The 121,896-nt window shown below is 48.1% G+C and overlaps 1 protein-coding gene across 1 annotated transcript; it reads left to right on the top strand.

Annotated features, from left to right (window-relative positions):
* The first annotated feature begins 558 nt into the window (after window positions 1-558).
* Window positions 559-107,756, top strand: arsb (arylsulfatase B). Its single transcript, XM_038805558.1, has 8 exons — window positions 559-910; window positions 28,158-28,344; window positions 29,712-29,902; window positions 33,913-34,120; window positions 64,239-64,482; window positions 82,355-82,425; window positions 104,395-104,523; window positions 107,164-107,756. The coding sequence occupies exons 1-8, from the start codon at window positions 662-664 to the stop codon at window positions 107,427-107,429; spliced, it is 1,545 nt and encodes a 514-aa protein (XP_038661486.1). The 5' UTR covers window positions 559-661; the 3' UTR covers window positions 107,430-107,756.
* Window positions 107,757-121,896: the final 14,140 nt, after the last annotated feature.

The raw sequence follows: 121,896 nt of genomic DNA, 5'->3' as shown, positions 1-121,896 counted from the left end.
ATGTCGACCACTGAGGTGTGTGTCTCAGCGCTGGTGGAGGGGGGAGTGACAGCTGTGGGGAGTGGGGGGAGCTGGCAAGCGCGATCCCGGCGAATTGGCTGCCGATTCTTCATTTGCAGCGTGAAGCCTGTGAGGCCTTGTGGAACAATTAACGTCCTATAGCGTTACAGGCCGTGCGCTGGCAAGCTCGCTCCCAAACTTATAAATCTTTCTGGCGAATCGCGTCCCCTAATCACAAATTCTAATTGCTGACGTTTTACAATAATGTTTAGCTAAATATCTTGTAAATTATTCGATTGTTTATATCTTTACACATATTGTGTGTGATATAGTTGCAAAATTAAGTGCATTTTGATCCACAATGGACCTAAACTAGAGTAAAGGTTACGTTGCATCAAACAGGGGACGAGTTATAGGATATCTACAGGGTTATAAAATAAAATGAATATTTTTGACGTGGCCAAATATGGGCATTAGGCACCCTGTGAAAAATGCAACATTACGGACCATTCCTGCACGGTGGCTACAGGAGGGGTTTGAAAATGATCACGGGAACAATCATGTGACAGCGTGGCTGAGCTGCTGGGTTCCGGGTGCTGGGCTGTCTGCTTCTCTTTCTCTCTATGCAGGAAGGACACGGTTGAAGTTTGCTGCTTGCAGGATGAAGCTGCGTTCCTCGCTCCGCTGGCTTTGCTTCTCCATCCTCTTCCCCATCACCGGAGCCTCCCAGCCGCACTTGGTCTTCATCCTGGCTGACGATTACGGCTGGAACGACATCGGCTATCACGGCTCCCAGATCCGGACTCCGGTCTTGGACAAGCTGTCAGCCCAGGGGGTCCGGCTGGAGAATTACTACGTGCAGCCCCTGTGCACGCCTTCGCGCAGCCAGCTACTGACCGGCAGGTACCAGGTAAGGAAGGCAGCCTTCATGCTGCAATAACAACCTCACCAACAGGCAGTGAGGCAGAGCCTTTACTCTGCAGGACTTTACTCTGCCGAACAGTGTTATTATGGAGACGCGGGCGTTGGACTGGGGTGGACCACAGTAAGAGGTCTTTCACCAGGCTAAAGTCCAACAGGTTTGTTTTGAATCACTAGCTTTCGGAGCGCAGCTCCTTCTTCAGGTGAGTCAAGGTGTGGAGTCTGCACGCTCTCCCCGTGTCTGCGTGGGCTTCCGCCGGGTGCTCCGGTTTCCTCCCACAGTCCAAAGATGTGCAGGTTAGATGGATTGGCCATGATAAATTGCCCTTAGTGTGGGGTTACAGGGTGGTCTTTTTGAAGTGTCAGTGCAGATTCGATGGGCTGAATGACCTCTTTCTGCACTGTAGGGATTCTATGATTTTTTTTGTTGACCCTAAAAAAAAAGTGCAGTGAGGTTTGTGAGGAAGGTTTGGGGATGATGCACAAGTTTCACATAGGCTTTGGGGGGGGGGGGGGGGGGTCAAGACTTTTGATCCTGGGCACTGGTGAGTGGCTCAGGGAGAGGGCTGTGATTACACTGATGCTCTTGCGAGAAGGTAACTTGCCCCAAACGCACCGAGTTCTTTTTATTTATTCTTTCACAGGATGTAGGGGTTTGGCTGGCTAAACCAACGCTTATTTCCCAACCCTGGAGTTAGAAGAAGGAAGTTGGGATTTAGTGCAAGAGGTTGGAGGGATTTGAAAATGAGTGTGAGGACAACAGAGGTGATGGAAAGCAATTGAAGATTGCCGAAGGATGGGGCGATGGTTGTGGAGGATTTAATTGTGTTTAAGTCTTCAAGGTGCAGAAGTTTGTGGGGGACTGGTGTTGGGGTGAATTCCATAGCAGGAGCTAAATGGCTGAAGGCAGATTGTGTGGGGGTGAGTAAGAAGCCAGAATTAGTGATACAAGTTCTTGGAGGGTTGTGGGGCTGGAGAAATGTAGGGGAATGGATCAGGTCATAAAGGGATTGTGATGATCGATTGAGAGTTTTAATTTTGAGGTGTTTGACTGGATAGAAGTCAGTGGATGATTGGTGGCTGTAGTGTTGGTTAGAATATGGGCAACAATGCTCCATCTTTGTGAAAGGCCTATTTATTTCAGTGCGCAATACATTTTGAACATTTGTTTTTGCACAGCTGCGCACACACTGTAAAGGGGACAGTTTGTGAGTAACTTTTACGGTACCTACTGGGTTGTTCTGTGGCTGCAGGCACACAGCTCACATAGAACAGGCAGCAGAGTTTTAGAGAAGCTGATGTTTGCAGAGGGTGGTGATAGAGGCCAGTGGGAGAGCATTGGAACTGTTTTGGACCAATAAAGGATAGGCCAGGGTACTTTCTACTGAAGCACCCACTGAAGCTAAATTCAGTGAATGTCCAAAGAGAGCTGGGGGTTCAGGTGCATGGGGAGGTGGTGGCGTAGTGGTATTGTCACTGGACTAGTAAATCAGAGACCCGGAGTAATGCTCTGGGGATCCAGGTTCAAATCCCGCCACTGCAGATGGTGAAATTTGAATTCAATTAAACTCTGGAATTAAAAGTTGAATGATGACCATGAAACCATTGTTGTAGAAACCCATCTGGTTCACTAATGTCCTTTTAGGGAAGGAAATCTGCCGTCCTTACCTGGTCTGGCCTACATGCGACTCCAGCAAGTGGTTGACGCTTAATGGCCCCTCAAGGGCAATTAGGCACAGCCAACAATGCCCACGTCCCAAGATCTCATTGAATGGAGGAGCAGGCTCAAGGGGCTGAATGGCCTACTCCTGTTCCAATGTTGGGTCTGGAGGTCACTAGGATGGTTCAGGGTTAATGCAGGCAGCCTAGGGTTGGGATGGGTCATTTACTGGTGGTGTTTGTTATAATGGGAATGACATGAAATTGGAAGATCAACTCAGCATTAAATAGGATGCCAGGTTTGTGAATGATCTGGTTGATCTGTAGAAGGGGAGGGTGTTGGAAATTGATCATACAAACGTTTATGGTGAGGCCAAATGTTCAGAGGAAATTGCAGCACTTCCAGGACTGGGCATTGCACAAATAGAAGGGAGGATGGGGCTGTCGATGATGGATTTGACAGGTCAGGGAGAGGAAATTGTTTATGGTATCAGTTGGGAACCAGGAAGGATATTGGGTAGTTTAGTGGGAAAATGGTTGAGGAAACAGAAGGTGGCTCTCATGTGGAAGAGCTGGGAGTGGACATGGTGCGAGATGGCAGAGAAAAGTGTTGCACAAGAACGAAGAAATCCTTGGGAATATGTAAAGTAGTGGGAAGGGTGGTTGGTGGGGTGCAACAGAGGCAGCTGAACAGATTGCCTCAGCTTAAGTCACAAACAAGTCCAAGAATTGCTTGCATATATTATTGGAGCGGACAGGCAAACGAGGTTTAAATAGATAGTTGGTTGTGGAGTGACAAAGCAGTTGTTTTGCTGCCCAGGATGATCCTAGTCTAGGCTTTGGAAGCAAGGTCCAATAGTGCTCGATGTGGTTCAGGCAGATCTGCCAATGGCTGACTAAACCAGTTGTGTGTCAGATGCACAACTGTATCTGCATCCCTTGGGGTTGAGGGAGTGAAGATGAGCACCATGGGGATTGTACAAACCTATTTCTTTGGTTGTTCCATGTGATATGCACTTTGCTGAGTAGGCCTGAATTTATTACTCATCCCTAATTGACCTTGAGAAGGTGATAGTGAGCTACCTTCTTGAACTGCTGCAGTCCATGTGATGTAGGTACACCCACAGTGCTGTTAGGGAGGGAGTTCCAGGATTTTTACCCAGCGACAGTGAAGGGACAGTGATATTGTTCCAAGGTAGTATGCTGTGTCTTTGAGAGAAACTTACAGTTGGTGTCTTCATACACATGCTGCTCTTGTCCTTCTGGGTGGTAGAGGTCGTGGGTTTGGAAGCACCCTTGGTGAATTGGTACAGTGCATCTTATAGATGGCAGAAACTGATACCATTGCATTGGTGGTGGAGGGAGTAAATGTTTAAGGGGTGCCGACCAAGTGGGATTTTCTGTCCCAGATGGTTTGAGCTCGGACCAATTTCTACCCCAGCGATTAAATTTGTAAGTTCCTTCATTGGCTGTAAAGCACCTTGGAACATACCGATGTCGTGGCAATCTCTATATAAATGCAAGTTCTTAGTTTCTGTGTTACATAGTACGAATTAGTAGCAGGGGTAGACCACCAATCCCTCGGGCCTGCTCTGCCACTCAATAAGATCATGACTGATCTGCTTGTAACCTCAATCTCACATTCCTGCCAACACCCGATAACCTTTCACCCCCTTGTTGATCAAGAATCAAGCTCTGCCTTAAAAATATTCAAAGATTTTCCTTGCTGCCTTGTGACCTGCATCATAATTTCTGGATACTAAAGTACTGAAGGACCAAAATAGTGAGAGGCTCAAAAATGGTAACTGTAGGCAGCACAGTGGTGCAGTGGGTAGCACTGCTGCCTCATGGCGCCAAGGTCCCAGATTCAATCCCGGCTCTGGTCAATGTCCGTGTGCAGTTTGCACATTCTCCCTGTGTTTGCATGGGTTTCACCCCCACAACTTAAAGATATGCCGGGTAACTGGACTGGCCATGCTAAATTGCCCCTTAATTGTAAAAAATGAATTGGATACTCTAAATTTTATAATATGCCGTTAAAGGGGCGGGGCTTTGTAAATCCATAAAGTAACTGTCTATTTCGCTGTTTAATGGTTGTCCTTTTTCAGGCATATTTTAGAAATAAATTTTAAAAATAAATGGCAACTGTTGGATCCCAGCAGAGTGCCCACAAGGAAACGGAGGTTTGGAGGTAAAACAAGGTTTAATGATAAACACAATTACTCTTCTCCACTCACCTAAGGGTTCTCCTGCCCCGACCAACATTTAGGCCGGGGTTTTTATACCCAACTGGCTTCCCTTGTCAAGGAGAAGCCCCGCCCCTTTAACAGGGAAATGCATACTCTGCAGAGGTTTTGGGGAACCTGATAGTCCATACCCTGTGACCTCTGAGGGTTGTAACACTCCTCCGCCATGGTGGAACGCCATGAAGATACTTTTGTTTGTTTTCCCTGGGCAGGTGTTCGGGCATTGTCTGTGCAGGGTCCGGAGGTGTATACTGCATAGGGATTAACGTGTCCGAGCGGAGTGCCAGAGCGGTGCTGGTGGACCTACACCCACGTCGGAAACCTGGTCTTCAACCATCGCCAGCAGCTGAGTTTCCATCTCTGAGTCTGAGGGGTCCAAACCCACCATCTCAATGTTCTGGGGCTCCTGGACCTGTAGGACTGGTGCCAGTAGCAACAATGGAGGAGATGGGATCTGTGGGCCGGAGCAACCGAGAGGTGGTCGGCCAGTTCTGGGACAAGACTGCCTGTTAGACTCCAGGCCCTGCACCCATATTATATAGGAGACAGGCCCCCGTCTGAGTCAACACCACAGCTCCTTTAATAGTGAACAAACCTCTGGGAACTTGGCCAAAATGTCTTCTGGTCCATATGGGCACCCACTGCCAGTTGAGGCGGAGGTGCTTCAGCCAATCACGCCCCGGCAAGCTCGGGCCACCTCTGTACACCGTCACCATGGACAAACTGGCTGATGGCTGCCCCTATTCGATAGGGACCACCATCATACCGGCGATGGCCAACGGTTCCCTTGTGTATGTGGCCAGCCGGGCGTCGGTATCTCGGGTGACCACAAGGAAACAAATGTTTGGAGGTAAAACAAGGTTTAATGAAATGCAAAACGATATTTCTCCACTCCCCAAAGGTTTTCCCCTCCCTGATCTACATATAGGCCGGGGTTTTTATACCCAACAGTTCCCAGTGGCCTCGGCGGAGTGTGAACTTCCCCGTTAAAGAGGAACCTGACGGTCCATATCCTGTGACCTCCCTGAGCGTAGTAACTGTAACCAAGGCGGGAATTTTACATTGCTCGGACAGGCGCGTGCCTGACCCAGATGCGCTTGAAATTGTGCAACAAGGCATCGGATACATGACCCAACGTTTCCGCCCACTCGCTCAATATTTCTGTCGGCGATCCCCTGCCGACAAGCAAACAGGCAATTAAGGGGCCATTGAGTGCAATTTTACCTGGCCCGTCAGCTTTTAAGTATGTGGGGGGGCAGGCCGATTGGTCAGATGGCCGTTAGGTTTTAGCTGCAACCTCGATCCAGGGCAGGGTGAAATATCGGCGCTGAAACAAAATTAACAAATGTGCCTGGGCCTGAGGTCTTTTATTATAGAGAAATACAGCACAGAACAGGCCCTTCGGCCCACGATGTTGCGCCGAACATTTGTCCTAGGTTAATCATAGAATTTTGGACAATTTTCCATGGCCAATCCACCCAACCTGCACATCTTTGGACTGTGGGAGGAAACCGGAGTACCCGGAGGAAACCCACGCACACACTGGGAGGATGTGCAGACTCCACACAGACAGTGACCCAAGTCGAAATCGAACTTGGGACCCTGGAGCTGTGAAGCAATTGTGCTATCCACAATGCTACCGTGCTGCCCTTAAGAAGTTAACCTACACTCCATTATTCTACCCTAATCCAAGTACCTATCCAATAGCCGCTTGAAGGTCCCTAACTTTTCTGACTCAACTACTACCACAGGCAGTGCATTCCATGCCCCCACTACTCTCTGGGTAAAGAACCTACCTCTGACATCCCCTCTATATCGTCCACCATTTATCTTAAATTTATGTCCCCTTGTAATGGTGTGTTCCACCCGGGGAAAAAGTCTCTGACTGTCTACTCTATCTATTCCCCTGATCATCTTATAAACCTCTATCAAGTCGCCCCTCATCCTTCTCCGTTCTAATGAGAAAAGGCCTAGCACCCTCAACCTTTCCTCGTATGACCTACTCTCCATTCCAGGCAATATCCTGGTAAATCTCCTTTGCACCTTTTCCAAAGCTTCCACATCCTTCCTAAAATGAGGTGACCAGAACTGCACACAGTACTCCAAATGTGGCCTGACCAAGGTTTTGTACAGCTGCATCATCACCTCACGGCTCTTAAATTCAATCCCTCTGCTAATGAACGCTAGCACACCATAGGCCTTCTTCACAGCTCTATCCACTTGAGTGGCAACTTTCAAAGAACTATGAACATAGACCCCAAGATCTCTCTGCTCCTCCACATTGCCAAGAACCCTACCATTAACCCTGTATTCCGCATTCAGATTTGTCCTTCCAAAATGGACAACCTCACACTTGTCAGGGTTAAACTCCATCTGCCACTTCTCAGCCCAGCTCTGCATTCTATCTATGTCTCTTTGAAGCCGACAACAGCCCTCCTCACTATCCACAACTCCACCAATTTTTGTATCATCTGCAAATTTACTGACCCACCCTTCAACTCCCTCATCCAAGTCGTTAATGAAAATCACAAACAGCAGAGGACCCAGAACTGATCCCTGCGGTACGCCACTGATAACTGGGCTCCAGGCTGAATATTTGCCATCCACCACCACTCTCTGTCTTCTATCGGTTAGCCAGTTTGTTATCCAACTGGCCAAATTTCCCACTATCCCATGCCTCCTTACTTTCTGCATAAGCCTACCATGGGGAACCTTATCAAATGCCTTACTAAAATCCATGTACACTACATCCACTGCTTTACCTTCATCCACATGCTTGGTCACCTCCTCAAAGAATTCAATAAGACTTGTAAGGCAAGACCTACCCCTCACAAATCCGTGCTGACTATCCTTAATCAAGCAATGCCTTTCCAGATGCTCAGAAATCCTATCCCTCAGTACCCTTTCCATTACTTTGCCTACCACCGAAGTAAGACTAACTGGCCTGTAATTCCCAGGGTTATCCCTATTCCCTTTTTTGAACAGGGGCACGACATTCGCCACTCTCCAATCCCCTGGTACCACCCCTGTTGACAGCGAGGACAAAAAGATCATTGCCAATGGCTCTGCAATTTCATTTCTTGCTTCCCATAGAATCCTTGGATATATCCCGTCAGGCCCGGGGGACTTGTCTATCCTCAAGTTTTTCAAAACGCGCAACACATCTTCCTTCCTGACAAGTACCTCCTCAAGCTTATCAGTCTGCTTCACGCTGTCCTCTCCAACAATATGGCCCCTCTCGTTTGTAAATACTGAAGAAAAATACTTGTTCAAGACCTCTCCTACCTCTTCAGACTCAATACACAATCTCCCACTACTGTCCTTAATCGGACCTACCCTCGCTCTAGTCATTCTCATATTTCTCACATATGTGTAAAAGGCCTTGGGGTTTTCCTTGATCCTACCCGCCAAAGATTTTTCATGCCCTCTCTTAGCTCTCCTAATCCCTTTCTTCAGTTCCCTCCTGGCTATCTTGTATCCCTCCAGCGCCCTGTCTGAACCTTGTTTCTTCAGCCTTACATAAATCTCCTTCTTCCTCTTAACAAGACATTCAACCTCTCTTGTCAACCATGGTTCCCTCACTCGACCATCTCTTTCCTGCCTGACAGGGACATACATATCAAAGACACGCAGTACCTGTTCCTTGAACAAGTTCCACATTTCACTTGTGTCCTTCCCTGACAGCCTATGTTCCCAACTTCTGCACTTCAATTCTTGTCTGACAGCATTGTATTTACCCTTCCCCCAATTATAAACCTTGCCCTGTTGCATGCACCTATCCCTCTCCATTACTAAAGTGAAAGTCACAGAATTGTGGTCACTACCTCCAAAATGCTCCACCACTAACAAATCTATCACCTGCCCTGGTTCATTACCAAGTATCTGTGTATGATTCTGCAGCCGAGACACCCGTGGCATAGTTTTAACATCGATATTTATTTTTCACAGGTCAGCAGCTCCCTGAGACAGCTCCGTGCAGGCTGTGCCCCTGAGGGAGCACATTGGGAACGTCAGCCTGCACTCTCCCTGTTCTTGGCACCCTTCCTCTTTCCGCCCTCCCTGGCAGCACTCAGTCTTTCACAGGGCACGTTTCACGCTGGATATCCGTTGATTGGCCAACCAGTGTGAAATTGAGCTCGGGGGACCAATCGTGGCCGGGATTGGGTTTTGCCTCTGGGCCCGTGCCTGATAGGCGAAAACCTCGGGGCCCAAGACTTTTGAATGATTATTGCGGAAGCCAGTGTGTTATCATGATAAACTAATTTCCATACTGGCAGATGCTGTGTAATATCGATAAAATTGTGTCTAGGAATAAGTCTTAGTAATGACCGATGGCATCATTTTTGATTGGATTGGATTGGATTTGTTTATTGTCACGTGTACCGAGGTACAGTGAAAAGTATTTTTCTGCAAGCAGCTCAACAGATCATTCAGTACATGGGAAGAAAAGGGAATTGAACAGAATTCAAGAAAATACATGAGAATACATAATAGGGCAACACAATATATACAATTTTCCACATAAGCATTGGCATCGGATGAAGCAGACATGGGTGTAGTGTTAATGAGGACAGTCCATAAGAGGGTCATTTAGGAGTCTGGTGACAGTGGGGAAGAAGCTGTTTTTGAGTCTGTTCGTCCGTGTTCTCAGACTTCTGAATCTCCTGCCTTTCACAGGGATAGGATAGTGCACAGAAAGGAATCGTTTCAGTTTTTCATAGACAATAGAAGCAGGAGGTGGCCATTCGGCCTTCAGCCCTTCGGGAATGCTCAACCATCCATTATAATCATGGCTGATCATCAAATTCAATACCCTGATTCCACTCTTCCCCCCCCCCCACCCTGCCCCGCCCCATATCGCTTGATCCCTTTAGCCCAAGAGCTGTATCTAATTTCCCCTTGTACACAATGTTTTCACCTCAACTACTTGCTATGGTAGTGAATTCCACAGATTCACCACTCCCTGGGTGAAGAAATTCCTCCTCACCCTAGTCCTAAAAGGTTTGCCCTTTATCCTCAAACTATGGCCCCCCTCGTTCTGGATGCCTCCACCATTGGAACATTTTTTCTGAATCTACCCTGTCTAATCCTGTCAGAATATTATAAATTTATAGGAGTTCCTCTCTCACTCTTCTAAACTCCAATGAATGTAAAGAAAGAAAAGAACAAAGAAAAGTACAGCACAGGAACAGGCCCTTCGACCCTCCAAGTACGTGCCGACCATGCTGCCCGTCTAAACTAAAATCTTCTACACTTCCTGGGTCCGTATCCCTCTATTCCCATCCTATTCATGTATTTGTCAAGATGTCCCTTAAATGTCACTATCATCCCTGCATCTACCACCTCCTCCGGCAGCGAGTTCCAGACACCCACTACCCTCTGTGTAAAAAAAAAACTTGCCTCGTACATCTCCTCTAAACCTTGCCCCTTGCACCTTAAACCTATGCCCCCTAGTAATTGACCCCCTCTACCCTGGGGAAAAGCCTCTGACTATCCACTCTATCTCTGCCCCTCATAATGTTGTAGACCTCTATCAGGTCGCCCCTCAACCTTTGTCATTCCAGTGAGAACAAACCGAGTTTATCCAATCTCTCCTCATAGCTAAGGCCTTCCATACCAGGCAACATCCTGCTAAATCTCTCTGCACCCTCTCCAAAGCCTCCACATCCTTCTGGTAGTGTGGCGATCAGAATTGAACACTATACTCCAAGTGTGGCCTAACTAAGGTTCTATACAGCTGCAACACGACTTGTCAATTCTTATACCCAATGCCCCGGCCAATGAAGGCACGCATGTCGCATGCCTTCTTGACTACCTTCTCCACCTGTGTTTCCCCTTTCAGTGACCTGTGGACCTGTACACCTAGATCTCTCTGACTATCAATACTCTTGAGGGTTCTACCATTCACTGTATATTCCCTACCTGCATTAGACCTTCCAAAATGTATTACCTCACATTTGTCCAGATTAAACTCCATCCGCCATCTCTCCGCCCAAGTCTCCAAACGATCTAAATCCTGCTGTATCCTCTGACTGTCCTCATCGCTATCCGCAGTTCCACCTACCTTTAAGTTGTCTGCAAACTTACTAATCAGACCAGTTTCATTTTCCTCCAAATCATTGATATATACTATGAACAGCAAAGGTCCCAGCACTGATCCCTGTGGAACACCACTAGTCACAGCCCTCCAATCAGAAAAGCACCCTTCCATTGCTACTCTCTGCCTTCTATGACCTAGCCAGTTCTGTATCCACCTTGCCAGCTCACCCTTGATCCCGTGTGACTTCACCTTGTGTACCAGTCTACCATGAGGGACTTTGTCAAAGGCCTTACCGAAGTTCATATAGACAACATCCACTGCCCTGCCTGAATCAATCATCTTTGTGACCTCTTCGAAAAACTCTTATCAAGTTAGTGAGACACGACCTCCCCTTCACAAAATCATGCTGCCTCTCACTAATATATCCATTTGCTTCCAAATGGGAGTAGATCCTGTCTCAAAGAATTCTCTCCAGTAATTCCCCTACCACTGACGTAAGGCTCACCGGCCTGTAGTTCCCTGGATTATCCTTGCTACCCTTCTTAAACAAAGGAACAACATTGGCTATTCTCCAGTCCTCTGGGACATCACCTGAAGACAGTGAGGATCCAAAGATATCTGTCAAGGCCTCAGCAATTTCCTCTCTAGCCTCCTTCAGTATTCTGGGGTAGATCCCATCCGGCCCTGGGGATTTATCTACCTTAATATTTTTCAAGACGCCCAACACCTCGTAATAATAATCCTAATATAAATGTAATCCTAACCGATTTAGTCTCTCCTCATATGACAGTCCTGCCATCACAGGAATCAGCCTGGTAAACCTTTGCTGCACTCCCTCCATAGCAAGAACATCCTTCCTCGGATAAGGACACCAAAACTACACACAGTTCTCCAAGTGTAGCCTCTCCAACGCCCTATACAATTGCAGTAAAACATCCCTATTCCTATACTCAAATCCTCTGGCTATGAAGGCCAACATACCATTTGCCTTCTTTACTGCCTACTGTACCTGCATGCTTGCTTTGGGCGACTGATGCACGAGGATACCAAAGTCTCGCTGAGTATCCACCTCTCTCAATTTACACCTAGTCAAATAATAATCTGCCTTCCTATTTTTGCTACCAAAGTAGATAATCTCACAGTTGTCCACGTTGTACTGCATCTGCCCGCTCAGCCTGCCCAAATCCCACTGAAGCATCTCTGCATCCCCCTCACATATCACCCTCCCACCCAACGTTGTAGATAATACATTTAGTTCCATCATCCAAATCATTAATATATGTGTACCCCACTAGTGACTGCCTGCCAATCAGAATAAAGACCTATTTATTCCATCACTTTGCCCCCTGTCTGCTAACCAGCTTTCTATCAATCTCAAAACACTGCCCACAATCCCATGCGCTTTAATTTTGCATAGTAATCTGCTATGTGAGGCCTTGTTGAAAGCCTTCTGAAAGTCTAAATAAACCACATCCATTGGTTCTCCCGGTCAATTATAGTAGTTACATCTTCAAAGAATTCCAGTAGATTTCCCTTTCCTAAATCCCTGCTGACTTTGCCTGATTATACCGCTGCTTTCCAAATGCTGTGCTATGAAATCCTTGATAATGGACTCTAGGAACTTCCCTACCACCGACGTTGGCTCCGTGATCTGTAGTTCCCTGTTTTCTCGTTACCTCCTGTTTTGTAGCAGGGTTATATTAGTTACCCTATATGATGTCTCTGAATGTCCAGACTGAGGGTGAATTACTTTGTTGAAGGTTAGGTGCCGTTACAACGGCCATTTTCACAAGATCCCGTAAACAGCTGTGAGATTAGTCTATTTTTTTAATAAGTATATTTATTGAGATTTTACATTTTCGAGAATATCACAACAAAGTAATGAAATGAAACATCGGCGATAGCAAGGCGAAAAAAACCGGCTTAACATTACAGGATTACATAATGGAACAGGAGGACGACATCACAACTGGCTTAATACAATCATTATACAAAACTCGATACTTGTATAGCTCCCTCTAGAGATCGAGAAACAGGATCAGATCATGAAAATATGACAAAAGGGTCCACACCCTCACGCGTCGCACAAGCCAGCAATCATCACACAACCTCCTGCACCATGATCAGGCAGCACCAACATATACAATGCCCCTCAACTCCATTAGCACCAACAACCCATTACAGTCTCCTCTTTCCGTTGTCGACCCATCTAACTAGGAACTAGGAATGGTTTGGCATACCCACCCTTACACAAACAAAAGAAAATACATGGAAACCCTTCGAAGGGGAGTAGCATATATGCCGCACACTGCAGCTAAACCCCAATACAGGCCCAGGGTAGAACCAAACTCATTCCATACAATTGTAAAGATATGTTTGCTAGGTGTTTACTATAGACCCCTAGATAGTCAGTGGGAAATTGAGGAGCAAATATGTGCGTAATTTGCAGAGGCGTGTAAAAATAATAAGAGAGTAATTACGTTAGGTGATTTCAATTTTCCCAAAATTAATTGAGGTAGCCATCATGTTAAGGGCTTAGATGGAGTAGAGTTCTTAAAATGTATACAGGAGAAATTTTAGCTCAATATATAGATCCAACAAGGGATGGTGCAGTGCTGGACCTAATTCTGGAGAATGAAGCCGGACAGGTGGTTGATGTGTTGGTAGGGGAGCATTTTGGTGATAGTGACCACAACATGGTTCAATTTAAATTTGTTATGGACAAAGAAATAAACAATTTGCAATTTGGTTTGGGGGAAGAGTAGATTTTAACAAAATAAGGCAGGATCTGGCCAAGGTAGACTGGAAAGAGTTACTTGTGGGGAAACGTACAGAAGAGGAGTGGGAGGCGTTAATGATGAAATGGGGAGGGTACAGGCCCAATAAGTTCCCTCTAGGGTAATAGGAAGTTGTAACAAGCCTAGCGAACCATGGATGACCAGAGACATTCTGGATACGATAAGCAGGAAAGTGAGGCTTTAACAAGTCTAAGGGAAGCAAATCTTCAGAGGCATAGTGGAGTATAGAAAGTGCAGGATGGAGCTTACGAAATCAATTCAGAGAGCAAAGAGGGGATATGAGAAAGCTCTGGCTTGTGAAAGTAAGTAAAATCCCAAGATATTCTAGAAGTATATCAAATGGAAGAGGATAATGATTTTCACAGTGACTTCATTGCAGTTTTAATGTAAGACTACTTGTAACACTAATAAAGATTATTATATTAATATCTTATTATTCTTATTATAACCAGGGAAAGGGTAGGGCCCATGAAGGACCAAAGGGGAAATCTGTGAGTGGAACCAGAGGTCGTTGGTAGGGTGTTGAATGAATATTTCACATCTGCCACACCCAAGAGAATGAGGATGTAGTTATGGAACTCTGGGAGAGGGATTGTGAGGTTCTTGAGCAAATTGTCATAGAGAGTGACATGGTATTGGAGGTATTAGTGGACTTAAAAATGGACAAATCTCCAGGTCCGGATGAATTGTGTCCCAGGCTGCCGTGGGAGGCAAGGGAAGAGATTGCCAGGGCTCTGACCCAAATCTATTATTCCTCTCTGGCCACGGAAGAGGTGCCAGAGGACTGGAGAACAACTAATGCGATCCACTATTTAAGAAAGGTTGTAGTGACAAGCCAGGGAACTACAGACCCGTGAATCTCACGTCAGTGGTTGGGAAACTACTGGAGAAGATTCTGAAGGAGAGAATCTATCTCCACTTGGAGTGGCACGGTTTGATCAGGGATTGGCGACATGTTTGCACAGCGGTTAGCACAGTTGCTTCATAGATCCTGGTCAGTGGTTCGATTCCCGGCTTGGGTCACTGTCTGTGCGGAGTCTGCACGTTCTCACCATGTCTGCGTGGGTTTCCTACGGTTTCCTCCCACAGTCCAAAGATGTGCATTGGGTGGACTGGCCATGCTAAATTGTCCTTCGTGTCCAAAAATGTTAGGTGGGGTTACTGGGTTACGGGGATAGGGTGGAGGTGTGGGTTTATGTGGCATGCTCTTTCCAAGGGCAGGTGGAGACTCGATAGGCTGAATGGCCTCTTTCTGCACTGTAAATTCTATGATTTGTAGTCAGCATGGCTTTGTCAGAGGGAGGTAATACCTAACAAATTTAATTGAATTTTTTGACGTATGACCAAGTGTATAGATGCGGGTCGTGCAGTTCAAGTAGTTTTCATGGATTTAAGCAAAAACTTTAACAAGGACCCACATGGGAGACTTATTAAGAAGGCAAATGCAATTGCGCTACAGGGTGATTTGATAACGTGGATTCACAATTGGCTTAGCGGTAGGAGACAGAGGGTGATGATAGATGGCTGCTTTAGTAACTGGAAGCCAGTGACCAGTGGTCTACCACAGGGATCGGTCTGGGGCCCCTACTGTTTGTCATTTATATAAATGACACAGATGACTATGCCGGGGGGGGGGGGGGGGGGGGGGGGGGGTTTAAGATCAGTAACTTTGCGAATGATACAAAGATTGGCCGGGTGGTTAACAGTGAGATTGAGTGTCTTGACTTGTAGGAAGATATAGACAGGATGGTCAAATGGGTGGATAAGTGGCAGATGGAATTTAACCCTAAAATGTATGAGGTGGTACACTTTCGGAAGGAGTAATTTAACAAGGAAGTATACTATGAAATGTCTGATGCTGGGACGTTCCGAAGAACAAAGGGACCTTGGTGTATTTGTCCATAGATCTCTGAAGGCAGAAGGGCAGGTTATTAGAGTGGTGCAAAAAGCATATGGGACACGCTTTTATCAATCGGGGCATTGATTACAAAAGTGGGGTGGTCATGATGGAGTGAATAGAACTTTGGTGAGGCCACAGCTGGAGTACTGTGTGCAATTCTGGTCGCCACATTATAGGAAGGATGTGATTTCACTGTACAGAGAGGATTCACCTGGATGTTGCCTAGGATGAAACATTTAAGTTATGAAGAGAGATTGGATAGGCTTGGGTTGTTTTCTCTGGAGCAGAGAAGATTGATGGGTGACCTGATTGAGGTGTACAAGTTTATGAGAGACGTGGACAGGGTGGATAGGGAGCAGTTGAAGGGTCAGTTACGAGGGGACACAAGTTCAAAGTGAGGGGTGCGAGGTTTGGGGGGAATTGAGGAAAAACCTTTTTACCCAGAGGGTGGTGACAGTCTGGAACGCACTGCCTGGGAGGGTGGTAGGGGCAGGTTGTCTCACATCCTTTAAAAAGTACCTGGATGAGCACTTGGCATACCATAACATTCAAGGCAAATGCTGGCAAGTGAAATTAGGTGGACAGGTCAGGGCCTTTGACACGGCTGTGCAGACTCAATGGGCCGAAGGGCCTCTTCTACCCTTCAGTATTCTGTGATTATGATAAAGCCATCAGAGCCTCCAAAGGGAGAGAAGAATAGATAAAACTATCAGCACTAACCCACCAGATGTCAAACCTTCAGGGTCTCCCAAGGAAGAGCAGGAATAGGGATAAACTAGCACCAACAGAACTAATCCGTCTGACAACAAAGGATCCGGATCTGACCCAGGCCACATGCCTCCTGCCCAGCACCCACCAATGAAGAGGAGAACAGGCCATAGAATCAACAAGGAGTCCCACTCCGGTGGGCGTGGGGGGGGGGGGGGGGGGGGGGGATTAGGATATCCACCAAGGCATAGAGCCTGGTCTAACCCCAAACCCCTGTGCACCAGAGAAGCAAAACACAGCCTCCAAGGATCCGAGGATGCCCCCGCCATCAGCCACAGAGGGACAGCCCAAGCCCGGAGGGGCAATGAGATAATAGCCAGAAAGCCGGGCCTGGCCTAGCCCAAGACCATGCGCCAAAAAAGAAACTATACCTCCAGCACACCTCAAAATACTGCACCGCTGCCGAGTCTGTCCCACCCAGGACAACGAACCATCGCCACATGTACCAATAGAAAGAGGATAATTACTCCAGCCCTAGCCAAGTGTGAACCCCAGCACAAGTAGAAGAAGAACCGTCAAGACATCCAACCATTGGGCCGACTCCTCTCCTCCTTCTTCTTCCCCCCCCCCCCCCCCCCCCCCCCCCCCCCCCCCCCCCCCCCCCCTCCAGACCAGATTAGGATAAGATCTAACACCATGCTTACCCGGACGAAGAGAAAAATAAAACCAGGAAGGGACGCCCAGCCTAACTCAAAGTGACCACCGTTGTTGAAAGGATGCCCAGAGCAAGCTCCCTCTTCCACAAACCAACCACAATTATTAGTTTCTCCTCAGCATGTGCCAAAACTAATAATCTCGTTCTGATCATAGAATTTTCATTGCAGAAGGGGCCATTCGGCCCATCACGTCTGCGCTGACACTTGGAGAGAGCACCCCACACCTCCACCCTATTCCCATAACACCACCCAAACTTTTTGGACACTAAGGGACAATTTAGCATGGCCAATCCACCTAATCTGCACATCTTTGGACTGTGGAGGAAACCAGAGCACCCGAAGGAAACCCACGCAGACACAGGGAGAACGTGCAGATTCTGCACAGACAGTGACCCAAGCCGGGAATCGAACCTGGGACCCTGGAGCTGTGAAGCAACTGTGCTAACCACTGTGCTACTGTGATAGATCAAGGGAGGAATAACCCAAGTAAATGAAGGAACCCAGTCGTCCTCAGGATACAAAATCTGCCCAGACGATCGAAGGACACAGATTCTTAAATTTAAATAACGTAAAAATGAATCCAAAAGAAAAACCTGAAACGGATTAACTCTAACTGGGAGGAGGGTATCCTCAATCTCCGTGAACTAACCCCACCAGCCCTTCGCCCTGCTCCGGCTCCACCCGGCTTCTTCGTAAACGAGACGGGGTGATTTTTTAAAAGAAGACGCCCTTCCCCGAACCACAAGGATTATACACAATAAACAGGAGGAGTAAAACTGTGCACAGATCTTGCTTCCTTTAATTGACTCAAAATGGTTATGCTAGAACAGGATGATAAAAGACACAGATCATCACTCTCACACTTCCCTACAGGATAAAAAGACAGCAACAGATAATTAACAACATGATCAGGGAGTAACGTTCAGGATTATAGAAGAACTGTCGGCTAGATTGCACGATAAAGACATCTTCCATGTTGCAGAGTCGGCAAAGGATAAAGCAGGAGAAATGCGCACTCGTCAGGATCTCTCCAGAATCTCGGAAGGACTCTCGCGATCAAATCACGAGACACTATTACTTACACCATGCCAACTCTCCGACACCCAGGCGGTCCACAGACTAGGTTCCGGCTGAGGGGAATGACCTCGCCACCTCAAACCCCTCATGAACCCATGATCATCCTCCTCCCAAAGACTATTGCCGGCTTTGAGATCTCCAATGTGCTATAATTGAACATATACAATCTTTGACTTTGTCATGACTGCCAGAGATAGACAGGCAGAGTCTGAATACTGTCAGATTCTGAATCTGAATCACTGTCCACTCGTGATTCAAAATCAGTGATATTGGGACGTATTTCATCGTAACTGTTGGAAATGTTGCTCGTTATGCTTTCCTTAATTTGCTCTGTTTTAATTACCTTTGCTCAAGAGTCGCCAGGTATCTTTCTGATACCACCACAAGGTTCAAAACCGAATACTGATCAAAGACTCGATACACCAGTTAGTATGTTTAAAATCAATGCACGTTTATTTACATACACAGTCAATTATTACTCATGCACAAACTCTACTCACTAAACTACAACTACTACTAAAAGCCTATACTTAGCTTCGGGTGCCCACTCAGTCAGAGTCCGGTTCTGATACTGTTGGCATCGAACTGGTATAGAATAGTAGCTAGGAGCGTCGATCTCAAATGCTGTCTTGATGTCAAGGGCAGTCACTCTCACCTCGCCTCTGGCATTCAGCTCTTTTGTCCACTCTTGAACCGAGGCTGTAATGTGATCAGGAGCTGAGTGACCCGGGCGGAATCCAAACTGAGTGTCTGTAAGCAAGTTATTGCTGAGTAAGTACCGCTTGAAATGAAAAATGAAATTAAAATTGCTTATTGTCACGAGTAGGCTCCAATGAAGTTACTGTGAAAAGCCCCTAGTCGCCACATTCCGGCGCCTGTCCAGGGAGGCTGGTACGGGAATTGAACCGTGCTGATGGCCTGCTTTAAAAGCCAGCGATTTAGCCCAGTGTGCTAAACCAGCTTGATAGCAATGTTGATTTGCTGATGATGGAGAGTAGACTGATAGGGCGGTAATTGGTTGGGTTGGATTTGTCCTGTTTCTTGTGTACGGGACTCACCTGGGCAATTTTCCACATTGCCGGGTAGATGCCAGTGTTGTAGCTGTATTGGAACGGGTTGGCTAGGGGTGCGGCAAGGTCTGGAGCACAAGTCACCAGTACTATTGACTGGATATTGTCAGGGCTCATAGCCTTTGCAGTGTCCAGTGCCTTCAGCCATTTCTTGACATCACGTGGGGTGAATCGTATTGGCTGAAGACTGACATCTGTGATGCTGGGGACCTCTGGAGGAGACCGAGATGAATCATCCACTCGGCACTTCCGGCTGAAGATTGTTGCGAATGCCTCAGCCTTGTCTTTTGTACATTTGTGCTGGGCTCTTCCATCATTGTGGATGGGGATATTTGTGGAGCCTCCTTCTACAGTGAGTTGTTTAATTGTCCACCACCATCCACGGCTGGATGTGGCAGGACTGCAGAGCTTCGATCTGATGCATTTGCTGTGGAATCGCTTAGTTCTGTCTATTACTTGCTGCTTCTGTCGTTTGGCACACAATTAGTCCTGTGTTGTAGCTTCACCATGTTGACACCTCATTCTTCGGTTTGCCTTATGTTGTTCCTGGCAGGCTCTCCTGCAATGCTCTCCTGCACTCCTCATTAAACCAGGGTTGATCTCCTGGCTTGGTGGTAATGGTAGAGTGGGGGATATGCTGGGCCATGATTTTGCAAATTGTGGTTAAATACAATTCTGCTGCTGCTGTGGCCCACAGTGCCTCTTAGGTGCCCAGTCTTGAGTTGCTAGAGCTGTTTGAAATCTATCCATTTAGCATGGTGGTAGTGCCACACAACACGATGGAAGGTATCCTTAATGTGAAGACGGGACTTTGTCTCCATGAGGATTGTGCAGTGGTCACTTCTACCGCTACTGTCACGGACAGATACATCTGCAGCAGGCAGGTTGGTGAGGATGACGTCAAGTATGTTTTTCCCGCTTGTTGGTTTCCTCACCACCTGCTGCAGTCCCAGTTCAGTAGCTATATCCTTTAGGACCCGGCCAGCTCGGTCTGTGGTGATACTACTGAGCCACTCTTGGTGTTTCATTGAAGTCCCCCACCCAGAGCATATTTTTCACCCTTGCCACCCCCAATGCTTCCTCTGAGTGGTGTTCAACATGGAGGAGTACTGATTCATCAGCTGATGGTAGTCGAAACGTGGTAATCAGCAGGAGGTTTCCTTGCTCGTGTTTAATCTGAAGCCACGGGACTTCATGGGGTCCAGAGTCCATGGTGGGGACTCCCAGCGCTCTCCCAACTGTTTACCACTGTGCCGCCACCTCTCCTAGGTCTGTTCATTGACTGTAACCTTTTGTAATGATTGTGTAACTTTACAACCATTTAAAAGGCTGTCGGGCACACAATTCTTTCTCTATTTTACATTCTGCTTTAAGTGTATTTTCCTTTGTGTATAGCCTCTGTACTATTGGCTGTTTAAAATGTTTTTCTACCTTCTGTGCTTACAGTGACCATAAAGTTTGAACTTGATTTATTAGAAGACTCTCCCGATTGTACTGCAGTAACAGGTGTCGAATCAGTGCTGCTGAAAAGCACAGCTAACTCTTGTTGACTTCTTGTCATTTGGGGGATTCTGCGCCAAATCTCTGTTCTGTCTCTTGGACCCGCTCTTTCTTCCAGATGCGATGGCATCTGCATTCACTAGTTATCTAATGCTGTAAATTAGACGTAACATTTAAAAACAAAAAAGCCGTACAAAGAGCGTTCTGTGCAAAGCGACTTGCTGAACATTCCAAGTGTGAGCTGGGAAAGCGCTTCATTGGCTTTTCTGTGGACTGAGCACAGATCCTCCAACACTGGGTCTTTTACTTTTATGAAAGTTTGTAATGCAAGGTATTACCAAATTTGTTTGGGGGGGGGGGGGGGGGGGTGACGGGAAGATAAGAAGAATGAGGTAGATCAAAAGTGGAGGTTCAGTGATGCCAATCTTGAATTTTAAGATCTTTTAATTTGCAGGAGGAAGTGAAGAATACGAGAACATGCTAACTGCTTGAAGTGATTTATTTGGGCTTGGTGCCCTGATTTCCTAGGCCCAAAATTGATTTCCCTATTTGTTACTGGAGGGCTGATCTGGAGAGAAAGCTGCACTAGATATGAATGTTCAGTTAGTTCTTGACCTTTCTGAACTTTTGTGATTGAAATAAAGCAGGGATTGATGGAGGGAAAGTAACTGGGAGTTGAGAGATAACCTGGGAGAAATACATATGGGATGAGGAGGGGGGGGGGGCTCGACCCCAGAAGAGTGTGGGGGTGGAAGGTCGCTGCTTATGAAGTAAAGTTTAACGTTCGCAGCAAGCATGGTGCTTCAAATTAGTTTTTGTGAAGAACATTTTATAACGATTCTGGTGAAGTGGAAGTCCTGCATGGGATCAGACAGAAAATGCTGGAAACACTTAGCAGGTGAAGCTGGGTGAGAGAGTCCGCAGACCTGATGTCCCACCTTCCTGAACTACATTCCCAGGCTGCAGGAGCCTGTCCCCTTTTGCCATGTCATCCCAGCTTCCCTCCTACTCTACTACTTCCAGCTCCTGAACTGTAATATGAAGGATAAAAATGGTGATCAGGAAAATCCCTGAGCTAGGTTAACATCATTACAATGGTGGAATTTATTGCAGGTGTGCTGATCAGATCTACTTTGTGCCACGCCAATAGTAACAGTTTAAAAATAAAACACTAGGTGGTGCTGCTCCTGCACAGCTCTCTATTGATGTCTGGTCTCTGATGCTCTTCCCAGTCAGCTGGGACAGAGTGTGCAGAGTAGATTCCCTTTACTTTGATCCAGCAATGATCCAACTGTAGATCACTTCTCAGTTCACTCTCAGCCACCCTGAATTAAATTGGTAGTTTGGTGCCCTTCCCTATCTCTGTAATCTCCTCCAACCCCACAACCCTCCAAGATATCTGTGCTCACCTAATTCTGGCCTCGGCTATTTAGAACTTTCCCTGGTTTCAATTGCTCCACCATTGTCTTCAGTTGCCGAGGACTCGAGCTCTGGAATTCTCTCCTTATGCCTTTCCCTCTCTACCTCGCTTTCTCCCTTCAAGACACACCTTCAAACCTCCCTCTTTGACCAAGCTGTGGCACAGTGTCATACTTTTGTTTTATAAATGCTCCTGTGAAGCACCTTGAGATGGGCACCGCACAAATGTAAGCTCTTGTTGGTAAAGAGAAGATTTTAAGTACCGAAGATTGAAAAAGTATTCTCGCCTATTGTGCTGCTCATCCGCTGTGTTCTACTGTCATATTTGTTCTTCATTCTGCCAAATAATGTAAAACTGCACAAGGCTGCAACACCAAAAAGGTAGCTGTAAATTGTTAACATTAGGAAAAGTTAGCTAAAGGTATGGTAGTACCAGGAGATAACATGCTTCTTCTGCTGTGTGTACCTCTGGTAACATGTGTTTATCAGGTGAGGGTTATCGGAGAGCACAGCGAGATCATCCTTATCTGCCCCAAGGGAACTCGTGTAATGTTTATTGTGATTCCTTTGAGATGTGCAGTAATAACCCAGAATAGGCAGGCAAAACGTGTATGCTTTGTATCGGGAGTTTACAATTTACACAAAAGGAGTCTTTAAATAAATTAAAGGGAGGGCATAGTTACTGTGAATCTATGGAGAGGACTGGAGCTGCTGTGATGAGGCTTCACTGGCTAAGGTGAACAATGAGTCTCACTGGGAATAGAACAAGGAACAATACAGCACAAGAACAGGCCCTTTGGTTCTCCAAGCCAGTACCGGTCATCGTATCAACCTTTGCCAAAACCCTCAGCCCCTCCTTGTGCCATATCCCTTTATATCCATCCTATCCATGTGTTTGTCAAGATACCTTGTGAACGCCGTTATTGTTTCTATTTCCACAACCTCCCCTGGCAACACGTTCCAGGCACTCACCACCCTCTGCGTAAAAAAAAAAGAAAACTGCCTTGCACATCTCCTCTAAACTTTGCCCCACGAACCTTAAACCTATACCCCCTGGTGACTGATTCCTCCACTCTGGGAAAGAGTGCCTGCCCATCCAATCTATCCATGCCCCTCATAATCTTGTAGACCTCCATCAGGTCACCCCTCAACCTCTGTCTTTCTAATGAAAACAGCCCAAGTCTATTCAGCCTCTCCACATAGCTAACACACTCCAGACCAGGCAACATCCTGGTAAACCTCCTCTGCACCCTCTCCAAAGCCTCCACATCCTTCTGGTAGTGTGGTGACCAGAATTGTGCGGCTTTATCAAGGTTCCATACAACTGTAGCATGGCTTGTCAGCTTTTATACTCGATGCCCCGGCCAATGAAGGCAAGTGAATAAATGCAATGTGCTCTGTGCTCGCGTGCTCTGCTTCTTTTTTTTAAAAAAGCAGAGATTTAAAGTGTTATTGAAAAATAATTGCAACGATTGCACAGGATGGAGCTTGCATCACAGAAAAACTGCTCATCTGCAAATTTTCTCAGCTCTGCAGAGATTTCGGAGTCGGCTGCTTGAGAATTTCAACCTGCCAGAAACTCCAGCGAATCACAAAAGTGCCCTTTCTAATACTGTCTAACAATGCCAACAGCGTTCGATACCTTTCCTAATCAGTTAGTGCAATGCTCAGGTAGGCTGTCTCCATAAACAGACAGTGATGTGAGATCAAAGCTTTCAGTAATGCTAGATAACTAACCCAACAGAAAAACAGCTTCCAGGACACAAGAGCCATTGTGCAAAAAGAAAATAGACTAGAGACTGAAAAATAAACAAAAGATACTGGAGGGATATAGGGAAAGGAAGACATGCAAAAACTAAACATTTTTTCTTGCGTAACAAGGCACTCAGTGGCATTTTCAATATCTTTCTCTCCTTGGGCACTGTTTTAGAAACAATCTCATACCTGAGGGATATAAGTAGAGGGGAGGGAAATACTAGTATTTATGAAGACCCTTTAACATAGAAAATGGACCAGAGTGTTTCACAGAGCAGTCATGGAGAGATTTTGAGGAGGCATTGAAACAACATGACGATATACTTGAAGCAGCTTCATGTTGCAGGGTATGGGGGGGGGGGTGAAGCAGCTTCATGTTGCAGGGTATGGGGGGGGGGGGGGGGGGACTGGAGGTATGGAAATTGGCCAGTTCTCTCCAAGAACTGGCAAAGGCACATGCACAAGAGAATGAATGGCTGCTTTCTGTGTGCTGGCATTTTGAGTTTAAAAAGGGGGAGAGATTTAGTGAAGAGTTCCAGAGAGTATGGCCAAACTAGTGGATCTTTGCCAACTCTGGTGATGCAGAAGGAAGGGAAATAGAAAGTAAGCCAGAGTCGGAAGATTGGAGAACAATGACCGAGATGTCAGGCTGAAGAAGGTTCTGGCGCACATCGCTTTGTAAATAAAGACTTCTTCCATTTGATGTATGGGGCAGGGACAGAGAGTCAGTGGAAGTAGGCAAAGAAGTGGGTGAATAACAATATAAATGGCTGTTCGGAACAATTTCTGAAGGAGATGGTTTGGGATAAAAGCAAATTACTGTGGATGCTGGAAACTGAAAACAAAAAACAGAAAATACTGGACAACCTCAGCAGGTTTGACCGTGGAGAGAGAACAGAGCTAACCTTTTGGGTCTGGATGACTCTCCAAGCTGGCTTGGGAATCTGCCAAGGAGGGGCATTGACAAAATTCCATTCTGGAGATGGAAAAGGTATAGATCATGGGTTCTCAACCGGGGTCCACATGGACCCTGGGGGTCCATGTAACATTACTGGGGGTCCACACAAAAAAAAATACCGAATCGGGGGTCCACGGTGATATTTTAGTGGTCCATAGAACAATTCTACTTTCTCTCTCTCTCGCACTGACAAAGGTCAAAGAGAGATTATAATCTATCTAATTTTCCTTGAGGGCTGAAGTGGCTCAGAACCAAAAAGGTGCATTTGCTGTGGCCCTAATTGTCCCACTAATCTCCCTTGGATTAGTTTACCACGCTAATGAAGGAAGGATTAACGGCATTAACTTCTTTAGTAGCAGAAACGATTTTGGTTGAAACTATCAACTCTCAGGAGCTATAAATATCTTACGGATTTATTCCATCACCACATAATGCAACGAAACCAATGTGCCTCATATAGGCCATAGACCATAGAACATTACAGCACAGAACAGGCCCTTCGGCCCTCTATGTTGTGAGCAATGATCACCCTACTCAAACCCACGTATCCACCCTATACCCGAGTATGGATATACTTTCAAATGATAGCATGAAACCCTGTAACCTTAAAATCCATCTGTGTCGCGACACATTGATGTAATGACGGAGGATGTAGAAAAACAATTAATAGCTAATTTGCAAGCAAAATAGTTTGCCCTTCAACATGATGAATCTACCTTAAGAGATAATGAAGTCATTCTATTAGCATATGTGAGATTTATAGATTATCAAGGACCCAGAGAGGAAATGCTCTTTGCCAGAAGTCTTAGGACAGACACAAGAGGTGAAACAGTTTTTAATGAAGTTGTTACTTATTTCAAGGAAAGCAATATTCCACTCAAAAATATAATTGCATGTGCTACTGATGGTGCACCATCCATGACTGGCAAATACAAAGGTTTTATTACACTCTTGAAAAAGGCTGTCCCCGAAGTATTTTGCATACACTGTGTGATACACCGTCAACACTTAGTTGCAAAGCAATTGGGCGGACGCCTGCATGATACCCTTAGTGTTGTGATAAAAGTGGTTAACCATATTAAATCAAATTCTCTTCGAGAAAGCACAGCTCTACGTTATAGCTTTTCCATCATCTTACCTTGTTGAATCAGGATTTAGTCGCGTTTTTCACTTATTATCAAAAGCTCGTAATAGACTCGACATTGTGAAAAAGTGTGATCTTCGACTATCATTGACCTCGATGGAGCCGAATATAAAAAAACTCGCTGAGCAGCATCAACCACAGGGATCTCATTGAATAAATCTGCATTTTTTTCTTAATTACTCTTATCTTAATTAGGCCTATCTTAAAATGGTTTATTATGAATTATTTACTAGTGTACATAATGCTCTATAGAATTTAATTGTTAAATATGTTTATTTGCAATCAATTAGTTTTCCATCAAAATAAAGCATAATCTATTTCTTTAATATTTGATTTTGATTCCTTTACTTTTTTGTTAGTGAAAAATATAAGAAGCTTTTTTTTCTGTGGAATGGCTATGGGGGTCCACACAAAAAAATTAAGAGGAAAAGGGGTCCATGGGTTAAAAAAGGTTGAGAACCACTGGTATAGATAAAGGTTTCAGTAGCACTCAGAGTGATAAGGTTTGCAGGGTTTTGAAGCTCAATTTGGAACCAGACTGGGACAGGTACGGAACTGTGGAATGGAACTGGGACGTATTTTAATGGGAAGGGGATTTTGAGTTGTGGATAAGACCATAAGACATAGGAGCAGAATTAGGCCACTCAGCCCATCGAGTCTGCTCCGCAGTGTACAGAGATTTTGGAAGGAACTGAATAAAATGATACTGGCAATTAATGTTCAAAACAATGTAACCGGCAGTGTGTTAGTGTTATGATTCCCATGGAGACCTTTTAAAGAGATATTTCATTTCACAGTGACCAACTTTTAAAAAATGAATTTAGAATACCCAATTATTTTTTTTTCCAATTAAGGGGCAATTTAGCTTGGCCAATCCACCTATGCTGCACATCTTTTTTGGGTTGTTGGGGGGGGGGGGGGGGGGGGGGAAGAGAGACCCACGCAGGCATGGGGAGAATGTGCAAACTCCACACGGACAATGACCCAAGGCTGGGATCGAACCCGGGTCCTCGGCACCTTGAGGCAGCAGTGCTAACCATTGCACTGCCCTTCCCAGTGACCAACTTAAAGGAATTGCATGACAGGATTTTAAGTTTTAAGACTTTTATGACAACAAACAAGCTAAAAGTTGTATTGAACTTTGGTAAGGCCATAGCTGGAGTACTGTGTGCCATTCTGGTCGCCACATTATAGGAAAGCACTGGAGGGGGTGCAGATGTAATTCACCAGGATGTTATGAAGAGAGGTTGGATAAGCTGTACTCGCCTGTGTGGTTCTGTTTGCCTGGTGCATATCATGGGGAATCTGTCATGATTTCAGTCGGTGCGCCCTCGTGCTGATGTGAATGGACAATGTAAAATGGTGCGGGGAGGAGGGGAGCTGCCTGATTAACATATTAAAGTTGGGATTCCCGTTATGTCATTGACGGGGGCAGGGACGATGCAGGGAAATTGCACCAACTTAAAGTTTTGGGACCAACGCTTGATTCTCTGCCGCCTCTGCAGTTCCCGCACTGCAAAATCGGGGTCGGAACATTCTTTAAACCCCCCCCCCCAAAGAAAGACTGGCCACAGTTAGCCCCAGCTGCTCTTGTCTTTGTTTTTGTTTGCACCTGACTTCGACTTCTCTTGTCCCTGTGGCAACCAAGCCACTTGGCCTGTCACCAGGCGGACCTCGTAACAGGCTACATTACTCTCTTCATTATCCTATTTTATCTTAAATTAAAGAGACCGTTTGAGACATAACAACCTTATCAAATGTCCATTCAGAATAGCCACTAATGTGTTTTAACCATTCATGCTCGCATCTAAATTAAAATGTGACACAAAAATCTTGTTCACTGTGTTTGAAGTTGTGCAGCATTCTAAAACAACATTAAATATTACAGCATTAAACAACAGCAACTTGCATTTACGCAGCTCCCTTCAAATAGTGAATCATCCGAGGGGGCAGGCACATTATTAAGCAAGATTTGACCCTAAATCACATAACAAGATATGAGGATAGGCGACCAAACGTTTGGTCACAGTGGTAGGTTTTGAGCAGTATTGTTAAAATATTGTCAACTCCTCTCGCCTCATTTTCTGTACATTGTGAAGAAGAGAAAATGGACCGCAGCAGATGCAGTCAACGTGTACAAATGATTTCAAAGCACCAATTATTGTACAGCGGTGTCAGGTGTTGCATAGCAACAGTGCTTTCACACACAGCCATCGGCAGCTTAATTATTCATGGTTTCTCTGCAGATCCACACCGGTTTACAACATGAGATCATCTGGCCTTGTCAACCATACTGCCTCCCATTAGATGAAAAACTGCTACCTCAACTGCTCAAGGAGGCTGGTTATAGTACTCACATGGTGGGGAAATGGCACTTGGGCATGTATAAGAAAGAGTGCCTCCCAACGCGGAGAGGATTTGATTCCTATTTTGGTAACTATAATCTTTCAGTTTACTACATGGTTTTAATGGTCAGGTCATTCTTCCTGTCTGAGAGAAAGTTGTTCACCTTTGTCCTGCACTTGTAAAGTTACATTGTTACTCCTACAAAGACTTTTTAGGGCCACAAGTGGGGACAGTTTCACTACAAATGGTGCACTAAGATACCACCTCCGTCACTACCTCTCCCAGGAAGTATTTTTCACACCTTTCCCTGTCGGCTGTACCTGTTTGGTGCTTTCCAAATATTATTTCCGATATTCCAAACCCCATTTTTAAACACAAGGAAGAACATTTCAGCTGTACCCACTCAAAGAAGCTGTGACATATGGTCACCCAGTTAAACCATGTGCTAGAATTCCATGATGTGTAGCATGCAGTATACGAGTTTAACCATCACTCTTGCACACTATGTCAATGTCTTTTTTTTAAAACTTCCCTTTTCTCTGTACATTTTCCTCCACTCCCATCCCATTCTCTCTGCTTTTGCTGGAGGTATTTGTCGGCTGGTGGCAGAAAACTTCTGGTGTCTCACCCCAGGGTCACTCTTAATGAGGCCATACTGCTGAACTGCACAGCTGAACTCAATCACCTGTCACGGTTACCCATACCTTCATGCTCTCTCCAGTGGTTACTGGAATGGGAACAGCATCCCTGGCTATATTCCCTCTTCCCCAAGATCTCCCGTCCCTGCCCCTCTTCCCTCCGCTGTCACAACTTAGTGACTTGAGGGCCACACTGGCTCAGATCTGCTAATTTAGTATAGCACAGGGACCGAAGTTGGAACTTAAGTTGGCTCACATGGGTACGCTTATTCATTTTTCCATTATTCGAGACAACTTTTTCCATTGTTAGTTATTCCATTGTCAGTTATTCCATTGAGCACAGCAGTTTATAATTTTTTGCTGCATTCATGTGAGCTCTTTTTAAAAAAAAAAAAATCATTCTTGGGATGTGGGTGTCGCTGGCTGGGCCAGCATTTGTTGCCCATCCCGAATTGCCCTTGAACTGAGTGGCCTGCTCGGCTATTTCAGCTGTTAAAAGCCAACCGCATCGCTATATGGGTTTGGAGTCACATGTAGGCCAGATCAGGTAAGGACGGCAGATTTCCTTCAAATTTCACCATGGATGGATTTGAACCCAGGACCACAGAGCAGTACCCTGGGTCTCTGAATTCCTTGTCTAGTGACAATACCACTACACCACTATGTGTGCAATGCATCTTTTTAAACTTTGGCCGATATACTTTTTAATTCACCCTTGGATTAACATGCAAATTACTAATGTTTTACACCAATACTATCATGTTTCCATTTCTGGGGCGTTGTGTTGCTTCAACAACTGTATCGTTTACACTTTAGGTTACTTGTTGGGCAGCGAGGATTATTACACTCACGACCGGTGTTATCACATTGCGTCACTGAACGTCACTCGCTGCGCACTGGACCTCCGTAACGGAGAGAAAGCTGCTGCTGGATATATGGACAAGTATTCAACCCATCTGTTTACGCATAAAGCCATTGAACTTCTATCCAAACATGACTCTGCACAGGTTGGTGCACACCACATAATCTTGAATAAGGTTGTTTCATTGTAGCGGCTGCTACCCTTTAATGGTGGCCATGAAGGGGAGTGTGAAGCCAGATTCTCAAGAATCAAGATAGAGTAATGGCTAAGATTGCCCATGGCTAAGATTGCCCATTCTTTGTATTTCGCTTGACAACCTGTCATTTTTAAAAATGTTTTTACATTTTATATACTGTTCATTCAGTAAGGGTATATGCGTCTGTTAAATATAAAAAGCATTATCCTCTGTATCGATCCTGCCTCCCCCACCCCCACTCCCTCCTTTTGTTGTTTCAGGCCCTCTCCTAGGTTGCTTATTATACAGTGGGCAGTTATCATCTTACATGTGTGCAGTGTTTTCCCCTTCCCTCCCCACCACCCCCCTCTTTTCGTCGATTGGCCCCACTTTATTTTCAGCATTTCTTGTGGCCTTGCTCCAGGCCCCTTGATTTTTGTATTGGCTGTTTTCCAGCCTTCCCCAGCTCTCTCTCTCGGGAATATTCTTCAAGGATAGGGGATAGGGGCAGCAGGGTAGCATGGTGGTTAGCATAAATGCTTCACAGCTCCAGGGTCCCAGGTTTGATTCCCGGCTGGGTCACTGTCTGTGTGGAGTCTGCACGTCCTCCCCCTGTGTGCGTGGGTTTCCTCCGGGTGCTCCGGTTTCCTCCCACAGTCCAAAGATGTGCGGGTTAGGTGGATTGGCCATGCTAAATTGCCCGTAGTGTCCTAATAAAAGTAAGGTTAAGGGGGGGGGTTGTTGGGTTACGGGTATAGGGTGGATACGTGGGTTTGAGTAGGGTGATCATGGCTCGGCACAACATTGAGGGCCGAAGGGCCTGTTCTGTGCTGTACTGTTCTATGTTCTATGATATTGCCTTGAAGAAAGCTGTCCAAAACCTGACAAGTCTGGGGCTTACCCAGAATATGTGGGCATGGTTGGCTGGGCCTTCCTGGCACCGTTCACACTTGTCCTCCACCCCCGGGATGAGCAGCTGAATATTTTACCTAAGTCAGTAGCTAGGAGGTCAGAGTGATTGTACGGAACAGGAGAACAACACATTCAGTTGAAGCTAGGATTGGCTGTTCTTTTTGTTTTTGATGATGTGCTTATTGAAGATAAACATGATGCAAAAATTAAACACGGGGCTGGATCATATGCTGATGGTGGGATCCCTAGTGTGAGTTTTCAGATGACCACCCTTAATTAGCATCGGGTGGGATTTCTGGAGCGTTTGGGGGCGGGGCTCTCCCACCACCTGTAAATGGCCACCAACCTGTTTTCCAACCCACAGGTGATTCATAATATTCAGGCCATGGGGCTCACGAGGCTCTGAAACCTCACTGAGATCAGGATGGGGACTGGATTTCTGAAGCACATGGATATGTGTGTCGTTCATGTGTATTGCACCAGTCCCCCTGATGCCTGAAATTCTGTGAGCAAGTTGCCACAGAGCTAGAAGGTTTTAATTTTTAATTGCCTGGGATCAAATGACCTCTGATTCTCTCAAAAATCCCCTAAAAGGCTACCAATTTTCTGAAACCTCCGATGCCGATTTTAATTTCTTTAAAACAACATTGACTCAAGTATTAAATAATGAGCCTTTTAGTCGTTCTCCTGACGTTTCTGTGGTCCACACAAGATTTGTTCTTTATTTTTATGCTTTAGGAAATGGGAAGAAATAGGACAGGCTTCAGCTGGAGTATTGCTTTCATTCTGGACCCCATACTTTAGAAAGGATGTCAAGACCTTGGAGTGGGTGCGGAGGACATTTATAAGAATGAGACCAGCGATGTGAGACTTCATTCACGGGGAGACAGTAGAGAAGTTGGGGTTGGCCTCCTTAAGATAATAAGATCAAGGATAGATTTAACGGGGGTTTAATATTTAGTATTTATAATAGGACTACAGTACTTTTTTATTCATTCCTGGATGCAGACGTCACTGGCTAGTCCAGCATTTATTGCCCATCCCTAATTGCCCTTCAGAAAATGGCGGTGAGCTGCCTTCCTGAACCTCTGCGGTCTCTGTGGCGTAGATACATCCACAATGCTGTTAGAGAGGGAGCGCCAGGATTTTCACCCAATCAAGTATCATAGTGGCCAGGTCCCTGGACTAGTAATCCAGAGTCCAGGCCTAATGATCAGGAGATAGGAGTTCATATTTCCACCATGGCGGCTGGGGGAATTTAACTAAATAAATTAACCTGTGATAGAATGTAAATGTCAGTAATCCACCTGGTTCACCGTCAGTAACCCAGTTGGTTCACTAATGAGGAGGTGGTAGCGTATTGTCACCGGACTAGTGATGCAGTGACCAGAGGTAATGCTCTGGGGACCTGAGTTCGAATCCCACCACAGCAAGTTTGAACTTGAATTAAAAATCAAACAATGACTGTGAAACCATTGTAAAAACCCATCTGGTTCGCTAAGTTTGCTGTCCTTACCTGGTTTCTCCAAATGTATCGCCTCAACGCTTCTCTGGGTTGAATTCCATTTGCTACATTTCAGCCTACCTGAAGAGTTCCTCCCTATTTATCCTCAAAAGGACCCTTCGTGATTTAGAATACTTTTTTTTAAAACAATAACTTCATGGGATGTGGGCATCACTGACATCAAACTGGAACCATTCCCCCTCCCTCGGGCAGACATGTGATTGACTCTCAAGTGCCCTCTGAAACGGCCTAGCAAGCCATTCAGTTCAAGGAAGTTGGAGATGTGTAAGAAATGCTGGCCCAGCGATGTCCACATTCCTTTAATTATTTTTTGTAAATGCCCTTTCAGGAAGGAAATCTAATCTAGCCTTTATGACTGTAGACCCAGCAAAGCGCTCTCCGAAAGGCAAATTGTGAGGCTAATAAACGATGACCGTGTCAGCGATGGAAGGGCTTTGGGGGCCGGGGTTGGTGACGATGGAAGGGCTTTGGGGGCCGGGGTTGGTGACCATGGAAGGGCTTTGGGGGCCGGGGTTGGTGGCCATGGAAGGGCTTTGGGGCCGGGGTTGGTGACCATGGAAGGGCTTTGGGGGCCGGGGTTGGTGACCATGGAAGGGCTTTGGGGGCCGGGGTTGGTGACCATGGAAGGGCTTTGGGGGCCGGGGTTGGTGACCATGGAAGGGCTTTGGGGGCCGGGGTTGGTGACCATGGAAGGGCTTTGGGGGCCGGGGTTGGTGACCATGGAAGGGCTTTGGGGGCCGGGGTTGGTGACCATGGAAGGGCTTTGGGGGCCGGGGTTGGTGACCATGGAAGGGCTTTGGGGGCCGGGGTTGGTGACCATGGAAGGGCTTTGGGGGCCGGGGTTTGTGACCATGGAAGGGCTTTGGGGGCCGGGGTTCGTGACCAGTTCTCTATCCTTGGAGCAAGAAAAGCTAAGGAGAGATTTACTGGAGGTTCTCAAAATATTGGAGGGTTTTAATATCGTAAATGAGGAGAAACGTTCCACTGGCAATAACCAGAGAGACAGGTCAATAACCAGAGAACTCCAATTATGAACGAGAAGGGAGATGAGAATTTCTTGCACAGTTTGAGTCTGGGTTGCTCAAACCGAAAGGTCTTTGGAAGCTGATTCAATTGTAACTTTCAAAAGGGGATTAGATCTCCGCTAGAAAATGAAAACAACTGTTGGCCTATGGAGAAAGAGAAGAGTAGGACAAATTAGATTGTTCTTTACAGAGAACTAGCACAGACATGCTGGGCTGAATGGCCCCTTCTTCAATGTATGAGATTATGTGGCAGAACTAGTTTTGACGTTAAAGGCTAAGTAAACAATGAAACCTCAGATAGTGAGCTACTCGTCCTGCCTCCTGTCTGGTTTAACCTTGAGAACCAGAAAACGTTCAAGAACCTATCAGGCAGTCGCTCAGTTGACAGTGTGAGCCAATTGGCAGCCTGCTACTCCAATGCAAGAGCTTCATTGGCCTCCAATCAGATGATCTGTAATTGTCACTAATTATGACCCTTCACTGTCTCAGTAATCTCTCTGAAATCTGCTCTCTTGCAGCCTCTATTTCTGTACCTGCCCTTCCAGTCCGTCCACCTACCTCTTCAAGTCCCTGAGGAGTACATGAAGCCATACAGTTTCATCCACGATGAGCAACGACGTCAGTATGCAGGAATGGTATCGGCAATGGATGAAGCTGTGGGGAACATCACTGATGCTCTGCAGAAGTACGGATTCTGGAACAATACCGTCTTAATCTTCTCCACTGGTAAGGCAAGTGACGAGGGTAATGCTGCAACGCACCACATTCTATTTTTAAGAGCACTGATGGACACTCTGCCTCCAGGCCTGTTCTTAATGATTTTGTGAGGAAGACCATCACATTTGTGTAGCATTTGTATTGGATACTATTTTAGATTCCCAAATTTAAGTTTTACCGCCTTGCTGTGAACTGGAAAATGGGTAGGTTTATTTATTTTAAAAATTCATTTATGGGATGAGGTTCTTGCTGTTAGGCCAGCATTTATTGCCCATCCCTAGTTGCCCTTCAGAAGATGGTGGTGAGTTGCCTTCATGAACTGTTATAGTCCCTGTGGTGTAGGTACATCCACTGTGCTGTTAGGGAGAGAGTTCCAGTATGTTGCCCCGGTAACAAGTGAAGGAACAGCGATGTAGTTCAAAGTCAGGACGGTGAGTGACTTGGAGGGGAACCTCCAGGTGGTGGGGTTCCCAGGTATCTGCTGCTCTTATCCTCCTGATGGTAATAGTCGTGGTTTTGGAAGGCGCTATCTAAGAAACCTTGACAAGTTACTGCAGCGCTCTTATAGATAGTACACGCGGCTGCCACTGTCCATCGGTGGTGGAGGGTTTGAATGTTTATGGAAGAAGGAGCAATCAAGCACTTGTATTGGACACTATTTTAGATTGCCAAATTAAAGTTTTACCATCTTGCTGTGAACCAGAAAATGGGTAGGTTTATTTATGTTTGCTTTGTCCTAGATCGTGTCGAGCTTCTTGAGTGTTGTTGAAGCTGCAGTTATCCATGCAGGTAGAGGGTATTCTATTGCTCTCCTGTAGATGGTGGACAGGCTTTTGGGGGGGGCAGTACATGAGTGACTCAGTGTAGGATTCCCAGCCTTTGACTTGCCCTGGTAGCTACAGTATTCATAAGGGGCTGGTTTAGCACAGTGGGCTAAACAGCTGGCTTCTAATGCAGAACAATGCCAGCAGCGTGGGTTCAATTCCCATACTGGCCTCCCCAAACAGGCGCCGGAAAGGGGCTTTTCACAGTAACTTCATTGAAGCCTACTTGTGACAATAAGCGACTTATTATTATTATTATTATTATTATCATCATCATCATCATCATCATCGCTAGTCCAGTTCCGTTTCTGGTCAATGGTAACCCCTAGTATGTTAATTGTGGGGGATTCAGTGTTGGTAATGTCATTGAATGTCAAGGGGCAATGGTTAGATCCTCTCTTGTAGGATATGGTCATTGCCTGGCACTTGTGTGGCCCGAATGTAACTTGCCACTTGTCAGCTCAAGCCTGGATATTGTCCAGGTGTAGTTGCATTGGATATGGACTGCTTCATTATCTGAGGATCGCGAATGGTGCTGAACATTGTGCAGTCATCTGTAAACATCCCCACTTCTGACCTGTGTTATCTGAGGAGTCGCAAATGGTGCTGAATATTGTGCAGTCATCTGCGAACATCCCCACTTCTGACCTTATGATAGAAGGGAGGTCATTGATGAAGCAGCTGAAGATGGTTGGGCCTAGGACACTACCCTGAGAAGCACCTGGAGTGATGTCCTGTGGATGAGATAACTGACCTCCAACCACCACAACCATCTTCCTTTGTGCCAGGTATGACAACAATCATAGATTATCATAGAATTTACAGTGCAGAAGGAGGCCATTCGGCCCATCGAGTCTGCACCGGCTCTTGGAAAGAGCACCCTACCCAAGGTCAACACCTCCACCCTATCCCCATAACCCAGTAGCCCCACCCAACACTAAGGGCAATTTTGGACACCTAAGGGCAATTTATCATGGCCAATCCACCTAACCTGCATATCTTTGGACTGTGGGAGGAAACCGGAGCACCCGGAGGAAACCCACGCACACACGGGGAGGATGTGCAGACTCCGCACAGCGGAGGGTTTTCCCTCTGATTTCCATCGACTACAGTTTAGCTAGGGCTTCTTGATGCCATACTTGGTCAAATGCAGCCTTGATGTAAAGGACAGTTACTCTCGCCTCACCTCTCGTATTCAGCTCTTTTGTTTGAACTAAGGCTGTAATGAGGTCAGGAGCTGAGTGTCCCTGGCAGCACCCAAACTGAGCATCTGTGAGCAGGTTATTGCTGAGTAAGTGTCGCTTGATAGCAATGTTGATGACTTAATTCATCACTTTGCTGATGATGGAGAGTTGACGGATAGGACAGTAATTGGTTGGGTTGGATTTGTCTTGTTTGTTGTATACAGGACACACCTGGGCAATTTTCCACATTGCTTAGTAGATGCCAGTAACTGTACTGGAACAGCTTGGCAAGGGGTGTGACCAGTTCTGGAGCACAAGACTGCAGTACTATTGTTGGAATATTGTCAGGGCCCATAGCCTTTGCAGAATCCAGTGCCTTCAGCCATTCCTTGAAAACACATGGAGTGAATCATATTGGCTGAAGACTGGCAGCTGTGATGCCAGGGACCTCCGGAGGAGACCGAGATGGATCATCCACGCGGCACTTCTGGCTGAAGATTGTTGCGAATGCTTCAGCCTTGTCATTTGCACAAATGTGCTGGGATCCTCTATCATTGAAGATGGGGATATTTGTAGAGCCTCCTCCTCCAGTGGGTTGTTTAATTGTCCACGCCATTCACGCTGTTTGCGGCAGGACTGCAGAGCTTCGATCTGACGCATTCGTTGTGGAATCGCCTATCTCTATCTGTTACTTTCTGCTTATATTATTTGGCACACAAGTAGTCCTGTGTTGTAGCTTCATCAGGTCGACACCTCATTTTTGGGTATGCCTGGTGTTGCTCCTGGCATGCTCTTCTGCACTCTTCGTTGAACCATTTAACTTAAGCTATCGTAGAGTGAAATATCGGGCAGTAAGTTTTCACATGGTTCTATAATTAAATAGAATGCCCACAGAGGAAGGAAGTTGTATGCTCCGTGGTATGGATTATTTATTGTGGTAGTCACATGGGAGGTGCAAATTCAGAAACAGTGGTGAGCGAAAGGGGCATGAGGGTCCAGGCAGACACATCATTAAAATGGACAGGTATATCTTAGGGAGGATATATGGACCTTGGAGGGAGTAAATCTTAGATTCATCGTAATTTTTTTTTTACTCTTTCTCTCATGGGATGGGGGGGGGGGGGGGGGGGGGGGGGGGGGGGGCAGCGTTTGTAATCACTCCCTCCACCATAGAATCATAGAATTTACAGTGCAGAAGGAGGCCATTCGGCCCATCGAGTCTGCACCGGCTCTTGGAAAGAGCACCCTACTCAGCCCCACACCTTCACCCTATCCCCGTAACCCCATCTAACCAAGGGCCATTTATCATGGCCAATCCACCTAACCTGCACGTCTTTGGACTGTGGGAGGAAACCGGAGCACCCGGAGGAAACCCATACAGACACGGGGAGAACGTGCAGACTCCGCACAGACAGTGACCCAAGCGGGAATCGAACTGGGACCCTGGTGCTGTGAAGCCATAGTGCTAACCACTATGGTACCGTGCTGCCAACTATGCTACAGTGCTGAAGGAGGTGGTGAGCTGTCTTTGGCAAGCTGTGTGGTGTGGCTATACCCACTGTTCTGTCAGGGAGGTATTTTCATGATTTTTGACCCAGCGACGGTGAAGGAACGGCGATATGGTTCCAAATCAGGATGGTGTGTCGCTTGGAGGTGAACGTGCAAGTGGTGGTGTCCCCAAGCATCATCTGCGCATGACTCCCTGGGTGCTAGACGTTGCGGGTTTGGTAGAATGATACCTGGACTCCAGGGGTTAAAATTTATATTGATGTTATACAAACAAGGTTGTATTTTCTGTAACTTAGAATTTTAAAGGAATGATTTGATAAGAGTTCTCAAAATATTGAAAGGAACAGCAAGGTAGATTGGGAGAAACCTTTTTTTCTGATTGGGGTGTCTAGGCCTAGGGGCATAGTCTGAAAATTAGAGACAGACCTGTCTGGAGTGAAATCAGTGCTTCTTCATTCAAGGAGGGTGATACAAGTTTGCAAATCTTTCCCACAAACGCAAATGGATTGTATTAGGTTAATTGTTCATTTTAAAATTGAAATTGCTACATTTTTGTTACCCATAGCCTTTGATACTTTTGGCTATGTGAAGTTAAAACAAACATTAACCTTGATTTCTGTGAACTGGCTGTTTGTGTAACCTACCTGTTCACTTACCTGATGAAGGAGCTATACTCCGAAAGCCAGTGATTCCAAATAAACCTATTGGACGTTAGCCTGGTGTTGTAAGACGTCTTGCTGCGCCCACCCCAGCCCAACGCCGGCATCTCCACATCATAGATACCTGGTGATCATGAAAGATGCTACAGAAATGCAAATCTTTCTTTAATTCTTTAAATAACGTTGCCAGTTTAATGCTAAAATATTGCATCTGTTCTCATGCAGATATGGATTTTTTTCACCTATTATTGCTTTAAAGCAACCTGATCTTCAGATTTGTTCTCCTGACCCAGAATGTGATGCCATTTATATACTTTCCCCCTCTGACTGTGGGTCAGTTATTCCTGACACTGGAGAACATTGACCTTGTTCGGCTGCATATTAGGTTCTTAAGATTATGTAGCGGGCACAAAAGCACTAACTGTTGTGACCCTGATAGCTAAATACATCGAGGGATAAAAGTCGGCTCCCAAAATACACCACGGGGAATTTTTGAGCTCGGCATTTTTTTTCCAATCTTCCTGCTTTAGGAATTCTGAACTTTTAATCCCATGTTTATATAGTTTGTGTTCCCATATTGGCAGAAATCCTAGACGGAGCTGGGTTTTGATTGGATATCTGTATTGTTATTGTAGGGACCAAGAGTCGTCTGCCTTTCTGTCTGTGCACTCTTCCTGTACTCTCTGCTGTTATGCTTCTGAAACTATTGTTCACATGTCCTTTCTTCAAATCTTTCCCATCTGTATCCTGGTCTGAAACTTGCTTATATTTGCTTAATCTCTATTTGTATTTTTTCACTTCGATGCCGTTCAGATGTACAACATCCAAGTGCCCATCTGCACCTCACCCCCACCCTCTGCTGCTCAGTTCAAGGTAGACAACACTCACAAAACATTTCACAGGAAGCTCCCCAGCACTGCGACTGCAAATATTTCAAACAACGTCTTCCACACCATCAGAATATAACAGAAGAAGTCGACGCAGGGATAGACCCAACAGCCCATTAATGCCATTCAATATGATATTTTCCAGCCATTCCCACTGGCGGGACCTTCTGGCAGTGCCAAGGTGCCGGATTGCACCTGGCCAGCCGTTAGCCTGGCCAGAGGCCAACCGCCTGACGGCCTCCGATCACCTGTGGGACAATCCCCCCCCCCCCCCCCCCCCCCCCCCCCCCGAGTGCCGTTCGCTTGGTTCCTGTTTGTGGGGACCAGTGCTCAACGGTGCCCGGCTGGGATCTCCTCAGTGAGACCGATTGGTACCCGGTTAGATCCAGCGCCAGCATAGCTAAGTGAGCTTTTTAGCTCTTTTAGCTATGCAAATCTGGGTCCCGCCCATCGTTGGATCTCACGAGGCATAACGATTGGCGCAAATCCCGGGAGAGGCTTCTCCCAGGAGCTATTGGCCACGTCACGTCCCAATCCCGGTCGGGATGTGGCAGGTAAATCCCGCCCAATGTCTTCTCGCGTACCTTCTGGTGCCTTTACCAATCACCTGAAATCTGTGTCGTGGAGTGGAGTTTAATCATCACCCCCCACACCCATCCCATGCGGTGAATTTAGTGCCGGGGGTATTTAATTGGGACAGGAGAATGGTGGGTGGGAATTCTGCTGCCTTCCCACCTCCTTCCCAATTACGCTCATGGTGGGAGGTCCCAAAGATGACCTTTCCACCAATTGATACCCTTAAGTGGGCAATTAACGCCCGCTTAAGGGCCTCATGCTACTCGTGGGTGCTCACCATCTGGGGAGAATTTTTCTGGTTAAAGTTCAGCTGCTTTGAAATAATAGTTTGTTTTTACCTTTTTATGTTCTATTTAATATATGTTGAGGAAAAACACAGGACCCAGCTTCCAAATACACCTTCCATACCTGGGATATTGTAAGTGGTTTTGGTTCCTTTATCTAATTAAAAATAGACTGGTATTGAGAGAAGGTTCACTAGGTTGATCCCCGGTATGGAGGGTTTATTTTTATGAGCAGAGTTTGTACATATTGAAATTTGGAAGAATATGAGGCGACATGTGAGATTCTCCGGGGCCTTGACAGGGTAGATGTTAAGAGGTTGTTTACTCTTGTGGGAGAATATAGGACCAGAGGGCATTATCTCAGAGTAAGGGGTTGTCCATTTAAGACTGAGATGAGGAGGAGTTTCTTCTCCACGAGGGTAGTGAATGTGTGGAATTCTTTAGCGCAGAGGCTGGGTCGTCAAGTATTTTCAAGGCTGAGATGGACAGATTTTTAATATGGAAGGAAATCGAGGCTTATGGAGCTAAGGCGGGAAAATGGAGTTGAGGATTATGAGATCCAATCAGTCTTGATCTCATTGAATGGCGGAGCAGACTCGATTTCTGCTCATACGTCTTATGGTCTTGTATGCTGACCATCCCAGCTGTACGCACTTCCACTTAGTTCAACTCTTCCACTGTATTGAAACTGTTCAATTGTTTGTCCGACATCCAGTACAGGATGAGAAGAAATTTCCTCTCGGCAAAATATTTGGAAGAACAAAGCCATTGTCTGCGGTCCCCAGGGCCAACTTTGTCGCCTAGCAACCAAACAGCATCACTCTCCCTGGCAACTGAGGCTGAACCGACTGTTTGTGACCTTGTTGGCATGTTTAACTCTGAGATGGTCCTCAGACTGCTCATCCACGTTGTCGCTAAGACTGCCATATTCCATCTTTGTAACTGCAGCTTTCGGAGCACAGGTCCTTCATGAAGGAGTTGCCCTCTGAAAGCAGGTGATTTGACACAAACGTCTTTGACGTTAACCTGGTGTTGTAAGGCTTCTTACTTTGAGTCATTGAGGTCTGCAGCACAAAAAGGCCCTTCAGCCCATCGCGTCTGCGCTGATCAAAAACAACAACCTAACTATTCTAATTCCACTTTTCAGGCCTTGTCTGCCTTGGTATCACATGTGCACGTCTATATACTGGGGGTCTCTGCCTCCACCACCTTTTTCAGGCAGTGAGTTCTGGATGCCCACCACCCTCTGGGTGAAAAAGTTTCCTCACATCCCCTCTAAACCTCCTGCCCCTTACGTTAAATCCTTGCCCCCTGTCATTGATCCCTCCACCAACGGGAAATGTTTCTTCCTGTCTATTCATCTATGCCCCTCATAATTTTATACATCCGGAAAACAATCAAAGCCTCGCCACTCTCATCATAACTAAAACCTGTCCAGCCCAGAGGTAAATCACCTCTGCACCCCTTCCAGTGCTATCACATCCCTCCTATAATGTGGATTCCAGAACTGCAGACAATACTCTAACTGTAGCCTATTCAACATTTGTACAGTTCCAGCATAACCTCCCTGCTCTTAAACTCATTAATTCAGCTAATTAAGGCTTCAGCTAATACCTTATGCTGCCTTACCCACTGTATCCAATTGTCCTAATACCTTAAGGCCAGTGTACATTCACACCAAGGTCCCTCTGATCCTCGGGGCTTCCCAGGGTCCTGCCATTTATCATGTGTTCCCTTGTCTTGTTTGTCCTTTCTGGAGGAACGAACCCCAACCTGTTCAGTTTTTCTAATAGGTAAAACCTTTCATATCTGGTATCACCCTCTCCTGTGCTTCAAAATTCATTCCACAATATGGAGACACACCCTTTCGCAGCACGTCTTGTGTGGTCTTACCAAGATTCTCTACACAAGGTTGGCTACACAAGTTTAACATAACTTCGCTGCTGTTCAATTCTGTGCCTCCAGAAATTAATTCCACTGCTTATTTGCCTTTTTTTAATAAAAGGCCTTTTTAACCCAACACCACTACCTCTAGAAGGACAAGAGCAGCAGATACCTGGGAACCCCACCACCTGGAGGTTCCCCTCCAAGTCATTCACCACCCTGACTTGGAAATATGTTGCCTTTTGTTCACTGTCGCTGGAGCATCAACATGGAACTCCCTCCCTAACAGCACAGTGGGTATACCTACACCTCAAGGACTGCAGCGGTTCAAGAAGGCAACTCACCACCACCTTCTGAAGGGGAACTAGGGATGGGCAATAAATGCTGACCCAGCCAATGACGCCCACAACCCGTAAATGGATAAAATGAAGAACTCGGTTCTGTAGACAAATTGGAGAAACTGGGGTTGTTTCTCCTTGGCGAAGGGAAGATTTAAGAGATGGTTTGATCGAGGTATTCAAAATGAAGCGATGATTTGATGGAGATGTCCTAAATCTTGTGAGATCCGGTCAGGGGGAGGTTGTTCCTGTTGGCAGAAGGATCAGGAGCCAGAGGGCATTGATTCGAGGTGATTGATAAAAGAAGCAACAGTCATGTGAGGAAAAACATTTTCACACACTGAGGATTTTGAATCGGGAATGTACTGCCTGAGAGTGTGGTGGAGGCAGATTGAATCCTGGCTTTCAAAAAGGAATTGGCTGATATTCTGAAGAAAGGAAAATTTGCAGTGTTATGAGGAAAACGCTTGGGAGTGGCACTCAGTGGGTTGCTCTTGCAGAGAATCAGCACAGATACAACAGGATAAATGGCCTCCTTCTGTGCTGTAACTATTCGATTATTCTATGTCTACCAACTAACTGGCTTATTTTGCAACATCCACTTCTCATTAGAATGCTCATCAATTTGTCTTCTGAAAGATACGGTAACGTACATGTGAGGCACAAGTGAAGGATCCAATACATCGAAGGAGCCGAATGTAACAATCCCCGGATCCTGTGATCCTGTAACTAGAGCTGTAAAAGTGGACTCCTGATTTTCGGGGGTGCTTCCAGGAGGGATTGGTTACACTGAACCCGAGCGAATATTCATAGTTAATTTGAAATTTGTAACGGACATGCACACACGACAAAGGGTTGATGAATAATCAGGAGCCTGGCTATTTTTGTTTGTTTAAGTGAGGTCAATTATAGCATCCGTACAATTAGGTAAGCATGGCCTTGGGTTCATTCAGTGATTTCCCTCTTTTCTCTGGGCCAGTGGCACTCGACATACTTCATTTACTCACTGAGACACGAGAAGTCATTCTAATTAACTGTTAAAATGAACAGCTGTCATTCCCAAAGAGTGACTCTCAGCAGCTTAAAGTGCCATTTGCTGCTGATATGCTGCTTTTCATTGATTGTCCCTGTTTGCTTCCAACCTGGTGCAGTACAGCTGCATGCTTGAGCTTATTGGTGTGCTCGTGGTGTTAAGTGTTGATGTGAAATATCAAGGCAATAAAACCCCACAGGTTTTCAGCATTCGGTGCAGATAAACCCCCATGGCCAGGTACAAACCCTCATGGCCAGGTACAAACCCTCATGGCCAGGTACAAACCCTCATGGCCAGGTACAAACCCTCATGGCCAGGTACAAACCCCCATGGCCAGGTACAAACCCCCATGGCCAGGTACAAACCCCCATGGCCAGGTACAAACCCCCATGGCCAGGTACAAACCCCCATGGCCAGGTACAAACCCTCATGGCCAGGTACAAACCCCCATGGCCAGGTACAAACCCTCATGGCCAGGTACAAACCCCCATGGCCAGGTACAAACCCCCATGGCCAGGTACAAACCCCCATGGCCAGGTACAAACCCCCATGGCCAGGTACAAACCCCCATGGCCAGGTACAAACCCCCATGGCCAGGTACAAACCCCCATGGCCAGGTACAAACCCCCATGGCCAGGTACAAACCCCCATGGCCAGGTACAAACCCCCATGGCCAGGTACAAACCCCCACGGCCAGGTACAAACCCCCACGGCCAGGTACAAACCCCCACGGCCAGGTACAAACCCCCACGGCCAGGTACAAACCCCCACGGCCAGGTACAAACCCCCACGGCCAGGTACAAACCCCCACGGCCAGGTACAAACCCCCATGGCCAGGTACAAACCCTCATTATACAGGTTGAAAATCCCTTATCCAAAATGCTTGGGCCAAGTATGTATCGGATTTTGGAATTTTTCGGATTTCAAAATATACTGCGCATGTGCAGTGTGCGTTGGGAACTACATATGTGCGGAACGTTGGGAACTGCGCATGTGTGGTGTGCATTGGGAACTGCGCATGCGTGATGTGGATTGGGAACTGTGCATGTGTGGTGTGCATGGGAAACTGCACGTGTGGTGTGCATGGGAAACTGCACGTGTGGTGTGCATTGGGAACTGCGCATGCGTGGTGTGCATCGGGGAACTGCGCATGCGTGGTGTGCATCGGGAAACTGCGCATGTGTGGTGTGCATGGGAAACTGCGCATGTGTGGTGTGCATTGGGAACTGTGCATGTGTGATGTGCATTGGGAACTGTGCATGTGTGGTGTGCATTGGGAACTGTGCATGTGTGGTGTGCATTGGGAAACTGCACATATGTGGTGTGCATTGGGAACTGTGCATGTGTGTGCGCATTGGGAACTGTGCATGTGTGCGCGCATTGGGAACTGTGCATGTGTGCGCGCATTGGGAAACTGCATGTGTGGTGTGCATGGGAAACTGCACATGGGTGGTGTGCATTGGGAACTGCGCATGTGTGGTGTGCATGGGAAACTGCGCATGTGTGGGGTGCATTGGGAACTGTGCATGTGTGATGTGCATTGGGAACTGTGCATGTGTGGTGTGCATTGGGAACTGTGCATGTGTGGTGTGCATTGGGAAACTGCACATATGTGGTGTGCATTGGGAACTGTGCATGTGTGTGCGCATTGGGAACTGTGCATGTGTGCGCGCATTGGGAACTGTGCATGTGTGCGCACATTGGGAAACTGCATGTGTGGTGTGCATGGGAAACTGCACATGGGTGGTGTGCATTGGGAACTGCGCATGTGTGGTGTGCATGGGAAACTGCGCATGTGTGGGGTGCATTGGGAACTGTGCATGTGTGGGGTGCATTGGGAATTGTGCATGTGTGGGGTGCATTGGGAACTGTGCATGTGTGGGGTGCATTGGGAATTGTGCATGTGTGGGGTGCATTGGGAACTGCGCATGCGTGGGGTGCATTGGGAATTGTGCATGTGTGATGTGCATTGAGAACTTCACATGTGTGGTGTGCATTGGGAACTGTGCATGTGTGGGGTGCATTGGGAACTGTGCATGTGTGGTATGCATTGGGAACTGTGCATGTGTGATGTGCATTGGGAACTGTGCATGTGTGTGCGCATTGGGAACTGCGCATGTGTGGTGTGCATGGGAAACTGCATGTGTGGTGTGCATGGGAAACTGCGCATGTGTGGTGTGCATTGGGAACTGCGCATGTGTGGTGTGCATGGGAAACTGCGCATGTGTGGTGTGCATTGGGAACTGCGCATGTGTGGTGTGCATTGGGAACTGCGCATGTGTGGTGTGCATGGGAAACTGCGCATGTGTGGTGTGCATTGGGAACTGCGCATGTGTGGTGTGCATGGGAAACTGCACATGGGTGGTGTGCATTGGGAACTGCGCATGTGTGGTGTGCATGGGGAAACTGCGCATGTGTGGTGTGCATGGGAAACTGCGCATGTGGTGTGCATGGGAAACTGCATGTGTGGTGTGCATGGGAAACTGCGCATGTGTGGTGTGCATTGGGAACTGCGCATGTGTGAGGCGCATTGGGAATTGTGCATGTGTGGTGTGCATTGGGAACTGCGCATGCGTGGGGTGCATTGGGAACTGTGCATGTGTGATGTGCATGGAGAACTGCACATGTGTGGTGTGCATTGGGAAACTTCACATGTGGGGTGTGCATGGGAAACTGCATGTGTGGTGTGCATGGGAAACTGCATGTGTGGTGTGCATGGGAAACTGCATGTGTGGTGTGCATGGGAAACTGTGCATGTGTGGTGTGCATGGGAAACTGCACGTGTGGTGTGCATTGGGAACTGCGCATGCGTGGTGTGCATGGGAAACTGCGCATGTGTGGTGTGCATTGGGAACTGCGCATGCGTGGTGTGCATTGGGAACTGTGCATGTGTGGTGCGCTCGAACAAAAGTGCGAGTTTCAGAATTTTTCGGATATGGGGGGCGATTCTCCGATTGCGGGATTGCGCGACGCCAGGATGATGCCATGCCATGTATAAGGAAGTGCGCGCAGTGGCACATACACACCGGGGCCCGACATGGAAGAGCCCGTTGCGCCGCTCCCCACTTCTGGGACAGTGACCTGGAGGCACTTTTGGAGGCAATGGAGGAGCGCTTGGCCATCCTCTTCCCCAGATGTGGACACCGGCAGCAGTGCAGCACCTTGAGGCGTGGATGGCGAGAGGTCGGGGCGGCAGTCAGCACTGTGGGGCATGCCCCCAGATGGGAGACCAGTGGAGGAAGAAACTGCACAGCCTCGCGAGGGTAAGTACCCTGACACCCCCCCCCCCCCCCCCTCCCTGACCACACCCGGGACACATGTGGAACCCCCAACCCCATTGTGTGGGTCGTAGTGTTCCCACCTTGTGATAATGTTGCGTTCATGTGTGCGTCCTGCCAATGTCTGCTGAACCCTGTGCTTCATCATCTTCCCACCCCCCCCACCCTGCCTCCAGTCAATGCCTCAGCTGCACCCCCTGACCATCTATAAGCAAAGGGCACTGGACCTTGCTGGGAGAGCCGCCGGCCGGGAGGTAGCGCTGTGCCAGGTCGGAGGCGAAGCTCCAAGTGAGAATCCACTGTATGCATGCAGTCCTTCAGCCCATCAGTACACCCACCCTCCCTCACACCCCACCGCCTGATACTGCACCACCCCACAGTCCACACCCTCACACCCCACCGCCTGACACTGCACCACCCCCACAGTCCACACCCTCACACCCCACCGCCTGACACTGCACCACCCCCACAGTCCACACCCTCACACCCCACCGCCTGACACTGCACCACCCCCCCCAGTCTACACCCTCACTACCTCACCGCCTGACACTGCACCACCCCCGCAGTCCACACCCTCACACCCCACCGCCTGACACTGCACCACCCCCCCAATCTACACCCTCACTACCTCACCGCCTGACACTGCACCACCCCCGCAGTCCACACCCTCACACCCCACCGCCTGACACTGCACCACCCTCACAGTCCACACCCTCACACCCCACCGCCTGACACTGCACCACCCCCCCAGTCTACACCCTCACTACCTCACCGCCTGACACTGCACCACCCCCACAGTCCACACCCTCACACCCCACCACCTGACACTGCACCACCCCCCCAATCTACACCCTCACTACCTCACCGCCTGACACTGCACCACCCCCGCAGTCCACACCCTCACACCCCACCACCTGACACTGCACCACCCCCACAGTCCACACCCTCACACCCCACCGCCTGACACTGCACCACCCCCACAGTCCACACCCTCACACCCCACCGCCTGACACTGCACCACCCCCACAGTCCACACCCTCGCACCCCACCGCCTGACACTGCACCACACCCACAGTCCACACCCTCACACCCCACCGCCTGACACTGCACCACCCCTACCGTCCACACCCTCACACCCTACCACCTGACCATCAATTCACAAGACATGTGATTGGAAGTGAACAGTGATTTTAATAATCTTACAACAGAGCCTGCCTGCGACGAGATGAACTGGCAGCAGGCTGACGACTGCAAAGCTTTATACTTCCGGTTAATGGGAGGAGCCATGGGCGGAGCCAACGGTGGAGCCCAGTACAAACTCCTCATCTCCCCCTATGGGCTGAGCCGCGCAATGGCTCATATACAGAGCCCACAAGGACACAATACATATACTGGAACACAGTGTGAATTAGTAGGTTTATAATTCACCACACACCCCACCGCCTGACACTGCATCACCCCTACAGTTCACACCCCACCGCCTGACACTGCACCACCCCCCCAATCTACACCCTCAATACCTCACCGCCTGACACTGCACCACCCCCCCAGTCTACACCCTCACTACCTCACCGCCTGACACTGCACCACCACCCCTACAGTTCACACCCCACCGCCTGACACTGCACCACCCCCCCAGTCTACACCCTCACTAACTCACCGCCTGACACTGCACCACCCCTACAGTCCACACCCTCACACCCCACCGCCTGACACTGCACCACCCCCACAGTCCACACCCTCACACCCCACCGCCTGACACTGCACCACCCCCCCAATCTACACCCTCACTACCTCACCGCCTGACACTGCACCACCCCCACAGTCCACATCTCCCACCCCACCGCCTGATACTGCACCACCCCCAGTCCGCACCCTCACAATGCCCCCTCCAGCCTCTCACATACGACCACGGCTTCATCGCGGTCGGCGCCGCACATGCCGGAGAATCCGCCGAGCAGGCAGTAGAGCCGATTCTCCCAGCCCCCCGCTATGTCTGTGGTACCCTGGTGTCTGTGACCCGCCGCCCTCCCATCCTCCTTCTCCACATCCTCCTCCTGATCAGATTCGCTGGCCTCTTCGGCCTCACCTGCTTCCTCCTCCTCCATCACATCGCCCCTCTGTTGGGCGATGTGCTGCACACAACAGGCGACGACGATCTTTCCGACCCTGTCGGGGTAGTACTGCAGAGCACCTCCTGAGCGGTCCAGGCACTGGAACCTCATTTTAATGAGGCCGAAGCACCTCTCCACTACACCCCTGGTTGCTGCATGGGCCTCATTGTACCGGATCTCTGCGTTGGTCTGTGGCCTCCGTATGGGCGTCACCAGCCACGGCCGCAACGGATAACCCCTGTCGCCCAGCAACCAGCCCCTCATCCGGGGTGGGTGACCCTCAAATTGCGGGGATGTAGGACTGCGCCAATATAAAGGCATCATGCACGCTCCCCGGGTACTGGGCGCACACGTGCGTTATTCTCATTCCCTGGACGTTCATCGAATATGTCCCTTTCCTGTTTAGGAAGATGTCCCTGTCCCACGTTGGTGCACGCAGGTTGACGTGCACCCCATCCACGATGCCCTGTACCTTCGGGATGCTGGCCACTGAGGCGAATTGTGATGCCCTGGCAGCCTGGTGCGTGTGGTCCTCCGGGAAGCTGATGTGTTGTGTCGCGACTGCTTAAAGGCCATCGGTGACTGTCTGGATGCACTGGTGCACCGAGGCCTGACTGATACCGCAAAGGCGACTGGAAGGGGCCGGTCATAAAGAAATTCAGGTTGACCGTCACCTCCACCCTCACTGGGAGGGCATGTCCTCCCCCAGTTCCACGTGGTTCCAGGTGCGCCATCAGGTGGCATATATGACCGACCGTCTCTCAGCTCAATCGGAGTCTCCTCCTGCATGCCGCCTCCGTCAGGTCCTCAGAAGAAATGCGGTCCTTGTACACACGGTGACACACGGGACGCCTCCGCCGCCTTGGCACGACCACCTGCTCGTGCTCATCCCCAGGTGACCCATTAGGATCAGTGTTGTCGCCCTCTTCCTGGCCGACGATGTGGAGGTGATCCCCACCCTCCGCCTCCTCTTGGACTTGTTGGGCATGATGGCCTGCAGCAGCAGCGGCTGGCACAGGGCCCTCCACAGCCCCTCCCTCTGCAGCACCCTCACTGAGCCACCTTGCTTATCCGCGACAGATGCCCATCAGAATGGCTTTGTTCATACAGGCATGCACCGTTCCACCTGCCCACAGTCTGTATCCCGCACAGTTCAACCCACCCATCCCCCCCTCCCCCCTCATCGCAGCGCCAGCGGACACAGCCCTTCACTATGCCCTCGATTTGGAAGGGTGTCTTCGCCACCTTCCTGCCACGGCACTCCAGCTGGGGGTCTCAGTCCCGCGGGCAACCGTGGGGTCCCCCCCCCCAACCTGGCAGGATGGTGGCATCATTTTCCCTGCCCCCTCCTCCTTCCCCCTTCTAAATCACCCATCCCCGCTCCCTTCTCCTACCCCATCCCCCCTTCCCTGTACTCCTTTACACAACCCATCCTCCTTAGCCCTGTTGTCGCCCCTCCCCTCCCCCCAAACCACGTCCCCCCCCACCCCCAAAACCATGTCCACTCTCCCCTTCCCCCCCCCCCCCCCCCACCCCAACCATGTCCAGCCTTTCTCTCCACACTGCCCCCCCCCCCCCCCCCCCCCCCCAATGGGGGATCGCAGCAAATGCTTCATGCAGCCCTCCCCCGCTTCATACAGCCGCCGCCACCCACCCGCCATCACCGGCTGTGGACGCTACTTCCTGGTTCCTGGAATGGGCCTGCCTACTCGCCTCCCCCATCCGCTTTGTCAGCCGAATTTATTTAGCAGGGGTGAATGGCGTCGCTGTGACCTGGGGTCATGCCGTCGTGACTTCGGCCCATCCAGGCCTGAGAATAGCGGGGGGCTGGGAGAATCGGCTCTACTGCCTGCCCGGCGGATTCTCCGGCACGTGCGGCGCCGACCGCGATGAAGCCGTTCTCGCCGGTTGGGAGAATGGCTGAATGCCATTGAACCGGCGTCACGTGAAAAACTGCCATGAACAGCGATTCTCCCAGACGGTGCGGCATGGGAGAATCGCCCCCCAGGATGCTCAACCTGTAGTGAACTGCACGGTCATCGTGTATCTTGAGCCTCTTGACCAGATCACTGTTCCTAGGCAACGATTTTAATTTAAGAATTGATCTCTTGCCTGTGGTAATCATTCTGGAGGAATTTGTTGATGAATAATAGCAGGCTAGAAGCTTGAATAATAATGAGGCTGGGTTTCCCGACAACTGTTAAAAAGGAGATTTGTCGTGCACCGGAATCGTGAAGGGTTGTCTAGACGGGTGCGGCAGAACCAATGAGAAGTGCTTCAAGCCTGCAAAAACTGAATCAAAATCATTTTCCTTCATGTCATTCACATACTTGCTTTGAACTTTGTCCTGGAAAATTAGTTCAGACAATGTACCTGAAATACCTTCTGGTGAGTCATCCCTTCCTGCAAATCAGCACAGGAGTTGTTTGTGCATTACGCTAAAAGTGTTCACAAAATAGATCCATCCACATGCTGCTAAACTTAAAAAATTAGCACATGTGCATGGTTCAATCTACCACAAAATATTCCATCTTTAATGTTTAGCCGTGGAGGCAAATATTTTCTCAGGCTCTGAATACGTTGCCTGGCAGTGTCACGTTTTGTTTGATAATGCACCTCTGAAGTGCTCTGGGACCACTTCATTACGTTAAAGGATGCAGAGAGCTTAGAAAACAGTGGCAGGATCAGACACTCAGCATGGATTTATTGGGCTGGATTCTCCATTATTGAGACGATGTCCTCAAGCCGGCATCAAAACCGTGGAGTTTTACTCCTGAAAATCCTGGAAAAAAAGTGACATGAAATCTTTGCCTGCAGGGGGCTAGCAGGGACCCGGAGTAAATCCCGCAGCTTTTGCTGCAGATACGGGCCCCTGCTGGGTCAGAGGCCACGCATGCGCATGTGCTCCATGGCGGACTTGGACCACGGAGCTGGACCTGAAAAAGACCCCCCCCCCCCCCCACCCGATTGGCCGCGGGCCCAACCCTCAAACCCCACACAAGCCCTCCCCGGCTGCCTATAAGGCCCTCCTGGCCTCCGATCATCTCGCCCCCGACCAGGACCCGCAGCCGCCTGGTGAGCATCCCAACTGGCAACAGCAGGTTAGCTCCACGCCGTCGGGAACTCATCCGGTCGGGTCCGAGAATGTCGGAGCGGGCCTCTGGCAATGGCCCCTGGCGGTGCGGCGTACTCCACGGTGACGCCGATTTTCGGTGCCTGGAGAATCTCCGAACCGGCGCCGGGTCTGATTACGGCATCAAACTGGATTCTCCGCCCCGGCGCCAGCCACAATTTCGCCGTTTGGTTGCGGAGAATCCAGCCCATTGTTTTTTTTAATCAATTTAGAGTACCCAATTCACTTTTTCCAATCAAGGGACATTTTAGCGTGGCTAATCCCGGCAGATCTTTGGGTTGTGGGGGCGAAACCCACGTAAACACAGGGAGAATGTGCAAACTTCACACGGACAGTAACCCAGGGCCGTGATGAGACTTGGGACCTCGGTGTCCTGAGGCATCAGTGCTAACCTCTGCCACTGTGCTGCCCTAATCAGCATGGATTTATGAAGGGGAAATCATGCTTGACAATTCTGTTGGAATTCTTCAAGGATGTAACTTGTAGAATTGATGAAGGGGAGCCAGTGGATATAGTATATTAGGACTTTCAGAAGGCTTTTGACGAAGTCACGCATAAAAGATTAGTGTGTGAAATAAAAGCGCATGGGATTAGGGGTGGTGTATTGAGATGGATAGAAAGCAGGTTGTCAGACTGGAAACAAAGAGTAGGAATTAACGGGTCTTTTTCAAATTGGCAGCCAATGACTAGTGGGGTTGTGGTGAATGTACATTGCGTAATTCACACTGTATAGTATTGTGTCCTCTGGGCTCTGTCTGTGAGCCGTTGCGCGGCTCAGCCCACAGGGGGAGATGAGGAGCTCTGCCCTTGTACAGGGCTCTGCCCTTGGCTCCGCCCATGGCCACTCCCACTACCGGAAGTATAAAGTGCTGCAGCCTTGTGAGTCTGCCCTCAGTTCTTCTGGTCGCAGGCAGGCTCAGTTGTAAGTCTATTAAAGCCACAGTTTACTTCGTATTGTGTCTCGAGTGAATTGATGGTCACATCAATTTAATAGACTTAAGAAAACCACTATGGAATCAGCCCTCAAACCTGATCGACTAGAACTCGACCCGCAGGCTGCAGAAGCGAAGGAAATCTTTCTACACTGGCTTTGGTGCTTCAAGGCCTACCTGGCTGCGTCGACTACCTCCGCTACTACAGATGAGCAAAAACTCAGTCTACTGCACGCACAGGTGAGCCATCGCATCTCTACACAACTCAACAGTACCGACTCGTACTCAAAGGCCCTCACTATGCTCGACCGACTATACGTGCGGCCTGTAAACGAAGTCTACGTGTGGCATATTTTCGCTACCCGCCGCCAGCGCCCCGCAGAGTCGCTAGAGGACTACCTGCGCTATCTAAAAGCCCTTGCTCGGGAATGTAACTTTCAGGCTGTAACGGCCTCCCAACATATGGAACTCGCTGTCCGTGATGTGTACGTTGCAGATGTCCGGTCTAATTATGTGTGCCAGTGCCTACTCAAAAAAGGGGCCCAGAACTTGGAGGACACGGTAGCGCTAGCAACCTCAATGGAAGTCGCGTTTCAAAGTTTTAACTCATTCCCCGCGGACCACGCGACCCCAGGATAGGGTATTCATTAGAGCCGAAGTCCAGCGGCTCCGACGTGAGGGAGTCATAGAGGCCAGTAATAGCCCCTGGAGAGCTCAGGTGGTGGTCGGGGGAAAGACCGGGGGAAAGTTCCGGATGGTGGTTGATTACAGCCAAACCATTAACCGGTTCATGCTCCTCGATGCGTACCCCTCCCCAGAATTGCAGACATGGTCAACCAGATCGGCCAGTACCGCATATTCACCACGGTGGATCTGAAGTCTGCATACCACCAGCTCCCAATCCGCCCGGAGGACCGCCACTACACGGCTGTCGAGACAGACGGCCACCTCTTCCATTTCTCCCGGGTCCCCTTTGGCGTCACGAATGGGGTTTTGGTGTTCCAACGAGCGATGGACCGTATGGTGGACCAGTACGGGCTGCGGGCCACATTTCCGTACCTGGATAATGTCACCATCTGCGGCCATGACCAGCAGGACCACGATGCCAACCTCCACCAATTTCTCCAGATCGCCCAGAAACTCAATCTCACGTATAACATGGAGAAATGCGTTTTCCAATGTAGCCATCCTCGGCTGTGTCGTGGAAAACAGAGTCCTGGGCCCTGACCCGGACTGTATGTCCCCCTCCTACAGCTCCAGCTCCCTCTCCCTCATTGTCCCAGGGCCCTCAAGAGGTGCCTGGGATTCTTCTCCTATTACGCCCAGTGGTCCCCCAGTATGCGGACAAAGCCCACCCACTATTTAAGGCCACACTCTTTCCTCTGTCAGCCGAGGCTCGCCAGGCCTTCACCTGCATCAAGGAGGACATCGCCAAAGCGGCCATGCGGGCGGTGGATGAATCCGTCCCCTTCCAGGTGGAGAGCGATGCCTCAGAGGTCGCTCTCGCCGCCACTCTGAATCAGGCAGGGAGACCAGTAGCTTTCTTCTCCCGAACCCTCTCCGCTTCAGAACTTCGACACTCCTCAGTCGAAAAAGAAGCTCAAGCCATCGTGGAAGCTATACGGCACTGGAGGCACTACCTCGCAGGTAGGAGGTTTACCCTCCTCACCGACCAGAGATCGGTTGCCTTCATGTTCGACAACTCGCAAAGGGGCAAAATAAAAAACGATAAAATCTTGAGGTGGAGGATCGAACTCTCCACCTATAATTATGACATCATATATCGGCCGGGGAAGCTCAACGTGCCCCCAGATGCCCTGTCCCGCGGCACATGCGCCAGCGCGCAAGACGACCGATTACAGGCTATCCACAATGACCTCTGCCACCCGGGGGTCACCCGGCTCGCCCACTACATCAAGGCCCGCAATCTGCCTTTCTCCACCGAGGTGGTAAAAGCCATCACCAGGGATTGCCCGATCTGCGCGGAGTGCAAACCGCACTAATATAGACAAGACAAGGCCCACTTGGCAAAGGCTTCCCGGCCCTTTGAACGCCTGAGCATCGATTTCAAAGGGCCACTCCCCTCGACCAATCGAAATGTGTACTTCCTCAATGTCATAGACACATTTTCCCGTTTGCTATCCCATGCCCCGATATGACCTCCCATACAGTCATCAGAGCCCTGCACAGTGTCTTCACCCTGTTCGGCTTCCCCAGCTACGTACACAGCGACAGGGGTTCGTCCTTCATGAGCGACGAGCTGTATCAGTACCTGCTCGACAAGGGCATCGCCACAAGCAGGACTACCAGCTATAATCCCAGGGGGAACGGGCAGGTGGAGAGTGAGAGCGAGACGGTCTGGAAGACCGTCCTACTGACCCTACGGTCCAGGAATCTCCCAACCTCCCACTGGCAGGAGGTCCTCCCCGACGCGCTCCATGCAATTAGGTCCCTCCTGTGCACTGCCACTAACCAGACCCCTCACGAGCGATTATTTGTTTTCCCTAGGGGCACTACCACGGGGGCTTCGCTCCCATCTTGGTTGAGGACACCGGGCCCGGTTCTCCTCCGGAAGCACGTCCGGACACATAAAACAGACCCACTGGTAGAGAGGGTACTACAGCTACACTTGAACTTACACTACGCCTTTATAGAACACCCCGACGGCCGTCAGGACACTGTTTCCCTCTGGGACCTGGCGTCCGCAGCATCTACCACCACCACCACCGCCGAGGTACCCCTCACACTACACCCCACCTGACCCCCCGCGCCTACATGTTTCCTGCGCCCCCCCTTCGCCCGTTGCACCAGTCAGGAATGCAGCTCTGAACGAACCACCCCCGGAGTCCACCCTCAGATCCACACCACCCAGCCACCCGAAGAGGCTGCAACCCCGGTGCTCCGCCGATCCCAAAGGACGACTCGGCCACCGGATCGGCTCAACTTGTAGACCCGTCACCCCCGCCGGACTTGATTTTTTTACAGGGGGTGAATGTACATTGCGTAATTCACACTGTATAGTATTGTGTCCTTGTGGGCTCTGTCTATGAGCCGTTGCGCGGCTCTGCCCACAGGGGGAGATAAGGACCTTGTACAGGGCTCCGCCCATGGCTCCGCACATGGCTCCGCCCATGGCCACTCCCACTACCGGAAGTATGAAGTGCTGCACCCTTTGAGCCTGCCCTCAGTTCTTCTGGTCACAGTTGTAAGTCTATTACAGCCACAGTTTACTTCCTATCGTGTCTCGAGTGAATTGATGGTCACATCAGGGTTACCACAGGGATCGGTGTTAGGACCTCAGCTATTCACAATATATATTGATAATTCAGATAAGGGAGCAAAATGTCATATCTCCCAACGGGTCTGCTCCGCCATTCAATCACGGCTGATACTTTCGCCCTTAAACGTTCCTCATACGACATGTTCTTCATTCCAGGGATCATTCTTGTGAACCTCCTCTGGACCCTTTCCAAGGGCAGCACATCCTTCTTAGATACGGGACCCAAAACTGCTCACAATACTCCAAATGGGGTCTGACCGGAGCCTTGTACTGCCTCAGAAGGACATCCCTGGTCTGAGGGGGGATCTCATAGAAACTTATAAAATTGCAGCAGGACTGGACATTGTAGGAAGGATGTTCCCGATGGTGAGTGTGTCCAGAACCAGAGGGCACAGTCTGAGGATACGGGGTAGACCATTTAGAACAGAGATGAGGAGAAATTGCTTGACCCAAAGAGTGGTGAGCCTGTGAAATGTGTCATCGCAGGAAGTAGAGTCCAAAACGTAGTATGGTTTATAGAAGCAGTCAGATATAGCACACAGGGGATCAAAGGATATGGGGAAAGTGGGTCAGGCTATTGAGTTGGATGATCAGCCATGATCATAATAAATGGCAGAGTGGGCTTGAAGGGCCGAATGGCCTCCTCCTGCTCCTTTTTTTTTTCCATATTTCTAAATGTTTCTTCTGACATTAGAACAATTGACCTTCAGTGATTTTGATGAAGCACTCCTGGTGCAATATGCATTGACTGTCACTAGATGTCCTGAGCATACTATGAAAATGCTCCACAAAGAAGCATTTACTGGAGTGAATTTGTGACATCTGGTGGCATAGAGGTGATGCTCGGCTGTGTTCCCCGTTGGTGAGCTGCAGCTATCTGTTCAGATCACTGTTCCCAATTTTACAAAAAGGCCTTTTTGCATGAATGTACAGTGCAGATAGATGATGTATTTTTAGACAGCACCTTTATAATTTTATGATTACTGGCCCATTGCTATGCATTGTGGCCCAACGATTATAGCTCATTTTATGCTGCATTTGACTAACTGGTAAAGTCATGGTAAAACATGGGCCTGGGAGTTTCTGCATGGTTTTTATGTAATTACGGATTGTAATTCTGCTTCCACAAAAGCTGTACTGTTCTCAATCAAGCCCTGTGCACAACACTGTCTGCCACTGTTGCCAACAGGGAGACGGCGGCTATGTACAAAGACAGTGCGTGGTGAGGGGATGGTAATATCTTTACTCTTTCTTCAACAAGAATCCAATGTCACCAGGCAGCCAGGCCTGCTGTACTCACTCATATTGCTTCAATTACAACATTATTTTTCTCTGCTATGAAAGCGTGATACAAAGCATTTCCTTTCTTTTTGACAACATGTATGCCTTTGTGAACTCTAGAATTGACTGTTCTCCTCAGCCCGATCCCATCTCTCGTTCCCACATCTCCAGTTTTACTCAGCCTCCAGTCACTTAGCCCTAAACTCTAGAGTTTCCTCACTAAACCCCTCATCCTCCTCCTCTCTCCACATACACACACACACACACACACACACACACACACACACACACACACACACACACCCCCTCCCACCTACCTCTGACCAAATGCTTGGTCACCACCGTAATAATCTCCTTTTGTAGTTTGGTGTTAAAACTCGTTTGACGTAAATATTGCCACAATCCCAGAGGTCCATAGGCTGCTCGCCCCTTTTGAGAGGGCGAGCTAACTGGTGGTGATTTAACCCGAGGGTCACCACACCTCGGGCAAAGGGCGAGGTTGAGAAGGTTATTCATGAATAACCTCAGCCTGCACGGGAATTGAACCCAAACTGTTGGCCTCGCTCCGTATCACGAACCAGCCGTCCTGCAAACTGAGCCAAGCGACCCCCTGACCTTGAAACATTTTACTCCGTTAAAGGTGACGTATAAATGCGAGTTGTTTTAGGTTTGATTCCCGACCTGGGTTTCTGTCTGTGTGGAGTCTGCACATTCTCCCCGTGTCTGCGTGTGTTTCCTCCGGGTGCTGTAGTTTCCTCCCATAGTCCAAAGATGTGCAGGTTACGTGGATTGGCCATGATAAATTGTCCTTAGTGTCGAAAACGGTTAGACTGGGTTTCGGGGATAGGGTGGAGGTGTGGGGTGCTCTTTCCAAGGGTCGGCGCAGACTCGATGGGCCGAATGGCCTCCTTCGGCACTGTAAATTCTATGTTTTAAGTGGAATATACGCATTGGATAATTTGTTATCTTTCGGTTATTTATTACAACCTGGAATATCCTTCCATCAGCTATGTAATTGTTCTTTCCTTTTATCACGCTGTGTGTTGGCAGCCTTACCATCGCTGTAATGGAATTTTAGTAAAGCTTTGTCTCGATATTTCAGCATGGGGGTGAAACCTCTTTCTGTATGAAGATGACCAGCGAAAGAATCCATGGGCGGGATTCTCTCAGCCCAGGGTAGGGCCGGAGAATCCCTGTGACCAGCGCCAATCGCGCCCCGTCGCCCTGACGCCGCCATGCGATTCTCCGCAGAGCCATGTAAACAACATCCACCGCCCTCCCCTCATCAATCATCTTTGTCACCTCCTCCTCAAAATACTCAATCAAGTTAATGAGGCACGACCTCCCCTCACAAACCATGCTGTCTGTCACTTAGTCCATTTGTTTCCAAATGGGTATAAATCATGTCCCTGAGAATTCTCTCCAATTATTTACCTACTATCGACGGGACGCTCATCGGCCTATAGTTTCCAAGATTATCCCTGCTACCTTTCTTAAACAGCGGTACCACATTAGCTATTCTGCAGTCTTATGGAATCTCACCTGTAGCCAATGAGGATACAAAGATGTCAGTCAAAAGCCCAACAATTTCCTCCTTTGCTTCCCTCAGTAATCTGGGATAAATCCCATCTGGCCCAGGAGGCCTACCTACCTTAATATCTTTTAAAAGACCCAATATCTCTTCCTTTTAGACCATAAGACATGAGAGCAGAATTAGGCCACTCAGCCCATCGAGTCTGCTCCGCCATTCTATCATGGCTAATAGTTTCTCAACCCATTCTCCTGCCTTCTCCCCATAACCCCTGATCCCCTTATTAATCAAGAACCTATCTATCTCTGTCTTAAAGATACTCAGTAATTTAGCCTGTACAGCCTTCTGCAGCAAGGGTTCCACGGATTCACCACCCTCTGGCTGAAGAAATTCCCTCTCATCTCTGTTCTAAAGAATCGTGCCTTTAGTCTGAGATGGTGTCCTCTGGTTCTAGTAATTCCTACAAGTGAAAACATCCTCTCCACGTCCACTCTATCCAGGCCTCACAGTATCCTGTAAGTTTCAATAAGATCCCCCCCTCATCCTTCTAAACTCCAACCAGTACAGACCCAGAGTCCTTAACCGTTCCTCATACAACAAGTTCTTCATTCCAGGGATCATTCTTCTGAACCTCCTCTGGACCCTTTCCAAGACCAGCACATCCTTCCTTCGATACGGGGCCCAAAACTGCTCTTATTACTCCAAACGGGGAGTGACCAGAGCCTTATACAGCCTGAGAAGCACCTCCCTGGTACTTCTGGCACCTTTTCGATGTTAACATGATCCAGACTGTCCACACCCCCTACCCAAGAATCATCTTTCACAAAGTCCCTTTTCTTTGGTGAACACTGATGCAAAGTACTCATTTTGTACCTCGCCCATTTCTTCTGGCTCAACACATGGGTTCCTCCCACTGTCCTTAAGTGGGCCAATCCTTTCCCTGGCCACCCTCTTGCTTTTTATATATGAACTGCGGGGAGTTTTAAAAGACTTTTATGCTAAATATTCTCCTTGGGTTGAGAGTGCACCTTTATCTGCCCAATATCCAGATAAGTATAATGGTACCCTAGCGCCTGAGAATCCTTAAAATAAATGGGATGTATTGAGACACCACAAAATGGTGGTGTCTTTTGTAAGCAGCAGAATGTGCATTTTTATCAAACTGAGGCTCAAAAGGTAAATACATTTGTTGAACATTGGCAAAAGCAGAGTTTTCAGTATAAAGAGTATATTTGTAGTAATTGCAATCTATACTTGTAGCAATTACATTTTTTATAATTCTACTTCTGTCAAAAATAGCAAAGATGCTGCTCCTGTGCTAACCCACAAAACAAAATGACCTTTAAATCGTGCTTTCTCCCATCCATAGCAAAATGCTACCATGGAGCCTCTGACTAATTAGTCCTCTAACTCCACTGGCTCCAGACCCTTCCTCCTGCAATTAAGCATGGATGTCGCAAACATTCTTGGGAAGAAATGCTGGAATAAAGGATGTTGAAAACCACATAATTGTCTCGCCCAGCTGCCAATGAAAACAAAATCTTTTGACATCCCATGGGGATCATTTTAATCATAGAGTTTGGATTGAATGAAATGACTAGATCCATTATTCCTTTCCCGATATTTCAATCAATCTGCGGCCACAGAACATCCATTTCTCCAGGCAGCTATGTGAGACTGTCACTTTGGAAGAATTGACAGCGAAGCCCTGCACTCAATAAATATTAACATGTTAAATAGTTTATGCTAGACAGGAATGAACTCTGGTCACATATTAATGCATGTGGCATACCAGACCATAATTACTCTCCCTGCATCTTGATAAGTCAGCTAACCATATTAAACACTTCCACTCATGTGCACTGTCAGCAAGTAAGGAACCAATAAGTAATCTATTACAGATGAAGATGCTGGAATTGTGCGATACAATCCTCAATGCTTTGAAAATAACATATTGTTAACATGCTCGCTCACACCTACTTTAACTCTCACATGGCAAACTGATGCTTGAGAGTGGCGAGCAACAGGAGGGCTCCAGACTATTGAACGGGCCGAGCACAGGAAAACTATAGATCTATACAAAAATAAAGAATGTTTTAAAAAATAAACAAGTGCTGTTCCTCAGCAGGAAGGTGTAGTGTGGCATTTAGCTACAGAGGCAGAGGGTTTCTCACTTGATAGCTCTTCTGTCCGAAGTCAGCTAAACTCGACCCTGACAACACTAGACTTGCATAGAAAATAGAAAAGAGTAGGCCAATGGGCAGCATGGGCTGCCTCACAGCTCCAGGGTCACGGGTTCAATTCCAGCCTTGGGTGACTGCTCCCCGTGTCTGCTTGTTTCCCTCTCACAATTCAAAGAAGTGCAGGTTAAGTGGATTGGCCTTGCTAAATTGCGTCTTGGTGTCCAAAAGGTTAGATGGGGTTACTGGGTCACGGGGATAGGGTGAGGCATGGGCTTAAGTAGTGTTGTTCTTTCCAAGGGCCGGTGCAGACTCTATGGGCTGAATGGCCTCCTTCTGCACTGTAAATTCTATGATCATGACCTTTGAACCTGCTCCACCATTCATTATGATCATGGCTGATCATCAAATTCAATACCTGATCCCACCTCGTCTCCCCCCCCCCCCCCCCACCCCACCCCCGCTATCCTTTGATCCCTTTAGCCCCAAGAGATGTATCTAATTCCTCCTTGAAATCACACATGTTTTGGCCTCAACTACTTTGTTGCAGCGAATTCCACAGGTTATCCACTCTCTGGGTGAAGAAATTTCTCCCCACCTCAGTCCTAAAAGGTTTATCCCTTGTATTCAAACTATTGTCATAATATACATCCATGTATATGATGGATTGCAGACAGGCAGTGATTGACACACAGGATGACCAGTAAGCACACAGAACACAGCAGCCAATCACCAGACTGGACACGACCACTATAAAGCCAGAGGGCACCAGTTTTCCCACTCTCTCGGGATCCAGCCTCTGAGACAGTCAGAGCTCGTGAGCATAGCCAGTGCAAACACCAGTCAGTAAGTCTGGTCAGGCTCGCCTCAGGTCTCCATAGTCTCAGCATAGTGTCAACCCACAGTTAAACATGTAAAATAGTTAGATGTTAAATAAAATCGTGTTGCATCTCATCAAGTGTTGGAAGCCTGTCTCTCTCTACACTGCATCAAACGCAGTCCACATACACCCAGCGGGCCCAACACATCAACTGTGACCCCTAGTTCTGGATTCCCCCACCATTGGGGACATTCTTTTTGAATCTACCCTGTCTAATCTTGTTAGAATTTTATAAGTTTCTATGAGATCCCCTCTCACTCTTCTAAACTCCAATGAATATAATCCTAACCGATTTAATCTCTCCTCAAATGACAGTCCTGCCATCCCAGGAATCAGCCTGGTAAACCTTTGCTGCACTCCCTCCATAGCAAGAACATCCTTCCTCAAATAAGGAGACCAAAACTGAACACTATATTCCATGTGTCTCTCCTCTTATTTAAAAAAAATAAATTTAGAGTACCCAATTCATATTTTTCCAGTTTAGAGGCAATGTAGCGTGGCCAATCCACCTACCCTGCACATCTTTGGGTAATGGAGCAATGCTATCCACTGACTGTTGCAAGGAATGTATCTACATGAATGTCTACATTAGTTTGAGGGCAGAAGAGGTGCCTGCTTCTTTTTCTGTCGGTCGGGAAAGCACGTAGAAGAGAATTGGGTCTTTGATGGGAAAATAGAGCTTTGCAATCCATCCTGACTAAACTTTAAATTATTTTTTTTTATTAATTTACAATACACTGGCTAGGCCAGCATTTATTGCCCATCCTGTAAATTAATTTTAAAAAGAGGTTATGTTTTAAGGAGGGTCTTAAAGAATGAGAAGGAAATGGAGAGACACCGAGGTTTAAGAAGGGCATTCCAGAGATTGGGGCCTAGATGCCTGAAGGCACAGCTGCCAGAGGTATCCATTGGTTCCTAAGTTTTTTTTTTTTATAAATTTAGATTACCCAATTATTTTTTCCAATTAAGGGGCAATTTAGCGTGGCCAATCCACCTACTCTGCACATTTTTGGGTTGTGGGGGCGAAACCCACGCAGACACAGGGAGAATGTGCAAACTCCACACAGACAGTGACCCAGAGCCGGGATCGAACCTGGGACCTCAGCGCCGTGAGGCGGTTGTGCTAACCACTTGGCCACCGTGCTGCCCTATTGGTTCCTAAATTGAGAGAGTGTAGAGTTCTAGGTGGATTAGGAGACTGAAGCAAGTTACAAAAATAAGGAGTTGAGACCCGGGAGGGATTTGAACACGCAGATAAGAATTTTGAAACTTGAGGTTTTGGTTGACAGGAAGCCATTCATCGTAGGTCAGCCGGCAGAGGGTTGATGGGTGAATGGGATGCAGGTTAGAATATGAGCAGCAGAATTTTGTATAGGCTTGTGTTTCTGTCGGGTGAAAAGTTGGAAGCTGGCCAGATGAGCATTGGCACGTTGGAGCCTGAAGGTAATAAAACCGTGGGGTGGGAGTTACTGACGCGGGGGCAGGGATAAGTGATATTACAGAGATTTGTCTTTGTGATGGAGAAGGTCTCGAATCAGATGCTCAGATCTGGGCAGATCCAGGTTAAAGCTGGAGTCTGGATTAGCCTGTCACAGCGGCTAGTGAGGAAAATGGAATTTGTGACGAGGGAAAGGAGTTTGCGGCAGAGGCAAAATGCAATGTCTTCCGACTCCCCCCATGTTGAAATAGAGGGAATTGTGACTTTTCCAAGACTGAATACTGAATCGACAGTCTGACAACACAGAGGCAATGGAAGGATGCAGGGGGGGTAGTGGTGAGCATTCAGATGTGATATTAAACTGTGACCCCCATCTGGTAGACATTAAAGATGCTCAAGAGGAGCATGAAGTTCTCGTGTTGTGGTGGACAACATTCTTCTCCCAGTCAACACCACCAAGAAACAGATTAGTTGGTCAGTCCTTTCATTTGCTTTTTGCCGTGTCTAACTGGGTGTAAATTCGATATTGCACTTGCCCGAATAACAGTGACAACACATCAAAAACAGTCACTGGATGCAGAGTGTGTTTTGAGACGTGCCAAGAGTGTGAAAGGCATTATAGGCAGACGTTCAATGGTGTTAAATTATTTGAATTATCCAATAATTTAAGTTCAACAATGTAAATAACAATGCAGGAACATTTTGAATCAACAGCATTTGAATTAAATAGCTTTGAACGCAGAATAAACATTTAAACAAGCCGTTTTCTTTCCTGTATGTTTTCTTATTTAATTCTGTGCTATTGTGATTTTGCAAAACAGGATGTTTCAGACGAAGGGAGTGGCTTAATTTGCAGCAGTTCATCTCTGGGACTTCATTTTTTTTCTCTTCTCCCTTTTCAGACAATGGAGGTCAGACCTTGGGAGGTGGCAATAACTGGCCCCTGCGAGGAAGGAAGTGGACGCTGTGGGAAGGAGGTGTCCGCGGAGTGGGTTTCGTCACTAGCCCCCTGCTGAAGCAGAAGGGCAAAGTTAATCGAGAGCTCATTCACATCTCTGACTGGCTCCCTACTTTAGTGTCTTTGGCCAAAGGATCAACTCATGGCACCAAACCACTGGATGGCTTTGATATGTGGAAAACTATCAGGTAACGTGTAACCAGGGTTACAGAACTAAAAATAATTTGTACTGTTTTGAGCGAGCTGGGTCAAAATCCTGGAACTCCCTCCTTAACAGCACTGTGGGTGTGCCATATGGTCTGCAGTGGTTCAAGAAGGCAGCCCACCACCACTTTCTCGAGGGCAATAAATGCTGGCTGCTATAGCCAGCGACGCCCACATCTGTAAATGAATTTTTAAAAATCTAGGATTCTGTAAATGAGACTGGGGTAATTCTTATTATTAATCAGTAATCTTAACAGTAAAGGACTTCCGGTGGCAGCCATGGAGTGAGTGGTTGCACACATGGCAGCTCCGGCTCGATGCTGTTGGTTTGGGCACTTTATACCCATTAGTGGGGTAGCTCTGGCAGGAAGGTGCTGCAGAAGGTGAAGAGAGAGCGGTTCTCCCTGAGATTGGTGGGTCTACTGGCTACCAAACCCGGCAAAAAAACAGTTAAAGACCTGACTAAGGAATTGGAGGGGACCTGAGGCGCATCAACAATTGCGAAAATGGCGGAAGGGGGGAAGGATCGAGGCCAGTGGGAAAGGCCCAGATGCAACAGTTGATGGCCTTCATCAAAGATGAATTTCGAAAGCAAAGGATGGGGACTGGAGGCAATTGAGGGAGCAGTAGCAACCTCTGCGAGGGTTGATGGACCGAGTAGAAAAGTGCCTTCTTTAAAAATTCATTTACGGGATGTGGGCATCGCTGGTTTGGCCAGCATTTATTGCCCGTCCCTTCCGAAGGTGGTGGTGAGTTGCCTTCTTGAACCGCTGCAGCCCTTGAGGTGTAGGTACACCCACAGTGCTGTGAGGGAGTTCCAGGATTTTGCCCCAGCGACAGTGAAGGAACGGCGATATGTTTCCAAGTCAGGGTGGTGAGTGACTTGGAGGGGAACCTCCAGGTGGTGGGGTTCCCAGGTATCTGCTATTCCTAGGTATCCTAGATGGTGGCAAGCTTTGGGGGGGTCAGGAGGTGAGTCCCTCACCATGGGATTCCTAGCCTTTGAGCTGCCATGGAAGCCACAATATTAATGTGGCTAGTCCAGTTCAGTTTCTGATTAATGGTAACCCCTCCCCCACCCAAGATGTTGATTGTGGGGGATTTAGCGATGGTAATGCCATCGAATGTCAAGGGGCGATGATTAGATCCTCTCTTGTATGAGGTGGTATTGCCTGGCATTTGTGTGGCGCGAATGTAACTTGCCACTTGTCACCTCAAGCTTGGATATTGTCCTGCATTGGAACATGGACTGCTTCATTATCTGAGAAGTCACGAATAGTGCTGAATATTGCGCAGTCATCTGCGAACATCCCCACTTCTGATCCTGTGGTGGAAGGGAGGTCATTGGCAAAGCAGCTGAAGATGTTTGGGCCAAGGACACTACCCTGAGGGTTTGTGGGGGCCAAGAACGTGCGAGACCCAATGGGTGGGAAGATATGTGATAGTGAGTGGGGTGCTGGAGGGGACACCGGTGGTGCTAGCCAGCGTAAATGCGTCGAATTGGGATGATGTGGGATTTGTGAAGGGTTTGCTGAGAGCGATCCCTGATCTGGATATTTGATTATGGGGGGGGGGAATTTTAATTGTGTGATGGAACCAAGGGTGGACAGGTCGAGCCCCATGTCAATGGGACGGAGTATGCGGGAATTGTGATGTCTAATCATGTGCCGCATTGGCTGGAGATAAGGTTAAGCAAGGGGCAAGTTCAGAGGCCGGGATGGAGGCTCGATTCGGGTTTGTTGGCAGATAAGGAGTTCTGTGAAAAGGTGAGGTCAGCAATCGGGGAGCATGTGGAATTCAATCAGAACAGGAAGGTGTCGGCGGCCACGTTCTGGGAGATGTTGATCCGAGGGGAAATTATCTTGTTCAAGGAACACAGAGACAGGAGGGCGAAGGAGGAGCCTGGATGGCTGTTGGATGAGATAGTCGTGCAGGACAGGAGATACGCTGGGGGCCCCTCCAAAGAGTTGCTTTGGAGAGGAAGAGGTCGCAGGGACAGTTCAATAGGTTGATGATGGGGAGGGCACTGGGCAGCTAAGGAAGGTGAGAGGGGTGGAATACGAATCTGGGGAGAAGACAAGCTGCATGCTGACCCACCGGCTGAGGAGGCAGGCTGTGTCCAGGGAAATGTTGAAGGTGCGAACGGAGAGGGGGGGCAGTTAGTCTCTGAGCCGGGGAAGATAAATGAGGTGTTCCGGAGGTTACTATGCAAAGCTATGCCAGATGGGGAGGAAGGTGACATGGGCAATTTCAGGATGGATTGGAGTTTCTATGGTTGGAGGAAGAGAAGGGGCAGGCATTGGAGGAGCTGTTGGGACTGAGGGCGGTGATTGACAGCATTAGGGGGATGAAGTCGGGGAAGGCTCCAGCGCCGGATGGCTTTCCGAGGGAGTTGGAGGGGATGGCGGTGTTGATGCCACAGGTATAAGCCGGGGGAGATGGATGGGATGCACACGAAGTGGAGAGAGGTGGGGGGTGGTGAAGGTGAGGGATTTGTGGAAGGGCAGACTGTGGGATTGGATGAGGTGTGGGAGAGGTTTGATCTGCTGAGGAGGAGTGAATTTAGGTACATGCAGGCAAGGGACTGTGCAAGAAAGGAGTGGAAGGCATTTCCCAGGTTGCCAGGGTACACCCTATTGGAGGAACTGCTGCTCTCTGATGGGTCGGGAGAGGGTAGGATTGGGGACGTATATGGGTGCTTGGGCGGGGGGAGGGAGGGTGGAGGTGAGGATTAGGAGGAGTTGGGGGGGGGGAAATAGACTGGGATCTGTGGAGGGGCAATGCGTAGGGTGAATTCAACCTCCTCTTGCGCGAGGACGAGCTTGTTCAAGGTAGTTCATAGGTTGCATATGACCCGGGCGAGGATGAAGTCGGGTCTTTCAAGGGATGGCCGACGAGTGCGAGAAGTGTGGGCGAGGACCAGCGAATCATGCGCACATGTTCTGGAGCTGTGAGAAGCTGGTTAGATACTGGGAAGCGGTGTTTGTAGCATCTCCTGTAGGAAGGTCACCTTAGCCTTCAAACTCAGATGTGCAAAAACTCGGGACCTCTTAAATCAGCCAATTGAACCCCGGACCTTCCAAGTTACAATTCTTACCAGAGGCTTACCTCCGGAGCATTCCCCTCTACAATCCGCGATCGTACCCCTCCGGCTCTGCCTCCTCTAAGACCACCCTAAATCAGGTACAATCAAGATGACCCGTCTCTCCATCCATGACTACGCTCCATCTCCAACCCTGCCACTCCCATCTCCCCTTCCTCCCTCTTCTCTCCCCCCCCCCCCCCCCCCCCCCAACCTTGCCACCTCTCACGGCCTCCTCCCCCACCTCACCTCCGTGCACCACATTACCTGCCAGCGTGGCAGCTCCCACTCGAAGGACATTATCTGAAATTGTGGGGGTGGAGATCAGGCCGGACCCAATGGTGGAGATGTTTGGGGTATCGGAAAACCCGGAGCTGATGCCGGGAAGGGGGCCGGGCCGATGTGGTGGCCTTCGCTTCTCTAATTACTCGGCTGAGTTGGAGGTCGGATACGCCGCTGGAGATGGCGGCCTGACTGTGGGGCTTGTATAACTTCCTCCAGTTGGCAAAGATCACATTTGAGTTGAAAGGGTCGGAGGAGAGCTTCAGGACACGGTGGGGGATGATCATCACGATGTTTGAGGAATGGTTCGTCGCAGGGGATGGGAGGGGGTAGGGGATAAAAAGGGGGAAAATTGTACAAACTGTGGAGTGTGTTGTGTATGATACTGTTTTTAATTTACATATTTGTAAAAACAAAACATTTTAAAAAACAGTGAGGGACCCTGAGAGGGGGGGGGGGTTCATTATAACTTAGGACAGCTTCATTAATTTTGAAAATGATGGGGTTAAGGGCAAAACTGGGTTTTAAATTTAAGCAAGCCAGTTCTGGAGATATTGAGGGGTGAGTTGGCTGCGGTACATAGAACATAGAACAGTACAGCACAGAACAGGCCCTTCGGCCCTCAATGTTGTGCCGAGCCATGATCACCCTACTCAAACCCACGTATCCACCCTATACCCATAACCCAACAACCCCCCCCTTAACCTTACTTTTATTAGGACACTACGGGCAATTTAGCATGGCCAATCCACCTAACCCACACATCTTTGGACTGTGGGAGGAAACCGGAGCACCCAGAGGAAACCCACGCACACAGGGGGTGGACGTGCAGACTCCACACAGACAGTGACCCAGCCGGGAATCGAACCTGGGACCCTGGAGCTGTGAAGCATTTATGCTAACCACCATGCTACCCTGCTGCCCATAGCTTGGGAAATTAAACTAAAGGGCAGCAGATAGGCCGCAGCAAATATTTGAAGTAATAATTCAATATTCTCAATGAACTTGCATCTTGAGGAATAAAAACGTCACTGGAAAATCAAACCTTGACGAAGAGAAGTGAAAGAAAAGAATTAGATTAAAAGTGGAGGCTTGCCGAAAGAGTAGCGAACCTGAAGATCCGGCAGGTTCAGAAATCAGCAACAGGGTGATTAATAAAGAGGGAGAAGATTAAATTCTGAGCGTATAGTTGCAAATGTAAAAACTGATTGCAAGAAATGTTACAGGTATTTAGGAAAGAAAGAGGTTAGCAAAGGTAAGCATGGGTCTCTTCCAGAGACAGGAGAATTATAACAAGGAATAAGGTAATGGCATAGACATTAAACAAATATTTTACATCTGTCTTCACAGTAGAAGAAATAAAGAACAAATGGAAATTGTGGGGATTAAGCCTGAAGAACTTAATAAAACGTATGGGCAGCGCATTGGTTAGCACTGTTGCTTCATAGCTCCAGGGTCCCAGGTTCGATTCCCGGCTTGGATCACTGTCTGTGTGGAGTCTGCACGTTCTCCCTGTGGCTGTGTGGGTTTCCTCCGGGTGCTCCGGTTTCTTCCCACAAGTCCTGAAAGATGTGCTGTTGGGTAATTTGGACATTCAGAATTCTCCCTCTGTGTACCCGAACAGGCGCTGGAATGTGGCGACTAGGGGCTTTTCACAATAACTTCAGTGCAGTAACACTGTAAGCTACTTGTGATAATAAAGATTATTATTATTATTATAAAATAAATAAATACTGGAGAAATTAATGGGAATAAAAATCAATCTGATGACCTCCATCCTGGAGTTTTAAAATGGGTGTCTACAGATAAAGTGGATGCATTGTTTTCAATCTTCTGAAATTCCTTGGATCCTAGAATGATCCTGTGAATTGGAAGGTATCAAATGTAACCTTGCCATTCAAAAAAGGGAGAGAGAAAATGGGCAAATACAGAATTTACAAGTAATTTCACCTGACATCAATAATAATCGGGAAAATGCAACACAACTATTATTGAAGATATGTTAGCAGTACGCTTGGAAAAACACCATGTGATTAGGAAAAGGCATCATGACCTTATGAAAGGGAAAGTGTGTTTTGTCGAGGGTTTGTTTTTAAAGGTCCGGGTAGGTAAGGGGTGAATTCTCCGCCTCCCCAGCCGCATGTTTCTCAGCGGCGTGCTGTCACTGGGAGCGGGATTCTCTCTTCCTGCCGCTGGCCAATGGGATTTCCCGTTGTAGGCACCCATGCCGCCTGCAGGGTGCGCTGCCGGCAAAACGGAGAATACTGCCAGCAGAGAATTCAATAAGATACCACGTCGCTTGATTGTTGCACAAGATTAGGAATCAAGCGTTTGGGGTAACCTGGATCAAGGATCTTTTTTTTTTTAAATTTGATGTACCCAATTCTATTTTTTTTTCAATTTAGGGGCAATTTAGCATGCCCAATCCACCGACCCTGTACATCTTTTGGGTTGTGGTGGTAAGACCCACGCAGACACAGGGACAATGTGCAAATTCCACACGGACAGTGACCCAGGGCCGAGATTGAAATCGGGTCCTCGGCACCGTGAGGCAGCAGTGCTAACCACTGCACCACCGTGCCGTACCGGATCAAGGATCTCTTAATGGACTGAACAACAAGTCAATTTCGGGGTAGTAGGTTGTAACCAGTGGAGTATCACAAGGATCAATGCTTGAACTTCAGCTATTTACAATCCGCATCAATAATCTGGCTGAGGGTAGTGAGTGTCATATATCCAAGCTTGGCAATGATGAAACCTAGGTGGACAAGTATGTTGTGGGGAGGCACAAAGAGGCTATAAAAGGGTTCAGACTGGTTAAGCTTTTGGGAAGGTAGATGGAAGATGGAGTAAAATGTGGAGAAATCTGTAATTATCCACTCTGAAAGGGAAAACTGAAAAAGATCATTTTGTTTTGAAAAGGGGAGAGACTGGTAAATGTTGCTCTGCAGAGGGATTTGAGTGTCCATGTACACTAATCACAAAAAGGTAATATGCATGTACAGCAGGCAATTAGAAAGGCAAATGTACATTAGCCATTCCTATAAGGGAGCTGAAGTATAAAAATAAGGATGATGCTCTGCTATTTTATAAGGCTTTGGCGAAATCACATCTGTACAAGGTTTGGTCACTTTAACCAAGAGAGAATATACTTATCTTGAAAGTATAATAATAACTTATTGTCACAAGTAGGCTTCAATGAAGTTACTGTGAAAAGCCCCTAGTGAACAAAGGTTCACTAGATTGGTTTTTGGGATAAGAGGGCTATTATTTGAAGTGTGATCAAGGAGGATGGGCCTATATTCTCTGGGGCCTGATATAGCAGTTTAACCCAGTCCACAAAGCCCTCCCCATACCCAAATTGTCCCAGCACCTCCCATAAATAGTCCCACTCCACCTGGTCAAAAGCCTTTTCGGCATCCATTGCCACCACTACCTCCACCTCTCTGCCCTCCGGGGGCATCATAATCACATTGAGTAGCCTTCTTAGATTGGCCTTCAAGAATTTTATATATTTATTGAAATTATCTCTCAGCCACCCCCCTTCTTGGGCCCACCCCCTGCCCATGTGCCGCGCCTTCCCTGGTCTGCCTCTTGGCAGCTCTCACCCCCCGACCTCTTCCCCGTTACCCGGTTCAGTTCCCTCCCTCGTCAGCAGATCACCTCCCTCGTTAGCAGATTCCCCCCTCCCCAGCAACAACCCCTTGAAACCTAACCCCTGCCATATACTGGCTGTATACACACCCCCCACCTCACTCCCGTTGACTAGCTCAAAGCAGCTAGCCTGGTGGCTCTCAACTCCGGCGCCACCATGTCTCCCACCTATTGTGCCCCCCCCCCACCCATCAACACCACCCCCCACAGAACAGCCCTGTTCGAGCAATCGCTCTGGGGCCGAGACAGAGAGAAAACAAACAAAGAACAAAACAACATTCCCAGAAGAAAAAAAAGCAAAGAGAACCCGAACAGCCCCCCAGCACCCAACAACTTAAACTTTAACTATCACTTTGGCTTTAACTTTAAAACTTTCAAAACAGGCAAACACAAGAACGCCCCCCGTTTTAAATAAAAGAGTATGCCGAACGACATCGCTTCACGAAGGGCAACCTGTGAACAACTGCAGACATCCCTTAGCACACTCTAACTTGAGTCCATGGGTCCTCAGTTTGGCACCAGTCCATGCCCCTTACTGAAGTCCATCGCTTCCTCCGGGTCGTCAAAATAATGTTGCTGTTCCCGGTATGTGACCCAAAGCCACGCCGGGAAAAGTAGCCCGAACTTGACCTTTTTAAACAGAATCTCTTTAATTTGTCTGTAGGCTGCCCTCCTTCTGGCCACCTCCTGGCTCAGATCCTTGTACATGCGCAGGACACTGTTGTTCCATGAGCAGCTCCTCGTGCTCTTGGCCCACTGTAGAACCCGCTCCTTGTCCACAAACCTATGGAACCTGACCACCATCGCCCGGGGAGCCCCCCCCCCCCCTCCCCCCTCGTGGCTGCCTCGCCTGCACTCTGTGTGCCCTGTCCAGCTCCAACGGATGCGGGAAGAAATCATCCCCCACCAGCTTCTGCAGCATGTCTGCCACACATGCCGTGGCATCCACTCCCTCGGCCCCCTCCGGGAGCCCAATGATTCTCAGATTCTGCAGGCGAGACCTGTTTTCCAGGTCCTCCAGCTTGTCCATCAGCCTTGCTTGCTGCTCCTTCAACTTACTAATTTCCACATCCACTACCGTTTGGAAATCCGCCTGCTCTTCCACTGTCTTCTCCAGTGCCTGGACAACAAAAAAGAAATTTGGCGGAAGTGGTGATAATTGGTTTTTCGCCATGCCACAGCAGGATCCTGATTTTGCCTACGGGAGTGGGCCGGTTGAATCACAAACTGTTTGGCACCTGGCACGGTTCATGTCTGCTGTTCACCGACCTGCTTGAGCGACAGCGTATCGAGGCTAGAGAATCGTGCCAATAAATTCAGGAAAGGGGTTGGTCATTTAGGACTGAGATGAGGAGAAATGTGTTTGCTCAGAGGGCTTGAGTCTCTTTGGAATGTTGTACCTTAGAGACCTGTGGATGCTCAGTCGATAAGTACACTTGAGGCAGAAAAGGGGCAGAACGGTTTGACACAATGGGTAATAAATATGTGAACTAAGCTACCGTGGAAGGCTGATTAATGAATGGTAGAAAGTTAGGCAAAATAAATCTTTTAATTCAATTGCTATTTTAAAAAAATGATGAGACATTGATGGGTCCTTTCCTGTAATTTATATTTTCACTGTCTGCTATTTTTGCCAAGTACATTCAAATCAAGAACAGCATTTTTGAAAGGTCATTTGCTCGCTCCATTCAGCTGGAAAATATTATGCCTGCAGAAGAGACCTGCACTAAAAGGAGGGTGATGGGTGATGTGTTGGGTAAGCTGGGTCTGCGAGGACTGCGTTTACTGCAGCAGTGAGAGAGACAGGCTTCCAACACTTGAAGAAATGCAACTCGATTTTATTGAACTCTTAACTATCATACATACTTTAACTGTGAGTTGACACGATGCTGACTTGACTGGAGACCTGAGGCTAACCTGACCAGACTAACTGACTACCACATGGTGTATGTTCTGGTTGCTGCTCACGGGCTCTGTCTGTCTCAGAGGCTGGATCCCGAGAGAGCGGGAAAACTAGTGCCCTCTGGCTTTATAGTGGTCGTGTCCTGTCTGGTGATTGGCTGCTGTGTTCTGTGTGTTCACTGGTCATCCTGTATGTCAATCACTGCCTGTCTGTGCACCATCATATACCTGTGTGTATATCATGACAACGGGGAGGAGGAACAGCCAGATCTATTCTATCCCCTTTTAAGGACAAAGGTCTGGATTTTCCTGGGAATTGGGGAGACTCCTTGGAGGAGTGAAGATGGTGTCCATGACCCCATTTCCATGGTTTCTAATTTTCAACTGGGCCATTTAAAGATGCTGGCTGATTCAGGGCACGAGCCTGCAGTCCAGACATGGCCTCCTCCATTGTTGAGGTAGGCATGTTCCAGTCCTTCCAAACTTTAATGGAGATAGGAAGGCTTTCGAAGTGTCGTGGGTAACAGTGCCACAGAGGTGGTGCAAACCTTAGGATTGGATTTTCTGGCCCATCCCACTGTGGCACTTTCATTCCCATTCATATCGGCTGAGTCAAGAATGCATAATTAGGCTTAGCTAAGAGTCTAGATATTAGAGTGCTTAAGTAGCTGTGTCCCAGGGAATATATTATTTGCTTGACAGCTCTGGATCTCTGATTTCTTCTGTTAATTTCACAGTGTTTATTTACACAGGATAAAAACGTTTCATGTGCTTGCAATTTCGGCAATTGATACTTTAAAAGGTCTGGATGACTGACACTTTGGGCTCTAGTGAACACATTTTTAAGGCTTGGGAGGTAGGGGGAGGTCTGTGGTCACGTTGTGGTCTTGTGAGATCACAAAGATTTAAAAATGGCATCCTGGTCTCTCGCTGCTCCGAGGAGTTCCGGGAGCGAGCAGTGCAGAAAACATGGCGATGTGCGACCTCAGCCACTCGTTCCCCGCTGAGGTTCCCAAACTAGCCCAAGTGACGTTTCATTACGTTGTGTTTCTCGGCATTGCAGGCATCAGGAAACACCCGGCTAAACGCGCTCGCTATGGGACTTTGTTCCCATTTAGTTAAATCCCTCCTCCAGTCTGACTGTCCTTTCCCTAATGTGTACACCAACACGTTTCTGGTGTCATCCCTGTTGATCGCGAATCAAAATGGTCATTAATAAATGTTACACCTTGGCAGACGCGAGAGAATGTTCCAAGCACAAAGGCGGGTCACTGAAGGAACAGTTTGTTTTGTTATCTATTAACTCGGTGACTCTCTTCTCAAAATGAGAGTTCAAATTGGTATGTGGTAGCATGTAAACGAGGGTTTTACGGCAATCCCTCCCTTGTGACCTCTGAACAACTAAGTTTCGTAGTGCTCTAGGAATGTGTGAATTAACCTTGTTACAGTAGGCTCCACTGTTGTGCTGTAAATGACCGATTGGGTGAACAATGCTGGGTTTGTTTCTAAGCAAGGTTAGTGTATATGCTTGCTGGGGGAAGTTTTTAGCATCTGTTGATTTGTAGTGAAATTATTTTCTTTTTAGTGATTGCCACAGTAATGTCAAATGAGACCAATTCTGGTGATGAATTTGAAATTTAGAACTTGGTTTTGCAGCAAAAATGGTTCTGCAGCTTGGCCAATGACTGTTTGTTTTTGGTGGTTTAAACCCCTCGAATTTGAAACTCTTATCTCATTTTGAAATAATTCATTGGATGTGAATGACTTCAATGAAGGAAGTGCTGTCATTTTGAGATGTCACCTTGCAGGTGAGACATTAAACTGAGGCTCCGTTCACAAAAGATCCCATCGCACAATTTGGATGAAACGCAGAGGCTTTCACCCCCACGTCCTGATCAACACACACACTCCATAACCAACATCACCAAACACATCACCTGGGCATAATCACATTGCAGTTTGTGAAATCTTGCTGTGCACAAATAGACTGTGGTAGATCTTGGATTAAACCGTGACTACACTTTAAAAGTTGTGAAACACATTTGGGGGAAATTTTGAGGTAAATGCAACGTAAATGCAAATATGGCCTTTCACTTTGGAACATGTGAAAGCCCCTGTACAAAAGAATATGTTCTGGGACTCGGCCGGGAGGCTTCACTGAAACCCGGTGGAGGCTGCAAACCCCAATAAGGTTCCGGGCCCGGGTTTGCATCGAGGGGGGGGGGGCATTTGTGGCCCACTCCCGGTGACAGGCCTGAGTTAACGGCCGCCGTCTCTAGAGAGGCTGCAAACTCGCAGTGGGATATTGTAAAACAGGAGGTCAGGGTTACAGTCAACAACAACAACTTCTATTTATATAACATCTTTAACATCATAAATCATCCCAGCCAACTTCACAGGAACATTATAAAACAAAGTGAGACACCCAGACACCAAGATACTAGGGGACTTCCGGTTGCGGCTATGGGTCGCACGGTCGGCAGCTCCTGCCGACAACGGACTTTTGGGCCATTGTATGGAACTCCAGCGGCACTTGGTCGACGAATTTCGGTTTGGGAAGGAAACAGTGAGGGTCCCCCAGCGCTGTATGGAGTGGACCAGGAGTGGGGCGATCAAAAAAGCGGCTTTGGAGAAGAGAGGAGAACGGGCGCAAAAAGGCAAGATGGCGGCCGGCACGGATCAGGCAGCGTGGGCCCAGTGGTCACGGGAGCAGCAGGAGTTTCTTAGAAGCTGCTTCACGGAGTTAAAAGCGGAAATGCTGGCCCCAATGAAAGCTTCTATTGAAAGGTTGGTGGAGACCCAGAAGATGCAGGGGACGGCGATTAAGGAGGTGCAGCAAAAGGCCTCTGACAATGAGGACGAGATTTTGGGCCTGGCGGTTAGAGTGGAGGCGCACGCAGCCCTGCACAAAAGATGGCAGGAGAAGCTGAAAGACCTTGAAAATAGGTCGAGGAGGCAGAACCTGCGGATTCTGGGTCTCCCTGAAGGCGTGGAGGGGTCGGATGCTGGGGCGTATGTGACCACGATGCTGGGTACGCTGATGGGCGCGGGGGCCTTCCTGGAGCTGGACGGGGCGCACAGAGTCCTGGCAAGGAGGCCTAGGGCGAACGAGCCGCCGAGAGCTATGGTGGTAAGATTCCACCTCTTCACCGATAAGGAGTGTGTCCTGCGATGGGCGAAGAAGGAGCGAAGTGGAAGAACTGCGAGATCCGTATCTACCAAGACTGGGGTGCAGAGCTGGCTAAGAGGCGTGCGGGACTCAACCGGGTCAAGGCGGTCCTCCACAGCAAAGGGGTGAAGTTCGGGCTGCTACAAACGGCGAGGCTGTGGGTCACGTACCAAGACCGGCACCATTATTTCAATACACCGAATGAGGCGTGGACTTTTATTAAGAACGAGAAGCTGGACTTGAATTAATGGATAGCTGTATGTTGTTGGGGGCACCCCGGTGGGGCGGTCTGGGCTGGAGGGGACGGTGTTATGTTGGTTTTCCCCCGAGTTTTCTTTTTTTTTTTTGCCCCTTTGTTCTGGGCCCTCGAGGTTCTGGGTCTGTTTGCTGTTCGTATAGAGCTGCGTGACAGGCAGTGAGGACGGGCCGGACAGCGAGAGCAGTTCGCGGGGTGGGGGGAGTTGCTCGTCATTGGGGATAGCACTTCTTTCTTGACACACGAGAATATGGGTGGGTGGGTGGGGGGGGGCTCTCTCTCTCCCTCCCTCACTTGTTTGGGAGCGGTGGGGGAGGTTGGAGACGCGTAGAGGGAGCCAACAGTGGGATTGGAGGTAGAGGCGGGAGCGGCCGGGGTCAGCATGAGTCAGCTGACTTACGGGAGAGCAATGGGGGGGGGGGGAGAGAAGTGGGGTTCAGTGGATTCTTGACTTGGGAGAGCGGGTGGTGGGTGGGGGGGGGGGGGAAGAGGGCTGGGATGCTGCTTTGCTGGCTGCAGGGGAAGCAACTTTCGGAGTCAAAGGGGGAGTCGTGACGGGGAGCCTCCGGCTGGGGGGCTGGAGTGTGCGGGAGGCGCGGACACATGGCTGGACTAAAAAAGGGGATGGTTAGGCGGGTGGGGGGGGGCTGGGGCTGCGTAAATCAACCCTCCAACCAGGCTGATCATGTGGATCGTGAGGGGCCTGAATGAGCCGTGCAAGAGGGCCCGTGTGTTTTCGCACTTAAACGGGCTAAAGGCAGACGTAGCCATGCTGCAAGAAACGCACCTGAAGATCACGGATTAAACCAGGCTGAGGAAGGGATGGGTGGGGCACGTCTTTCACTCGGGGCTAGATGCGAAGACCAGGGGGGGGTCGCAATCTTGGTGAGCAAACGGGTGGCATTTGAGGTGGGGGGTATTGCGGTGGATATTCTTCTCCCATGTGCACAAGGCGTACTCGCGGATCGATTTTTTTCGTGGTGAGCAGGGCGCTAATCCCGAGAGTGGAGGAGGTAGAGTACTCGGCCATTGCGATTTCGGACCATGCTCTGCACTGGTTGGAGTTGGGGCTGGGGGCGGAGAGAGGCAAACATCCTCTGTGGAGACTGGATGTAGGACTATTGGCGGATGAGGAGGTCTGTGGGCGGATTAGGAGGAGTATCCAAAGCTATGTGGCGACCAATGATACAGGGGAGGTTTCAGTGAGTATGGTCTGGGAGGCGCTGAAGGCAGTTATCAGGGGGGAGCTAATTTCTATCAGGGCCCACAGAGAAAAGAGGGATAGGATAGAGAGGGAGAGATTAGTGGGGGAGGTGCTCTGGGTGGACAGGAGGTATGCGGAGTCCCCCAAGGAGGGGCTGCTAAAGGAGCGGAGGAGCCTGCAGACGGAGTTTGACTTGCTGACCACGGGGAAGGCTGAGGCTCAGTTGAGGAAGGTACAGGGAGCAGTGTACGAGTATGGGGAGAAGGCAAGTAGGATGCTGGCTCACCAACTGCGGAAGAGAGAGGTGGCCATGGAAATTGGGGGAATTAGGGATGGGGGGTAACACGGTCCTGAGCTCGGAAAGGATCAATGAGGTCTTCAAGGATTTTTATGGTAAACTGTATGAGTCAGAACCCCCGGAGGGGAGGGAAGGGATGAAGCAATTCTTGGACCAACTGAGGTTTCCGAAGGTGGAGAAGGAGCTAGTAGAGGGATTAGGGGCCCCGATTGAGTTGGAGGAATTGGTTAAGGGTTTGGAGGGTATGCAGTCGGGCAAGGCCCCGGGACCGGACGGATATCCTGTAGAAGTCTATAGGAAATCTCAGAGCTTTTGAGCCTGCTGTTGTTGAGAACCTTCAATGAGGTTAAGGAAAGGGGAACCCGTCCTCCAATGATGTTGCGGGCCTTGATTTCGCTCATCCTGAAACAAGATAAGGACCCATTGCAATGTGGCTCCTACAGGCCGATATCGCTCCTTAATGTAGACTGTGTCCTGGGAGTGGTCAATGAGGACCAGACTGGGTCAAGGACAGGCAGTTGAACACAATGTGCGGAGGCTCCTGAATGTGATCATGATGCCCTCGGAAGGAGGGGATGCAGAAGTGGTGGCGGCAATGGATGTGGAGAAAGCCTTCGATCGGGTGGAGTGGGAGTATCTGTGGGAAGTGCTGGGCAGATTTGGATTTGGTGAAGAATTCATAGGGTGGGTCAAATTACTGTATCCGGCCCCTGTAGCGAGTGTGTCCACGAACCGACTGTGGTCGGAGTACTTTAGGCTGCATCGAGGAACGAGGCAGGGGTGCCCCCTGTCCCCCCTGCTGTTTGCCCTGGCAATCGAGCCGTTGGCCATGGCTATGAGGATGTCCAGAAACTGGAGGAGGCTGGTTCGGGGGGGAGGAGCATCGGGTTTCACTGTACGGGGATTACCTGCTCCTGTATATTTCAGATCCGGTGGAGGGGATGGGGAAGATCATGCAAATCCTAATAGATTTTGGGGACTTTTCGGAGTATAAGTTGAATGTCGGGAAAAGCGAGCTTTTTGTGATACATGCGAGGGGCCAGGAAAAGAGACTGGCAGAGCTACCACTTAAAATGGTGGAGAGGAGCTTTCGCTATTTGGGTATTCAGGTGGCTAAGAGTTGGGATGCCCTGCACAAGCTCAACCTAACGCGGCTTGTGGATCAGATGGAGGGGGACTTTAAGAAGTGGGACATGCTCCCGCTTTCCTTGGCGGGCAGGGTGCAGTCCGTGAAGATGACGGTCCTCCCCAGATTCTTGTTCGATAAAAGACTGTAATTAGAGCGTAGTCGGGGGTGGGGTGGGCTGGCGCTGCCGAACCTCTGCAGCTATTATTGGGCAGCGAACATATCCATGATTCGGAAATGGGTAGTAGAGCGCGGGGGGGGGGGGGATGGAAGAGCTGGAGGTGGCGTTTTGTAGGGATACCAGCTTGGGGGCATTGATAGCGGCACCGCTGCCGCTCCCACCGACACGGTACACCACGAGCTCGGTGATGATGGCAGCACTGAGGATCTGGGGTAAGTGGAGATGGCACAGCGGGGAGGTAGGGGCCTCAGTCTGGACCCCGATACGGAACAATCACAGGTTCATCCCGGGACTTTTGCTAGCCTGAAGGCGCTGGAGGAGAAATTTGGGTTGCCCCCAGGGAATACCTTGCAGGTCCGGGCTTTCGTGAGGAAGCAGGTGGGGGAATTTCCGCTGCTACCAGCCCGGAGGATACAGGACAGGGTGGTCTCGGGCGTGTGGGTAGAGGATGGTAAGGTATCAGACATATACCAGGAGCTGCAGGAGGTGGAGGAGGCCTCGGTGGAAGAGCTGAAAGGCAAGTGGGAGGAGGAGCTGGGTGAGGAGCTGGATGAGGGCCTGTGGGCTGACGCCCTGGGCAGGGTCAATTCCTCCTCATCTTGTGCCAGGCTTAGCCTGGTTCAGTTTAAGGTGGTGCACCGGGCGCATATGACAGTGGCGAGAATGAGCAAGTTCTTTGGGGTGGAGGACAGGTGTGTGAGGTGTTCAGGGAACCCAGCCAACCATGTCCATATGTTCTGTGCATGCCCGGCGCTTAACGAATATTGGCGAGGCTTTGCAAAGCCTATGTCCAAGGTCTTGGACACTCTGGTAAAGCCGAGTCTGGGGATAGCGATATTTGGAGTGTCAGAAGATCCGGGAGTGCAAGAGCCGAAAGAGGCCGGAGTCTTGGCCTTTGCCTCCTTGGTAGCCCGGAGACGGCTCTTGTTGATGTGGAGGTATGCGAAACCCCCAAGTGTGGAGACTTGGGTCAGTGACATGGCTGGGTTTCTAAGTTTGGAGAGGATAACGTTTGCCTTGAGAGGGTCCTTGCTGGGGTTCTCCAGGCGGTGGCAACCGTTCCTTGACTTTCTCGCGGAACATTAAGTGAGGAGGTCAGCAGCAAACGGGGGGGGGGGGGGGGGGGGGGGGGGAGACTGTATGGGTTGTGGATAGATTTTTCTTGTAAATTATAGTTATCCCACCTTGTTTTGTTAAGTTGTTAGTTTTTTTTTCCTTCTTTTTAGTCGTGGTTTTGTAAAAACAATACAAACAAGTTTTTAAAAATATATATGTTCTTATCTCTGGTAGGCATCCTAGAAGTATCCTCCTTCAGGCTTCCTTGACCCCCAATTCACTAAATCCCCGATCTCCATCTTAATACATAGATCATAGAACTCTACAGTTCAGAAGGAGGCCATTCGGCCCATCAGGCTTACACCAATCCTCTGCAAGAGCACCCCATCTAGTCCCATTCCCCTGCCCAATCCCCCACAACCCCACCTAGCCTTTGGATACTAAGGGACAATTTAGCATGGTCAACCCACCTAACCTGCACATCTTTAGACTGTGTGGGAGGAAACCGGATGAAAGCTACGGGGAGAATGTGCAAATTCCACACAGTGTCAGAATTGAACCTGGGTCCCTGGTGCTGTGAGGAAGCAATGCTAACCACTGTGCAGCTGTGGGAAGCCTCTTGATACAGTGTGAGAAAATTGGAAGGACTTTCATCTCCTGGACCATCCTTTGTGGGAGACAGTTGTAAACTTCCTCGGGTATCCGATGAGAGCAGAGTTCTGGAACAAATAATCCAATGGCCCTGTTGAATTGAGGGCTTCTGTGTGGCCCAGGGAGATCAGAGTCAACATAAATGGAGGGCAGGGGATGGTGGAATTAGAAGGTACCAATGTTTTGTTATGTTGCCATGAACTATAGCACTTGTTGTCCCTTTTTTGCTCCCATTTCTAAACTCAGCCAAGTTCAAGTAGAGTGTCATCTTCTTGCTCAACAGCTCTGCAAATACCTTAACCTAATATCAGTTGCATAGTGAGACAGGCGATAGAACTCAATTAAGGACAAGACATGACCATGGAAAGCCACCTTGAACCTCCTGTTACTATACCTAATACATCAGTGACCTTCCGCGATGTGCAAGGGACAGTTTTAAAATATGTCTGCATGTATAAGTTGTTTTTAATGGCAGTGGTACAGGAGAAGGATAAAAATACAACACAATATTATTGAGCAGGCCAATAGACACTGTCACATGGTGTAAAACCCATAATTAAGAAATCACCCGAAGTCCAATCCAAGTGACGTTAATGACTAAAAGAGTATTGCCATTCCAAGTTAGCTTAGCTCCATTACCTCATCATGGAAGGAGAAATTAATTAGGGGGTCCCCTGTTCCATCCGATTGGGATAGAATGCAAAGATAATACTCAATGTGATTATTTAGGCAAGCCTGTGAACATGGCTGTCTCTAACAGCTTGATTACCCAGTGCTACTATTCCAAAATAATCTGATACACTGTACAGACATAGGCCAGGGACATGATTTGCTTAAATAATAATTCCTTATTAATAGAGTTGATTGCTCAAATAAATATGCACCTTCTCGTCCCCATCCCTTAAATTGTGAATAAACAATTTGAAATGCTAATTCTTGTTGACAAAGTTTTTGAAGTAAACTTCATTTCATCTTTCTTTCAATCTTTCTTTCAGCGAAGGATATCCGTCACCCAGAACTGAACTGCTTCACAACATCGATCCACTGTTTGTTGATAATTCCCCATGTAAGTGTAACTTTCTGATGATCATCCTTGCCATCAGTCACTGTGGTGCAGCGTCGTTAACTGAAAGGGACTTTACACTGATTAATAATTTCCTGCTAAGATGAGCTTCCAACTGCATATTTGTGCCACGACCCAGATCAATTACTTCAACCTCTTTTAACATCGTCCAACTTCATCTGCGTTCATCTGCTGCTGCAACTCTCATCCACACATCTGGACCTGACTATTGCAGTGCACTCCTGGATGGTCCACCCCATTCTGTTCTCTGTAAACTTGAGGTTGTCCAAAACTCTGCCCATGCTTTAACTCGCACCAAGTCTCGTTCACCCATCACCTCTGTGTCTCGCTGACTTACATTGGCTCCCAATCAAATGATGCCTTGATGTTAAAACTCACATCCATATTTTCAATTCCCTCCATGGCCTTGCCAGTCCCTGTCTCTAATCTCCTCCAGCCTTGCAGCCCTCCGAGATATCTGCGTCCATCCAATTCTGGCCTTTGACCAGCCAACATTTTAATCGCCCCTTCATTGGTGGCTGCACCTTCAGTTGTCTCAGTTCCAAGCTCCCTCCCAACATCTCTCTGCTTCTCTATCTTGCTATCCTCCTTTGACACATTCCTTGTAATCTACCTCTTTGACCTTTCTTTTGGTCACCTGACCTAATATCGCCTTGTGTGGATCAATGCCATATGTTTTTTATAATGTTGCTGTGAAATGCTTCGGGACATTTTTGTGTTGAAAGTTGCTGTTGCCGCTGTTCATTTTTCATCCACATTAATCGTGCGACAATCGGTAGGATAACTACTGGAGAAGTAAGAATATCTGGTAGTCTTCAGAGTAGATTCGCTGTCACCACTCAGTCAGAAAAAGGCATCCATGCACACCCCTCAGTTTCAAATATCCCCATCACTTCTACCCAATCCCGCATTTGCCCAGGAGAGCATGTGGGCCTATGCACTTGCAAACGTCTCCTGTTTCCTGCCCTGACCCACTTCCTCACCATCCCCTCTCCTGTGGACATAACGTTGCCTTCATCTGAGATTTCCGATCTCTCGCTCCTTCACATTCCACATACACGTATATCCCCCAACCCCCATGCAGAGATGCACATTCCAATACTTAAGTGTGCCAATTTAGAAAGTATTAGACCGGAATGCTCAATTTAATTAAAATCCACTGGGACACTGAGGCCCAATTGGCTCGGCTTGGATGTTGTAATGAAATCTAGCCGAATACCAATCCTGTATTGGACTTTGCATACCATTTATGTCATTATTGTCTCTATTTGTATCTTGTTTGGAATAGGATTGCCTTATTTTTGCTTGTAGGCATGCTTGAACAACAAGAGCCAAACTAAGTTAATGAGATCACTTTGATGAATAGCAGTGCCCACTACTTGACATGTTTAGTAGCTGGAATGATGATAGCACTCTCCAATTCGTGTGAATTGCAGTCGCTTGTTAGTAGAGTGCTTGAACATTGCTGAGAGGAGGGACATGTTGCCAAAGCTCTTTGCCTTGCTCTCACTGGGGCCACATTGATATGGGTTTAATGTTGTGGTCTTGCTGAGTGAAGGAAAAGCTATTGAAGTAGTGCCCGGCCAGCAACCTGGGTGCAGTGGAGGGACAGAGCCATTCCAATTTTCCCATATTCTTCATATCCCGCCCCAATGCATGAAGTTCCAAATAGCATCTGCAAAGGCTACAGTCAAGCCTTTTTTCTCTTTGGGAAGAAATACATATGTGAGAATTTCCTTTTGTACCACAGGAGAAAAGGGTCAGACTGGTTGTTAGCTTCTGGCTGTTGTTGAGTAAAGAGTCAAGAGCTCTGCTCCTTTTCACAAACACCTTTATTTTCCTTGAACACGCCCTGCACAAAACTCTATCACCACATCACATGCCACAAGAGCCACCTGCAACCCCTTTACATATCAGTGTCAATTATTGGATACTTAACATCAATGAGAGATCTAATTGGAATGTCTCTAACCCATTCCTTAACAGTGGTTGGCAAGTCCACTCTGGCCAGGGTGTTGTCATGGAGATGGGAATGTGAGACTCCCCAAGGCCACTGCTTTCAGACTTGATAAGTGACCGGTCGACCTCAAATTGCCCTAGAAAGGCAAAGAATCTCAGAAATTGCAGCTGTTTCACGCTGCTGCCATGCTGAGGCTACGTGTGGCCACAGATAGGCTGCTACTTTCAACCCAAAAAAGATGTTCTGCCTAATATACAATCACTCTTGGGTTTCCGTGCCGGTGCGATGGCCATACGTCCCAGTGATTGGCTGATCGAATCAAACAGTATGTTCCCTTGGTTATTTGTACAGACTGTACTCACCCAGTCAGTGCTTTCAAAGCATCCACTGTTACATGAGGTGCTGTGGTGCTCCAGCATTGCCCCAACGGGTGTCACCGGCACAAGCCCATCATCTCCTCCTCCCTTGGGGTGACCGATGGCACCCGGGCTACTCCAGGGGGCGGGTGTGCGAGCAGGCTATCCTCTGAAGCTCACCGCCTCCTGGAGCCCACTCTGGTCTCGATCAGAGTCTGCGTGCTGGCAACCATGGAGCTCAGGGAGTGGACCATCTCTGTCTGGGGCTGTGTCACATCACCCATTGACTGTGGCACCATTCCCTGAGCCTGTGTCACATCAGCCAGAGACTCTGCTATCTTCCTCTGGGACTGGGCCACCTCCCTCTATGTCTGCACCATGTTGGCCAGTGCCTGGCAATGCTGCCGTCGTCCCCAGCCATGGCCTGCTGTGACTGGAATACCGTCGGAAGCACTGCTGCAATATCCGGGTGGCTCTCGCATATGGCTGCCTGTGAGGCGGCAACCCTGCCCTGGGCCATGGCCAGTGCCAGCACAGAATGCTCCAGGCCTTGGACATGCTGATCCATAGCCAAAACCATCACCCCAATTCTTCCACCGCGGACTCCACCCGTGCGGTGTTGGCCTGGTTGGCACACATTGCCAACACCACCACCTGCATGCGGTTGGACTCCTCCAACTGCACCTGCAGGTGCTGGATGCTCGCCAACAACTCCTCATGTAGTCCCTGGCTCTGCTACTGCATCTCCACAATCAATGGGACTGTCCATTCCAGACGCCCGAAACCGGTCTGGGCAGCAGCTAGTTCCTGGGGTCGGACTACCCTCCAACCATCCGCACCCTCAGGTGTTCCTACCTCCACCTGCTGTACCGGGGCAACTGTTTGGTGAACGCTAGAGAGTGTCCCAGGAGCCTCTTCACTAAAGTGCCTGACCGAGGTGCGTGTCTCTGGGATGGTGGAGGAGGGTGTTGGTCACAGCTGTGATGGGAAATCGGTGTCATCCCCAGACTCGAGCCCGGGGTGTCTCAGGCCGAGGGCTGCCGTCCGAGCTGCTCTGTGTCAGTGCTTGGCTTACGGGAGGCGGGGGGGGGGCTCCAGCTGTGGCACTGGCTGGGGGGCGGGAAGTCAGCCCCATCACCAGCAGATCCTACAAGACGGATGATTAGACCTCAGGCCAAAGGGGGGGGGGGGGGGAAGCAAACACAAAACGACAGTGTTAGACAGTCCGACGCATGCAGCCCAATGGGTGGGTAGCTGGTGGCCTCAGTGGCCAGGGCACCTGGCCATGGTGGCCGGTATCGGTACCAATATGTGGTGCATGGTGGGGGTTCAGCCGCCCTCCGGGTTGTGGGGGGATGGGGGTTAGGGGTATGTGGGAAGGGATTAATGCCAGGGTCACAGTGCTGCCAACTCACCCTGGCTGTCCTGAGGCTGTCGTGCAGTCTTTTCTGGCGCCGCTGGTCGGTCCAGACAATATTACTGGTGGCGCTCACCGCTTCTGCCACCTGTGCCCCAGGCCCGGCAAATGGCAACGGCTGGCAACCTTCCTCCAGGGCCGGGGTACAGGGTCCACCACCTCTTCTCCATCGCGTCCAGGTGGATCTCCAGCATGGCGTCGGTGAAGAGTGGTGCCGCGCGTCTTGCTGTCAGCTTGTTGGCTGGGGTGGTGTGTTAGTTTTAGAAATGGAGAATCCAGCCCCAGTACTTTGGGCTCAGCAATTTGCAATTTATATCATTGATTTGGAAGTGGGGATAAAATGTCATGTTTCCAAATTTGTTGACACACAAAACTAGACGGCAATGTGAATTGTGAGGAAAATGTCCAAATTGAGCTCCTTAAGTGATCAAATCATGACCACTTAAGGCTGATTTCCCACCCAACCTCAATTTTCAAGTTGGTGGGAGGGATTCAGGGGCAGAGGGCGGGGACCCCAGAATGTGATCCTGCTCCAGTCTCGAGTGGAAGTGGTGAGGCTCCATCAATGGCCCCCTTTCAACACTGGGTGACAACCCCGCCAAAAGGTCTGGCCCCTATGGGTGCACCCTCTACTGGCCTCTGCACCATCGCACCTTACCCAGCCTGCAAACCCCACCTACCCTATAAAACTAGCCGGCAGTTCTGAGGCGGCACTTCCTCCGGACTGAGGGTTGGAAGTTTCATTCCCAGTCAATAAACACTGGTTGGATGGAGCACTATGGGTGTACCTACACCACAGGGACTGCAGCGGTTCAAAGGCAGCTCCTCACAACCTTGTCAAAGGTAATTCGGGATGGGCAATAGATGCTGGTCTAGACAGTGACACACACATCAGGTAGATGAATGTTTAAAAAATGGCTGTGAGGCAGGCAGTATCGGTGGTGTTGCTTTCACTACCGACTCCTCTGATGGTGGAAAGAGAAAGCACACCATCCTAAAACTCCTGCTCAAAAGCAGTGATGCACGGTTGTTTTCCAGACTGTAGGAAGGTTTACAGGTATCAGTGTCAGGACCCCAGGTATCAGTGTTAGGACCCCAGGTATCAGTGTTAGGACCCCAGGTATCAGTGTTAGGACCCCAGGTATCAGTGTTAGGACCCCAGGTATCAGCGTTAGGTCCCCAGGTATCAGGGTTAGGACCCCAGGTATCAGGGTTAGGACCCCAGGTATCAGGGTTAGGACCCCAGGTATCAGTGTTAGGACCCCAGGTATCAGTGTTAGGACCCCAGGTATCAGTGTTAGGACCCCAGGTATCAGTGTTAGGTCCCCAGGTATCAGTGTTAGGACCCCAGGTATCAGTGTTAGGACCCCAGGTATCAGTGTTCGGTCCCCAGGTATCAGTGTTGGGACCCCAGGTATCAGGGTTAGGACCCCAGGTATCAGTGTTAGGACCCCAGGTATCAGTGTTAGGACCCCAGGTGTCAGTGTTAGGACCCCAGGTATCAGTGTTAGGTCCCCAGGTATCAGTGTTAGGACCCCAGGTATCAGTGTTAGGACCCCAGGTATCAGTGTTAGGACCCCAGGTATCAGTGTTAGGTCCCCAGGTATCAGTGTTAGGTCCCCAGGTGTCAGTGTTAGGACCCCAGGTATCAGTGTTAGGACCCCAGGTATCAGTGTTAGGTCCCCAGGTATCAGTGTTAGGTCCCCAGGTGTCAGTGTTAGGACCCCAGGTATCAGTGTTAGGACCCCAGGTATCAGTGTTAGGTCCCCAGGTATCAGTGTTAGGTCCCCAGGTGTCAGTATTAGGACCCCAGGTATCAGTGTTAGGACCCCAGGTATCAGTATTAGGACCCCAGGTATCAGCGTTAGGACCCCAGGTGTCAGCGTTAGGACCCCAGGTATCAGTGTTAGGACCCCAGGTATCAGTGGTAGGACCCCAGGTATCAGTGTTAGGACCCCAGGTATCAGTGGTAGGACCCCAGGTATCAGTGTTAGGACCCCAGGTATCAGTGTTAGGACCCCAGGTGTCAGTGTTAGGACCCCAGGTGTCAGTGTTAGGACCCCAGGTGTCAGTGTTAGGACCCCAGGTATCAGTGTTAGGACCCCAGGTATCAGGGTTAGGAACCCAGGTATCAGCGTTAGGACCCCAGGTATCAGTGTTAGGACCCCAGGTATCAGTGTTAGGACCCCAGGTGTCAGTGTTAGGACCCCAGGTGTCAGTGTTAGGTCCCCAGGTGTCAGTGTTAGGACCCCAGGTATCAGTGTTAGGACCCCAGGTATCAGTGTTAGGACCCCAGGTATCAGTGTTAGGACCCCAGGTATCAGTGTTAGGACCCCAGGTATCAGCGTTAGGACCCCAGGTATCAGTGTTAGGACCCCAGGTATCAGGGTTAGGACCCCAGGTATCAGTGTTAGGACCCCAGGTATCAGTGTTAGGACCCCAGGTATCAGCGTTAGGAACCCAGGTATCAGTGTTACGTCTCACTGCTCTTCCTGCTATTTACAAATGGCCTTTGGATGAGGCACAATTTCAAAATTTACCAATGATGCAAAGCTGGAAGGCATTGTGAACAGTGTAGAACTTAAAAAGGATTCGGGCAGTTTGTTGGACTGAGAGGACAGGTGGGGGTGAAATTTAATGCCGTACTGTGTGATGTCATTAATTGTGGTGGGAAGAATGCAGGGAGACAATACAAAATAAAGGGCACAATTCTAAAGGGTTTGCTGGAGCAGTGAGACCTGGCTGTATATATGCATAAATCATTGGAGGTGGCAGGGCAGGTTGAGAGAGTGGCTAATAAAGCATACAATTGTGCTATTACCATTCAATGATTCTTCTGCATTAGAGATGTAGAAAACTCTGGTCTATCTTGGGAACTGGAAGAGTAGCAGCTTGTTATGGCAGCTGTAAGCTGTCTAGACAGCAAGCAGATGCTTCTACTTGCATCTCTGAAGACAATCTCTTACTGAGCTGAGATAGAGCTTTGGTTTTATTTGATCCCTATTCTGCATTGACTTAACTCTTGGGTAACAGTAGGGTTGCAATGACTATCCACAGTGTTTCAGCCTGGAGAGGGTAATACTTCATTTTTGATCATTAAGCAGTGGCTGTTGCTGGAAACTGCATGCGAGTAGACTTCAGTGAGGGGATGGGCTCTCCTCACATTGTTAAATAGCAAGTCGGGGTATTAGGAGTCAGGGGGAATATGGAGTTGAAAATACATCCAGGGAGCTCTGGGCAGCATGTTAGCCATGTAGCTTCACAGCTCCAAGGTCCCATGTTCGATTCCTGGCTTGGGTCACTGTCTGTGCAGAGTCTGCACATTCTCCCTGTGTCTGCGTGGGTTTCCTCTGGGTGCTCCGGTTTCCTCCCACAAGTCCCAAAAGATGTACTGTTAGGTGATTTGGACATTCTGAATTCTCCCTTGTGTACCTGAGTGTGGCGACTAGGAGCTTTTCACAGTAACTTCATTGCAGTGTTACTGTAGCCTACTTGTGACAATAAAGATTATTATTTATTTGCCCTACTTTCTCTTTCATGGCAATATACATTGACTGTACTGGAACTATCTCTCCTTTAAAGGCAGCTCTTGTTCAGTTGCTGTTTTGTCTGCTAATCTGATTCCAATTTATCTGGGCCAGATCCATTCTTGCCGCATTGAAGCTGACTTCCCCCAGTTAATTATTCTTTCTTTAGATTGCTCCTTGTCCTTTTCCATGACCCACAGCATCATTTAAAACAATAGTAACCTCCATTCCTTCCGTCCGTGGTATCCTTCACATACTTTCTGACTTATTCATTCTGCACTTTCTTGCCCTAGTTTCCCCATTGCCCCTTAAGGCCACAAGTTAAAGGATGGTTAGACAGCATTGCCACAGTAAACCAGTCAAGGAATTTAAGCCATCCCATAAAGTATACAAAAAGGTCACACTGATGTGTTCAACTGCCTTCATTCTTGGGTCAGCTGAGGTTAACATCAATCAAATCAAACTAGGTCAAATGCAAGTGAATTGATTGTCCCTTATTCTGCTACACTGAGCTCAGGGCTCCATTTTCAAATAGACTCTTGCTTCCGGCATCCTGACTGTGTGTGCGTGTGTGTGTGTCCTGTTGATAATGACGTCTTGGGCAACTAATATCGTTGTAACAGGTATTCCAGCTGGGATGGGTCTTGTCCCCCATCACTTGCTGCTGTTTACGACAGGTTGATTTTATTCACATTATGTGTATTCCATTTTTCTGGAGAAATCGCCTTGCTTCTTTTGGAGGATATAATCACTTTGCTCATGCGTTCGGTTCACTATAGTTTGCAGACACGCTCTTTAAATTGACTATGTAGACGTTACTTTATTTGCTGTGAGTCCTACTTCACTGCCAACTCATTGGCTGACAGGGGTGGTGTCAGTGGACACTCAGACCCGCCTGTCTAAGGAAGTGCAAACAGTGGGAGGGGAGCTTTTTAAAATATATTGTTAAAATATCAGAACAAGAAGTGCCGAGGTGTCAACCTTGGCTCAGTGTTTCTTTCTTAAATATTTATCCTGCATATTGAACCAAGGGCAGCTGAATATACCCTGAAAATTGCAGGAATTTGTGGCACTAAAGTTCAAAAGGAACAGTGTGATTTCAGTAAAAGAAGGGGTGAAATGTTCTGCTAATAGATCTTAAGAACCATTTACTTGTTTACAGGTGGCAAGCTAATGGAATATTGTGTAGGTTTTCAGGACCCCTGGAGGTGTCAACAGTGATGAGGAGGATTGTGTTTAGTCCTGCCTAAACAAAGCAAAGAATAACTTGGAAGAAGAGACAAAAGAATGCCTTATGCCTTGGGTGCAATTGATGTACATAGTGGGAAGAGTTGGGTCTGTCTGAAAAGTCAGTTGTTCCGATAACTCTCATTTAAACAAAGGTGTTTCAGTGTGATCCTGAAAGACGTTCTCTCCAAAGATTCTGCAACGAGAAAAGCAAGTAAAAACCTGGTTGCTAACTTTATTCATGAGTGGTATTTGAAATATGTTGGTTTGCTTAATTGGAATATAGTGGCAGGTTTAGGAAGTAGTTATGGTTTTCTCTTTTACTTAAGAACTGTTGGGGGCAGGACCAGAAATTCCCACCTAAAGTTCATGCACGTTTGGCTGCCTCTCCCAAGTTTTCTGTCCTCCCCTCAATGGATGTGGGAACGGAAAACCCGGCCATGGCCTGTTGTGCTATAAATGCGCCAGTTTCAAAGAAAATTACCTCGGGTTTGTGTTCAGTTATAAGCTTACAATTTACAGCACTGTTAAATAATGTGTAGGGATGGGCACCATATTAATATTTTAAACTTTTAAATCAATAAATGTGGCTTAAAATCTACAAATTGGTCTAGCGATTTTGAGAACTATAAATCTAGTATGGATCCAATGCATAAAAGATTGATTTTAGATCCGATTTGCCTGGAACAGGGCATATATGTTCTCTGGCAGAAATTCTTATAAAAAGGACCCCAGGTAAATTTCAGTGCAACCCTCATTAAGATCTGTAAATTATTGGGAAATATGTGAACTGAAAGGGTGCAGTTCTCCTAAATAGTGAATTAATTGGCCACTTTAGGGCCTCAATTGGCCCACAGGCAAGCAGGCTGCCCAATGCCTCCCCAGCTGTGGGTAAAATCCCAGCAGAGGTGGGTATAGGTGACAATTGTACACCTCCCTGTCTGCCAGCCCACCCCCTGGGGGAGGGCTGTAAAGTTCCACCATTGAGAGCAACAGACTTTTGGGCAGTAAGGGAAGGTGGAGTTGAGGTGGATCAGCCATGACTGAATGGTTGAGCAGGCTAAAGGGGCCATGTGGTCTACTGTTGGTCCTATTTCTTAGGGGCTACCAATTGCGAGTCAGAACACTCGCCATTTTGCTTTCCAGCCGAAGGGTTATTTTAAGCTCAGAAAATTTTCCATGCCAATTCTTTTTTAAACACTTGAGGTTTGCATTGTTTAATCCAAAATGACTGTGGTTGTAGAAATGATTCTGTATATTTCTGCAGCAGTACTTCAGCATGTGATTTGTATTACGTTTTTCCAGATGGTATTGGAACTTGTATACTGCGTGTAAAAGATCCTTTGCTGAAAAGGGGTGGAAAGAAAGGACCATTTATGTTATAAAATTATGATCAAGTTACATTATATTATGCCTGATCGCATCATTGGGGGATCCTGATGTGTTTCCGTTCAATTTGTTACTTTCAAAGTCCCAGCTCTGTGCTACAAGGCGATTTATGGATTAGGCAGACCAATGGTTAACGTATAACTGAAATGTAAAATGTGACGCTTCACCACTGATTGTAGATGTTGGTTGATTTGCTGCTGCTTTCTGTGTCATTACACACAAACACATCTTTAAAACTATAGAAGAGAATGTAAATTGCACTGAAGACAGAATTTAGGAACTTGAGAGTTTCGGGTAGGCGGTGATGAATGTAGGATCACCTCCAAAATAATAGTGTAATCGTCTGTAAAATACATTCGTTTTTTTAGCTTCCGAATGTTATTTTCAGATGCCCAGGCAATAATGTTAAACTGCTAAATCTATAATTTAAAATTAATATCTTTTCTCTACTTTGCCCTCATTGCCAAGGACGGCAAACCTTAGTCCGGAATTGGTACTGTCGCTGTCAGTGGAGCACGCAAATGACAGTTAATGTGTTCGTTATGACTGTTCCATCTCTTCTCTTTCCCCCCCTCCCTCCCCTCCTCCTCCTCCTCCATGCTCTGCTGCTCTTTTTTGGCAAGTAACATGTGGCTCCAGCTGAGTTTTAATTTTACTGCCAGACTGTTTTAGGTCATTAAACTTTACACTGATGGAATGCTACTGTGCTGTACAACACGGCTCTGCCAATTTATTTCCAAAACGAGTACGGTGTCCCAGCCTCATTGAGAAGATTGAGGCAGGACTGGTGAGGTGCTCCATGGCTTCCTCAATCTTCCTTGAGATGTGCTTCAGCTAGACGTCCTTTGATTGACTGCTCTCCTTTATTGTTCAAGGTTCTATACCAGCGACAGAACTTCATAAATGTTTCCTGCCCTTGGGACTGTCTCCCTGCATTTTGGAGCCACATTCATTTTGTGGAAGTGTTCAGCTGCAGAGTTGACCATCGCTTTCTGTCCTTGGGTTGTTGGAGCACACGTTCATGTGGGAATAATATGTTGGGTGTTTGGCACCTTTGTGCTGCTTTCTCGTTTTCCGCATTCCAGCAGCTGCTTGGCGCCTTCCTCCTTGTTACGGGTTTCTACCTTGCGATTGAACTCTGAGAAATGGGATGGAGGAGAGGGAATTGTTGAAAGTGGGAGGGGAGGAAGATAAAAGAAATCCACCTTGTTGTGGAGAGCTGTGTCACTATTCTGCCTGATAAGGCTGCTGTGAAATGCCTTGGGATAGTCGACTATATTAAAAGAGCTGTATAGATGCAAGTGCAGTAAGAAGCCTTACAACACCCGGTTAAAGTCCAACCGGTTTGTTTCAAACACGAGCTATCGGAGCACTGCTCCTTCCTCAGGTGATTCATTCACCTGAGGAAGGAGCAGTGCTCTGAAAGCTTGTGTTTGAAACAAACCTGTTGGACTTTAACCTGGTGTTGTAAGACTTCTTACTGTGCTCACCCCAGTCCAACGCCGGCATCTCCACATCATAGATGCAAGTGACGAGGACACTGGTTCAATCCTGCCCCCGGGTCACTGTCCGTGTGGAGTTTGCAAATTCTCCCTGTGTCTGCATGGGTCTCACCCTCACAACCCGAAGATGTGCAGGGTGGGTGGATTGGCCATGCTAAATTATGCCTTAATTGGAAAAGAAGAATCGGGTACTCTAAATTTATTTTAAAAACCGATGCAAGTGAGTAGGTTATCCATTTGCCAACACCATTGAGCTGATAGTCCATCATTCGCGTTGAGGTGAAGCCTGGCTACATGCTGCCGATATCATGAAGGCTGTCCCATTGGGCCTGTTTCTCCTCTCCGACCCTCGTCACCCATCCCGAGTTAAAATCAGGAGATCCTTTTGTGTTTGAGTCCAGTTCAGTTATTGTCAACCGGCTTTTTGGCTATGGGTGCTTCACAGTTCAACTCGATCTGTTATACATCTGGCACCCACATGTGCAGTCTGCTGTCCAATGATCCGAGCTGTAATCAGAAATGGGAAGCACTGACGCACACTAACCCCTTCATCACCCAGAGGTGCTGAGACCATTCCAGCTGCTGTACACCTTTTGGGGCAAGAACAGTTAACTTGGGGCAAAGCTGGGATCAGACTTGGTCTAGAGCCCTCAGTCCATGAAGCAAAGAATTTAATTCCAAACAGAAATTGAACGAATTTTACAGTTGTAGCGTGCTGAATAATTTGTGGTTGCAATATTTTTTTTTTAAACATGTAGCATTTTCCAGAAAATAAATCATCTGTCCCTCTAATATACACCAGAAAGGAGCATTCTGCTTTTTATTCTCATTAATCTTTGTTACACTAATAAGGCAAATTCCCACTTAGTGAAGTACTGTATGATTGAAATCATTGTACTATTTTGCAAGCTGCCAAAACACTTAATGTAAGATGATTCTTACAACAGTCACACACTGGATAATGTGTTCCATAATGTAACTTCCCTTTTCCCAAGGCATTGAGCACACAGCTTTCAACAGCTAATATCTTAAACAGATCAGTTTGAAAACGCCTTGGGGAGCATACTGGTGAAGGAAAAAGCCAAGCTGTCTGAAACTTATAGAAAGAGTAAAATGTGGACAAGGTCAGCATTTTTCAGGACTTTGCACAGTTGTGCGTGTGTTGTGTGCTTTGTGTTGTATGCCTTGTGTTGTGTATGTTTCAAACAGGATAACTTTACACATTTAAAGACGCTCACCCAGATGTTCTTCATACTTTCATTGAGCCAATTGCTAGTTATTTTTCCCATTACAATAACATTCCATTCTACATCTTTTCTGCTTTTCACATATTCTACCTCTTGTCTCCTGCCTAATCTTCCCTAGTATCCTTTTCATGGCTCCAGTGCTTCCTCTTCTAAAGTAAGGGATTGTTGTTTTTGGCCTTACAACATTCATTTCATTCTATGGTAAATCACTTCATCCACTTTTTTTTCCCGAGGTTACTAATGTTTCCCTGTGCTCAATATTAAATCTAACATCAGAACTATCCTAGGCACATTGCTTCACATCTTGTGTTAAGTGTTCACTGATGACACAAAGACAGGAAGGAGAGGGGGTTGTGAGGAGGAAATAAGGGGTACAATCTAACTGCCGCATCAGCCGGGTGTGTAGCCGAGCAAGCCGGTTGGATCGTGGTAGAGTTTGAAATCGAAAACTGTGCCCGGCGACAATTGGTTTCCAATCTAACCGGCACGTTCCCATTGGCGAGATTCGGATCTCATCCCAGTGTGGCGAGAAACCAATAATTCACCAATTAAGGCCACTCCACCCCATTAACAGGAAGGACCCCCTAGCTAACGGCTCCCAAGCGAGCAGTTACGTGGGCGGGATTAGTACTATCCACACAAACGTGAAGTCACACGGGATCAGAGGTGAGGTGCAAAATGGATACAGAACTGGCTAGGTCATAGACAGCAAAGGGTAGCAGTAGAAGAGTGTTTCTGAATGGAAAATTGTGACTAGTGCTGTTCCACGGGGATCTGTTCTTGGGCCTCTGTTGACTGTGGGGACCCTCAACCTCAGAGATCAGGGCCCTCTTTCAAAATGGTGGCCTGATCTCTGAGGAGCCAGTTTGGCCAGCAAGTTCAGATTCCCAGTGCCGCCATTCCGTACGGCAGGGACTCACTTTAGGTATTTGGGGGTGCAGGTTGCCCGGGGGTGTGGAAGGCTTCGCAGATACAACATCACTAGTTTGGTAGGGAGAATGAAAGCCGATCTGGCAAGGTGGGATGGTCTCCCTCGGTCACTGGCGGGTCGGGTGCAGGCGGTTAAAATAAATGTGTTGCCGCGATTTCTGTTTATTTTTCAATGCCTGCCGATTTTCCTGCCAAAGTCTTTTTTCAGGGAGACTGAGGGGAGGATTACCTCGTTTATATGGGGAGGGAAGGTTGCCAGAGTGAGGAAGGTGCTGCTACAGAGGGGAAGGCAGGCAGGGGATTTGGGTCTCCTGAACCTGATGTACCACTACTGGGCGGCGAATGTGGAGAAAGTGCGGAGCTGGGTCAGAGGGGTTGATTCCCAGTGGGTCAGAATGGAGGAGAGTTCGTGCAGGGGGTCGGGGCTGAAGGCACTGGCAATGGCCCCTCTCCCGATAGCTCCGGGGAAATACTCAGGGAGTCCGGGAATAATAGCTTCATTGAAAATCTGGAGGCAGTTTCGCCAACACTTCAGGTTGGGGGCAGGGTCGAGGGAAATGCCGATCCGGGAGAACCACAGATTTGAGCCAGGGAGATGGGACGGAAGCTTTCGGAAATGGGAAGAGAAGGGGATTAAGACTCTAAAAGATTTGTTTCCTCGGGGTCGATTTGCAGGATTGAGGGAGCTGGAAACGAAGTATGGGCTGGAGCAGGGAGAAGTGTTTAGGTATACGCAGGTTCGGGACTTTGCCAGGAAGGAGATACAGAGGAGATACAGAGTTTCCTGGAGGAACCGGCCTCCACTTTGTTGAGGGAGGTGCTGGCGGCAAGTGAACTGGAGAAGGGGACAGTGTCAGCGGTACACGGAGCTATGTTGGAAAAGGATAAGGCGCCACTGGAGGGGATCAAAGCAAAGTGGGAGGAAGAATTGGGAGAGGTTATAGAGGAGAGGTTCTGGTGTGAGGTGCTCCGGAGAGTGAATGCCTCCACCTCGTGTGCGAGGTTGGGGCTGATACAGCTGAAGGTGGTGTACAGGGCATACCTCACACGGGCGAAGATGAGCCGATTCTTTGAAGGGGTAGAAGATGTGTGTGAACGTTGCGGGGGGGGGGGGTGGGGGCGCTAATCACGTTCATATGTTTTGGCCCTTTCCAAAGCTTGGGGAGTATTGGAAGGAGGTGTTTAGGGTATTTCCAAGGTGGTGCATGTGAAGCTGGACCCGGGTCCCCGGGAGGCCATATTCGTGGTGTCGGATCAGCCAGGGTTGGAAACTGGTGCGGAGGCAGATACCGTAGCCTTCGCCTCGTTGATCGCCCGAAGGCGGATCCTGCTGGGATGGAGAGCGGCCTCTCCACCCTGTGCCCTGGCGTGGCGAGGGGACCTGTTGGAATACTTGACCCATGAGAAGGTTAAGTTTGAACTGAGGGGAAGCTCGGAGGGGTTCTACAAGTCATGGGCACTATTTATTATGCACTTTCAAGAACTGAAGTAACATCGAACATTAGTTGGGGGGGGGGAGGGTGGGTGGGGTGCGGGGGGAGGGGGGCTGTGTATGTTGAAGATGGGTAATCCCTGATTCCTTTTTTTTCTCTTTGTCATTTGTTTATGTTAACATGCGGGCTGATGTCTGGGCATGGTGGGAGGATGGGATCATTGTTACTGTTATGGGGTTTGAGATATTTGTTGTTGGTTATTGATTGTTGTTGGGTGTAAATTCGGGAGAAAAATTGTGAAAAAGGAGGAGAATAAAAATATATATTTTTTTAAAGTTCAGATCCCCAGTGATAGAAAAAAGTCTGTGTGGGCTTGACCGGGGAGAAACTCCCCAAGGCCCAATAAAGTGACTTAAGTGTGGTGAGATAGCAGTTGGAAAACTCAGCAAAACCTGCCTTAAATGAAACCTAGAGGGCCTGATCTAACCAAATGGGAAGAGTCCCATAGCGAGCGTGTATAGCCGCTATCTAATGCCCATCCGGTTAGATATGGGGCCCTAGCGGGGAACACGAACCATGGCCGCACTTAGCCCCATTTTCTGCACTGAGGAGCCCCCGCCCGTCACGATCACCGCTGCGTGAAAAATGCTAGCTTGGCAGCGCCAGCTAGTAGTGCCACCTGGGCACCTTGATGGTGCCAGGATGGCCATGCCCGGGTGCACAGGCAGGTTGCAGTGCCAAGCAGTGTTAGGGTGCTCAGGTGGCAGTATCAGGCTGGCCAGGTGGCACCAGCAGTGCCAGGGTGTCACCCTGCCCAGAGGGCATGCATCTGGGTGCCTCTAATCTCCCGGGAGATCCCCATGAGTGCCGTTCCATCTGGTCCCCCGTATGTGGAGACCAGCACTGAATGGCACTCGCTCAAGGTCTCCAAGGTGAAGGAGATAGATCCCAACTCCTTGATTAGCTCATGGAACTGCATATTAGAGTGAGACTAGCTATCACGTTCTCATTTGCAGATTTTCCAAAAAATGATCCCGCCCACAATGGGCTGGCTTCACATTGTGACGGTCTTGCGAGATCGCTTTGGATCTCGTGAGGCGTAGCAAGCCGGGTAGATCACAGGAGCAGGATCTCCCGGCAGTTACGGCCACTTTGTGCACGCAACATGGCCGGTAGATCGTGTCAGAAACCTTTCCCTTCGATCACAACCAAGAGCTCTGCAAAAGTATGTAGACAGGTTAAGTGAATGGGCAGGTGGTGTATAATGTGGGAAATTGTGAACTTGTCCACTCCAGCAGGAAGAATAGAAAAGCAGTAAGCTATTTTAATGGAGAAAGACTGCAAAACACTGCAGTGCGGCGGGATCCTGTACCTGAATCTCAAATCGTTAGTCTGTGGGTACAGTAAATGATTAGGAAGAAAAATGGAATGTTGCCATTTATTGGAAGTGGAATGGAATATAAAATCAGGGAAGTTTTGTTAATGTTGTGCAGACATTGGTGAGACCATATCTGGAATACTATGTACGTTGAGGACTCGCAGGGCAACTATCTCCTGACTGTATACCAGTAGGACAGATTCAGCAGAAGTGGCAGCACAGTGGCATGCAGTTGAGAATGGAGTTGGCCTGTGAGTCCTTAACATTGACTCCGGACTCCATAGAGTGGCATGGGATTAGAATAGTTAAGTGGTTGTTTTTCACCGGTGCCGACTCGATGGGCCGAAGGGCCTTTCCTGTGATGTATGACTATGACATCAGGTCAAATATGGGCACGGTAACTGCCATGTACCACCCACCACTCCATAGCTCCCCCCCCAACTTTTCGAATCTGTACTCCTCCATGTTTACCACCAATTGGAAGATGCACTGATGGTGGCAGTGACACAGAATGTACACTGGGTGGGGAACTTTAATGTTCAGCAGCAGTGCAAAGGCCCTGACAAATTTCCAGCAATACTACTGACAACTTGTGCTCCAGAACTATTTGTGCTACAACACCGGCATCTACCAGGCAATGTAGAAAATTGCCTAGGTACGCCCTGTACACAAAAAGCGGAGCAAATCCAACCAGGCCAACTCCCGCCCCATCAGTGATCAGTAAAATGATGGGGCGAGTCATCAACAGTTCTATCAAACGTTACTTGCTTAGCAATAACCTGCTCACTGGTGCTCAGTTTGGGTTCTGCCAGGGTCACTCAGCTCCTGACCTCATTACAGCCTTAGTTCATACATGGACAAGAGAGTGAGGTGAGAGTGATTGCCTTTGACTTCGAGGCTGCATTTGGCTTCAGTGAGCCTAAGAAAACCTAACGTCAATGGGAATCAGGGTGGGAAATACTCTGCTAGTTGGAGTCATGCCTGTCACAAAGGAAGATGGTTGTGATGGGACGTCAATCATCTCAGCTCCAGGACATCACTGCAGTAGTTTCACAGGGTGATGCCCTAGACCCCACCTTCATCTGTTTCATCAATAACCTTCCTCCCATCATAAGATCAGAATTGGGGATGTTTGCTGATGACTGCACAATGTTCAGCACCATTCGCGACTCCTCAGATAATGGAGCAGCCCATGTCCAGATGCAGCAAGACCTTGACAATATCCAGGCTTGGGCTGACAGGTGGCAAGTTACATTCACGCCACACAACTACCAGGCAATGACCATCTCCAACAAGAGAGAGAATCTAACCATCGGCCCTTGACATTCAATGGTATTACCATCGTTGAATCCGCCACATCAACATCCTGGGTTATTGACCATAAGCTGAGCTGGACTAGCCATATAAATACCCTGGCTACAAGGGCAGGTCAGGGGCTAGGAATCCTGCAGTAAGAAACTCGCCTCCTGACCCCCCAAAACCTTTCCACCATCTACAAGGCACAAGTCAGGAGTGTGATGCAATATCTTCACTTGCTGGATGAGTGCAGATCCAACAACACTTAAGAAACTTGACACCATCCAGGACAAGGCAGCCAGCTTGATTCCACAAACACTTACTCACTCCCCCACTGACGAACAGTGGCAGCTGTGTGTGCCATCTACAAGATGCTCAGCAGGAACTCACCAAGGCTCCTGAGACAGCAGCTTCCAAACCCATGCCCGCTGCCATCTCGAAGGACAAAGGCAGCAGATATCTGGGAACTCCACCACCTGGAAGTTCCCCTCCAAATCACTCACCATCCTGACTTCGAAATACATCGCTGTTTCTTCACTGTCCTGGAACTCCCTCTCCAAAAGCTTTGTGGTGTACCTACATCTCGGGGACTACAGCGGTTCAAGAAGGCAGCTCGCCACCACCTTGTCAAAGGCAACTAGGGATGGGAAACAAATGCTGGCTTTGCCAGCGACGCCCATATACCATAAGTTAATTTATAAACAGGTAGACCAGACTGGGTAAGGACCACAGAATTCCTTCTCTGAAGGATATTAGTGAACCAGGTGGGTTTTTAACGACAGTGGTTTCAGAGTCACCGATACTAGCTTTTAATTCCAGTTTGTTAAATTGAATTTAAATTCCACCAGATGGGGATTTGAACCTGTGTCCCCAGGGCATTCGCCTGGCCCTCTGAATTGCTAATTCAGTGGCATTACCACTCTGCCACTGCCTGTCTCCTCAGGGGCTGATGGCATGAAAGCGATGGCTGAAGAAAGGTTGGGCCTGTATTCATTGGAGTTTAGAAGGATGAGAGAGTTCCAACAATGAAACATATACAGTCCTGAGGGAACTTGTCAAGTGGATACTGAAAGAATGTTTCCCTTGCGGAAGCGATTAGAACCAGAGGACACCAGGGATCACACATTTAAGACAGATCAGGAGAATTTTTTTCTCTCGAGGCGCTGGTAGTATTTGGAATTAATTTCCTGAGAGAGCAGAAGAGGCAGAGTTGCTGAATATTTTAAAGGATGAGTTAGATAGATTCTGGACTAACAAAGGAGTTAAATATTCCGGGAGGTTGGACAGGAAAGTGGAGTTGAGGCCAGAATCCGAGCAACCATTTTAGCAATCTTATCTTGTGGCCGACTCCTGTTCCTGATTCACTGGTTAGCATGAAGGGGACTTTGAAAGCAATGGTGTTGCTAAAACAGACTGCTCTTGAAATAAAAGTAGCCCCATACGAGAATAGCCAGAGGAGGATTTTGAAGATGGGAGAGAGGGAGAAAGGAGTGAGGTTGAATGCTTGATGCCAGCTGAGTTCACTGAAGATGAAAATTAACCCAAAGTCAATTGCAGATAGACCTTGCTGCAAAATTGGCTGGAAGAGCTTGCAGAGGGGCAGGGCTGTGAAAGTATTAGTAGATAATGATTTTCAATTTGATGCATGTGGGGCACAAGATCAAAGGAAGATAGAACTAAAAGAGTTTTTTTTTAAACGCATTTTATTACAAACTTGTATCAAAGTAGGTTACAGCAAATAAACACCCCGGGAAACATTCTTCCCAACAATCAGCTATACTGTTTGTACAGATTTTTCTCCTTTTCCACCCCACCCCCCTGCAACGAACAGCTCCTCAAACACGGTCACAAACATCCCCCACCTTTTCTCAAACTCCCCTGCTAAGCCCCTTAACTCATACTTTATCTCCTCTAACCGCAGGAAGTCGCACAGGTCACCCAAACATGCTGCTACTCCCGGTGGCGATGCCGACCGCCACTCCAGCAAAATTTGCCGCCGTGCAATCAGAGAGGTGAAGGCCATGACATCGGCCTTCCTCCTCTCCATGAGCTCCGGCTTCTCTGAAATCCCAAATATCGCCACCAAAGGGTCCGGGTCCGGGTCCACCTCCTCCTCCACTACCCTACCTAAGACCGCAAACACTCCCTCCCAGAATCTTCCCAATATTTCACCACCCCAAAACATGCGCGCGTGATTTGTTGGCCCCCGCCCATACCTCTCACACTCATCTGCTACCCGCTGAAAGAACCCACTCATTCTCGCCCGAGTCATATGCACCCTGTGCACCACCTTAAACTGTATCAGGCTCATCCTTGCACAAGAGGAGGTCCCGTTTACCCTTCACAGTGCCTCACCCCATACTCCCCAATTGATCTTCATTCCCAACTCCGCTTCCCATTTCTCCTTGATCTTCGCCACCTGCTCGCCTCCCTGCTCCCCCAGCCACTTCTATGTATCCCCAATTCTTCCCTCCCCTTCCAAATCTGGAAGCAGCAATCACTCCAGCAGGGTGTATCCCAGCACTCTAGGAAACCCATTCCAGACCTTTCGTGCAAAGTCCCTAACCTGTAGACACCTGAACTCACTACCCCTCGGCAGCTCTACCCTCTCCCTCAGCTCCTCCAGACTGACTAACCCTTCCTCCAAATACAAATCCCTCACCTTGGCCAGCCCCACTTCCCTCCACCTCCTGTATACACGATCCACCCTCCCCCCGCTCAAACCCATGATTCTCGCACAGCGGCGTTAGCACCGACATCCCTTCCACCCTAAAATGCCTCCTCAGCTGATTCCATATCCTCACCGTGGACTGCACCACTGGGCTCCCTGAATACCTACTCGGAGCCATTGGCAATGCTGCCGTCACCATAGCCCTCAAACTAGACCCCTTACAAGATTCCTCCTCCATCCTAACCCACTCTACGCCTTCTCCTTCCCACCACCGCTGTACCTTATCCACATTCGCCGCCCAATAATAATGAAGCAAGTTCGGCAACGCCAACCCCCTCTTCTGCCTCTGTAGCAGGATCCTCGCCACCCTCGCCACCTTCCTCCTCATGGAGAGGAGGAAGGCCGATGTCATGGCCTTCGTCTCTCTGATTGCACGGTGACAAATTTTGCTAGAGTGGCGGTCGCCATTGCCACCGGGGGTAGCAGCATGGTTGGGTCACCATACAGGTCACCTGTATGACTTCCTGCGGCTGGAGAAGATACAGTATGAGTTAAGGGGCTCACCTTCAGAGATGATTGTGTCCACCTTCCGAAAAAAGGCCTTTGGTATAAAGATCGGGAGAGCCTGAAAGATAAGCAAGTATCTCGGCAGAATATTCATTTTTACCACTTGGACCCATCCGCCAACGTTAAGTGCAGTGTATCCCACACTTAAGATCCTCCTTGGCCTCCACCAGCTTCGTTAAGTTCCACTTATGGAGCCCCATCCATTCCCTCGCAACCTGAATCCCCAAATACCTAAACCTATCCCTCGCTAGAAATAAGAGTTGATTGGAGATCTGGATTTAGATGGCAAGAAAAAAATAGAACCTGTCAGGATGTCGAAAACGGCATTATGGCCAATGAAGTACTGTTAAAGCGAAGTGACTGCTGTAATATAGGAAATTGCAGCTTGTAGGAAAGAAGATGGGAAGCAGAAGAGAAGCTTTGGCTTAGTTTGTTAAGGTACATCAGCTGTTGTGTTTCTGGTGCCTTTACCTGAACTCCACAATCTCGCATTGATGCACGATCAATTGCACAAAAGACTCAGATTGGTACAACTGTGGCTTTATTACTGTCAGATGCGTGGCCTCCTACTGCAGCTGGCGAAATGGCTGATCAGGAGGAGGTCACGCATATTTATACGGCTCCTTGTGGGCGGAGCTAGCCGGCAGGGGCTACCGGCAAACCTATAGTGCAGGTCCTACCGTACATCCCCTAATACAGGTGCACAGTGGTTCACCACACGCATACCATACGTCACTTAAAGAAAAAAGGGAAACACTAATTTTATTTAAAGAAAATAACTTCCACGGCCTGTTCTAAGTGGCCTGTTGCAAGCCAAGACTGTGCAAAATACATGGAATCAAACATAATGCTGCTGGTATAACTCATTTGTAGCATCCATGAGTTGCATTGTGTGCTACTTCTGTCCGTCCTGTCCATCCAATGGCCATCCCATCAGTGTCACGGACAGTGTTTTTATGTTTGGTATTTAAAGTTATCTATTAGTAAGGTAAGTTCCTACGTGGTTTCTATTCTCCTTGTGATCTATTCAGCTTTTGTGTTCTTCCTACAGGTCCTGGCATTCCCAGTGAAAATGCTACATCCACTGTACATCTAACTAAGTGGCAGAATTCCATCTTTAACGTTTCAATCCATTCCGCAATCCGATCTGGGAAATGGAAACTATTAACTGGATACCCTGGTAAGGAGAAGTGAAATCATTGGCACACTCTAATTTATTAACCTTGCTGCTTTTCATGCATTTTTGGGATGTGGGTGTTTTTGGCGAGTGATTGCTTATGCGCAGTTGCCTTTGAGAAGGAACTTGTGCTGTCCACATGATGGATATCGCCCCATTGTGCTATTTTAAAGGGAGTTTCAGGATTTTTCCCCAGTGACAATGAAGGAACAATGATACAGTATAAATGAGGATGATGTGGAAAACTTGCCAGTAGCAGAGTTCCCATGTGTCTGCTGCCCTTGTCTTTCTAGGTACTTGAAGTTGGCAGGTGTTGTCACAGGAGGCTTGGTAAGTTGCTACAGTGCAACTTGTCGGTGGTACACACTGCGCTGGTGGTGGAGGGAGTGAATGTTTGAAGCGGGTGGGGTGTCAATCAAGCGGGCTGTTTCATCCTGGACGGTGTTGAGCTTCTTGAGTGCTGTTGGAGCTGCATTCATCCAGACAGGTGGAGAGTATTCCATCACACTTCCTCTAGTTTCCCATCTGTGTCTCTTCATGCATTCTGCAAGCCCATCTTGTCCATGAGACCCAACCCACTGCATCTCGACCCTATTCCCACTGACCACCCAGCTTCCCCGCTTGTCTTACCATGTTATCCAATATCTTAAACGATCTCTCTCTTCAGTGTTGGCCCCTTTTGCTTGACACAGCGATCATCACCCCCCTCCTTGAAAAAAAACCTTGACCGTCTCTCCCCCTCTCAAATCCTTGAGAACGAACACCACATCTCCAACTTCTTATTTCCTCTCCAAAGTCCTTGAACATGCTGCATCTCAAATATGTTCCCATCTTTCCCGGGACGCCATATTTGAACCCTTCCAAACAGGTTTCTGCCCTTGTCGCTGTACCACAATAGATTTTTCAAACTTGCAAACAACATCCCATGTGACTGTGGCAAAGGTCAACTTTTTGTCTTTGTACAGGGCATTGATGAGGCCACGGGCTGGATTCGCTGCTCCCCGACGCCGAAAACACACATTCAGCGATGGGCGCGGAGAATCCGTTTTGGGGCCAAAATCGGGAACGGCGCCGGTTTTTAAATTCTCCACCCCCTGAAAAGCGGCGGACTCTATGAATACGCTGCACCAATTATCCACTGTCTCGCGATGCTCCGTCCCCGACTGCCCGAATTCCCAACGGCGTAGGTTACGTGTGCTCCCACCATCCGGGAAGAACCCGGGTCCCTGATGCTGTGAAGCAACAGTGCTACCCTCTGTCACCGTGCCGTCCATATATTCATATGTCCTTCTCAACCTGTCTATAACCTTTGACACAGTTGACCACGCTCATGCTGCACATCTCTGCTGTCCAGCTGCCTGGGACTGCCCTCATGTGGTTCTATTCTTCTAACTGTAGCCAGAAAATCACTTGCAAAAGTTTATCTTTCTGTTCCGGTGCCATTATCTATTCCTTTTCCTCATCTACGACGATGACACAAGAGAGAGAGTGAGAGATTAAGTGATTGTCCAATTTGGCCCGTCTCAGCTCATTTACTGCTGAAACCCTTATTCATGCAAGCGGCTACACTCCCACACCCAACACTCCATAAACTAGAGGCCAGTCAAATGCTTGCTCCCCATGTCTTGACTCTCACCACTTCACTGACCTACACTGGCTCTTGGTCAAGCAGTAACTTAACTTTAAAATTCTTGTCCTTGTTCTGGAATCCATCCGTGGCCTTGCCCTCCCTCCCTCCCTATCACTGTATTCTTGTCTACTCCCATAATGCTCTGAGATGCCTGTGCTTATCTCATTCTGGCCTTGGATGTCTCTGATTTTAATCACTCCATGGGCACATCTTTAGTTGCCAAGACCCTAAATCTCTAAAATTTCCTCCCTGCACCTTTCCTTCTCTCTCTACCTCACATTTGCCCTTTAAAACACTCCTTAAAACTCACCTGACCCAATACCCCCCAATGCGACTTGGTTTTATATTTTGTATTATAATTTTCAAGTGCAGTTTCTTGGGAGATTTTAGTACATTTTAGCACATTAGTTGCTGTTAGTGGTAATGAAAACATGTGGCAGCTGAAGAAGCAAACACCCATCCTCTTTGGTTTACAAAATTATCTGACATAAATTCGTTATCTGACAAATAATGTCTGATTATTTCAGTTATCACAGTTCAGATGATAGGGATGTGTCGACTCTATTGCTAAGTTGATGTACCTTCTCTGAACCTCATTATCTAAAGTGCTTGAGGATATCCTGTTAAAATCATGCATCTATGTGCATGTCCATGCATGCACTTGTAGTGCTGGTTCAGATTTTCCCATTGCCATCTGTTGATCCATTTTGTGTCTTATTACGTTGTGACATTTATTCAAGCAGATTAACTATTACAACATCACTATTATGTTTATTGAGCAGGGAGAACAATCTGTTGGTTGTTACAGTGGCGACCGTGTGTGGACCATGCACTATGACAAGTTAACTTGGTAGTCTTTAGCACATGGGTAAAGGTTTGTTTTCCTCAGCAGCTGTTCTTGTTTGTATCATGCGTGCCACCATTTGACTTTGCAGGGTTGATGATGTGATATGATGCTGTGATCAGAGTGAAGGTTTCGATTGTATTGACGAGAAATGTTCTGTTTGCTGTAGGCTGCAGTTACTGGTTCCCACCGCCATCACTGTCCAAACAGGTGCAACCAATGTCACCCGATCCACCCAGGAAAAACGTTTGGCTTTTTAACATTGAGACGGATCCAGAGGAGAGAATCGACCTTTCAGACAGTTACCCCAGCATTGTTGGGAAGCTGCTGTCAAGACTTAAACACTATCAGGACAATGCGGTGCCAATTATTTACCCAAATGAAGACGCAGCGTGTGATCCTAGCAAGACTGGAGTTTGGGGGCCATGGGCCTAGGAGTGGAAATTGTTTAAAGCTAATAATGTCTCTATTATCTTTGGCATATACCATTTAATGGTAGGTGATGGGCTGAAGCACTGTATGACACATTTTGAGCTGAAGCACTAGCATTGATTGTCAAACCATTCAGGTGCCTTCTAATATTTCTGGTGAATGTTGTACATCTAAAGCCGCCTTCCTTTAACTGAAATGTCAGATCTGTGTTGTATATTTTCCTTTAGTGATATGAGTGTCGTTCAGCTTTATCATTTGTTTGGCAAAAACAGTCAGTGTATCATTGCCACAATGTGGAATAATCTTTAACATATGCTGCTTCAATTCATACTTTATTGCCTGTTCTTTGCTGCTGCGTGCTGTTGGTTCATGTGCCGCTTGCTCGTGCCCCTCATGGCCAGGGGAAACTTTTGGCTTCAGGCTCTAACAGTAATGTCGCTATATTTCAGCCCCGGCTCACAGCTGACTGAAATTGCAGAGGAATGGGTTCTCAGGTAGTGCAGGTAGCGGAGCATTGGCTGTGAGACTTGATTCTGTTTGAGAAAAAAAAGCAGCTGAGTCTCAGAGTGGAATGAAGAACAGCCAAATTCACAGATCCAGGGAACAGAATGGAACAATGTATAACAGCTGCCTCTTCAATTCAAGAATCTCTCCAACCTCCTGCAGTTTAGACGGCTGTAAATTGTAATGTTCTACTGGCTCACGAGCATTAGGATATTGGGCAGAATTTTCCCAGAAATCGGCAATGACCATTATCGGGTGAGAAAGGCAGCATTGAAGCAGTTGACAGCAATGACGGCTTTCTTAGCCGTATAGTCACACGCTTTGTAAAACGACCCAAAGGGACGGGTCCCACTATATAACACTATCAATTTAGTATTTAGTCCCTCGAAGATTGAGCGTCAGTTTTAAAAGCCGCCCCAACACAAAAAAGTTCACCTGGATCCACCCCCACCCCGCCCTAGGAGCAGATCTCCGGGCATGACCCTCTGCCCCGAGCGCTGTGCTCACCTCGGCTTCCCGGGGAGAATTGCACAGCTTCAGAGACCAGCCATTCTGCCCTCTCCCCGGAGGTGAGAGGGGGAAATGATTCCGGTGTGGAGGCCGGATAATTAGGTGCTAATTAATTCAAATGATGTTGCAGATGTTGAAGTCTGGAAACATGTCCTATCACTGGGGACAATCGCGCCATGCTTTTATGTCGGCGTGAAACATAATTTGCGACTTTTGCAAGATTTATCTGATCCCGAACCCGCCCGATGAAAACGGGTGCAGAAAATCCCGGCCATTGTTGCACATTCTCCCCGTGTCTGCGTGGGTCTCACCCCCACAACCCAAAGATGTGCAGGGTAGGTGGATTGGTCATGCTAAATTTCCCCTTAATTAGAAAAAAAATAATTGGATGCTCTAAATTTATATAACAAAAAGAGAATCCTGGCCATTGTGTTTCATTTATTCCCTTTAAAGCTCTGTTAGGGCACTGGTTTTTGCCATACACCTTGTCAGCCTTACCAGCATCAAGGCTCAGCTGTTTCGTTTTAATTCGTTCACAAGATGTGGGTGTCACTGGTACGGCGAGACTGCCCTTAATTGCCTTTAAATAGTTGTTGGTGAGCCACCTTCTTGAATATAGTTGACTGGCTTGCTAGGCCATTCTAGTGAGCCGTTAAGAGTCAACCGCAAGGGGCAGCACGGTGGCCTAGTGGTTAGCACAACCGCCTCACGGCGCTAAGGTCCCAGGTTTGATCCCGGCTCTGGGTCACTGTCCGTGTGGAGTTTGCACATTCTCCCCGTGTCTGCATGGGTTTTGCCCCCACAACCCAAAAATGTGCAGAGTTAGGTGGATTGGCCACGCTAAATTGCCCCTTGGAAAAAATAATTGGGTAATCTAAATTTATTTTTAAAAAGCCAACCGCAAAGCAGCAGGCCTGCAGTCACGTATAGGCCCGACTGGGCAAGGACAAAAAATATCCCTCCCTAAAGGACATTAATGAACAAGATGGGTTTTACAGGAAATGATCGTCACCATGACTGATTGCAGCTTTTATATTTGACAAACTGAATTTAACTTCCCAGCTGCCATGAAGATTTTAAACTCGTGTCTCCAGTTTGTTAATGCAGCACTCTGGATTACTAGCCCAATAACTCTAGTACTGTACCCACACTGGTAAACTAACTGGACCTCACGGCTTCATGAAATATGCCAGTAGCGTGGAGTGATCACTAGGAGATCACCGAGCTGGAAGAGGGGCCGAGGTTTTACTGTGTTTCCAGTTCATCTCTTTCAGAACAAGAAATGGGACCCCAGGTTGCAGATTGTGATCTCCAAATTGGAAAACAGCAACAACTTGTATTTGTATAACACCTTTAAAATGATAAAATGTGAAAGGTGCTTCACCGGAGCATTGTAAAACCAAATAAGACACCAAACCGCAAAAGGAGTTATTGGGACATTGGAAAAGAAGGTTGGTCAAAGAGATTGGTTTTATGGAGTGCCTTAAAGGAGGAAATGAACTTGGAGAGGTGTAGAGATGGTATTCCAGAGTTTAGAGCCTAGATAACTGAAGGCACAGTGACCAAGATTTATGGTCATTTAATTTTTGCAAGTTTCTGCTCATCCAGTACTCCATGCCACATGAGCAATATGAAGGCCGGCACAGTGACACATTGGTTAGCACTGCTGCCTCAAAGCGCCAGGGCCTGTCTGTGTGGAGTGTGCATTTTCTCCCTCTGTCTGTGTGGGTTTCCTCTGGGAACTCCGGTTTCCATCGATGTGCAGGTTAGGTGGATTGGCCAGGCTAAATTGCCCCCTGGTGTCCCAACGGTTAGGTTGGGTTCTGGAGATAGGGCGGGGGATTGGGCTCAGGTAGGCTGGTCTTGCCAAGGGTCGGTGCAGACTCGATGGGCCGAATGGCCTCCTTCTGCATTGTAGGGATTCGATGATTCTCTGACAATAGAGATGGCTATCAAGCTGGCTATCCACAAGGTACACATGAAAACTGACACTGTGCTTTCAGATGATGTCACCGAGGGACACCATTGTAGGTGGAAAAAGGGAAACCATTTTGGGCAAGTGGCAAAATTTGAAAAAGGATAATTTACTTCATCAGGAAGTATAAAGCAATGCAAAAATCAGGAAGTGAAAAAAACCCTCCCATTAAATGAAGGTAGAATGTCTGAACCTTTGAGCGAGGAAATTATTGGCTGAAACATGATAATGGCGAACTAAAGACTTTAAAGTGCAGACTAAATGTGAGTGAAATGTGCAGAACAGAAAATGATCTTAAGCACTTAGAAAAAGTCTTAAAATTTGAAGGTTAAGGAAATTACTGATCTTGAGATAATGGCAGTAGTATTTGAGAAAACGAACCCAAGCACCAAAATCTGAGGGGATAATATTTCTCTCCTGTGCTCTGCCTGAACAAGACGTACTCCGAGACAGAGCAGAAACAACAAGTGACTAAAAAATGATAGCTCCAAGAGATGGCAGATTATTGATTCATGACAGGAATATAAAGCGAGACAAACAAAACAAAAGATTAAATGTCGTGCCTGTTTTATAAAAGGGAACTGCAAGGTTACCGAAAGGTGGAAGGGAAAGGAATCTCCAAACGTCAAAATTTCCTAAAACTTGATTCTGGTTTTATTTCCGAAGGTTTTTGAAAATAAATTTAGCGTACCCAATTCTTTGTTTTTCCAATTAAGGGGCAATTTAGCATGATTAATCCACCTATCTTGCACATCTTTGGGTTGTGGGGGTGAGGCCCACACAGACACGGGGAGAACGTGCAAACTCCACACGGACAGTGGCCCAGGGCTGGGATCGAACCCGGGTCCTCAGTATCGTGAGGCAGCAGTGCTAACCACTGCGCCATCGTGCCTGCCCCTTATTTCCGAAGGTTGGCTTGAGTTTTCGTTTGGCAGTTTTTATCAAGAGGTTAGGAGTTATTTGCGATGGCTCGCCTCTCCGAACTGCTGACACCATTAAATGTTGTCAGTGTTGGACTTCCAGTGGCGGCCATGGAGTGAGTCGTCACACATAAGGTGGCTCCTTCCTGAGGACTGGTTTTTTGGCCCTTTTTGCAGGCTTTGCAGTGGTGGTGCTGGTGGAAAACCGGTGAGATAGAATAACTAAGGAATCTCCTCCGGTGAATGATGTTGAAGAGTTGTCAGACGAGTGTGTCGAGCAAGGGCCTTAATTTGGACCTGGAGCGCACGCATGACGCAGAAGGGGGAATCAATGGCGGAGGGACCTGTGGCGTTGTTACCCGCTTAGTGGACGACCAACAAGTTGGTGGAGTTTATATCGACCAAATTTAAAAAGCAAAGGCAGACGGTCACTGGAGAATTGGCGAGAGTGGCAAAACCAAGTCGGGCCTCCCTGGAGAGGGTGGAACAGTGTCTGGAGTCGCAGAGTGTGTCGATCCAGGAGGTGGAGGAGACGGTTGGTGATCATGAGGATCTGATTTCCTCTTTGGAGGGGGCACAATAAACTGAGGGCCGAGGTTGATGACCTGGAGAACCACTCCAGGTGGCACAACTTGAGGATCGTGGGGCTGCCTGAAGGAATCGAGGGTGCAAGAAGCAGGGAATACGTGGCAAAGATGTTCGAGCAGTTGATGGGGAAGGGCCACCTTCTTTGACCGCCCTCCTGAAGTGAACCGGGTCCATCGGTTGTTGAGGAGGAAGCCAAGAGCTAGGGAGCTGCCACGGGGGCTCATAGTACATTGATACCTGGACAAGGAAAAAATCCTGAGGTGGACAAAGGAAATCTGTGAGTGTAGCTGGGAAGGTCATACTGCCCGAATTTACTGGAACTTGGGAGCAGAGCTGGCAAAAAGGAGGGCCGGGTTTAATGAGACCAAGGCTGCTCTTTTCAGGAGCAAGGTGTGATTTGGCATGATGTACCCGGCTCACCTGTGGGGCACGGGAAGAGAACATTATTGGAATACACTGGAGGAGGCGATTAACTTTATTCAGGAACGTGGACTGGGGGCATTTGAAGATTCTGGGTGGGTTCACCTGTGTGGTTGAGCTATGGCAGTGTGCTCAGGGGTGTCAGCGCTTGTTTGTTTTATGCTATTGTTTTCCATTTACTCTGATCTCTGAGGTTTTTGTTATTTTGTAACATCTTCCATCCTACTTATGGGGTACAGGCTTTGGGTGTATTAGAGCATTGATTGGGAATGGTGGGAAGTGCAGGGGACGAGGGAGGAGATGTGAGGATGAAGTTGCTTGGGGTACACGATTAGAGGTGGACTCGGCATCGGGATAGTTTGTGGGTTGTTTTATAAATAAAGTGTTTAGCCGCATGTGGGGTGTCACCCTGCTGGCAGAAATGCTGGTTAACTGAAATGAAGTGAGGGGGGGGGGGTCTGCGGCTGGCTACTTGGAGGGGGGGGGATTGTTTTCTTTGTTTTTCATGGGCGTTGGAATAGCGAGCCTGGGGAGGTTTTTTTTTTGTTTGGGCTAGGGTAGGGGGGAGGGATGGGTTGCTGATGACAATGTTTTTTTATGGAGTCATTGGATGGAGGAGAGTAGCAGCGGCCATCTTGGGTGGGCCCAGGTGGTGGATGAGGTAGGGACCTGGGAGAGTCCATTACGATTAAGTTATGGCTGGTTGTTGGGGGGGGGGGGGTTCTGGAACCTCCAACCTGACTGGTCTCATGGAATGTGGGGGGACTGAATGGACCGGTTAAAAGATTTTGTGTGTTCGTCCGTTTAAAAAGTTTGAAGGCAGACATGATCTTTTTACAAGAGACTCACCAGAGGATTAGGGACCGAACGAGGTTGAGGAAAGGGTGGGTGGGATATGTGTTCCACTCTGGATACGAAGACGAGGGAAATCGCAGTGCTTATTAATAAGACGGTGGCATTTTCAGAGGGTAACATAGTGGGGGATCCAGTGGGGGGTGGGCAAGGTACATGATGGAAGTTTGTAGGGGGTTCCTGTGGTGAACATTCCTCACCAGGGTGACGTGGAGGTCATTAAGAAAGTGTTTGGTGGGGTTACCGGATTTAGATACACATCTGTTGATTATATGGGGGGGGGGGGTTTAATTGTGTGCTTGACCCCAGGCTGGAACAGTAGTGCCCCAAATCCCTTAAGGTATTGGGGGTGGCGAAGGAGTTGCTTGGGTTGATGGAGCGGATGTGGGGTGTGGAGCTGTGGAGGTTCAGGCACCCAAGAGAGGAGGAGTTTTCCTTTTTCTCGCATGTACTCCTTTTTGGGGGAACAGACTAAATTTGGGAGTGAGATATTCCCAGGGACAAGGTAGAGGCCTGGAGAAGTTGCCGTTTTGGCTGATCAGGTCACATTTTCAGTATCTGGGAGTACGGGTGGCTTGTAGCTGGGCTCTGCTGCACAAGTTGAATGTGGGCAACCTAGTGAAGGAGGATTTAAAGAGGTGGGATGTTTTCCCGTTATCGCTGGCAGGGCAGGTTTAAACCATGAAAATGATGATCCTTCTGAAATTTTTATTTATTTTCCAGAACCTCCCGATTTTTCCTAAATTTTTTTTAGGAGGATTAATAGGACAGTTTGGGCCTTTGTGTGGCAGGTAAGGTGCCTCGGATAGGATTTGCAGAGGGACAGGCGGTCAGGGGTTTGCGTTGCCGAATTTGATGAACTATTATTGGGCGGCAAGTGTTGAGAAGGTTTGGAAGCTGGTCGTAGGGGGAGGGTCATTTTGGCAACGGATGGAGGAAGCTTCCTTTATAGTGTCGAGGCTGAGGGCTCTGGTGATGGCTCCGCTTCCGTTCTCACTGACCAAAGACTCGGAGTCCAGTAGTGTAACCTCATTAAGATTTTATTCCTGGATTTGACATACAGGGTTTGGCAATAGGAGAGAATAGTGGTTTAGGGATTTGTTTGTGGAAGGCAGATTTCCAGAGCAGTGGGAACTGGTAGAAAAATGTCCACTTCCGAGGGGGAATGGGTTCCGGTACTTACAGGTTAGGAATTTTGTGAGGAAGCAGCTGGCCCTGTTTCCAGGGTTCACTTCATTGCTGGAAAAGATTGTTTCTGAGGATGATATAAGAGATGACATATTTACCGGCAGTTGATGGAAGGGAGAGGGCCTCGCTAGAGGAGATAAAGAGGAGGTGGGAGGAGGAGCTGGCTGGTGCATTTGAGGTGGGGGAAGAGTGAGGCCTTGCGTAGATGAGCTCAACCTCCATGTGTGAGATTGAGTTTGATTCAATTTAAAGTGGTGCACAGAACACATGACAAAGGTGTGCATGATTTAAAAAAAAATTTTTAGAGTACCCAATTCATTTCTCCCAAATAAGGGGCAATTTAACGTGGCCAATCCACCTACACTGCACATAGAACATAGAACAGTACAGCACAGAACAGGCCCTTCGGCCCTCGATGTTGTGCCGAGCAATGATCACCCTACTTAAACCCACGTAACCCGTATCCCAACAATCCCCCCATTAACCTTACACTACGGGCAATTTTAGCATGGCCAATCCACCTAACCCGCACATCTTTTGGACTGTGGGAGGAAACCGGAGCACCCGGAGGAAACTCACGCACACACGGGGAGGACGTGCAGACTCCGCACAGACAGTGACCCAGCCGGGAATCGAACCTGGGACCCTGGAGCTGTGAAGCATTGATGCTAACCACCATGCTACCGTGAGGCCCCAAAACATGTTGATTGACCAAAGGAAAACTCGTGGAAGAGCTCATCCGGGATCTTTTGGGTTGTGGAGGCGAAACCCACGCAAACATGGGGAGAACGTGCAAACTCCACACGGACAGTGACCCAGGGCCGGGATCGAACATGGGACCTCAGTGCCGTGAGGCAGCAGTGCTAACCACCGTGCTGCCCAGGGTGCGCATGAATAATAATAATAACTTTTCTATTGTCATAAGTAGGCTTACATTAACACTGCAATGAAGTTACTGTGAAAAGCCCCTAGCGGCCACATTCTGGCACCTGTTTGGGCACACAGAGGGAGAATTCAGAATTCTCAGCCAGTACGAGAATTGAACCTGGGCTGCTGGTCTTGTTCTGCATTACAAGCCAGCTATCTAGCCTACTGAGCCGTGGGTTCTTTCTGGGAGTGGAGGACAGCCTGTATCTGGGTGCAGGAATTGGGAAAATGGCTGCGACAAACCTCAGGTGCCTGCGCAACATAGATATCTTGTAACTATCTTCCAATCCTTTTTGAGAAACCCCTACGTTAACCAAAGCAATCATTTGCACTAGCAACTTTTAAAAAATTAAATATTGACTTACTGTGAACAATATTATGGAGATCTACAAATAATCAGTGGGTATGATCTTTCTAGAGGCAATCTACTCAGGAACTGCATCAGTGGCTCCAGTCCAACTAGGTGGTCAGATTTCTGCACCAGATGGTCCTTTAGTGCACCCTATAGATAGAGAGCACTGCCCACCTTTGCAGTGAGGGCAATGCCTGGTCAGCAGCAGGAGTCGTGGCAACAGTTTGAACAATGAAACAAAGCTGGCATCCACTGTGTTGGTATTTATAACCTGTTTGTCTTCTGATTTCAAAACGGCTTGCCCCGTTTTTCCATACTTTAAAATGTCCATGTTGTTTGTAATAAACTATTTGCAATTCTACTTTGATGTAGTTTTGTTTGTGACTCTGTAAGAAAATGATAAAGAACTTGGATAATAGATACCAATATCCACTATTTTCTGTCTTCATCAATACATATAAGCACAGTAGTATTATATGGTTAGATAAAATGATGAAATGACTCTTTGTGCAATCATTTATGGTTTAGATACCGAGTAAAAGTTGAAGATGCTTTTTCAGCTTTAAAAAGTAGGAAGTTTCACTGAAACAAATCACAGAATAATACAATGCAGAAGAGATCCTTTGGCCCATGGAATCTGCACCGCGTATGAAAAACACCTGAACTGTTTATCTAATCCCATTTGCCAGCACTTGGCCCATAGCCTTGAATGTTATGAAGTGCCAAGTGCTCATCCAGGTACTTTTTAAAGGACGTGAGGAACCCACCTCTACCACCCTGCCAGGCAGTGCATTCCAGACTGTCACCAACCTCTGGGTAAAAATAATTTTCCTCAAATCACCCTTAAACCACCTGTCCCTCATCTTGAACATGTATCCCCTCATAATTGGTCCAACTAAGGGGAACAGCTGCTCCATATCCACTCTGTCCATGTCCCTCATAATCTTGTACACCTCGATCAGGCCGCCCCTCAATCTTCTCTGCTCCAGCGAAAAGAACACAAGCCTATCCAACTTTGTTTCATAACTGAAATGTTCCATTCCAGTCAACATTCTGGTGAATCGCCTCTGTACCTCCTCCAGTGCAATCCCATCTTTCCTATAATGTGACGACCAGAATTACACACAGTGCTCCAGCTGTGGCCTCAACAATGTTCTATACAGCTCCAACATGACCTCCTGCTTTTGTAATCTATGCCTCAATTGATAAAAGCAAGTGTCCTGTCAGCCTTTTTCACTGCCCTATTAACCTGCCCTTCTAACTTCAGAGATCTATGGACAAACACACCAAGATCTCTTTGTTTCTCAGAACTTCAGAGTGTCAGGCCATTCATTGAATATTTCCTTGTTTTCTTTTTCCTCTCACTGAATGGTCACCTCAAGTAACTGTTCGTTTTCAAAAAGCAGTTAGATATAGCACTTAAACGATCAAAGGATATGGGGGAAAAGTGGTTTAGGCTATTGAATTGGATGCCAAAGAGAAAATGCTGTAAAGTCTTTGGTCTTTGCCCCCCTGATAGCCCTTTGGGTCACCTGGACTCGACGTGAGCTCTTTTCTCTCCCTACAGATGATGCCAGACCTGCTGAGATTTTCCAGCATTTTCTCTTTGGTTTCAGATTCCAGCATCCGCAGTAATTTGCTTTTATTTATTGAATTGGATAATTAGCCATGATCATAATGAATGGAGGAACATGCTCGAAGGGCCAAAGGGCCTCCTCTGGCTCACGTTCTCTATGTTTCTGAATTCATCACCTCCCGTCAGTGCCACCGTCATGCCTGAGGTGGCACAGTGGCGCAGGGGTTAGCATTGCTGCCTCACGACACTGAGGACCCAGTTCAATCCCGCCCTGGGTCACTCCGTGTGGTGTTTGCACGTTCTCCCCGTGTCTGCGTGGGTCTCGCCCCCACAACACAAAGATGCGCAGGCTAGGCGGACTTCGTTTTTCTCTGCATATTCTACTGCTGGTTCAAATGAGCTCAACGTAATCGGCACTTAACAGGAACTGGTTCTGGGACGTTGTGGTGAGGCTCAGACTGATGTGGTGGATTGAACCACAAGAGCTACTGGGGGAGCCCCACCTAACCAACTTCTGCAAATACCATGGACACAATGTTTCTGTGGGTTCCAACATCAGGCACAATGGGGAATTAGAAGACCACATTGTGTGAGAAATGGTCACTTGTCCATGATCTTCCCAAATTAGCCAATTAATGGCCAAAAAAATGGTGTTTCACCAATCCAGGACATTTGGTGGGCTCTCAAAAATCGGAGGGCCAAAAGCAGGCGTTCCAGCTTAGAAACAGCATTGTGCTGGGGCAGGTAGGTAAGAGAACGGACACTTGCCTCCCCCAACTTATTTAAATTTCATGTTTAAAAACGATAAAGCCTTTGCAGCTGGCCCATCTCTGTGTTGGGGATAGGGGAAACTCCACCCACAGGCAGCATGCAGCTGCTGCTGAACCCAGGCAGGGAGGAACGGCCTCCAGACTGCCTGGAGTACTACCCTTCCTGGCCTGCCACCAGGAGGGTGCCTCCAACTTTCTACATTGTCCCTCGCTATCTGTAGGGACCCGGAAGCTGACTGAAAAGCTGAAGCCTCCTTCAATAGGCCTTTAATTATTTCATTTGGCTACCTGCATCTTGTGGTCAGGTAGCCCTGCCGCACATCCACTGCACTAACACTCCCCCTCCATAATGCCTCATTGAAAATGGCCTGGGAATGAGATGGAGCTGGGAAATGGGCACCCTGCCTGGTGGCGCTGTTCTTAACAAGTGCAACCTCCAATCCCTACCCCATGTTACAACAGTACAATAGTGTACAAGATTCCCTGATCCCGCTGGCAGTGCACCCTCCCCCGTGGGTTTCCCAGCGGCGTGAGGTGGTTTCAATGGGAAATTCCATTGACAAACGGCAGCAGTAGAGAATCCCAGCAGCAGACGGCATGGGCAATTTCTCCATCCTCGCTAGCAGCTGTAGTGGGATGGATTCACAGTGGAGAACCCTGCCCAATATTTTCTAATTTAATCTTGGAGGATTCTCAGGAAAGTGTCCTCGATGTTTGTGGAGAAGGGTTGGAAGCAGCCGGACACGACTGATCTTCGCCACCCACCAGGGCCTGTAGCGGCCTGGGTTCTCTGTAGCGGAGCAGGAGGAGGCCATTTGGCCCTTTGAGCCAGCCCTGCCATTCATTATGATAATGGCTGATTATCCAACTCAATAGCCTGTTCCTGCCAACCACCCCCCCCCCCCCCCCTCCCCCCAAAAATATCCTTTGATCGCCTTCGCCCCACCCGCTGTATCTAACATTCCTGAAAACATACAATGTTTTGGACTCAACTACTTCCTGTAGTAATGAATTCCACAGGCCGACCACTCTCTGGGTGAAGACATTTCTCCTCATCTCCGTCCAAATGGTACCCCCTATCCTCAGACTATGATCCCTGGTTCTGGACACACACATCATCGGGAACACCCCTTCCTGCATCTACCCTGTCCAGTCTTGTTAGAATTTTATAGGTTTCAAAGAGATTGTCCCTCATTCTCCTGAACTCCAGGAATACAATCCAAACCGATTCAATCTCTCCTCGTATGTCCATCCTGCCACCCCAGGAATCAGTGTGGTAAATCTTTGCTGCACTCCCTCTAGAGCCAAGAACATCCTTCCTCTGATAAGGAGACCAAGACTGCACACAATATTCCAGGTGTGGCCTCAGCAAGGCCCTGAATAAATTGCAGCAAGACATCCCTGCTCCTGTACTCAAATCCTCTCGCTATAAAGGCCAACATACCATTTGTCTTCTTTACCGCCTGGTGTATCTGCATGCTTACCTTCAACAACTGGTGTACAAGGACGCCCAGGTCTCAATGCACATCCCCCCCCCCCCCCCCTCCTAATTTATGGCCATTCAGATAATAGTCTGCTATCCCTTTTTTACTACCTCCAGTAGTTACATCCTCAAAGAATTCCAGTAGATTTATCAAGCATGATTTTCCCTTCATAAATCCATGTTGACTGTCCGATCCTGCCATTGTTTTTGAAGTGCTCTGCTATAAAATCTTTGATAATGGATTGTAGAATTTTCCTCACTAGACGTTAGGCTTACTGGTCTATAATTTCCTATTTTCTCCCTAACTTCCTCTTTAAATAGTGGAATTGCATTAGCTACCGTCCAACCTGTAGGAACTATTCCAGAGCCTATAGAATCTCGAGCGATAACCACCAACGCATCCATTATTTCTAGAGCCACTTCCGTAAGTACTCTGGGATGTAGATCATCAGGCCCTGGGGATTTATCAGCCTTCAATCCCATCAATTTCCCCAACACCATTTCTCTACTAATATTGATCTCCTATAATTCCTCCCTCTCACTAGACCCTGTGTTCCCCAACATTTTTGGTATCTAATTCATGTCCTCATTTGTGAAAATAGAACCAAAGTATGTGTTTTGTTGCTCAGCCATTTCTTTGTCCCCTATTATATTTTCCCCTGTTTCTGACTGTAACATTTGTCTTCACCAATCTTTTTCTCTTCACGTACCTATAGGTGTGGGTTGGCTTCCATGCAGACACAATTAATCTAGTTTACATTCCCGCTCTGTCTCCACCTTAACTGCAGCATCCATTTTGGATGAATTACAGCCAAACATGTGGAAGACCGAAGCAACCATCTCTGGCCCTTGCCATATCTTCAATTCTTTTCCTCCAATCTCTTCCAGAAACCTTTTAAGGTCCTGAGGGATCTTGACAGGGTGGATGTGGAGAGGATGTTTCCTCTTGTCTGAGAATCGAGAACTAGATGTCACGGTTCAAAAATAAGAGGTCGCTCATTTAAGACTGAGATGAGGAGAATTTATTTCCCGGAGGGTCATCGGTCCGAGGAATTCTCTTCCACAAAAGGCACTGGAAGCAGAATCTTTGAATATTTTTAAGGCAGAGCTATATAGAATCTTGATGAACAAGGGAGTTAAAGGTTATTGTGGGTAGGCAAGAATGTGGGTTGAGATTATAATCAGATTAGCCATGATCTTATTGCATGGCGGATTAGGCTCGAGGGGCTGAATGGCCTACTCCTGCTCCCAATGCAAATGTTCATAGTCGTAAGTTCCTTTCTCTGGCCACTGGTTCAGGCTTGACCAGAGTGCTCACAGCTTAATGGCCAGGATTTGAGCAGTCCCCTGTAATGTTCTTGTCGAATGGCCTGCTTTATAGAACATAGAACAGTACAGGACAGAACAGGCCCTTCGGCCCTCGATGTTGTGCCGAGCAATGATCACCCTACTCAAACCCACGTATCCACCCTATACCCGTAACCCAACAACCCTTACTTTTTAGAACACTACGGGCAATTTAGCATGGCCAATCCACCTAACCCGCACATCTTTGGACTGTGGGAGGAAACCGGAGCACCCGGAGGAAACCCACGCACACACGGGGAGGACGTGCAGACTCCGCACAGACAGTGACCCAGGGCTGGGATTCAAACCCGGGTCCTCAGCGCCGTAGGCAGCAATGCTAACCACTGTGCCACCGTGCTGCAAGAACACTTTATATTACAAGAACACTTGTAGCTAAAGCTATAAATGATTTATTAGCATTAACTGTGATTAAACTATACGCAAAACAGCAGATGAATAACAATAAGATCAAGTACAAGCAACATCTCTCCAGCTTCCTCCAGCCAGTCTGAGGGGTCATCTACTCTAACAATCACTTATATACTAGTGAGACTCCTAGTGGTCAGTTGGTGAATTAGAACACAACCATGATATCACTGCACCTCCCACCTGATGGGATATTGTGCCCCCCCCCCCTAAAGTAAATGGTAATTTAAATGGACCGCCAGATCAGCCAGGGAGAGACGCACCGTGGCAGGGCCCTAAAATCCAGGCCAGTGTTCTGTTTGATACTGGGCTTAGTTTCAGACCATGTATCCTGTCCAGGATGAGGATGTTTTATTTCCACCTCTATCAGTCTTTTATCAACAAAATCTAAACATTAGGAATAGGAGCAGGAGTGGGCCACTCAGCCCCTCGAGCCTGTTCTGCCATTCAGTAAGATCATGGCTGAACCGATTGTGGCCTAAACTCCACCTCCCTGCCTGTTCCTCATAACCCTCCACTCCCTTGGGGATCTGTCTAACTCAGCCTTGAATATATTCAACGATTCAGCTCCACTGCTGGCTGGGGAAGAGAATTCCAAACACTGGCAAACCGCTGAGAGAAGAAATTCCTCC

This window comes from Scyliorhinus canicula, chromosome 8 (genome assembly GCF_902713615.1).
Source record: "Scyliorhinus canicula chromosome 8, sScyCan1.1, whole genome shotgun sequence".
Taxonomy (NCBI): Eukaryota; Metazoa; Chordata; class Chondrichthyes; order Carcharhiniformes; family Scyliorhinidae; genus Scyliorhinus; species Scyliorhinus canicula.
This window is presented reverse-complemented; position numbering and strand designations above follow the sequence as displayed.

Coding starts and splice junctions, on each gene's coding strand:
- arsb (XM_038805558.1), top strand. CDS start 662: ATGAAGCTGCGTTCCTCGCTCCGCTGGCTTTGCTTCTCCATCCTCTTC. Junction 34,121..64,238: donor CGTCTTAATCTTCTCCACTG/GTAAGGCAAGTG, acceptor CTCCCTTTTCAG/ACAATGGAGGTCAGACCTTG. Junction 82,426..104,394: donor GTTTGTTGATAATTCCCCAT/GTAAGTGTAACT, acceptor TTCTTCCTACAG/GTCCTGGCATTCCCAGTGAA.